Source organism: Lygodium microphyllum, chromosome 17, assembly GCF_053477565.2.
Source record: "Lygodium microphyllum isolate KBCC chromosome 17, Lygodium_microphyllum_v1.1.10, whole genome shotgun sequence".
NCBI lineage: Eukaryota > Viridiplantae > Streptophyta > Polypodiopsida > Schizaeales > Lygodiaceae > Lygodium > Lygodium microphyllum.
This window is the reverse complement of record NC_141151.1, coordinates 13,464,089-13,589,773: the sequence shown is the minus strand read 5'-3', so window position 1 is coordinate 13,589,773 and position 125,685 is coordinate 13,464,089. Positions and strand designations below refer to the sequence as shown.

The 125,685-nt window shown below is 40.2% G+C and overlaps 1 protein-coding gene across 1 annotated transcript; it reads right to left on the bottom strand.

Annotated features, from left to right (window-relative positions):
* Window positions 1-21,615: 21,615 nt before the first annotated feature.
* Window positions 21,616-111,668, bottom strand: LOC148021583 (uncharacterized). Its single transcript, XM_087697004.1, has 7 exons — window positions 111,221-111,668; window positions 68,558-68,622; window positions 68,429-68,477; window positions 42,692-42,778; window positions 22,123-22,230; window positions 21,946-22,031; window positions 21,616-21,868 (listed from the first exon to the last, which is right to left on the bottom strand). The coding sequence occupies exons 1-7, from the start codon at window positions 111,428-111,430 to the stop codon at window positions 21,790-21,792; spliced, it is 684 nt and encodes a 227-aa protein (XP_087553130.1). The 5' UTR covers window positions 111,431-111,668; the 3' UTR covers window positions 21,616-21,789.
* Between the last annotated feature and the right edge of the window lie 14,017 nt (window positions 111,669-125,685).

Genomic DNA, 125,685 nt, shown 5'->3' with positions numbered 1-125,685 from the left:
CCATGTGAAGGTCATAATCGCCACCAATGTGCAAAAGTGCAGACCTATCTAACTAGATGGTCCATCATCAATGTTTGTAGATGTTGAGCTGGCTATCTCGATACTCCTTGAGATGTATCTCTACAACTCCAATTAAGCTTTTCTATACCCAAGGTCTTCATAAAAATGTTAGCTACGTAGTCTTGTGTGCTAACATACAAGCTGATCTCACTTGCAAAATGGTAGTACACCTCGCTATGTTTTGTCTTGGCATAAGATAGTGTTCCTATACTACTCATGGTTGTCACAATGAATGATAACTAGACCAACTTTTTGCACATCCAAATTAGTGGATATTTTTTGCAGGCATACCACCTCACATACTGTCATAATAGCACATCTATACTTACACTTTGTACATGATAAATCGACTAGAAGCTTTTTGTTGCTCCAAGTGATTGTTGCACTATTAAGTGAAAACATGGATCGACTAGTAGATCTATTACATATACTACTAATCTAATTTGTATCTATATATCCAAATACATGTGTATCCTTACTTGCCTCATTACAAAGTTTATAATGCAAAGTTGAGTTGATCTTTGGGTACCGCCAACAAGTGTCATCCTAGCCTTTGGGCTAAACATCTCTTTATAATCTATGCCATATGTTCATAGCATTTAGCAACTAGCCTTGCTTTGTAATGCTAATTGAACCATCTACATTATGGTCAATTTTTTTAGACTCATTTATAGCCAATAGCTTTCTTACCCTTAGGCAATGATACTAAATCCCAAGTTTTGTTAGCCTCTAATGTAGCCATATCCGCATCTGTTGAGTTGCATCGTAATTTACGCAACCAATAGCTTTCTCAAAATATGTTGATTCTATATTCTCAATGACCTTCACCATGTAAGCATAATGGTGAGTTACATAATTCTCAAAACCAAATCTTTTAATAGGATATCTAACATTGTTAGACCTACATATAATTGAATTGCTCAATGGAACCTTTACATTGTCGCGTGCTTTATGTACACCTCGTGTCTTGACAAAAGGAATACCATGCTCATTACTTGAACTCTTTGATCCACTAGAATCTCCATCCTCAACAAATGAATGATTAATAGATGCATTGTTGCCAATTGGTTTTCTTATATTACATATAACACTACTAGATGTACATAAAAATGCGAGTCTACTCCTTAGTCTCCTAAGACCGAGGAGTGAGAAATACTTGCTATCACTAAGAGGTATTTTTGTAGGCCCCAAATATATGTTTGAATAATATTGAGTATGTTGCATTATCTTGCATGCTTTCTAAATTGACATGTTTCACAAACTTTATGCAATTTAGAAACTTCAAATGCAAGAAAACTTGAAAGCAACTCTTTGGACCACATAGATTTTGGTCTTTATACATTTGCATGACCAATGCATTTGTGCTAGATTTCAATATGTGCAGCCATACCTTTACCTTTAGCATGTATAGTAGCATTAATAACATAATTCTAGTATCCAAAGTAAACATATAGTCAACTTTGCTTCCTTTTGCAATTAATTTACACTTATTATTGAAATCCTCCACAAAATAGCCATTTGGATTAAATCTAACCAATGACCCTTTACCATTTGAGCAACAGATACTAAATTCTTTGCAACAATGGCACATGTAATACATCACACAAAATTTTTGTTTAGCTATCATGTTAAAGCAATTGAACTTTTCCAAAGTGTGAAATCAAGTGGCATGAATCATCACTTGTCTCTACATAACTCGGACTATTGAAATTTTGCCTCTCTCCAAACCATTTAGCATGGTTGGTCATATGGTGCAATGCACTAGAGGCCACATACCAAAATCATCGTGTATTCCCTTTCCTATGACCACATTCATCATATGTTGTATTACAAATAAATGCTCATTTTTTTCATAATTCTACCTAAGTTGACGATGACATAATTTTCTTGTTGAAATTTACCACTTTTGATGCCATCTTTCTTGTCATCACATTAAGTTGCAATATGACTTGTTTTTCACAAAATTGCTATTCTGCTATCCACATTACACATTGCATCAATGGTTGGCAATACATCAGTAATGCTTTAGACATTCAATATATGCTCATTTACTAACATCTTTCCTTTGTTCAGAGTACTCAACTCTTGATTGAGTCGAATATTTCTTACAAATGTATTTACAAAAAACTTATTCTTAAAGGTGGTCCACGTTATAAGTGAATTTTGTGCATTTCTATTACCTTAACATACTGACATTAATGGTTGTAGTCTTTTGCAGTTAGGTGCTCACTTAGTGTTTACTCCTTTTCTTTACATGTAACAAAACTCTTATAAGCCTTTTCTAATGAGGAACTTTGCCACATGGGACTTCCATGAAGGGTTATTGTTCTTGTCAACTTCTCAATGATGGGGTTTCCACAGTTCTGAGAGATCATGAACAAATTGAAGTACCAAATAACAAGCAAGTCCTTTGCAAGCTTGTACAAAAAGTGCACAATCATAAACCAGGCAACCTATTTTACTAACTGCTCAATAATACATACAAGTTACAACATATGTGTAAATAAAATTTGTGTTTGCTTCTTGACAAACACATCAAAACTTATAAATTTGAAATCTAAAACTTGTGCATCTAAAAATGACCAAGACTATAAACTATTGTCTACAATGTCGTCGTGAAGCTAAAACGGGGCTCAAAATAGCCTCAAAAGGCCAAAAAAGTAGTGAGAAAGTCCTTATGAAGTCATTTGTAGTATATACATTGTATAGCTTACACATAAAATCTTGTAGCAATTTAAAATTATTGCTCCATGATAGAACTTGCCTAGTGGGAGGACTTGCTTGAATTGATGCAACAAATACACACATAGATGCTCGTGCTATAATTGGCTATGATAATTGACTATGATAATCGGCTTGTGCTATAACTATGCTCGTTCTAAGTAGATCTAACTAACTGAATACAATATATGGCTAGTTAGTGGTGGCCATGTGAAGGTCATGATGATCACCAACATGCTGAGTGTAGATATGTGGACCCATCTAACCAAGTGACCCATAATCAATATCCCCATATATTGAGCTTTCCATCTCAAAAAAGCATACCCTTTGGATTGCACGAGAATAAGCAAGTGTAGGAATATATCAAATTATAATTTGACATGTATCGTGTATATAATAAGGAAAATAGTTTTAAGCTTCCTTAAATGCATATTCTATACAAATTATAAAAAATGTCCATTTGGAGGTATTCTCCAGTTCTTAAAAAAATTGATGTTGAGAAAAATAAGTAGTTTTATGCAAAAGGGATGCAACAATGGTGTTGAAGTTTATGCTCAGAACCATTATTGGAATTTATACCAAGTTTTTTCATACAACTCCAATTCTTTCATAGTAAAACTATTGAGGAATTGATTTACTCTTCTTGAAGATTGGATGAATGAACCAAAGTTGTGGCAATAATATGAGATAGTGGATCCAATGTCGGAGAAAGAAGATATTGTAGCATAAAGTTACTAACGGGTTACTAGAGGCTCTAATATGTGCATTGCTTCCAAACAAGCATATCAACACACTCATGAAACACTCTTAAATGGAACAATTTAAAAAATAATAGGGCATGTTTGCAAATATAACTTCAACTTTGAATATCATGCTTTTGTTATTAGCAAGGCATGTTAGAGAGAAGTTACTTGTAGACTTGCATAAAAAAGAAATGGTGTATTGTTTTATAAAAAACATATTCATAATAAACTTTCATCCCAGTAATCTGTTAGCTTTATTCCATACATAATCATTGCTCTTGGATTGATGAATTAGTGATTGGAAAGCTATAAATAGTATCTACATATTGGATGTCACGTGACAAAATTTTTATCTAGGCACCTTTATATTAAACATCTATATTCAGTCTTATCTCTTTGATCTTTACCAATTAATCACACACAATGTAAGTGCAAATGAGCACGAGTTGCAAGCCACCAATAATGCTCATGTGATCTCTTGCCTAAGCCCTATGTTCGCTACCTTATAAAATCAACTTCATGAAGTCGGGCTTTTGAAATGGTCTAAAATTAGTTAGAGTTTGATACTTAGCATTGAAACAAAACCTTACTAGTTCTAACTACAACTCTAGGATTAAAAATAATTGTTCATGTTAAATCTAGTAAATAAAAATATAATTATGATTATTTAGCTATGTTACTTGCATCTTGATTACATTTTATTAAATAACATAGACTTGCAAAAGATATTTATCCATATTCAAGTAAATATAGCACTTAGGGCTAGCGAAGTCATTAAGCAGATAAATATTTAACTTTTATTAATATATATAAAGAAAAAAACACTAAAAGTTTAATCATAAAAATTAATAACTTAGGTGAAAATTAGTTAAAATAATACATAATAGTTAGAATGGTTTTTAACAAAATATACTAATACAATACTTAAATTACTTAAGAAAACTATGGCAAATGATCATTAAATTTATTGTTGTTAGCTAAAATGCTGATAAAAACTCCTAGTAAAAATTTGAATGCATAGGAAGACAATTAGTTACAAAAATTTAGTTTAACAATTAGTTAGTCAAGTAATGCAATTAAATATTATTGGTGGAATTATCATTTTTAAGACCACATTTTGACAAAGTTATGACAATATTTTTTGGAAGAAAATACTAGCAAAACAATAATAAATTTCTAGAAAAAATTATAACAAAATATAGTAGTAATAAAAAGCTCATATTGAGTTCAAACTTTCTCATTGCTATCAACCAAACATTAGAAAAATCATAGGGGACTTGTAATCAAGAACATGACAAAAGAAATTTTGAGTAAGAAAATTAGAAATGATGCTAAAGGCCACAACACTTCAATTAAATTAGGTGAAACTATAATAAATTAATTAGCAACAAGTGATATAGAAAATACAAGGAGCTACATGAAAAAAATTAGATTAAACAACGATGGTTGAAATAGGGTGTTCCTTAAAAATCCTTGGACTGAGTTATACTTCAAAGACATACATTTTGTATGGTCTTTATGCGATTGGTTCTAGTCAAGCTATTCGCTTGGTCTTATGGTCTAATTTTCCCTTACGCAAAATATTTGTGTAATCACTCAACCACAGAGACTCACCCTCATATTTAGTATTATCTATCTTATTGAGTTTGATTATATACATGGGAAGTCCTTTCCTCATCCCCTTAAGAAATAGTCTTGCCCTAGCTAGTTGGATCCTAGGCTTACTTGGGTTTCCTTGTGATTGAACTATTTCCCCAAAGGGATTTTTGAATGTAACTCAACCTTCCCCATAATGTATGTTTGCCTAATTAGGAACTAGCCATTCAATCCCTAAAATGCAGTCATAAACTCCCAGTGGCGTAACTCTAAAATTTGTTTTGGTTGCTTCCCCTCCCAATTGAAATTTGATTTGAGATGAGAGAGTTTCCTTCCTATATGCTAAATCAACCAAAATTTTCCTAGCAGGTTTTGAACTTATCTTAAATCTTTTTCCACACTTGGGAGAAATAAATGAATGGATAACCCCATAGTCAAGGAGAATTTGAAAGAGAGTGCCTTGGTGGTGTGTAGGAATCATGATAAAAGAGAATTGACATCCACCACCTTGATTATGTGCAACAACATGGATGGAACCTCTCCCCACTTCTTCCTCAATAAAATGATCTGCATCATCATCCACGATAGCATCTATGGCAGCTTCAACTCTGCATCCTATTGCACATCTTGCTCCACACCCTTACCCTTGATTATTGAAGTTTCCTCCTCTTGGAGGGTCACGAGGGGCATTAGTATTAGTGTTCATTCCTTTGTTAGGATACTAAGCTCAAAAAGTGGCCAAGATGATTATAATTGAAGCACCTTGGATAATTTCCATGTTATAATCATGGTTGTTGCTATTATTGTTGTTAGAACTACACTTTTGGGGAGTGCTGGCAAGATTGGTTCAGTCATCCTAGTTCTGATACATTTGCTTATAGTTCACATGACCCTATTAGAAAAGGAAACCTATTATCATTCGGATAAGAGCTACCCACCAGAGTTAACCCTTACTACTTTATGCTAAAGAATGTGTTCATATTTAGAGTTTGGTATGAAGGAGATAGGCATATGCTTTGGACTACAGCTTTGATCTAATCCCAAGTTTGTGTAGCCTCAAGAACTACCTTATTATGGCACTAGTACTTCCACCAAAGGCATGCTTCCCTCGCGAGTCTAAGGGATGTAATCATTGCTTGATTACTTGCACTGCAAAATAGAGAAGTAATTCTCCATTTGTTCAATCTAGGTTTCTACATTGATTCCCATCCTCACTCTTCTTTGTTAAATTCAAGAGGTTTAACCTATTTGAGAAGGAACTTGCTCTCTTACTCTTATATCAGATTAGCAATATGTGGAGGTAGATAGAAGATTAAAAAAACCTATTACTGATGTCATTAATAACATTGTAGTGTTTACTTATTGTACTCAATCATCTAGGTAGCTTCACTAGATTATGACATTTTTGACCTTGAGAGGCCTTATTAAACTAATAGAAATTTCCCTTGTCTTAGTAAACCATATATCCATAGCGTTCACATGTTCTTTAGATTCATATTGCTAGGATTTCCCTTATGATTTATTACAAGCGACATGTTTTATTAAGACATAAGTTTTATGACATGGATTTCTCATAGATGAATAAATAATTTCATGTACTCCCTTTTGTGAGGTCTTTATCAAAACAGGAAGGCTATATTTTTATAACCATTTTTGTGCCATAGGCTTTACACAAATTCTATATAAGGAAAACTTGAACATGGCTCATAAGGTTTCATATATGTGCATCCATGATATAGGAGAGGTATAGGATATATACATAGTATCGGCCATAGAACTTGCGCACGCGGATAGTAAAGCAAGCAAGAGGCTCACCCATGGTGTCAAGTGCCAAGTACTCACTAGGCAAGGTAGGGAGATATTCAATCTCACTGTTACAAGTACGAGACTAGCTAGCTATGGCTACACTATCTAGGTGCATCTATACACCCCTATTATTTAAAGATACATTTTATAACTTCAATATAGCCAAGTTTGTATAACACCATACTTTTGTAATCACTAATCTTTTGTATGAAATAATGTTTCATGCAAGATAAATTTTCGTATGAAATACTATTTCTTATAAAAATATATTTTGTGCAAAAAGATATTTTGTACAAAAGATATACTCACCTATATAAGCTGTAAGACCAATAGATTAGAATTTGTTCATATGAAAGAATTAACGATTAACAACACTTTCCCTTCATAGTAAACAAACAAAATTTTCAATAGAACCAGTACTATGCTTTTACGTAGTAAATATTTTGAAATTTTGAATATTAAAATTATTTGAATATATTAAATATGATTAATTAAAATGATTATTGTATTAATCAAATGAAATAAAATAATAAATAATATAAGTGATGATGTTAGAGATTAGTAACACATTGGGGTCAGTTTGCATACGTTCTATACCAACATGTTTAAGATTAGAAAGGAATATATGTTAGGGACAAACATAGTTAGAAATTAGTAGCACCCTAGTGCTAGTTTGCATACATCCTATACCACTATTTTTGGGATTAGGAGTATATATATATATATATATATATATATATATATATATATATATATATATATATATATATATATATAGAAAACAATAACACATTTGGTGCTAGTTTTCATGCATCCTCCACCAACATGTTTGGGGTTTGGAAAATGAATATGCATAGATAGTAACACCTTCGTATCAAGTTGTATATATCCTTCACCAATGTTTTTAGTATAAGAAAAAGTAAATTTAATGCAAAAAATATCTTAGAAATTAGCACTTACAAAAAAAATATCTTAGATGATTGGGAAGATGTTAGATTGGTGCAATGCAATCACATCTTGCACCATGTTTTCTTGTGATTTGAGTTTGGATTATCATGCAATCACAATTATACAAGTTATGTATGCTCAAAGAAATCTAAGAATTATTTGGTTGGACTTATATAGACATTAAGAAGTCTCACTTCACCTATTGACATATACAATCCCAACTGGTCCCAAAGTTAAACCCACCAAGAAACGATCATATTTGATCAACCTACAATACACCCAAATTTGTTATCATATTTCAATAGTGATGTGTGTGAATACACTTAGGACCATCGTGGCACTTTATTCCCTCTTTAGGAGTTCCTCGCCCTCGGCCTTGTATATTGCCTGTTCACTTTTAGGGTATATCTAGTCTTGTAAAACTTCTCTGTTGATACTTCTAAATACACGTAAGTGGGGCTCTCTCAAGTTTTTTCTTCTCGGTGTGCTTGCTTTTCTATGATCCTAAAATTCAACAATGAGTATCAAAGCAAGCTTTGATCTCTTGGGTAGAGTCTTCAAAACCTCCACTTGATTTTCTCATATTGGGATGAGATTTGAGAGCTTTTACAATTTGACAATTATTAAAGATAGCCTTTAAGAGCTTATTATCATTGGATTTTTGATTTGGGTTCATTTTGGCCTCTGTTTGCAATATTTCTAGAACCATGCAAGCTATTTCATTCTTTTACATATAATTTTTGACATCTATCAATTTTGTAGATAAGAGCCCTGATAGTTTCCTTTATACTATGTGACATATCATGGGTTGCAATGTTTTGTGTATATTTCCCCCCATATAAGCAACTTTTGTATCAAGTATAATCAATGGCCATGGCTAGTAATATTGATGTATTCCATATGTTAGTTGTTGAGGACAAGTTGGATAGAATCAACTATCTGTTATGGACATATGATGAACCATGCATTGGTTGAAAAGGGGCTTTGGAACATTGTACATGGAATTAAAAGACGACTTGGTGGTGTTTGAGAGGTTATGAGTGTAACAAAAGCAATAGAAACATGTACTATTGAATGAGGATGCTACATGTTCTAGTTTTGCTTTGGTTAATACCAGAGCACCATCACTACCTACTCTCGGGCCAATTCATTAGATTGGAAGAGATGTAGAGGCTTATGTTTTGATTGCATTGTTAGTTGATCGTACTATGATCCCACGTGTTCACTTATGTAAGACAACTAAGGATACTTGGTATACTCTTGCACATTTATATCAATGAAGAAATGAGGCATGTATTTCTTACCTAGGTCAGCAGTTAGAGAGGGAACATATGGACGGAGGTGACTCCACGTATAGTTTTTTGACAAAGATTAAAGATCGTAAAGAGCAATAAATTATTGTAGATAAGATTTTGCATGTTAGTTCACTCATGTAGATTGTTCTCAATAGTCTCCTTATTCTTTTTAGAGCTTTGCATTTACTCTTCATTTGATGATAAAAGGCAATTTGAATGCTTTTTCATTTGATGAGTTGGTTTCTGTTTTGCTACAAGAAGAAAAATCTAGGCAAAACTAGATATGCTCACAAGATATCTATGACACTTTGTTGCCTCTTTTCAATGGTTTCCATTCACATGTAGTGCCATATGAGGTAGTTTTTAAGATGACATAGGTTTCTCATGATAACACATATCATCCTATTTCTAATGCAGATGTGAATGATGCGCTTCTTGATGAGAGAGTAGAGATTGACTAGTCTATACTTATGCGAAAATGGCTGATGTAAACATTCTTTGAATTAGGAGTTTGATAGTAAGTTGAATGCACAGTTGGCTAAGTCATATGCATTTGGGATTTGGGCTTTGTTAGTGCCTCTTATGCACCATATGGTTATGCATTAGCTATTTCTACTTTCTTTGATGAGGATGAGCTTGTGCCTTTTAAAGAGAGACACAATTTAGAAAATTAGATGGTTGATATGCAATTCAAGTATGATGATATTGTTGAAAATTATACTTGGTTCTTATATGATTTGCCACATGGCAAGAAGGCCATTGGTACCAAGTGGATTTGCAAGTTAAAGCACAATTCAGATGGTAGTGTTGATTGCTACAAAGCTAGAGATATAGCAAAGGGTTATGCTCAACAAAGGGGCATTGATTTTGATGAGACGTTTGCTTCCACTTATCATATGACAACTATTTGTAGCATTTGTGCATTACTAGTTATAATGGTTGGACTATACATCAATTGGATATTAAAATTTTATGTCTAAATGTTGATTTACATGAGGAAATATACATTTTTCAATCTCATGGTTTTGTAAAAGGGAAAGAAAATAAAGTGTGTAGATTGAAAAAGGCTTTGTATGGTTTAAAGTAAGTACCTTAGGCTTGTATAAGAAGATACATGCATACTTGATTGGATGTGGGTTTTAAAAAGAATTCTCCAATTGAAAGGACCTTATATGTTTGATATGAGGGTGATGTGACTCTAATCATTGTGGTTTATGTTGATGACATGGTGCTCACTAGTCCTAGTGAGACATATTGCTTATTTTAAGGATAAGTTGAATTCAACTTTTTAGATGTCAAATTTGGGCCTATTGCATAATTATCTGGGCATTCAATTCGAGCAATATGACAAAGGTATCACTTTGTGTCAAACAAAGTATGGTAAAACCTTATTGTAGAGATTTAGGCTTAAGGATTGTAAGCTAGAATCTAGTGTTTCATGCATGTACTAAGCACATTGTGGTGTATTATTGTTATGCCAGGGCAACACTCCTTGTGGGAGAGATTAGCTTGGTCTATGTGCCAACACAAGACACCCTTGCAAATCTTTACACAAAGGTTTTCCCTTGTGAGAAGTTTGAAGCTTTTCACAAAGCTTTGGGATTCCCTTTGTGGATTGATCTAGTCCACCATGCATGGCATTTTCCTATACATGAGTGCTCACTCTTCTTTATTGCATTACTTTGAGGGGGATTTTTAATTATATTTCAATAGTTATGTCTGTGAACATACTTAGGACCGCAAAGGCACTTTTTTCCTCTTTAGGAGGTTTTTTCCCATGGCCTTGTATATATGCCTATTCTCTTTTAGGGTATACTTAGTCTTGTAATTCTTCTCTGTTAATACTTTTCAATACACATTGTGTTGTGCTCTCTCAAGCTTCTTCTTTTCCAAGCTGTGTACTTGCTTTCTTACAACCCTAAATCCAAAAATCTTGTTCGAGAAGAGATGGATAAGATTCTCAAGCTAGGATGCATTTGGAACTTTGGGTATTAGTGATTGAATATCACCCAATGTAGTGGTACTTAAACTAGAAGGAAAAATTCAAGTGTGTGTAAACTATGATAAAGTGAATGCAACCACTAAGAGATATCATTATCCACTATCCTATACGGAGCACATATGCAAGGGTGCGCCATGTATGAAAGTTTATAGTTTCCTCAATAGACTCTTGGGCGACAACCAAACCAAGTGCAAGTCCATTTGGATGACAACCCTTCACCACCGAGTGGGGAGTGTTCACATACATTGTCATGACCTTTAGCTTGACTAATGCACCAACCACTTTTCAAAATTTTCTTGCACTACTTTTAAGGATATGTTGCAAAAATGGATTGAAGTGTTTATGGATGATCTTTCTATCAATTCCAATTGGGATGAACACCTAGAAAATTTGAGGCTAGTCTTAGAACAATGTAAGTAGTATAAGTCTCTCTCTGAATTTTCAAAAGTGCTAGTTTTGGCATGGACCCATCTTGGGCCAAGTCATCCAAGAATGAAATCATTGTAGATATCACAAAGATTCGTGTCATCATAGACCTACTAAAGTCTACATTATTTAAGCATGCAATTAGCTTTATAATGCACTATAATGAATGTCAAGCACACAACAAAATGGTAAAAAATGGGGTGCCGACTTCATGAAACTAATTATCCCTATAACACAATACTCATATGTTTAATATATTTCTTTTTGCAACTTACTACATGTGACGAATTGGGAAGAAGCTAGAGCCATTCATAAGAATGATCTATGAACCATGGCTACATTCTTGTGGGAGTAAGTCATCTCTAGGTTTGGCTACCCCATCAAAATTTTCAGTGTGACCAAGGAACCTACTTCATTAATGAAATCATGGATCATGTACTCTCAGCGTTCATGGTCTTCCTGGTTATTCATATGAAATCAACCCCATACTCCCCATATGCAAAGGGCCAAGCAAAATCCACTAATAAAGCCTTAATAAATGTATTGACTAAAATGATTTTTGCCTCTCATGAGAAAAGTTGACGGTAACACTTTTGGCTTACAAAATAGCATATAAAACAACTATGGGCCAAATTCCTTTTAGACTAACCTACAGAATTGATCCTATCATGCTAGTAGAGTTCCCAATCCTTAGCCTATACATAGCTGTGCAAGAATGATGGGAAGGCAACAAGTATTGGATTCATTGCTTGATAGAGATAGAATGACCAATTGAAACCCACCTCCTAGCTACCCATGTGCCGATTGCTAAAAAGGTCTGGGTTGATAAACATATGTAAACAAAGGATGTTCAATAAAGGAGACTTAATTCTCCTATACTTGCTTAAGGGCCATAAGCAGAAAATGAAGTTTAGAGGCCTAGAATCCTACCGTGTTCTTATGATTGATAGAATTAGAAACATAGAACTCTAGACATTGGAAAGGGTAGGAATCAGATACTTCAATGCTAATAGAGTAAAGATACTAGTCTCCAAGATCTCATCTACAGAGTGCATGTAAATAAACCATACATCCTTGTTAGATCCATCACCACATTAGAGAGAAATTGATATGGCAAGAATGACCAACAAATTGAACTCATTTGACAAGCTCATCCAAGTCATGGACCTTAGATTAGTTGCTCAAACCTTTATGTTAGGCTCGTAATGGGAAATAATCTTGACTTTGATGATGAAACTATCATCCCTTTACCATACCTTCACATTAGATTAACTACAATGAGGGAAGTCAAAGTTGTCACTCTCTAGATGAAGACATTAGATTAACTATAATGAAGGAAGTCAAAGTTGTCACTCTCTAGATGAAGATGTAGACTTCAATAGCTTACCATATGATGGCAAAATCTACTCCTAATAGGAAAATGCAAGGTCATGTCACGATGAAAACAAAAAACATTCCCTTGCTCTTCTATGTTCTCCCCCAAAATGAGAGGGATAGGGAGAGAGATCCTTTTAGGCCTTCCATTTAAGTATGAAGTTCAATACAATGTCGACTAGATCAAGAAATGCATATGTTTAACAAATTCTAGGGCTAAAGTGATCACTGGTTTTAGCTTAGAGGAATTTATTGAAGAGAACTCGAGAAGAATCAATAAGTTGATTTGAAGATTTGTGGACTAGTAAAGGGGATGATGCCTTACTACAAAAATTGTTGAATGCATAAGCAAAAACTTGGTAACCAATTAGCTAGACCAAGTCCACTTCACAAACTAAGGAAATTAGCAAGTATCAGTGGCAACCCAAGATAGAACCTAAGCAATCCAAGGCTAATGTAATTATATGCAAAAAATAGCTTTGGTGGGACAAGAACTAGAGATAATCACAAGCTTCCATGAGATGGGTGACTAAAACTTTGCTTGTGGCACAAGGATACTACGAAGGCAATTGATGACTTTGGGTTCCCAAACATGCCAATGCTACTTGGAAAGTCTTAAGGCTAATGCTGACTTTGTTAATCAAGAACAAAAATACATAGGGGAAGCCAAGACCACACATCCTAGACCCATGCGAGCTTCTAAAAAGTCTCAACCTATAAGCCCTATTATGACTCATAAGTGAAAGGATCCTAATTCCAACATTGGTCCCTGGTCACCACCACTGCTAAGGATTGCACAAGTCCCATACCTAGCAATGCTATTCTTCCTTATAGAGATGAGACACACACTATGGCGACAATGAGTCCTAACTTGGTAGGTGTGGACATTAAAGAAAATCCTACTACAACCATGGACCTAAAAGCCCATCAACCACAAGAGAAGGAAACAACAACACCTCATGAACAATTAGGAAATCTTAAGGATAAGAGCCACCATTAACCTCCAATGAGCCTAAAATTAGAACAGTTCACTAGTTTATCTATCAAATGGTGATATTATTGGCCATGCAAATGAGTCTTCCCACTACAAACTGCTTCATCTAGATTGGGATGACATTCAAAACCCCTTAGTCAAGTCTATAAAATGACAAATGTGTTCCTAGCAAATAATTAAATGCTTGAGGTCATGTCCAAAGAAAGACACCACATGGGAAGAACATGAACACATCTTTTGCAAAAGCTCATTGATATAGAATGAGGTCTTAAAGACTTAATGGGGAAAGATGCAAAAGCATTGTGGTTCATTTCTCATTGGATGCTAGCCACTAAAATTCAAGACGAATCGAGATAACGGAGCTTAGACAAAAAAGTGATTCGCAAATCCATTTCTTGAGAAAGTGATATACACATAGGGTCAAGGTTGCATATGCTAGTAGTTGTTTTTGGTAAAAAACCAAACAATTTCATGCCATAAAGATGCTCCAATACGATCCCCTCCCATTGTGACATGATATCTCTTTGATTAATTACTTTCTCAAGAAACTTGAGTTATGTACCAAAGCTTGACCATAATCTCCTCTTGGATATCATTATTCTTGAAGATGAGCTACATATCACTAGTTGGTTTGAAGGATCTCATTGCTTAGTGAAATTTTAAAACCTCTACATGCAGGACATTTGACCTAGATCCCCTAACAAAATTGCGATATAAACCTCAATTCTGTGACCGATGGCTTCTCGAGATTGAACTCCTAAAATCTTATATATAAATCAATTTAATAATCTTAATGTACATAATGATAATTTTCTTGTTTCAAATATTATGCACACAGATAGGCTAACATGAACCTCCTCATCTTGCAAAAGTAGGAAGCTTTGCAACTCTTTTTTTGTCGAGGGAAGGAACACAACTCATCGGTATTCATAAGGGTAAAAGTAAGTAAAGGTAAATGAAAATGTTTACAACATATAATGATCACTCACTTGAAAAATTATCATTCTCATATAAATTTTTTTGTGTATGTGTAGATAGTAAGACAAGGGCTCTCTCATCAAAGACACTAAGAACCAATATAAAATTATCTTCAGAATGGAGTAGCAAATACAATTTAGCATCCAAAATCAAATTTGGAGCATTGGAGATATGAAATGTTGCCTACTAATTAATCTAGAAAAATTAATAATGAGCCATGGCAAAAAGATTAGTGGGGCAATGTGGGCTTGTAGATTATGCAAAAAGTAATGTATGGACCTATTCAAATGATGTGTGAAATACAAAATATTCCAATTAGAATCCAAATCTATCTTAGTTGGGTCCATGGTGAGTAATCATGTCAAGATCAAGAGAAAACTATCTCAAGCTATTGGTGGAACAAGTCTCATTGATTAAAATTGTATGGGAGAAAGTTTGTGGGTCATAGTCCAAGTGTTCCACACCATGTTCACCTACATCATGTCCAATGCACAAGAGTCAATAAGATCCCCAAGGGAACAATGGAAGATATCGTGACATGTGGAATAACAAGACAAAACTTAAATGACAATTATGAGAGCTCAAAGCCTATTGCATAAGAAACCAAGGGAATAACTCACAATCACATAAGCAAAAGGCAATGTAAAAGTACATGGTAGTCCTTAACCAAAGTCACTAGCACATTTATAGGTGCACGCGATGCCACCACCCTTGCTCCTAGGATTTGATATTCACTAGAATACCTAAGACGACTAGGAAGAGGTTCACTCTCAAAGAATGTAGATCCTAAGGAAAGTGAAGAAGGGGAATATGGTAGTAGAAGACAAGAAAAGAGGTTAGGGGAAGACGAGACTAATTCCTCTTTAGAAGAAATAGATGTGGAGGAAGGGTAGGAAGAAAATGATACCCAAGGGCTTTAACAAATGAAGAAAAAGCTGCAATTGGCGCATCAATTAAGAAGTCCAAAAATAAAATATGACGAATGGAAGCTACTCGCATGAAGGAATAAGAGAATATTATTGCCACCATTTGCCTCTATTATTAAGAAGACATGCGCAGGAGGGATGAGACCATAGATAAGCTCAAGAAAGGGCAAGGAAAGATGATTGAGGAATCTACTCACACTATTACCTCTCACACGGGGACATTAGACAATGACCCATCGAGTTAGCCTAACTCATGGGAATGGATATGTAGGGTGACTCATGTAGTAGGGACCCTATCGACACTCGAAAAATTGTGCGAACTCAAAAAAGGACAAGGCACAAGTAGTCAATGAAAGGCAAGAGCTATAGCTCAAATTGGATGAGGTGAAAGATGCCTACTACAAGAATTCTTGCAAGAAGATGCCTAAAATAATCAAGACCTCTAGACGCAGTTGGAAAGTAAAGGCAAGGAGCTTGAAGACATGAAGTCCCAAATACAAAACATGGAGGCAATTAGGAAGTAGAACAAAGAAGCTAGAGTGTAGATGGCACATTTCAAGGTCCAAGTAGAGCAAGAGAAAGCGAAAATGGCTACTCTAACAAGAGAGCTCAATGAAACTAATCAAGCTAAGGTATAACTAAAGGTACCCTTCAAGGAATTGCAAACTACTATAGAAAGGAGCATGACAAGGTGCAAGAGGAAGGAGCTCATACACCATATGTAGAGATGCATGAGAGCATGGTCGCAAACCTAGCCAATTCCCTATATCCTAATAGCCAATTCAAAAAACAAGTAGATGTGTGTAAACATGTAATCTCCCTTCAATAAGAAATGTATAAAAAAGCCATCGTGACCACCTCAATGACTAGGGCAAGAAAACTGGGGGAGTTGAGGACTCAACCCGGTCTTGCCAGTGTGGCCTTAGAAAAGTTGGATTTTGGCACAAAGTTGAAGACAATGTCTTATGATCTTATATAGGAAAGGTTACTAGATTACCTTTGCCCTATGGGCTACAATGACTTAGACTTGAGAGAGGTAGGACTTTGCTCACCCACACCCTCAAAACTCAATGATACTGTGAACAATTGTTGAATTACAAGAGGTTATGGAGCCCATGACATATGTGAAGCCATTAGATTTCAACATACCCATAAAGGGTATTGAAGGAGGACAACAAGGCTCACAACAAGCAATGGAAGTGGCCGCTAAGACCCAAGAGAGTTGTGACAAGATGATTAAAGTTTTACAAGCTCAAGCAAACAAGGTGACTAATCTTCCATTAGAATTTCCAAATCTAGAAGATCAAAGGGAGAATCTAGAAGAAATGTTATGGCCTTACCAAGAGAAGTAGAGGCCAGAGATCACAATAACATTTGAATTAACACCTATAAAGAACCAAGGTTTAGAAAGGCCTTGCCCTTGAATACAATACATTCATCGATAAGGAAAAATGAGAGCGTCTTTTCTTTGATTACCTCTTTTCATGAAACTTGCATGCCCATGAATAAAGCAACAAAAATGGTGATACATTATTTTTGAGGAAAATGAGCACATTTGATTTGCCTTCTTTTACTCACCTCCTAATGAATGGGTTTATGTGCTTCATTATCCCTCCCCTAGGAGACAGTAGAGACTAAAATGCCTAGCTTCATGCAAGGTATATTTTTTCAAACATCCCTAATGTGCAAGTTGTAGTACCTAAAAGTATCTACTTGTTGTAGCCCTCAAGTAGTGCACATTGATTATAGCTACAACCCAAGACCCATCAAAATTTGTGGCACACATACGTTCACTTTTTTCCATTGTAACAATATTTCCTACAAGTAAGAACACCATTTTTTCTATTGTTGTGGCCATCATTGACCAACATAATCATCCAAGATGAGAACCACTCCAACAACACCCTACACCACATCACTTCCATGGAAATTGTAATACCACTTGATGATAGATTAGACAGATCCATCTACAATAGGTTAGACAAGGTTATATTTACCTAAGATGTATGTATCTATTATTCAAAAGAACTAGTCAAAATATTTAAAAGTTTATAAGGTGTCCAACTTTTGGTAGAAAACCTAATTTAAACCTTAATTTATAAAAATAAAAAAATGCATGGAAGAGCTCATTCTTGTGTGTGCCAATTTGTGAGATCTAGCATTCTTTACTCCTTGCCTCCATAGAGAGAGAGAGAGAGAGAGAGAGAGAGAGAGAGAGAGAGAGAGAGAGAGAGAGAGAGAGAGAGAGAGAGAGAGAGAGAGAGAGAGAGAGAGAGAGAGAGAGAGAGAGAGAGAGAGAGTGTGTGTGTGTGTGGGTGGGTGTGTATCCTCTGCTTGATTTTCTTTGATTGGGATGATATTTGGTGAGTACTTGTGGTTGGCAAACACTCCTAAGATATCCCATAAAGCTGTCATCAAAATTTTAATTTGAGTTCACTTTAACTTTCATTTGCACTATTGTACATACCATTTCATTCTTTTTTGTGGGATTTTTTACATTGATTGCTTCTTAGGTAAGAGTCCTTACAATCTACTTTGTGTTGTGCTACATCGTAGAGGTTGCTTGTGTATATTTTCCTCTATACTAGCAACTATTCCATCAAGTACATTCAATGGGCACAATTGGCAACAATGATGTATTTTGTACATTAAACAATTAGTTGGATGGAACGAACTACTCATTTGGGCTTACATGATGTGTTATATATTAATTGCAAAAGAGCTATGGAACATAAAACATGGAATTGAAGTATGTGTTAAGCAAGCTTTGGAGGTGGCATGATCATTAGAAACATGTGTTGCCAAGAATATTGTAGATTTCTAGTTCTACTCCAATTTCAATACTACAATAGTAGCACCACCTACTCCTAAGAAAATTTGTTAAAATGATTGAGATGTAAAGACTCATGGCTTCATTGCATATGGATGAACGTGACAATGGATAGTTTTTTGAAAATATCAAATATCTTAAGGAGCAGTTGGTTGTTGCATATGAGATTTTACCAAACTCAACTCACTTTGTGCTTGAATGGCAATTTGAATTCTATCATTTCATGAATTGCTTTTTGTTTCACTACAAGAATGATATTGAGAAAAGAGATCTATAATGCATGTTATAGATCAAGCTTTTGTGGCTAGTTGAAAATATGCAAAATTTGCTCAATCAAAGATGATTGATAAGAATAAGAAGAAAAATGTTATATTTAACAAGGTATCATTTACAACATGAATATGTTTTCAAATATACAATCATTTTGTCATATTTCTCAAAATTTAATGAGGCTTCCAATACAAAAAAGAGATCCAATTTATTGCTCTAAAAACTTCGCAACAATGAATCTTTGAAGGAGCTCATTGTAGTGATAGGTTATTAAAGCTTCTCTCCCAATCATTATTTATCCATAAACAATTAAGTGTTCATATCCCTATTATTTGAGGATCTTCTAATACATATTTGAATATGTTCTTTGCCACTTTGAGAATGATGTGTAATCCTCTAAACATTGAATCATTCATTGAAAGCACCCATCTCTTTACTTAAAGTTAGGAAACCATGCCTCCTTTACCTTCTTCCATCCTTTAAAACCTAAGGCACATGAAGTGTTTGTTATCAAATGTATGTAACTACTTCCACACTTTATCATCCTAGAACTTATATAAGCCTTATACATAATAAGGTCAACCTCGTGTATTTTCTAGTGAATCTTCCAAAGCCCATCCCAACGGTTCATCTAGTATCAAAACTAGTACTTTACATTCAATGACATTGTCTTTGATTTACGATTCTTCTTAAAAGTGGTTATAGAAATTAAATTGGAATGAACTATGATAATTTAAACACTGTATTTTATTCTAAACTTCATAAAACCTCAAAGCTCCTCAACAATTTGGAACTCCAATGCCTAAATAGTTTGATTATCATATGCCTCAAAATTATTAATAGAATCAAAAGTTTAGGCATTGATGGTTTTTACAACTTGTGAATCCTATCAAACTCAATTAACTCTCCTCTCTTTTGTGTATGCAATAGAATGAAATGAGTTGATCAAATCCACATTAGTTCTCTTCTAAAATTTTTGGCGTGGTTAATTTTAACATGCTGCAAATAGCAGAAGACTCACATACACACAAAAGCAAGTTTGGAGTTTGGAAGCATGGAGGCTAAATGTGAAATACTTTTCGAGGAAGGCGACTCAAAAGAAGGAAGGATGGGTAGGTTATCAAGGAGGCAAAGTTATCATAGAGGAGGTTAGAAAGCCCAAGTACCAAGTTGCTTTTGGGTCATTGTATATGTAGTAAGTTTGATAATTTTAGTGGCTAACTTTTGTTTTGTGCTAATGGCATCTTATTTCTTTGTTCCAATGGCATCTCAAAGTAAATTGTAACTAAAAACTAGGATGTATGTCTTTATCATATATACCCCTTTGGCTGGGGCCTAAGGTATTGCATGCCTTTCCTTAAAATATTGGAAGTGAATGCCATTTTAGAGCTCCAATATGGAATGAAAATATAAGGATAAATGAGGCATTTTATGAGAGGGCATAGAATGTTGGGGGTGGTCATTTGGCATAATTTGAGAGCAAAGTCAAGAGAGACATCAAATAGAAGGTTAAAGAGTCCCCATATTAAGCATGTCGATTTCTTGTAGTGAACAACAAAGAAAACTACCTGACTTGTTCAATGTAGCCATGCTCATCAAGGAAAAGCAAAGCTTAGATTAATACGATTGGTCAAGGGGGACCCAAAACCTTGAACTACAAACTCAACAACTTGCATCTTGGTGACCAACAAAGTGGAGCCATAATAGCTTACATCTTACAAGGTGCAATCATTACTAGCTGTGAGAAAGGAACTCATGACCTTGGGTTTCACATTAATTCACTACCATTTGGACTAGGGAATCTTGGGTGTGTACCACAACCTATGTTGACATACTCCCTTGCAACTTTGCTAATGATGGTTTTGAGAAGCTCCAAAATGTCAAAGTTTATGTCAACCAATCAAGCATAATCAAAATCAAAATTGTGATGATTCTTCTTTCTATTTAAAGAAGGTTTGTTAGAACTATACCTCTTGCATCTTGGACTATAGTGGACTTCTTCAATCGTGGTTTCTAATGGATAAAAGCCGTCTATTGATTCTTGCATCAATACAAGCAAAGCAACAACGATGTAAAAGTGTATTTGCATTTGAGGACCAATCACAATCAATAGCAATCATCTTATCTTGCTTAAGTCCTTCACAAAAAGAGAAATGTTTAGGTTATGATGGAGAGGGTAATGTAGTGTCAATATTGTGTACCAATTGGATGTGTCAAGCCGGACACATCTACACACAAGGGCCCATGGTATGCTCATTAAGCATTCATTGCCCAAAAAAAATTCTACTTATTGCAAATAGATAAAAACTAGGGCACAAATTTTTTTGGCTTTGGGATTTTCAAGGGTACAAAGAATGAAGTGGAAAAAAATACAAGGATAAGAAATATGTATGAATAGCATTTTCCCCCAAGGGCAAAGAGAAAAGTTGGACTCTTAACACAAAGAATCGAGATTCTAACTAATGGAGAGAAGTCATTTAGTATTCTAAAGCAAGTTGAGTTGTTGCACATATACACAAGCTAGACCAGATGTCTCCATTTGTTCTAGCGTTGACCTTATATGAATACAAATAATATTTACATATTTATAAAGTTTTTATTGCAAACAAACAAAGAGCGATTACCCATAGATATGTAAAAGGAGAGTGCACATAAACCATGAAATGACATTGCCGTTATGGGCAAAGCAACGTGAGAATTTGAGACCGAATGCATTAAGGTTAGTGAAGCATGAGTGTGAAGGAATGAGAGAAGCTTTATTTATCTATACAAATGTTAACATGCCGTGCCGACTTGAAAAGCCAAAAGCCGTGGCTCGATTCAGTACGGACTCGGCTGCAGTAACAGAGCTAAACGAAGCTTATACCTTTCGATCCTTTGCTTCTGCTCTTCCCTCAACCTGGATAAGCCCACAATAAATTATGAGCAAAGGATGGTGCAGTGCAGACGCCTCCAAATTCGTCTTCCCCTACCTACCTCTTGCGAACGCTTTTGAAATGCCGGACATGAGCCTCCAGCAGCTCCTCATCACTCCAGGTTTCAACATGGCCTCTTGACGAATCCTGCAAATTGTCCAGTCATACGAGAGCGATCTGTCAGTGCTGACCAGGACGGGAGTGCCTCTTCACTCTGGAATAACAGGACAAGGCAAACCTCAAGTGCTTCATCTTCGTTGCCGTCTCGCGGTCTGCGCTCATCGCACTCTACCTTCGCCCGGGGCAACGGCTTTGGCAAAAGCTTTGCGAAGTTTTGCAACCCTGGCTACATAAGTTCACGCATGACACACAAAAACATCAATCGCTTAGAGCATAGCATCCATCACCTTTACCTTCACCTTCACCTTGCAGTTAGTTCGTTATTGGGAGAATTGAGCATGGGACAACACAGTAGTAGTACAACGCTACTGTGAACAAAAGCACCAAAGTAGAAGCTTACAAAATACATTGATGATGTAAAAACTCCACATCCCTTACAATCGTACCGTCTTTCACATATACTCTTCCATCTTGCTTACAATATACATTGATAATACTCCCACCATATAAAAATTCCACATCCCTCACATTTCATATCTTCTTCCTCTTCCTCATCTTCGACCACTCTGAACATGTATCTGTTCAGCAAACCCGAATGCTTCACCATGAGCATACATCTAGCATCCTAGAACGTGAACAACTTTCACTTCAAGCAAGCATGGCGTCCCAAAAAGCTGATAAGCTATACAGCCAGCCCCTGCTAAATCATCAACATGCCGTTAACGAGAATAAGCACAACTATGAAAGCTCTAATATCCTTCAGAAAGCACAAGGGCTCCGAGCCTTCTAGTCACACGATGGGCGAATTTCCCAACATGGAATGAGTTGTCCAACATAGTCGCCAAAAAGACGGGAACAAAAGAGTGTTTCGGAGTTGTGAAGACAGGGTTTTGCCCAAGGCCAAAACAACAAAACGTGAAAACATAATTTATGTTGGTTCCTAAACACTTCAATTCCTCAACAATATAATGGGGAAATAGGGCAATATCATTTGTAAAGCTGACTAAATTCCTAAATAATATAAATTATATATGTAATGTTATAAGAGATTTGACAAGCCCAAACTACCAAAGATTGTAGCACCATAATACATGAGTTCCAAGAACTTTCAACATCTGTACTCATGTCTGGGATTTCAAAAGCATTTGAGGCTTGAGTCAAGTGAAACCAGCCTTTCTCCTCTTTAACAGTAATTACAAGTAATTAATTCACATAAAATGAAATACACACTTCACCACCTTAATATTAGACAATGGTCACCCTTGGGTATTTTTAAAGCTTTTATTGCAAATGGATGGAATACAATTGAGATTGCTTAATCCCCTTCGCTAATTTGAGTGCCTCTTGTTGTCAATTTTGACAGGCAAGTCTTCAAACCAATTTGCCCTTTCATTTAATTAGGAAATTGAGCTTCATTCTATTCCTTGCGAGACAAATTTAGCCTCAAATTGACATTGGCTGACTGGCCTCTTGAATTTCCTTGAAATTCTTTAATTTTAGTTGCCAAAATTCAAGTCCTAGGCCATCAATTCTGAGCATGCATCTGAAGGTGGTTGTTAAATCGTAATTAGAATTCATAACAAAGATTTTCTAATGTCTATACCTCTGATGACTCAAACTGCTGGAAGATGTAGAGGGGAGTTAAGAAATGGCTATAGGATGAGAGAATATCAAAAAGAGAAACTTTAGACTTCCATTGCAAAAAAATGGAAGAAATCAAAACTGGCATCAACTAATTAATTAATAACAATTCTCTACTATCACCATTGACGCTTATAAATAATTAAATGTTCTAGGTCAAATTTTGATACCGTTGTCACCTAGTACCTATTAGGTATAATTTATATAACTTTTGCCTTTAGCACCAATTGATATCTCAAGGTTTTGGATCCCACATTGTGATATAATTTATTACAACTTTTGCCTTTGGCACCAACTACATCTTGAGGTCTGGGTCCCACACACTAAAATAATTGACGTGCACCTCACATGTGAAAGTGATATACCATTGTGTCTGCCGAAATTTGAGGCTTACATAACAACGCATTAGCCACCGCATTCTTTTTCCCATCTATATGTACGATTTGAAATTTAAAAATAGATAAGAAATTGATCCATCTCATGCGCTTCTCAAAAAACTCAGTTTGATTCAAGAAATAGCATAATGTCGGATGGCTTGTCCGCATTGTGAAATCAACCTCTAAAAGACAGTGTTTCCATGTCGAAAGTGCATGAATGACAACAAGGAAATCGTTCTCATAAACGTACAAATATATTTTTGCACCATAGAGAACACGACTTTCATATGCCAAAACTCGATTATCTTGCATTAAAACAGCCCCTAAACAGCCCCTATGCTATTCTCACATGCATCACAATCAACAACAAATGACTTCCTTAGATTTAGTAACACAAGCATAGAATCTGAAGTCATATTTTCCTTTAACTTCTCAAATGTTGAATTTTGCACTACTCTTCACTTAAAAGACACACCCTTCTTTGAACGCATGTAACGGGGCTGCAATTTCAACAAAATTGTGTGCATACTTCCAGTCATAAGAGCACAAACCCAAAAAGTTATGAATCTCATGTACATTCCTCAAAGCTGACCATGAATGTATTGCCTTGACCTTTCCAATGTCCATACGAATACCATTAGTTGACACACTGTGCCCCAAAAAGTGAATCTCATGCATGAAAAATTCACTCTTTTTATTTAGTAGACAATCATGTCATCAAAGAAGGTATCCATAAATCCCCTATGTGGCTTGAAGGTACGATCCATCATCTAATTAAGAGTGGCAAGAGCATTCGTAAGTCCAAAGGCATAACAAGAAACTCTTGCAACCCAAAAGATGTTCTAAAAGATGCCTTAGGCACATCCTCTCGTCTAATGTGAAACTAATAATATCCACTTTTTAAATCTATATGGCTAAATGTGGCTACTCCTAGAAATCTATCTATAACATCATTGATCCGAGGGATTAGGAACCAATTCTTTATCATGATTTTATTCAAAGCATGATAATCAATCCACATACGCCATGAACCATCCTTTTCTTGAACCAAAAGCACTAGAGAATAAAGAGAGGTGAACTAAGTTGAATAAGTCCTTTTTCCAAGAGCTCATTCACATGACTCATTATCTCCTCTTGATCGGTTGTACTTACCATGTTGGGTAGCTTATCAAGTGGGCTACTTTCAGGGATAAGATACATGCCATGATCTTGTGGCCTTTCAAGTGGTAGCAATCAACATACATTTTCAGAAATATAATGTGACCCTTCTCTAACTTTGAGATGTCTCCAACATTTTCATTATGAATATTTTCCTTAGTTAAGACTAACTACGTTGAAAGGTGATTTTTCATTACTTTGGAAATAACAACAACCAATACAACCAAGATAGATTCTCCTTTCAACTTTACATTCAAAGTATGGGTCTTACTCTTATGCGGAATAGTGATTACTTTAGGATGTGAATCAATCATTACACGCATACGATGGCACTAAGGCATACCAAGCAAGACATTATAACCTCCAAGCAGAGCAATAAAGAACTCTTTGCTATCCACATATCCATAGATGTGAAAACGAAGCTTTCCAATGAGCGTTGTCACAAGCTCTACATGGCTCTTCCATGCCATGCCAACATCTCCGATGGGTCCCATCTCATTCTCTCTTATGCCTAGACGGGTTGTCTTGTTTGTAGAAATAAAATTGGCTCATGCTCCATTGTCAAAGAAAATCAAAGCATACCGATCTTTGATTTCTTTCCATGCTCTACATAACTCAATAGTACCATCATTACGTTGCTCACTACCAAAATGTGACATCAATTCAACTAGTGATGCTTTGGGCTTCTTACCGTTAAGATCTCCCTGATTTTTTGTACTTCTCGCTTGCTACCTATTCAGACACTTAGCCGTGTGACCCTTATATTCACAGGTAAAGCATTCATTCGCAACCCTTAATTCCCTACATTGTGCAACTGATTTCCAACCCTTTTCTTGCTATTTTGACCTCTTTTCAGACTTATCTTCAATTCTGTCCCTTTTCTCAATCTTCAATCTTTTCTTATTTAGCTTCTCCCCACTTTGTTGGAAGCCCAAATCTTTTCCATGCAACAATGCATCAGGTGTAGTAGTCTTCTCTATAAGATGATATATACTAGATACGCTTGATTTAATGTAAAAATTTACTATTTCCCTTGGCAACTCACATATATGCTTTACCACTTGCTCATGAAGAGAAACTGGACGATAAAAAGTTATCGACAACAAGGCATCTCGAAACTTCTTATTATATTGTTCAAAGTTCTTGCATTGTATTGCATCAAGCTTGTTTTAAGCTATCATAATGTCCACCTTAAATGTACTGGTCAACCAATTCGATGCAAACATTTGTTTGAATTGTACCCATATTAGCAGTGCTCTACCTTGCGTTAAGAGCATGGACCACCATTGCAATGCACTCCCCTTCAAGAAAGTTGTTGCCTTCCAAATTTTAGAGGATTTGGTGAAGCTTTTCCCCCAAATAGATTGTCTTAAACTCTTGAATAAAGTCAAAGCTTTCAACCTATCTTGAGCACCACTAAAGGACTCAAACTTGACCCTTTTGGCTTCAAGTTGCCATACACTGGCTATTGCAAAGAGGGTGTATTTGTTGTATTTGCATCATGATCAACACCAAAAGAAGCATTTACATGTCCAACACTCATTCCTTCAACCCTATAATCACCTTTGGGTGCAAGTATATTACCAAATATGCCATTTTGTATCCTAGGCATCATGCCAATGCTGTCACACATAGATTTATGCTATAAGGAGTTGTGCTATACATTCCCGTATGTGGTCCTTGACCCATCATAGTATGGAAAATAGTGTCACCAGCACAGTATCCTGGCTGCTCCCATCATTGCATGCATGTCCGATTGTCCAAAACCCATTGGATTGGCATTACCAAGACGACCTTGCATTTGAGTATCCAATTCCACTAGTAACCTTTGCTTTTGCTCATCCCCAACCTTGGGTGCATCTTTAGGCTGCTGCAATGGCTGTTCTTAGGAAGCTTCTTGCTACTCAAAGCCCTTTGAAGATGACATCTTTTCTTGCCCTTGCCGACCTTTTCAAGAGAATTCAAAAATTTCTCAAATTGTGGATCTTTGGCCAATCAAACAAAGGTATCAGTTATCATATTCCTCATCTCCTTGCTAGTCATTAGCATCTTGTGGCCTTGAAGGACCCACTTCTTCGTCAACAACCACATTGTCTCCTTGCTGTCCACAATGTAAGCCTATTTAAAGATTAGGCATTGCCTTTCTCCCTTCATTATGTGCATTTTTAGAATGAGATGTATCATCACTATTGAATCCCATCTCATTGTAAGATGACATACTTGTGAGTGCTCAACTGAACACAATTTCAGCATTAGAGTAAAACTTCTAACCTTCAATTGGGTGCCTCAGGTCCACAAAGTCAAAGGATTTGATGGTATTCCCACAATAGAACCATGAAACTAGGATTCCTTCTCTAATAGGGTAGTATTAAGATAATTCAACACTAATTATAGCAAATATAAAATTCAAGTAAACTGAAAATGCAAATGTTATCACTTAATCTTGGATATTGGATGGATAGCTTGTTGGCCCCAAAAATGGCGCCCCTTGCGGTATTTCTTTAACTTGTATTGCAAAAGTGATGGAGTACAACTGAGATTTGTCAACCTCCTCCACTAATCCAAACGCCTCCTGCTATTATAAATGACCAGCAAGCCTTCAAATCAATTTTCCCCTTGCTTCGCCACGAGATCGACCTTTGCCTATGCTCCTTGGGAAATAAATTAGCCACAAATTCAACGTCAACTGGTTGACCTCTTGAATCCTCATGAAATACATTGATTTCAACTTTGAAAATTCAAGTTTGAAGCCTTTAAGTTTGGACACACTTTCTAAGGTGGCTATGCCCAACCCTAATTTCCGTTGTAAATTAGGGTTTAATTTAGAGATTCACAAAAACTTCCACCTCCAATGGCTAGATTGCAATAAAACTTGGAGCTAAGCAAGGAAATGGCTCGAGAAAGAGATAGAATGCTCACCAGGGTTGGTGGAATTGAGTTGTTAACTTGGTTTTTGAACGCCAAATGGATTCATCAATAGCAAAGGTAGTAGCAAAGGTTACAGTCTTTAGAAAATAGTAAGTTAGCTGCAATCATCAGCTTCCCCTAGTCAAAAGTATGTAACTCTCTTCACCAAAATGGTATCCAATGGTTGACAAATGGCCCCAAAAGCAAGTAACAATATCCCAACCTCTCTTTCCAAGAGCTCCAAAATGAAAAAACGAGATTTCCTTCTATGACTCTGGCAACATTTGCAATTCTCAGTTAAATCAACTTAATACTACCCTCTCTGAGGAGAAAGGCTAGTTTCATCAAGACTCCTAAGTGCATGGTAAATTGAAAGCCAACTTGAACAAGCAAGCTATGAACAAAGAACATTGAACAATCATGTCCATAATGTATACAATAGAGAAGCCAATCGAGTTGCTATAGATGCAAAGCTACTAGGTGAGCGTGGTACAAAGGTAAAAGCAATTGCATATCCACCTTGAGCTTCTCTCACTCTAGATAATAAGCTACAAGAGCATGCACGAATCTTAAGCACAATATAGAATTCGCAAAAGTTAACCTTCATTGTTCATGTTACACAAGTAACTAAATTGTGATGAATTTATCTTATAAAAGAGATGAGCGATACATAATTTATAAGATCAACTTACATATCCCAAGAGAAGTGGATGCTTCTATCCAATGCCTTTCAAATATTATCCATACACACACATGAGGCCTAAAGTGCTACTCTCCATATCAATGATCTATGGAAGCTCATTGCGAGGGGCATTCTTTTGAGCAAGAAGCCATGGAAGAAACTACTACTACAAAGAATAGAGACCATTGTTCTTGCTTATGAAGAACCATAGCAGCCTAGCACAAATTAGATATTTCAAGACATTCAAGCTACAAGGCTTGCAAATAGTTTTAAGGTCAAATTCATTGTGTCCAATGTACGGACATGGAGATTAATTTTCACAAGATTTTACCAGATTGACCCAGCCACTATTGACTAAATAGAGGCAGCCACTTCTCTTCAACCAACTATTGAAGACAAAGAGAGGCCATACCATAGAAGAGAGGATCATTTTATCTTGGGGAGTGTACTCTTCACAGATAGCTTCTATAGCAAGGGAGTGGTTATCTTTCTTGAGTTGTCACGTCATATGTAGAGATGGAGACTTTGAGGCACTAAGGGAGAGGTAGAGCCATGATGGAGAGCATCATGGACATGGTCCCTCCTCCCCCCCACCAAAAAAAAGGAGTAACATAGAGACTTTGAAAACATGGATTGGGCTCTCACCAATGGGGAGATTCTTCTTAGAATGATGGCAATCAATAGAGAGGTGCATTTACTTTCTTCGCAAGAGAATCTCATTCCATCGAAGTTCACAAGATATTCTTGACAAAGGGTTAAGAGTTATGGCTCATTGCAATAAGACTCGATACTTGAATCTAGAATTCCAAACCCTTAGACTTGCATGATGGATGGACAAAGACATTGGGCATACAAGAGGAGGCCACTATGGGGACTTCAATTGGACCATAGGTAGTGGGCATGGAGAGATCGATTTCTAGCTGCTTGAGAATACGACCTTCTTTGGGTATACCACTAGGCTAGGGAAGAGAATACAAATGACCATGATCAGACTAGAGTCAATAGTAGCTCAGCATTTGGCTAGGGTATATCACTCTCTTGCCTCGTAAACTTCTGAAGGAGATTGGAGGAAAAATTTAGACCAACAAAGAATTCACTCTTTCTTTGTTTGCTAGCACACAAGAGTTTAGCAATTAGCACATTGCTTGGCTATAATAGAGACCTTGTGCCTTGCACAAGATGTAGGGAGCATGAGGAGATGGAGAAGCAATACATGTGGGATTGCCCAAGGGCACAAGAGGTCTAGAGAAGAACCCTTAGGATGGCACTATTAACACAATGATTGTTACTTGAGGGATGATTGCTTGGGTCATAGATAAAGATCTAACTTGTTAAAATGAAGATGCATAAGGGTGTCGTGCCTATCTTGCTTTGGGGTAGCTTGTGAGCATGATTATCATGCTAGATTTCTATTAGGCTATCTCGACTAAGGGGCATTGTCACCTAGAAGCTCATAACTAGCATTATTGCTTGGTGCAATGGCAGCAAGCTTTAGTGTGGCTATTGATTATTTGGCATATCTACCATAGAGACTCTCTCCAAGATCTAGACAAAGATATGGGGGGGAATGGTATAAAATTGTTAAGTATAAAATTGAAAACAACAAATCTAAACTTGATTTAATCAAAAGGATAAGTGTTTACTTGCTTTTGACTACCCATGGTCATCATGGCCTTCATCATGCGCAAGTTAGTGCGGCAATAGACTAGCTGCTCTAATTGCTGTGTGCTAAGCCAATTGCAAATCTTCGTGTGAATGAGAGAATAGGTACTCCAATTTCTCTCACATGCACCCAAAGAGAAATCCTGAGCAAGGACTCTCATGGCCAAGGGCTGAAGAATTTGTAGTGTATATCCAAAATTCTGCCACCAAAAGAGAGGCTTCACAAGTGACTCTCTTCTCCAATGAGTGAGAGAAGCAAAAGCCACATACTCTCTCTGATCTACATAGCATCCAAGCTCCTCTAGAATTGTGTTGTGGTCATCCACGAGGACCATACAATTGAGATATGCAAGCTGGTCAAAACACAGCTCTCTATCATTAATGACTGTTGGAGACTTGTAGACCGGATGTTAGTGCTGCAAATCCAACCCTTTGCAATTACTCATATGTAATACCCTGCAAAAGGGAGTCACGGCAATCATGCTCCCACGAACTCTCTACCAAAACTACTCATCCAGGCACAAGCGATGCATGGATTTTGCCTCTTCTATCTCATGCTAATCCCACTCATTCCATGAGTTGAAGAAGGCTTCTTCAACTCAAGCGTGCTATGCTCGCCATACATCGCAAGCACCTTCACCTTCACCATGAAGAAGGTGACAATAGATGTAGCCTTATACACCACCCTGTTCACCCATTCGAGCTTCTCGATGTCCTCCATGAGTAAGCTCAAACAATAACTTGCACACGAAGTCCACACTATCGAAGGAAACTCTGCCTCAAGCAAACATCCCATGTGCCGACAATTGGATGCATTGTTGTAACAACTTGTACCAGATTTGACGGACCCACCTACAACCATATCATACATGCCACAAATTCAAATTTATGATAAGGAAAGCTTTAGAGGAGGGGGAAACATGAAATCAAAAGTTATAATAGTGAAAGCAAAAACTTTGAAATTTAAAAAGACTGTGTTTACCTCAATGCTAGCTTGCTGAATGTGGCAGTAGATGAATGTGCCGGTCATTTTGGTTCTCCTCTTGCTAGTGTCTACATAACCTACAAAAAATATGTGTCGAGTAGACATGAAATGAGTATATTGATGATGCCATGTTATCTATGGTTTCTCCATCCATCGGTGAGAATGAAGCAACCGTATTTTGTCCATGCGGCCCGAATAGAATCAAGGGCTTTATCAATCCTCTCCTTCTCTTCATCAATCTTCTTTGTCCTCATATCATTGTATGTAACACCGCTACATCCTTCACATAGGCCCACATTGGCAATGGTTCGCACCATCTTTCTCTATTGCTCATGCTTTAGGACATCAAATAGAAGATTGCACTCGATTACCGTGCATGCAATCTCAAATGTCCACTTGTTGTTGCAATCGATCTAAGCATATAACCAAGAGCTTGAGAGAGAGACGATTGCCTCTCCGATGCTCAGTGTATTTCGGTAGCGCCAAAACGGATTGGCCGTTTCGGACTGAGACAGAAACGAGAGACCGCCATTTCGCGATCCTGCGGCCCATTTCGAAGTGGTTATCCAGCGCCAGATCACGATTCGACTTGTTCTCCTTCCCAACTCATGTGCGCCGCACACTCGAGCAGCTCTCTTCTCCTCCTCCTCTGACCTACAGCTCCGGTCTTCTCTTTCTCTTCTTCTTCTTGCTCTTCCTCTTCCTCTAAGCTCTTCTTCTTCACCTTCTCCTTCTTTTTCTCCTTCTTCTTAAATCCATTACCTAGGTCCTAACTCCTAAAGACTAATCATATCATGGCGTTGAACCCATATTGGAGGCATGTCACTCCAATTAAGGGATACGAGGACTCTGGCGGATCAAAGAAGTGGCGGTGCAACTATTGTGGATTGGAGAAATCGGGGAGTATAATGTGTGTGAAAGACCACTTGGCATGCATTTCCAACAAAGACATTGGGCCTTGCACAAATGTGCCGGCAAAAGTAATAGTAAGTCTCCATCTTTAGCGCCGAAAGCATATGGGTATTGAGCTAGAAGAGGATGAATCAACACCACATCCGGCTAATCAAGTACAAGTGGGACAAAGAGAGGCTAGTAGGCCTAGTGGCGCTAGCGAAATTGGAGGTGCCAGTGGCCCATAAAAAAGAAGTGAATCCATATCCATATCGGATCCAAGTGCAAAAAGAACCCCGTTGCCATCTTCTAGTGGTGGTAGGTAAAAGGGCTCCTTGCATGGTGCAAGTGTCCATGCAGGACTTCAGAGGCAAGCAATTGTGAAGGCAATTAGGGGACTCACACGCTTATTTATTCGGTATGCTATCCTTTTCAATGTGGTGATTACACATCAATGGAATAAGACAATCAGGGCAGTAAGCCACATAGGGTGTGAGTAGGAAGACCCATCTGTAGATGCATTACACACATGAGAGCTAGGAAAGGAGAGAGCATCCATAGAGGCTCAATTGGAGCCCTTGAAGGAGACATGGGTGAAATATGGATGCACAATATTATGCGATAGATGGTCAAATATGCATTGAAGGAATGTTTACAATGTTTTGGTGTCTTCATGTAAAGGCACCATGTTCATTAAGGCCATCGATGCCTCTGTCTCAGGTCTTATCATCACAAGAGCTTTCATTTGGGAGCACATGCAACAAGTCATCATGGACATAGGAGTCCAAAGTGTGATGAAGGTGGTGACAGATAATGAAAGCAATTGTGTATCTATGTGATGTATGCTATGGGACGTATGCTTGAGAAGGAGTTTCCTAGCATAGTATTGACTCCATGTGTATCCCATTGCCTTGATTTGCTTATTGAAGATGTTGGGCAAATATCTTGGGTGGATAATATTTTCCAAACGGCAACAAGCATGGTAAGATTTGTAAAGAAGAGGCCATCCCTCACAAGCATATTTGGAGCCAATAGCATACTTGAGCTATTGAAGCCCTCCACCACTAGATTTTCTTATATGTTTATTGTATTGGAGAAGTTGATACAGGTTTGTCCAAATTTGATACAGACAATTGCATGCCAGGAATGGCTCACATGGAGTGAGAGAGTCCAAAGGCTCTTGCTTTTAGGCGCAATATTTTAAATGAGAGTTGGTTGGTTTAGACACAGACATTGGTGAAAAGTCTCACTCTTATTTACACTGTATTGCGCATCACTAATATGGAGGGGAGTGCTTTGGGGCTTCCATATGAGTATATGGATAAAATTGGTGAGGCCTTCCTTCGCAATAGCTTTTTGCCCCAAGACAAGTAAGTTTTTGTTTAACTTTTATACATATAATTATTTGGTATTAACGACTCCTTGATGATTTATCATTATTCTAACCTCTAAGTTTTTAACTTATTTTATCTATAGGGTTGATGAGATTCGTGGAATGTGAAATGCACGATGGGATTGGTTCCATAAACCAATCCATGCTGTTGCACATATCTTGCATCCCCTTTGGCGTAGCGAGGAGCAGTACACTAGCAAGGAGCAGTACACTAGCGAGGAGTTGGAGGAGGGCTTCATGGAATACATGAGGCACCTTACAAGGGATGATATAGATATGATAAGAAGAGTAGAGGATGGTTTGCTGGCATTCCACAATCATTCTTTTCATTTTGACCAACCCACAACTAGGCTTCAAGAGACATAGCTTCAGTCTATCTCTTGGTGGGAGAAATACGACAATTGTGCTCCTACTTTGGTATGTGACTAGTGACTTTTATACTTTGAATCTTGATTATCTAATGCATTATGCAACCTAGGTAACAAGTTCTGTAATCTATTACCCAATCAAATGTTGATTTTGCGGCATGAATATTAGTAATTGCCAATTACTTAACCTCAATCTCTTAAATTTAAATAGAAATACATTGCTATTCGAGTCCTCTCACAAGATTGTAGTCCAAGGCCTGCTAAGAGGAACTGGAGCACATGGACCCTCTTTCATACCAAAAAGAGAAACAAGCTCACAACTGCCCAACTAGAGCGTTTAGTATTTTGCCATTGCAATCTCTAGCTTCTTAAGAGGACCGCTCTGTCCCTTGAGTCTTCATAGGTAAATTGGTAACGATTCGTATTATGTATAATTAACTTTTTAACCTTAGGTCCTTGACACTTTACATTGCTAATTTGCTTAGAAATTGGATTGTAAATTGTGATATGTATGAATATTGAACATATTGAATATCCTCTCATATGATATATCTTTGTCTCGTTCACTTTTATAGGTTAATATTGACAAGGTTGATATAGAGAAGGTGCGTGACAATCCGCAGATACCACAGGAGGAGTGGGATATCTACTCCATACTCTATGAGAAGCTATTAGCACCGGTGCATGAGACTTGTGTATAGAGGAGGATTAGAGTGAGGGCCACACGTGGTTGTGTATCACAGGCAGAGTCAAAGCCAGAGTCTGAGGATGAGCTGAGACTGCTTCATCAACTTCTCGATCAAGGTCCTCAGAGTTGGACGAGGAGATGGTACACAGATTCTCAGAGTCAAAATGAGTCATGAGCCATAACTCATGATATACACGAGTCAATTTAGCAGTGCAGAGTCCAAACTAGAGTTGCCAGTTGTTCATTGATATTGATACTTATAACCTTAGACTTTGGAGTTTTGACAGATTATTCACATGACATAGTTACTATCATTGTATCTTGATCCCACTATCTTGATTCTAGTTGCATTGTTCTTAATGTGAGTCTTCACTGCTCTTTAGATCATAGATTATTCATGAGTCATAAATTCTAATTCATTTTGTTGTTCTTAAGTTTTGAAAATTGAGTCTTAATTGAGTTAAGCTGTCTTAAGTTTCAACTATTGAGTCCTCAATCTTGATTTCTTAATCTTCACTCGTGAGTCGTGACTCGTGAAATGTGTAATGAATCATGATTTCAATCATATGACATAAAGACTTAAAGTTTTGTATGAAATTTGGATATATGTTGTTGTAGGCACTGATATATTTATATATCTGCATATTACTGTATTTTTTTAGTATACAATCCGAAATGTCGTTTCCCGTTTCCAAAATTTAGCCGAAACTCCGATTTTTTCTGTTTCCGTTTCCCCCGTTTCCGAAACTCCCCCGTACTATGCCGATGCTACATGAGCCTCAAATCTTTGCCTTTTGCTAATGCTAAAGCCGGAAGCAAATGTGGGGTCAGCACCACCAATGGTGGAGGCCTCACCTACATCAGTTGAAGATATACCTACATTTGAGGCTTCCTCAAAAGTAGATATAGGAGTGGGTGTCATCGCCGATGCGCCACTTCCTCCTCTAATGGATCTCCCTCTCATCTTGGCGAGAATCTCCTCTGCTATAAGTTGAGGGATCACCTTGCATGCGGCACCCCCTCCTCCCCCTGGTCTCGAAAAGATGTTGAAGAAGACGGGTCACACCATGTGTGTAGCGCTTCCTACAATACTTGTATGTTCAATGGTGGGAGTTGGGTTTCTTTGTGTCATTTTTTACATGGATGGCATGTAAGTTGAAGGCCTCATGTTTCTTGTGTGTCATGATGCCAAGGTGTCGAGGTGAGGCCTAATGGAGAGAAGAGAGTCGAGACTTGTCATTATGATTACGATGATACTTGAAGAGCAAGGGGATGGGAAGAAGAGGGGAGAGTGAGAGCTTTAGAGGCTTGAAGACCCAAGAGGTATGGGGTGGCGAGATGATGCTTTAAGAGGGAGCTAATGGGGGAAAGAGGAGAGGAAAAGAAAAGATGATGCTTGAAGAGGGAGGGAATGGGAGGTTGATGCTTAGATACAAGAAGAATGGGGATGAGCCTTGAGCAAAGAGTGGGACTTAAGAGAATGTGCAAATGAGCCCTAAGTCCAACACCCGTTCCTTTTTTGCCAAACACTATTCCACGCCCCCGCGAAAATGCGCCAAAATTGTTTTGTATAACCCGTTTTCGTCCATCGAATGGGCGGAAAAAATGCACCTAAAATCATGTACAAATTCGTACGACTGCGTACAGTACGAACCTATCCCTATGTTGTATGAAAGCAACTATGTCTCTATTTGCCTTGCATAGTGTGTTTACTGCATTGAGCATTTTATTTATTCATTCATCAATCATTTATCTTTTGTATCCATTGTCTCCGAGTTAACCTAACCCTACTAAGTATTTTTATCAATCTGTGATCCAATATTACTTTACATAGTATCAAATGTAGGTACTCTTTGAAGAAACCCAAGCCCTTGATCAAGAAAGCTCATCATCATAAACAAGAACTATCATGGGAAAGATGACTTGGAACACTTCCACACAACTGCAATCTCCAAAGCATCCTATGCTGAGAGTGGACTTCACAGCTTGCCCCGCAACATTTCAACACAAAAGGAGAGACATCTACCTATCATGAAGTCTACAAACCCTATGAGATTTCACGGGCCAAGGTTGACTTGATCCTTTTCAATAGTTACTAATTTGAGTTGAACCACTCAAAATAGCTTGCTTCAAGCTTAAGGCAAGCTCCTCTCTCTGTCTAAATAAGCAATCCATGGATAGCTTGAGATATACAACTCTCTTGGAAGAGATACCGCTCTACAGGTGCACGTGAAGCTAGAGAGAACTCTCTTAGTTTCCGCCCCCGCCCCCCCCCCCTTTTCCCATGTGCATGGGATCTATACCGAAAATCGACCAAGCTTCTCTCCTCTTCTCCACACATATGTGAGAGCTTTGTCGAGCTTCTCCCCTCTTCCTCACACGTGCACAAAAATCCATCAAGCTTCTCTCCTCTTCTCCACACATACACAAAAGCTCTATTGAAATTCATCAAGCTTTTCATCTCTTCTCCTCCATCATGTGGAAACTCTGTCAAAATCCACCAAGCTTTTTCTTTCTTCTCTAAAACCATGTAGAAACTTTGCTGAAATCTACCTAGATGTTTTTCTCTTCCACAATTGTGTGGAAACTCTATCAAATCTACTCTATGGTAGGCCCCTAAGAAGCATTGTAAAGGAAAGGAGATTGTTAGAGAGAATACTTTCCAAGAACTTAAGAAAATGGCATGGAAAACATAGACCATATCCTACCGAGTTCCGATGAGTTTTTTATTTTATATTTCATATATTTTTATTTCGATTAAAAGTGTTGCTTTGGTTGAGTTTGGCTATCAATTGAAATTGATTGTATTCCTGGTATGACTGCTTTATGATTTTGCTTGTGAATCAATAAAAAGTATTAAAAGGATAGTGGTTGTTAGATCTACAAGATCAACAAAAAGAGAATATGTGGCGTTGGATCCGCAAGACCAACAAAGCCATCGGTAGTTGGACTAGCCCCAAAGTCTTAGGGAAGTTGGGATGCTTGCGGGGATCATAATAAAGAAATTGAACCTTGATTAAGGGAAACTACTTTTCTTATTGATTACTTATATTTTGTGTCTAAATTACGTGTAATGAACCTTGCATAATGGGATTATAAAACGAAGCTGCTTTATATGTTTTCACAATGTGATAGCATGCTTTGCTAATTAGATAACTAAAACAAATCCATCATGGAAAGTGAGAGGCCACAATCCTGACGACTAGAGTCTATATTTGGGTGAATCCGATCAATCAGATAACTTTCCTAAACATTAGATAGAGTTGTTAAAATGTGACCCCCGAATTCTGTAAGATAGTCGGCAAATGGTAGTCAAAGTTGAGATTTTACCTTATGGGTAGGGGAATCAAGTTAAACTCTTCCCTGCTTTCACTCTCTTTGAACCAAGTGCCATGTTATAGCCAACTCTCACCTTTGATTGGTTACAAAGTGACCCTCCTTAGATGGACACTAGATTGCCATTTAGGATATCTTTATAGTTTAGGAACCCTCATGTCAATCCTTGGAGTTGAGGCCTTGATGTTCCGTTGCAAGGTAGCTTGGAGACTACCTATCCAATTAAGTCTCTCCATCCAAATTGGGTTCTGACAATGTTGCTCGTGGAGAGGTTGTCCAAGCAACTACTAAATGTTGCCTCCTCTAGTCTAGCTAGAGGCAAGTATGTCACATTGTACTACCATAAGAGCCATTGGCTATTACACAACTCTACCCTTAAGATCTTTACATTCTTTCCTCCATTTATAACATTCATTCATTCACTTCAAAGTTACCTTTCTTATCTGTTCGTGTTTATGTTTACATTTTGCATTTTGTGTTTTGCATTAGTTAGTGTCTCGTGTCCTCTCTAATTGGTTCGGTCATCATCTTACCCTAGGCTAGTTTCTAAGGCATCCAAGGCCATCCTTAGGAACCTTAGCCTAGTTTCCTTTAGGCTTAGCTGCACTTTTTCAAGCCGTCCACTGCACATTAACTTCTTTCATTTACTTCCACTGCATCTAACACTCATTTAGTTCTCTTTTTCATTTAAGGCAACATCCAAAGCATTTTCAATATGAAACATTTGGTATGTAGATTCATTTCTTAATTCTTTCATGTCGGGTGTTGTATTCTAATTAGGACTAACACTGTAGGTATTTTACCGATCCTACTTGGGCTAAAGGTTTGGTTTTCGGTTTCTACCTTGGTAAGTATTGCCTCCATCAGCATCAAGACAGAGATAGTACCTTCTCTGTCAAGATCAAGCATCCGTTTACCTCACCTTGGCATCCATCTTTATTTCCTCTTCAATTGAGGTGTTTTTATCATGTAACCATAATTTACTTTTTATGACAAGTGGATTGCTACTTTGGTGGTTGTGCCTTCGTACACTTGGCTGGCATCACAACCATCTTGCAAGGTCAAGTTTCAAGCATATCTACGACACTTGGTCAGCATTGTAGCCATCTCCCACGATGGGGTATGGGCAGATCTCGATTGCCTTGTGGTTGACTCTTCCCCCACTCTTCCTGTTGAGGAGCGTCATATCTTCTTTATCCATTAGATCCATTTACATAGTGGATTGTTATTCTGGCGCTTCTCGACTAGCATGGAGCACTCGTTCAAGGTTGAGATTTAGGCTTGTCTACACCACTTGGTCAACATAGGATCCCTCTCTCAAGATTGAGTACGTGCATATTCCATATACCAATTGATTCTCCTTTAGCCATTCTAGCTAAGAGGTACCAAGTCTATCTTTATCATCATCTTCATCCTTCATCATGGGTATTGCAACTACACAAAGACCAACATCGGATTCCTTTTCCTCCTTTGGCATCAACATCCATGGTTAGGAGGAGGTTCCTATCCTTTCTTGGTATCCTACAATTTTTGACATTTGTATTCCACATTGGCCTCGCTTCCTTGCTGTACCCAGCCTTTGCTTTGTATGATCATCATCATCTTTGTAAAAGGGTACTTAGGCAAGCGAACAAGTTTCTCCATGGGGAACATTGTCCAAGTGGCACCTATTGCATGCGTATCCTCATCATGTAGCATTACTCCTATGTATCTCATTGTTCAAAGCACCCTTGAGCAGATCCTAAGTTGTTTTCACTTGTGTTTCTTTTACCACCTTACCACCACACATCCATATTTCTTCACCACTTTTTCCTTCATCGCTAACACTCATGGGTGATCAAGATAGCTTGTCTATTTTGTGATGTGATTGGATATAACCATCCCTTTCCATTCTCCCCCCTACAGCACAATACTTGATAGGTCACAAACCATATCTCCCAATAAAAAAGAAAAAAAGGTTCAAAATGGTTCCATCCGCCTTTGCACGTCATGATAGGCAACTGAAGGGCACCCTTTGTCTTATGTCATGGCCTCTCTAGGGTGACCCTTTAGGCTCCCAATGTAAGATAACCATCGTCTCTGTAGTCTTGGTAGCCCACTAGGCAGCCCACATGCACCCTTTGTTCGATGCCCTAACAGCTTTGGGATGGGACGCATCATGGTGATTATGGGTTGGAGTTGCACTTGCAGCCCCCTTTCTAATCTCAATTTTGAGCCTAAGAGGGGTGTTGAGCTCTAAAATGCATTATAAATTGATTAGCTCTTTAAAACAACCCCAAAACATGTAAATTACCCAAAGTTTTATTAAACAATGCGCAATCCTAGAGAGTGGCTATGTCCCATAAGCGAAACCCTAACTTGGAAGGATCCACTCATCTATAAATAGACAAGCTCCCCACCACTCAACCCATCCCTTATCTTGCAAGTTTGAGCCATCAACTCTCCCTCTAATAATGGCTATCTAGCTCATCAGGACTACTGCCACATCATCACCAAACCCTTGCCCCCTATCAACTGCCGCCACCCTACTATCAAGAGTCTCTTTCTGAGCATCATATAGCTTGTGTTTACTACAATGTAGGCTCAGTCTGCATCAGATCTTCCTCCTAAAGTTGTTGCCTAGCCTCCCACTGCTGTTAGTGATCAACTGCCATCACCTCTAGACAGTTACATTGTTGTGTTTACTGATTCCAGCCCCAAAGACTTCTATGTTTTAGTTTCCAGCCTACTGCCCTTCCACTTTCTACATCATCTCAACTCCGACTAGTTGTTATAGTACTTGGCATCCATCTCCAGTGGACATCACACTCTGATTACTATCTCAGCCTGATCCCACAAGAACCATCAACTATTGGACACTTCTCCCTCATATGGTTGCTCTTTGTTCGTTACTTTTTTGTGCTATGTGCATGAACCACCGCCCCTAAGTCCTTATCATTTGTTTCTTTCTAGAGGACTTCGGGTCCTAATACCCACATTCCAAGCTCCTGGTGACACATCCTTAACATTGATGCCCATTTCTTGACATCTTCCTCTTCTTTGGTGACTCATTTGGTCTATCCATGGTAGCTGGTTCTTGAGAAGGTGCACTAGCATCCAAGGGAAGATCACTTGGTGGCTAACTTTGTTCAAATGGAATTGTTGGCCGTATCAAGGCTGCTCCCTTGGGATGGGAAACATGAAGACTGGCCCAGATTTAATCGGATGGCACTTCTGGGCTTGACTTCTATTGTAGATCCCACTCTAGTGAGCTGTAGTGAACAACCAGGAGGCTTTTTCAGATTCCTTGTAGCTATCATAACTTACAAGGCCAATTTGAGATGGTGTTGCAACCCAAGCAGCCCTTTCCCACTCTTGATTTTGATCATTGTTGGCAAGATTGGGATCTTGCAGGTAGACTCAATCTCGAACCTCGGTTAATCAAGTATATCATCTTATGATTAAAGATCATTGGCGGCTGGTCACTAAAGCCAATTCTATTTGGGCCTTGTGCAAATCTAAGGCTTGGTGGAAAATGAACATGGTGGAAGGATGGCTAAACAAGACTTCATTTAAATGCAAGGTGTTGCTTTGGAGAGTTTTGATTGGTGGCCATCCTCTTCTCTCGGCCCTTTAAAAGCGCCGAATTTCCAATGGCTTTTTTTTTCTCTCTTTTTTGCACTACCAGTATGCAATTGCCTCATCACAATTTTATCTCCTGCCCTTTAGCCAAGAAAATCTAGACTCTCATATCAAATATTTGGAGAGCTGCAGTTGGGGCCCATCATTGCATTCTCAGACTGGCTCTTTGCTAAGGCAAAATATCCAACTCCGGCACAGCCACAAATGAAGAATTTGCTTCACTTTTTGAGATTTTGGGGATCTTGGCATAATTAGGTCACCCAAAATGTATTTGTTTTTTACTCCACCACTACTGTCCAGGGATTTATTGCTAGGCTCAAGGGTCTTCTACATTGGCAGTTAGATCTCATCCAGCAAGCTGATCTTCTCTCTAGGGAGGATTTGGTTCCTTGGCATATGGCAATTTCTTATGCTTACTTGCCATGACTTTTGTAATCCTGTGTTTTGACGTCATATAATATAATTACTCATTCCAGAAGAAAAAGGTGCCTTTATCCCTATTTTATTTTCTAAAATTGTAGCTCAATCCAAGCCTTTTTTGATTTGTCACAGAAATATAATTTTCCAAATGGCTTGCCATATTCTGATTATATGATCAGTTCTATGATTCTGGTTCTTTTTTTCATGGCAGAAAAAGGACAATTACTGCAGCACGTATCAACAGCAAGAAAAAGTGTCAGGAGTTAATGTGAAACTTCTACAAAGCTCTGCTGCTCAGTATCCTAGGCTAGTGATTTTGTGATAGAAACCATGCAACATCACAATTACTAGTGTTTCAATGTATGAACCATGTGGCACAGAAAATTTACTCAAATCTAGTATGATCAACTAATGAATTACCATTTTAAACATGCATGTCAATCATAATAAGATAGTACATTTATCTGAGCATTACATTTCAAGACTCATGCATGCTCTAGAACATCTCTCTCTTTTTCTGTCAATCAATATTTTGAAGAAAGCACCAGTTTTTACAACCTGATTTTTCCTTGGTACATCATTCCTCAACCATCGACGACACAAGGAATACAGAGATGTGGAGTTCAAATCAGCCCCAACTTTTACCTGACAGAAAAATAAATTCCGATATCAAAATTAGAAGCTAGCTACAGCCTGCACAATTCATCGGCACAGAAGGCTTAAACAATAGGTTAGATACAGCAATACTAGAAATGAAATGATCAATCCTGAATATGTAGGCCCCTCACAAACAGATTGCATTAGAGTCAAACTGGAAAGGGGAACTATAAACAAGTATTAGCACTTTCCAAATAGAGTAATATGTATTTGGGGGCTTGTCCAAAAAGCTATAAAATGTTCAACGAGGACTTGAGTTTAAATATTTTTTCTCCTTAAGAGGTTTGTAGAAGACATTTCAAACAGCAGTATTCAGATATGATGTGCTCCATAACAAGAGAAGTTTAGAAGCAAAGTTTGACAAGGACAAAAATCTTGTGATTGGACACTAGTCCCACACACATTGTGGGTGAATTACATACACATCACTACACTTGCATGCAAGCACATCGCTTCAATTCACCATCATCACATGCGCACATATGTGGATCATGTGTGTGTTAGTCGAAGTCTCTACCGCCTCACTTTTTATTCACCGCATGACACATGCACTAGGATCACTAGGAGGTTCTAACAACAAAGTGCCAGATTTCTTTTGTAGTGCCATCCACTCTTTACAATATTCTTCCTTTGGCTAGCCAAGCATCTGCCATCAATATTTTTTTTTAAAAAGCCGTGCTACATTTAACCTAGTTCTATAGGCTAATGAAAATATTTGTACCTACAAAATAGCATTTTAGAATTAACCTAAAGCAGGAAAATACTACGTGTACACGTGTTCTTTTCAAAAAGAAGAAAGATCGATCCCTCATGCTCTACATTGAATGCAAAGGACTAAGTAAAAATCAAGAACAGGTATACTATACCTAGGATAGATGAACTACTAGACTGACTAAACAGAGCACAGGTCTTTTCAAAGATAGATTAGTGATCCGAATATTTTCAAATCCGAATCAAGGTACATGATATCCCAAAGACCACATTTAGCACTAAATACAGTCATTATAAATTCTTGGTCATGCCATTTGGATTGACTAATACCCAAGCAACATTCAACCGGCTGATGCCAGACATATTCCATCCATACTTAGATGATTTTGTGCTGATATTCTTTGAAGATCTATTCGTATACACATGACGGAAACTCATGCATCATACAACTCAAGTTGTTCCTTAGAATGGCCAGCTCTAAGGCTTGAGTCATTAGAAATGAATTTCAAATAACCAGCAGTGCACAGAATGTAAAGTAAATTGCACACATGCATACCAATGTAGACTTGATGATGACTCCATGGGCATTGTGTTTTTTGTCATGCTCCTAGTCAGCTTTCTTACTTTGTCACAAGTTCAGTATAGCCCATGCCTCAAAAACACACCATCTTAGCTCAATGTGCAAACAAATAGCACACATGCCATTAGTTCTTCAGCTACTAGTAAGTTGTAGCATGACACACATTGCATCATTTCACTAACATGTTACCTCAATGTGCTCCACACAAAATATAGGTGAGTCATCACTATGGTTTTCACATGGAAACCCCTTCAAAAGACACATCATAGTGCATGACACTTCATACATAGTACCATAGTTGTTTCCTGACTCATATGAAAAAAAATTAAGACATCTGAAAACCTTTGAAAAACTGATGTCTGAGATCAGAATTTCAGTTTTTTTGGGGGCCTAAAATATTTGGTGAAATTTTTAGAAAAATGATGATTTATGGTTGCTTTTCTCCGTTTTTTGGTCCATAAGTGCATGCAGCCAGAAAATGCTTCCACTGAGTGAAAATGACTTATTTCAGCCTGTATGGAGTCCACAAACAGTGGGAAACATAGCTGCCTGCCTGGAAAGACTGCTTCCTCAACAAGAGTGCAGTGTATTCAGCCTGCATTGTCACTGTTCACAGCTAAAAGCTGAAGTCTAATCTCTCTTTTTTTGCATAATGGATGTTATATTTATAAAGTACTAAACAACAAAAGAGTTACAAAAATCATGTTACAAAAGTCATGGCAAAGATGCAGAGGAATTTGCCATATGCCAGGGAAGTAAGTCCCCCCGAGGGAATAAGTCAGAGTGCCGAATGAGATCTATCTGCCAATGCAATAGGCCTTTAAGCCTCGCATTATGTCCCTGAACATTAGAGGCTGAATCAAAAAGAAAAGCATTCCGAATGGTCCAATTGTGCCAGCAGCCCCAGTATCTAAGAAAGTGAAACAAGATCTTCATATGCGACTGTGCCGGTGTGGGGTATTTGGGCCGTACAAAAACCCAATCAAAAGGGCTTAGCGAGAAACCAACCACCGCTCGCCAAACCGCTGACAAGAGTGACCAGATTTTCTTAGCGAGAGGGCAAGAAATAAATCAATGACGGGCCGATTCCACACTGGTGGTGCAAAAGAAACAATTGCCGTTGGAGATTCGATGCTTGGAAAGGGCTGAAGCAAGAGGAAGACCACCAATCATCACCCTCCAAAGAAAGACCTTGCATTTGAAAGGTGTCTTGTTCAACCAACCCTCCATCACAGTTTCCTTCCACCATGACTGAGATTTACACAATCCCCATACAGTATTAGCTTTAGTAGCCAGCCATTGATGATCTTTGATCAGAAGATGATACACCTAGTTAGCTGAGGCCTTTTCCAAATTCAACCAACCTGCAAGGTCCCAGTCCTGCCAGGGACGATCCAAAGCAAGGGCAAGAAAGGGTTGTCTGCTCTGGAGCACCAACAAAAGCTGTTCCCATAAATCACGGTATCCACGAGGGATCCTGAAAAGCCTCTTGGCTGTAGAAAACCATGTCAACACATTGCTACTGGCAAGGGTGGCATCTACAACTGAAGTCAAGCCCAAATATGCCATGCGGTTAAATTTTGGTCTGAGCTCATGTTTGCCTTCCCAAGAAAGTAATCACGAGGCTGCCAACAATTCCAGTCGAAAAGAGTTAGTATCTAAGCGGTCCTCCGCTGGATGCCATTGAGCCTTCTGGAGAACTAATTTCCAGGAGCATACCAAATGAGCAAGCAGGGATGAAGAAGGACTAGAAAATCGAGATTCTGCATTAAGAACATGCCACTAGGAGCTCCGAATGTGGGTATTACCATGCAGAAGCCCGTGATCCTCAAGAAAATAACGGGCTATAAAGACCCACAGGTGATGATCCAAGCACATGGCACGAAAAAGAGACCATTCAATGTAGTAGTAGTCCAAGGCAGCAATGGCAAGAAATATGTGAGCATTGGCAACATAATTGTCTGAGCCACTTTGAGGCGAACATGGAAGGGCCAAGCCTACGACTTCCAATACAAAAACTTAGCTGCCAGTTTCTGTGAAATCCACTCTAGTAGTTGCTTTGGCCGAACATCAACACCCAAAGGGTACCCAAGTTGCCTGACAATGGAACCACGGGGAACAACCATTCCCTGCCAATCCAATGACTGTAAATCTGACTCCGTGCAACTGAGAATGGCTGATTTCAAAGCATTGATATGAAGACCACAAGCATGACCAAAGAGAGTCCAAACATCTAATGCTTTGCAAAGATTATCCTTGTCCGCACGCAAAATGATAAAGCTGTCATCAGCCAAGGATTGACTAATGAAGTGCTGTCCAAAAGGAAGAGACAATCCAACCAACTGAGTAGAAGCTGCCATATGAGATAACATCGAAAGAACAGGATGAGTTGCAAGGGTAAAGAAGAGAGGGCTCAAAGGGCAACCCTGTCTCACAGAGCGTGCAAGGACAAATGGCTCGGTAACACCACCATTTAGCATAACTCGTAAAAAAGCCGCAGCACTAATGGTGTAGATCAAACGGGACATAAGTTTTGCAATGAAAGACCAATCTAAATAATCAAAAGCCTTTTCTAGGTCCAATTGAATTAATACTAACTCCTAATTAGAGTGCCTTGCATAGTCAATAGCCATTTGCACATTTAAGATATTATGCAGAATGTTTCGGCCCTTAATGAAACCATATTGAAGAGGATGCACAATGGCAGGAAGATGCTTATGGAGCCGATTCGCCATCACTTTGGAAAAGATTTTATACATCGAACCCATCAAAGAAATTGGCCGCCAATGTTTCAACATTGACGGAAGGAACTTTTGGAAGCAGTTTGATAAGACCTTTCCATGAGGAAGGTATGAACCCCGTTTCCCAAACCTACTGAAACGTAGCCATCAACGGTTTCACCAGTTGGGAAGTAAAAACCTCAAAGAATTCATTGGTGAGGCCATCCCAACCAGGACTTTTATCCTTGGGCAAGTGTAACAAAACATCCATAACCTCCGCCTCACAAATATTTGTCTCCAAAGTAGTTTGCATGTCATGTGGAACCTGATTGCGGACCAAATCATAGAAAACTGAGCGTGCATGAGTAACTTGGTCAGAAGGTGAAGGAGCATAACCAAGAAGGACTGAAACTCTTTAATAAGATCAGCCAAACGCATAGCCAGTGGCAGCAGAAATACATCGGATCCCATACTGCCGAACAACCCGCTGCACATTAGAGAGCAATCGTTCAAAAGAAGCATTGCCCTCAGAGGAGAAGTCCAATAAAAATCTATCAATCAATTGCTGCATATAGCTCCGAAAGATTGAATGCTTCAAATAAGACAAGTTAAAACGCAAAGGAAGTTTATCCAAAAATTGCTTAAAAGGTGCAATGGGTCGTGCAAGCATCTCAAGCTGTAGAGGAAAATGGTCTGACAAGGCATATTGTTGCAACACTTTCATTTCCAGCATCTCAGGAAGAAAATCATCATCCTGCATGATGTACATACGGTCCAACCGCGACCATGTAGTTGTATACTGCACAGAATGGAAAGTAAACCCTGTAGAAGAAGGGTATAGCCATGACCAGAGATCTTGCTTAAGTAAGGCAAGAGCAAACGTATTCCACACACGGCTTTCCGGAGCGTCCATCATCGAATGCTCTGATGTGGACTGTGAAGAATCAACACACATATTAAAATCCCCCATCAAAAAACCCCATCTGCCAAGTGACAAGGAGGTCTGCAAAGTATTCCAAAGATCCCGGTGAGATAAAGGGTCATTTGGAGCATAGAGGCCAAGTAACCATAAGATCTCTCATTCAAATAAAACTTCAATCACCACAAAACAACCATGTACATCATTTTTAATAAGAACAGGTTGATATTTCTCATGTACAATCATAAGTACACCAGAATAATGCATGGCATGTGTCCCTGCATAAAACAAGCGAAACCCATGGCAATCCACAACTTTTCCTGCTTCACCATGACTCTTGTGCTCAACAGCACACAAAACATCCCACTGATTCTCATGCAATACAGTCCACATGGCATGTTGCTTATTGCGAGAACAAATGCCTTCATGTGTATTCAAAAAAAAGAAAATCAGGAACGAGGCAAAGCTTGCCTCGATTTAACCTTTTCTGCTAGAATATCAAGGACTCCCTCATCCAAAAAATCAGCTAACACGGCAAAAGAGTTCTGACGGCCAGATTTAGCGGTAGACGGTATATCCACTATCTTGGGAATGGAATGGGGATAACGACGATCCCATGGGATAATCACGTTACCTCTAGCATCAAAAGCCAACTTAGCAGGTGGACTCTTTGGACCGTCCTTATATACTTTCCTGGTAGGCTGATTACGAGGAGCAAAAGAAACCATAGCATGAGCAGTGTGCTCTAAAGACAACATTTCTTTCCTGTGCATATAAGTACGCAAGGATTCTTGTGAAGCATTAGACACAATATATGCCATGCCAGCATCAAACCTTTTTACCTTTTTTGGCACATACATAGTCTAATCTCTCTCTCTCTCTCTCTCTCTCTCTCTCTCTCTCTCTCTCTCTCTCTCTCTCTCTCTCTCATACGACATCATGAGACCTGAGGTTCCTCAACCCCTATTATGATCGAAGCCCTTTTTCAGACCATCAGCTTCATACACATAGTACATGGCATGCATCCAAATAGACTGCCTAGAAGAGCCTTCAAGGCCTCTAGGCAGCTAGCTCAAGCAAGTCATGAGACTTCATGGTATGCACAAGTCGAGCAGCGGCTCACAAGATACGAGATTGACATGGACCACCTCCAGCCCTTTCACTATGACCCTAACTCCCCCTTCATACACCTCTCCTACACTAAGAGGAACTTGGTCATGTAGCACTGCCTTTACTAGCTATACATACAACATACATGGATTCGACCCCAGCAGCCCCTTCCCTCAAAGATGTAGTAATATAGGGACAACTTCATGAAGACAACAATGGATGGCTTCATTGAGAGACTTGGATACCTAGATGCATACATGCCACATGAGATGCAAGTAGCCATTGGCCATCTTAAGATATCCTCTCATCAACTTCAGATCGAGACCAAGAGGGCAGCCCACCAAGAGGTGTAGAGAGATGAGCACTACATCTGAAAATGCAAAGCCTATAGTACAATCCCAACTAGATACCTCACTATTTGAAGGAGACACCTCCCTCACACTAGTCATGGAGTCCCCAAACCAATGCCACTTGGGCAAATGCCTAGTCGAGATTTAGAGACTCTGCACATCATTACTACATGCTAGCACTATATAGAGACGAGGGCATCAGTCAACAGCTCACCAATTTCTTCTAGACGGTGACCACATATACGGCACCTACACAGAGAGGGGTGATAGTCCAAAGAGCTAAGGAGATCAAAGCAACATGTTGATTGCACATACCGCGGTACCAAACACAAATGCTACATCCAAAAGAGATAAGGGACATCTGCCAACGTCATGAGTAACACATGACAAAGCTAAGGGCTCACTCCAGATACTACTCTAGTACTATTTCATTAGGGATGTATAACAAACTCTATCCAACCACCACTGATCTTGACTAGATGGAGCTAGATATATAGTTACCACTTAGCCACACATCTAGACATGTGCTATTTCATCCTCCTATTGTATCCCTACATGGGTACAACTTTGAATTGTACATCACTTTAGGTTCTTTTCATAGTATATCACTGATCATCTTTCAACAAGTTACACTTCATATCTAATAATGATCAACATTGCACTTTGTCGAGCACAACGACCTCAACCACGTGGCCGACGACTGAGGAGCCCATACTATAGTCAAATCAAAGCCATCATTACAAGACACAAGAGACACACCCCTTGATACGTTAGCAAGGCAACACTAGATCAAATCATGGTTGGGATCATGTGTTGATCTTGAAATTTAGAGAGTAGATACTATAACCAGAAACTTTATACATTCCATTTTTTAGACAGAGATCTTCAAATGTTAGCGTTATAATAGGATACATTTTTCTTTCATTCTTTCACTTTTGTCATGAGATGACATTGGATAGAGATGTACTTTGGTTTTGTCTCATAGGCTACATTGGCCTTTTGTAGATGTTAATCTCTCTCTCTCTCTCTCTCTCTCTCTCTCTCTCTCTCTCTCTCTCTCTCTCTCTCATAGGTAGTTGTATTAATTACAAAAAAAATACAAGTTTATATGATGGAAAAATGCAAGATGACTCTAGGCCATCGTGCATAAACTCAACTCTCTTTTACAAAGCAACATATAAAAGGGCACCTATGAGTACAAAATCAAAGCAAGTGCAATGAAGAAACCGCCTAACGCCAAGGTATCAAATCCTTTGCAAACAAAGTATTAGCATGCTAAATAAGATTAAGCTGCCACTCAAGAAGCCCTTTAATCTTGGCCACATAATTTTGTATGCTCGGCAACATAAAGGAATGTATTGCGTGTGACCAAAACATAGCAACTAAGAAACATGTTTCTTTCAGTTTGAAACTTACGAAACATTTCTTAAAGAAATGTTTCTGAGAGTAAAAAACATCTTCTTTTTTTTAGTTGAAACCCAAAACATTTGTGTTTTTTACAAAAGCACTTGGACAATGTTAAATATGATGATGACGATGTGTAATGATTTGTGAGGGCTCAAGATTTTAAATGAGACTGATTTTTTTTGTGATTTTGTTTAGTTATTGGACTTTGTCAATCTAGTATCGATTCTTGTCTTGAGAGTTGATTATTATACAACTTCACTCTCATTTATGAGTTATCTATGATATACTATGATTCATTCTCGATTTTGATATTTTTTCACTTTGTTTTGAAATGAGAATCATGATGTTGCAACTTTACTCAATCCATATTATAGATAGGCTATTTAAATGTTTATTTTAATTTTCTTTGTATGATATATATGAATCATAATGTTTGAGTTCTAAACCATAGTATAGCTTATCCAAAGACTAACTTTGACATAAGTGACAAGTCCATAATGGATCGTGGATATGTAATGTATTATTCTCAAATGACTCTATTATCACTCAAGCTCAATTGGCCATTCTTTATTTAAGAGAGAATTTCATAGATGTTTAGAACCTCTTTCCTTAGTCAACTATTAAAAATCCCTATATAAAAAAACATGTGCTTATTATTTCACCCCCTCTTGAAAGAAACTTATGAAACACATTTCTAACGTTTCGTTTCTAAATGTTTCTGACGTTTCTAGCTGCTATGGACCGGAATATGCCAGCAGTCTCAAAATCTTAGAAAGTGAAATAGAATCTTCATGTGAGATTGCAAAGGACCATGATGCTTAGGCTTACCCCTAGTCCACGTCCGACGGACGAGCCAACTCGTCCGATCCGTCCTATCCAATAGGACACGTCCGATCACATCCGATGGAAACTGTCTAACTGTTTCAAGTGCCTGTTTGTGACTATTTGGGGTCACTTTTGGGGTAAATTGTAGGTATTGTTTAGACTTCCTCTCCACAATGCACTTGTACATACCCCAAATCTCTCTCTCTCTCTCTCTCTCTCTCTCTCTCTCTCTCTCTCTCTCTCTCTCTCTCTCTCTCTCTCTCTCTCTCTCTTGCCCTCCCTTCTAGCAATATACTCTCTCCCTTTCTTTCCCTCTCTAATTTCAAATTCAAATTTCAAGCTCAACTTTCAAGCTCTCTATTCTCAAACTCTCTCTCCTCAAGCTCTCTAACTCTACTCCCTCGAGCTTTCCTTCGCCATATCTCCAATCTACCTCCACTTTCAAACTCTCCATCGACCATTCTCTCTATCCTCAAGCTCTTAATATGTAAACTTCTAGTATAAAGTCTCTAAATGTTTAAAGTGTATTACTTTGAGTCCCAACATTCTATTAAGGTATTAAATTTATATATACAATTTTTTTCATCAGATGTAGCATTGGACGTAGTTCCTTGATCCACCGATTAGTATCGTACCAGTATCGGACGGTACTAATCGGACGCCATTAGACGTAACAACCCTAGGCTTACCAAAGACCCAATCAAAAGGGCACATCCCAATGCCCACCACAACATGCCAAATGTCAAAAAGGAGAAGTCAAATTCTCTGAGCAAAAGAACAAGAGATTAATTAATGACAAGAAGACTCCATAGCAGTAGTACAAAAGAAGTAGTCGCTATTGGAAATACCTCAACAGCAAAGGGCCGAAGCAAGGGGAAGACCATCCACCCACATTCACCAAATGAACACCTTGCATTTGAACAGTGTCTTGTGATGCCATCCTTCCATCATTGTAAGCTTCCACCAAAATTTGGATTTGTGTTGTCCCCAAAGTACATTAGCTTTAATGGTCAACCACGAATGATCTTTGATCATGAGGTGATAAATCTCGTTAGCTGAAGAAGGTTGGAGATCCAAGCAGCTTGCAAGATTCAAATCCTGCCACGGGCAGGGAGTGTAGGACAGGAAAAGGTTCGCAATCATGTAACAATCCAGAGACCTTGCCCCAAAGGGCATGGCATCCACGAGGGATCCAAAAAACCCGCCGAATTGTGCGAAAAGATATGAGTGCGCATTGGGGTAGGAGAGTGGCATTAGCCACTAAGACCAATCCAAGGCAAGCCATGCGATTAAACTTAGGTCGATCCTCTACTTTGTCATCCTCCTGTGAGAGTAGACAAAAAACTGCAAGAATTTCCATTTGAAAAGGATTGACATCCAAACTATCCTTGGTCAGGTGCCATTGTGCCTTGGAAAGCACTAGTTTCCATGAACATACCAAGTGAGAGAGGAGTACTGAAGCTGATATAGAAAACTCAACGTCCGTATTAAGGACATGCCATCAAGAACCGTGAATCTTCATATTACCATGCCAAAGTTCGCGATCTTCAAGAAAATAATGGGCATTAACTATCCAGCGCTATTGACGAGCACACATTGACGGCAAAAGTCACCAACAAAGGGCTATCATATGAGCATTGAGTATGCACATCCAAAACCACCCTACCCCCATGGATGTCATCGTACAAACATGATTCCAAGATATCCATGATACACCACCATGCATTGAGTCTTTCTTCCAAAGCATAAAGTGGATATGCCATGTGATATCCCTAACAGCCAAATTATTCCAAGGCAAAAATGGTATAAAGTAAGTAAGTATGGAACCATAATGGTTTGTGCCACTTTAAGGCGTACATGAAAGGGCCAAGCTTGCGATTTCCAATAAACAAATTTGGCTTCTAGTCTGTGTGAGATCCATTTGAGCAAGTGTTTAGGTTCCACATCAACACCCAAGGAATAACCAAGATGCCTCACAATATTTCCCCGCGAAACAATCACCCTGCCATCCCAAAATTTGATGAACTTGAACCTGTGGACGCATTAAGGGATGATTTGGCAACATTAATACGAAGACCTGATGCATGTCTAAAACGATCCATCCAAAGCTTTCTGAAGATTAGTGGCATCTGCTTTGAGAACCATAAAAGTATTATCTGCTAGTGCCCAACCTATAAAATGTTGACCTAAAGGAAGAGATAAACCAGCCAATTGATCCATATCAACAAGATGTGAGAGCATAGAGATAATGGGATGCATAGCAAGCACAAAAAGAAGTGGACTCAATGGGCAGCCCTGACGAACCTAGCATGCAAGAGAGAAAGGCTCAATGACGCCAGCATTCATAACACGGGATGTAGCCCCACACTGATGATATAGATCAAACTAGCCATGCAAGGCCCAAAACCCATAGCTCACATAAGATCCACAAGGAAAGACCACTCTAGAAAATCAAATGCCTTTTCCAAGTCCACCAAGACCGCCTCTTGCTATGTATGTTACGCATATCAAAACAAATAACTGCTCATGAAGGTGATTTGCCAATACCTTTGCAAAGATCTTCTACATAGTGCTCATAAGGGATATCAGTCTCCAATGCTCTAGTTTCGAAGGGAAGGGAACTTTAGGAATCGACTTAATGACCCCTTCCTTCCAAGATGAAGGCATGTCACTTGAATCCCAAACCTATTGACACATTGCCATGAGCGGTTTGACCAAAAGAGATGCATGACTTCAAAAAATTCATTGGTTGTACCATCCTAGCTAGGGCTTTGATCACGGGACAACTGCAATAGGGCATCCATAACTTCATTCTCACGAATATTAACATCCAAAGAAGCTTGCATATCATGTGGAACCTGATCTTTGACCAAGACACAAAAGACTGCACGGGCACGACTCTCTCTCTCTCTCTCTCTCTCTCTCTCTCTCTCTCTCTCTCTCTTTTTCATAATCAAGTGGCTACACTAGTGATAAGCCATAACCCACTCACCCGGGTTCAATGCTGACTTTGTAACACTTATACTAAATGACTATACGAGATGTAAGAGTTGAATTGAAGACCTTCTAGTCACCACCCTATTCAACTTAACCAATTGAGTGAGCTACACCCATTTGGTCAAAAACACCTTTCTCTCTCTCTCTCTCTCTCAAGCTTGGCACAAGCAACCTAGGGCAACACGACCTAGTTGCAGATGAGACTACGACACTGATGCTCTGAGATCTGAGATTGCAGGTGCGATAGTGATGCTCTGCAGATGCGATGCTGTCCTGACGTGACATTGAATACTCTTGAGACTACGACAGTCATGCTCTAAGACTGCGACAGTGATACTGCAGAACTGTGATTTCAGTCATGACTGTAATGAGGCTGTGACAGTGATGCTCTAACTTACAGGCTGTGACAGTAATGCTCTGATGCTCTGCGACACACTGTGCGTCCAGTGACTGACAGGACAGGATATGCTTTGACAGAAAATCTGTGCTTACAGTGACTAAAATTACAGTTTGTGTTGCAAACACATTGACATTTTATGCCACATTGACCATTTATGCTACAGTCACATTTTATGTTACAGACACGTTGACATTTTATGCTACAATGTCAGTTTAGGGGAGATTGACAGTTTTATGCTACAATCACATTTTATGGTGCAATCACATTGACAGTTTATGATACACTGATAATTTATGCTATAGTGACAGTTTATGTCACTGCTTTACTGCTCTAGTCAGACTGTAAAGAATTGATGCTACAGTGTATGCTATAATCATGATGGAAGAAACTGACAATGAAGGAATCACAAAACCAACCATGGAAACAATGTTTCATACACCGCCAAAGATCCCAAGATACAAAACCTATGGGCGTAAAACCCGAGATTGGAATGTCTCTCTAGGGTCAAGTAGATATGGGAAGACATCCTACAAAATCAATAAAACACTATATGAGAAGATGTTGACCATGCTCCGTGTTGAAATGCATATCATGAGGAAGGAAATGGAAAGTGATATACAAAGGCAGATTCGAGCTGAAATGATGGAGGAACTAAAAAAAGAGATGAACAAACACTGGATGCACACATTGCAGAGAAAGTCTCAATGAACTCTAGCCTAAAAGAAGAACTAGAGGAATGCCAAAAAAAAAAATGGATGCGCAAAAGAAACCACAAACCACACCGGAGCTACAAAAAGAAATTTTTAAAAAAGGATATGCACACCTATGCAAGTGCGGTGGAAGGCACCCGAAAGAAAATGGAGAATGTTGAGAATGTTGCCAAAGAAAGTGTAGAATGGATAGATGCAGCAAAAAAGAACAAAGGAATGCATGGCAACAAAGTGGAAGTTATGAATACCACCTTGGAAGAAGAGGCAAAAAGATGGGCACGTGCACTCCACGTAAGGGTGGTCGGAGTAGATGAGAAAAGCTTCCCAATTGAAGATACTACAACTCTTGCCACCAAAATTGGGGCTACAGATGTACCCATCATTGGTGCCTGGCAAGTCAAGAAAGACAACACAAAAACAAAGGTCCTCATCCTAAAGTTTGGAGACTTGGAAAAGAAGAGAACCTTCCTCTCTAAGAGGATCACTCTCAAAAGAGCATAGATCTACCTGGATAAAGACCTTACCCCAGCCCACATAGCCCACAAGAGGGAAAACATGCCACATGTTCTTGAGGCACCAAAAGCAGATAAATAGGTCGTCTACAGAGATGGAGGAGTTAGCATCAGAGAGAACAGGACAGCATGACGATGGCAGCCTATGAGATCCTGAAGTTCACACTATGAAATTGCAATGGCTCCCTCAAGACAATGCATGTTATTTTGAGGATAATTACAAAGGGATAGACATTGCTATGCATACTGAGACACACCAATGTAAAGATAGCCATCTACCTAATGTATATGGATATAGATGGGAAATTACATATTGCTCTCAACCTAGGAGGCCTAGAGGGACAAGGGGATCATGAGTTGTGGCTATTCTATTTAGAGAAGAACTTCCAGATACAGTCCAAGTGAAACATAGAGATGCAGAGGCAAGATACATGTAGATCAGGCTACGTATAAATAGAACTCGAGACATATATATTGCCATATGTTAATTTCCCCCAACATTACTCTAAGTTTGACCCTAAAGAGGCATCCCCGTATACACCACAATATGAGGACATAATGAGATTTATGAGCATTGGCGTTGTTTTACTTTCCTTGCACTAGCAATGAGATGCTCAGAGATATTGCATTAGATGAAGTGGGATTAGTCAGATCAGCCCAAGATAGAGAGAGAATAGAATATGGAACACACCTACTAGCATTGGGAAGTGCATATGGTTTAGCCATCCTTAATGGGCTGGCACATTGGCCAGGATCTAATGGTTTCACATGCTTGAATAACAAGAAAGGGCTAAGCACGTTGCACAGTGGACCACCTGCTTCATTGTAAGGACTTGGTGGCAAGACAACTAGCTCACATGTTTAACAAAGCCATGTGCAAAGGCTTTTGAAAGAGTTAGAGCACAAGTACTATTCACTCCATTTGGGTGTAGTAAGGGTGCCCCCTTTCTCTGACACTATTTGGCTTATACATTGATGAGATTATTGATTGTATCTCCAAGGGAGGAGATAGAGGGGCTCCACTAGCTAGCACCTAGATAACTCTCCTACTATATGTTGACTCTCCACACAGACTACAAAGACATTCGGATGCATTACACTCTTATGCACTTGACAATAAGCTGGATAGTGGATGTCGTGCATACATAAAATTTTGATGCTTTGCTTAGCATTTGATTAGCTTTAATTAAATGTATAAATGTGAAGTGCAAGTGATGTGCAAGGTTATGTAAGTTAGTTATTACATTGACAAGCCAAGGACCCTAAGAAGTCAATGGGTGCCAAAGGTAAAAGCTATAACAAGTTATACTTGACAAGTACAAGGCAGTATACCTCATGACAGATTTTGGCCTAGTTTACTTTATAAGCTATTAATGTCATTTTTGATATAAGAAACTAGGCATTATTTAATTAAGTAATGCCAATTCAAGGGCTAATAAATACTCTAATATATGCTTGGGTGACTAATTGGCCTAGTCAATTTAATTGTTCATTGGTCTTTTTTTTTGCAAAAACTAAATTTTAAACAAATTGATTAATATTCTAAAAATTAATTTAACAAGGTTGGAAATGACTAGAAAATGGATAAGAAAGGCTACCGCTTGGCAAAACTTCCTAATCAAAGTTTAAGAAGGCTGAATTAGGACTTAAGAAAAGGAGGAAATGATCAATCTCATTTTTGAAATTGAGAGCTGTTGGGGGGAGGTGTTGAACTGCTATTGCCTGTTTTTGGGGTTGTTTCCTAGCCATTGGAGTCCATTTTGCTCAAGATGACTTAATCTTGGAAAGTTAACAATTGTTGCTAATGCACTTTTCCTTAAAGATTACAAAGTCCAATGCTCTTATTACTACTGGTGAATCCATTTGGAGCTTGGAAATAGGGACATCAAGCTCAATTTCACTAATTTCTCACAACAAATCTCTAAATTTTCTCTCTTCACATTTCCCTCTGTTCTCTCAACCATTTCACAACTAGCCTCAAAAGATCTCAGCCAAATTCAATCCTAGGAGGATGTAACTAAAGAAATTCTGCTGTAAATCCTAATTTTAAAATAGAAATTAGGTTCTGACAACCACCTCAAAAAGTGTGCTCAGATTTAGGGGACTAGGACTGGGAATTTAGCAATTGAAATTTGGAATTTCAAAGTCTTCCAAGAGGCCAACCAAGCAACATCGAATTTGGGCAATTTGGGCCTGAATTTGTCATCAAAGGAGCAAGGTGAAGGCCGATCCCCTATTAAATCCAAGGAGCAAATCAAATTGAAGGCTTGCTGGTCATTTATGACAAGAAGTAGCATTTGGATTAGTGGAGGAGATTGAAGGAATTTCAATGTACTCCAACAATTGCAATATAAGCTAAGTCAAGGAGATTGAAAGAAATTTCAGCGTACTCCAACAATTGCAATGTAAGCTAAAGAACTACCACAAGAGGCGCCAAATTTGGGGCCAACAAGGTATCCAATGTCCAAGAATTAATCCATAACGTTTTAATTTCAGTTTATGTAAGTTTAGTACTTGCTGTAATTAGTTTTTGATCAAGTTATTACCACCCTTTCCCTTGAGGAAGGTTGGTTTTATTGGGCTTTCAATGAACCTTGGTAAAAACAAGGTTATGGTGTTTAATACTACACCAGGTCAAGAGATCAGCACCTAAGTTCACATATGGGCAACAGGAGTTGGAGTATGTGGATTCTTATACATACGTAGGAGTCTTATTTATGTGTCCTGCTTTCTTTATATGAGAGACAACAAACACTAGACTAACACAAGGATACACAACACTAGGTGGTTTGGAGAGGATGCACTCACAAGTACACTTCCAAGAACCCCACACTAAGCTGTGGCCCTTTTTTGATACACTGGTCACATCCACATTACTCTATGGAGTGGAGTATAAGTATGAGGGCCCAATCTTGATCACCGCAATCAATTAGGTTGCACTTATGATAGATGGAGGTTGATGAAGAGATGCCTTGTATCCATGATCTTCAAGATGATCAGATGTAAGACCTCGATCTCACATGAGATCATCAAAGTTGAGTTAGCAACCACATCGATTGTAGATTGTAGTAGAGGCCCTCAACCAATCAATCACATATATACACAGCTTATGGGATCTACCAAAACATAAATATGCATGACTAGCTCTTGAGTCCTCCCGACAACTTGCCAGAGAGGGTGACACTTCATGTTGGGATGCACAAATATCAACCTAGTTTGAGCTGCATGGCTTTAGCATGAATAGACTAGGCTCTTCCAATACTCCTCCATGCGCCATCTCTTACTTTGAGTCACTCGAGGATTGGCAATGTCATTTCAAGATGGATCTCACCCAATTGGACACCAAGAGGACATGGTTGGCACCAGTGCAAGAATTGGGAATGAAAATGGGTTTCTACAAAGAGCATCTTCCCCATACTACAGATGATGGATTTATTGCGCACTCCAGATACATGGAAATCTACCTTTCACATGGGATTAGATGTGCTATTGTCCAATTGCACACCTCTCCATATCAGTTAGAGATTGAGATTGGTAGATGTAGATCCACACCACCAAAGAAGCGCATATGCCAAATATGCCAACTAGAGGCACAGACAAAAAGAGCACTACATTTATCATTGCCCAAAATACTATGAGATTCAAGGCTGTTTCAATTGTCTCTTTAGAGATTGGTTTGAACCAGTATCTAAAGTCATCGATTTTACTAATCGACAATGCCTTGGCCTCTTCCTCCTTGAGATACAACAGCTTTGTGATGCACTCCTCAGAAGTACAGCAGCTCCACAACATCGAGGCCCTATCCAGCAGCAGCTTATAGATTTCTTTGCAAGGGAAACTCCAAAGGTCTCAATGCAATCACAATCATAATCCACCCAAGGGAAGACCATAGAGGGCACCTTTGCACCACCACAATCTATACTACACAAGGGATATTGATTGATGGAGCCATCCAGCTTGGCCGATCCAAATGTCTTAGACCCTCACATAGACCTTGGCAGCACCTCCATAGACGGATATAAGAGATTATTGCTCTCTATGCCCCCATGAGATTATATCACATGGCTCTCTTTATCGGCTAGATTTCTCTTTTTTACTTATAGCTTTTAGCATTCTTCTATTGTTCATTTACATTTACATTTACTGTTCTTTCCAAACAGTTGTATCATCATACACTTGATTGTAACTCATGGTCTTATATGTCATTTTGGTCTCTTGTAAATGTTACTATATCATTTCATTTCATCTTGTCACAACTCTATAGAAACAGAATTTGTATCCTTTTTCATTAATTTATCTATATAATGATTTATTAAATTTATTTCCTTTGCACTAATTAGATATAAAGAAAAGTACATTGGAGCTGGCCACTAATGAGTGGTCACAGGTTATGGTGGACCCACACGGTGGGTTAGAGAAAAGATAGTTCACACTTCCACCTATATGACCCGATTGGGCGCCTGTGACTAGAACTCACGCATATCAGGGTTAGACTCGCACACAGAAAGGATTGATGCCTTGAAGTGTGGGCTAGATCCACCAGAACAGACAGTTACAATCAACAAGATGGCATGATCATGAAATGCTTGTATAATGTGCATGTGTGGGCTGAAAGCTTGAAATGCACATTTCTTTGCATAGGAAAGTCACATGAAGATTCGGATACCATTTTTGCGATGTACATGAAAAAAGCTTCCATATGATACCCATATTGGGGGGGTCCCTAAATTCTAGGAGATCCCTAAATTTTAGGAGGTCCCTAAATTTTAGGAGCCTCGAATTAGCCTAAAAATGCTAGTCCTAAAAAATAGGGATGTCATTCTAAAAATAGTAAGTTCTGTACTCTGACTGTGCTTACTAAATTTGGTTGTTTCTATTCTTGACAGTATTCAACCCAAAAAGGAAGGCCATAAAGAAGAGACAAGTGTCAAGACACTTGTCACACAAGTTTCCAAGTGTCCCACCACTTGTCACATCTCATGACATGTGGCTGGATACTTGTCTTGTGCTACTCCACTTTCCCCTTTTGTACTAGCTCTCCCCTCTCCTATAAATAAGAGCTCTTTTTTCTTCATTGAGCATCATTTTTCTTTGCTGTAAACTCATGTACAGCACCCACAGATAGCCAGAAACTGGCCCCATCCATCCCCATCATCATCCCCCACTTCTCCATTATCAAATTCCTCCATATTCCCTCTTCTATCACTGCTGTTTTACAAGACAGCAAGCCTGTAAATTCATTACAGCACCTCCTTCTTGAGCTCTTTCTTCCATTTTAGCTACAAGAAGCAAGCTCTATCCATGTATTGCTGATCAACGATGGAGAAAGGCTGAATTCCCCTTTTTCTTCTCTCATACTGTAAAGAAATCAGTTCTTATCATTGCATAATAGATAATGCATGTGTGTTTGTACATCTTTGCATGATCTTGTGAGAGTGAGAATTACTTCTTCTCACTCTCAGGTTGATTGTAATTGAGCTCTTCCCTAAGGGACTTGGGTTGAGCAGAAATACATTCCTTCGGGGGGGGTTGCCCATCTTCAACCCTCAATCTTGTCTCCATTACTTTTACATTTTCATGGCTGTAATTTTGTGAGTAATTTTCATTTTCAGCTTTGAGTGTTCATTCTCTTTTATATTAAATCTCGAAAACAAGCAAATATCATAATTGTTAAGCATACTACGTTGTTCGGGGCGTTTACAGTGGTATCAGAGCTTTGGCTCGGTCCTCACCCCCAACACTGGTAGTGCTTACAACTATAAGTTTGTTTGTTTTCAGCCCTTGCACTGAGTGCGTGAGCATATTTTTTTTTCTTTAGTCTCAATGGATCAATCGAGTGCTATCCTTCAAGCCATTCAAAGTCTTAGAGAGGAGAATCAGCAAATTCGTGAGCAACTTCTCAAACTAGAAAAAGTTGAGAATCCCAAAGAATTCAAGGAAAGAAGCCCATCTACTTCAAGGAGACAAAGCCATACCAATGAAAGGAGCCGATCAAGAAGTCCAACTACTTCTAAGAGGCAGTCCCATTCTACTTCAAGACAAAGAAAGAGATCGCGTCGAAGCTCATCCTCTTCTTCAAAGTCATCTGGCGCCTATTCTGATGGATCCTCTTCTAGTAATGAAGAGTCACACCCTTCTCGTGGAAGACCTCATCATCGTCAAAGGCGTCGACATTCTTCACCCTCGTCTCCATCTTCATCCCCATCAAGCACTTCATCATCTTCAACCTCAATATCCGAGCATGGACGAAGGCATAAGAAGAAGAAGAAGACTAAGTCACTATCTCAACTTGAAAAGAAGATCAAGTTCAGTATGTATGATGGTTCCCGAAATCCTAATCTTCTTCTGAAGTTTATTCGTCAATTTCAAATTTTGTATAGTCGTGACAAGTATAAAGAAAAAGAAAAGATTAAGTTTGCAGCTTTACATTTAACCGACTTAGCCCATACTTGGTGGACGGGGTTGGAATATGATCATGCTGCCCCAAAATCATGGCGGTCCTTTGTTCGCCTGATACAAAGCCAATTTCTTCCTATTCATTTCAAAAGAGATGTAAAAATGGAATGGGATCGGCTTTGGCAAAGGAAAAATGAGTCACTTGGTGACTATACCAAGAGATTTTGGGAGCTACTTTTGAAGGTCCAACATTTCAAGAAGATCAGCAGTTCGGAAAAGCTTAGGAAGTTTCAAGGAGGTTTGCATTTTAAACTTCGTACTGCTCTTAATCATTATCATTGTTCTAGTCTCAGGGAACTCATTGACCATGCTGAGACATGGGAAATGGAGCACAATGGCAACAAATCATTCCAAAAGAATGATAAGAAGAGAGTAGCTGATGATGAGGAGTATTCAGCCCCAAATGAAGGACAAAAACAGTGGCAAAAGCAGCCATCAAATCAAAAGAAGATGAAGCCCTATGCACCTCCTAATGCTCCTCAATTTCACTCCAATCTATACCCACAAGCAAAGCAATTTTCCGAAGAAGAAAAGCAACGCTTCATGAAAGAAGGGAAGTGCTTTAAATGTGGACAAACAGGCCACATAGAGAAGCAATGTCCAAACAAGGGACAAAGCAAGGTTTCTGACAACAAGCCTAAGTCGCCAGTGAAAATCAATGCTATCAGTGATGTAGTTGCAAACACAACTCACACTCCAGAGACGTGCAAATTATTAAAAGCTTGGGGACAGTTGCAAGGTAAGCAAGCACTATTCTTGATAGATCTTGGGGCGAATGAAAATATTATTTCCTTGCAATTAGCTAAAGAGCTTGGATTAAAGAATGAAGAGATGGACACTCCGGTAGAAGTTCGCCAAGCTTTAAATGTTGATGAAGGTGACACAATGAAGACTGTGATACCCTACATTGGCAAGCTCAAGTTTCAAATTCAAGGCTACAGTGACGAAGATACCTTCTGTATCGGAGACCTTGATGGTTGCAATGTGATTCTTGGCATGCCCTGGAATCATAGAATAGATTCAACCATCTTCTCTCAGAAAAAGAAGGTAGAACTCACCAACAAAGACAAGAAGTACGAGATCCAAGCTGGAGTTTCTGGAGACACCATACCTATGGTAAGCCATATGCAAGTCTCTAGAGCAATTAAGGATTGTGTTCAATGTTGTCTGCTTTATGTCACTGATGTAAAAGATAATATGAATGCTGAAAACCAAGAGCAACTTCAGCTCTTGGAAAAGTATAAAGATTGTTTTTTGGAAGATCTTCCTTATCAGCTTCCCCCAGAAAGGCCAGAAGACCATCATATTGATATTATTCCGGGTAGTTCTCCTAATATAGCGCCATACCGTGTGAGCCGTCCTCAACAAGAAGAAATCAGAAAGCAAGTCGAAGACCTACTCAACCGTGGGCTAATTAGGCCAAGTAGCTCACCATTTTGTTCACCGGTTCTTCTCGTTCAAAAGAAAGATGGCACATTCAGGATGTGCATTGATTATCGAGCCCTCAACAAAATCACTGTGAAGAATCGGTTTCCTATTCCCAGAATTGACGACATTTTGGATCGTCTAGGAGGCTCAAAGGTTTTCAGCCGCATTGATCTAAAGAGTGGTTATCATCAAATTAGGGTAATACCACAAGATGTGCACAAAACTGCTTTCCGCACTTCATACGGTCTTTATGAATTCTTGGTGGTTCCTTTCGGATTAACCAATGCACCAGCCACCTTTAATCGAATGATGGAGCGCATCTTTAGAGAGCATCGACAATATGTCGGTACTTTCTTTGATGATATTCTTGTCTTTAGCAAGAATGAAGAGGATCATCATCAACACTTGGAAATTGTTCTACAATTACTACAACAAAATCAACTCTTGGTAAATGGTAAAAAGAGTGAATTTTTCATGCATAAAATAAATTACCTTGGGCATGTCATCTCTTTTAAAGGAATTCAGATGGATCCTGAAAAGATCAGGATAATCCAAGAATGGCCTCATCTTCGTGATGTACATGAGGTGCGATCGTTTCTTGGCTTATGTTCTTATTACCGCCGCTTCATCAAGCATTTTGCACATATGGCTTCTCCACTTCATGACCTTACAAAGAAGAAGATCTCTTTCCAATGGAAGGAAAAAGAGAAGGCAGCCTTCACAAGGCTGAAAACAGCTCTTACTTCTGGACCTGTTCTTATCATTCCAGATCTGGTAAAACCATTTGTGGTGAAAGCAGATGCTTGCGGTGATTGTATTGGTGCAGTGCTAAATCAAGAAGGCCATGCCATAGCCTTTGAAAGCCGCCGTCTAAATGATGTGGAGAAAAGGTATGACATTTATGAAAAGGAGCTCTTAGCAGTGGTTCATGCTTTAAAGATATGGAAACATTATCTTTTAGACAATGAATTCCTTATTAAAACCGATCATCAAAGCTTGAAGTATTTCAAGACTCAAAAGCATTTGCAGGAGAAACATGCAAGATGGAAAAATTTCTTGTCTATGTTTTATTTTCAAATTATGTACACTCCAGGGAAACAAAATGTAGTTGCTGATGCACTTTCTAGAGTGCCTCGCATTGCAACTATTACAGTGGCTCATCATGAAGATTTTCAAACGATGAAGAATACTTATGATGAAGATACTGATTTTGCAGCAATTTGGTCAAATTTACAGCAAGGAGGTTCTCATCCAGATTATTCCATCAAAGATGGTTACCTTCTCATGAACAATCGCCTTTGTGTCACTCTTCCTGTTCGACAAAAGGTGCTTAAAGAAAGTCATGAACCCCCTTATGCAGGGCATAGAGGGAGGGCAGCCACTCTAAGTGCAATTGAGCGCTACTTTTATTAGCCAACATTACGAAAAGATACACATAACTTCATTGAGGCTTGTCAGGTATGCCAAAAATCCAAATATGATAGGCAGAAGATTCCAGGATTGTTGCAACCTCTTCCAGTGCCCAAAGATCTATGGGAATCTATCACAATGGATTTCATCTCAGGTATTCCAAGAACACCTCAAGGTCATGATATGATTTGGGTCATAATTGATAGATTCAGCAAACAATCACATTTTATTCCATGTCATAAAACATTGAAATCCGCACAAGCTGCAAGACTTTTTATTCAACATATCTTCAGATTACATGGTATGCCTTCTGAGATCATTTCAGATAGAGACTCCAAATTCACAAGTAACTTTTGGCGTGCTTTATTTGAGAATTTGGGAACCACTTTAAAGTTCTCCTCAGCTTTTCATCCTCAAACTGACGGCCAAACAAAGGTGATGAATCTCACTCTTTTGGATATGTTGAAAGCTTATGTTAGTGAACATAAGTCACAATGGGAGAAATATCTTCCATTATTGGAGTTTGCTTACAACAATACAGTGCACTCATCCACAGGGAAAGCTCCAAATGAAATAGTACAGGGTAAAGTGATTCCTCCTCCAATTATTCGCACTAAAGATAAGATTTTTGATGCTGATGAGTTTGCTTCAGATTTAAAAACAACAGTGGATCAAGTTCGAGCCACTATCAAAGTTGGGCAAGAGCGACAAAAGAAGCAAGCAGATAAACGAAGAAGACCTTTGGCTTTTGAAAAAGGTCAATATGTCTTGCTAAAGTTTGATAAAAGCAGGCTCAAACAAGGTTCTGGTCAAAATTCATCTTTTCCAAAGCTCTCCAGTAGATACTTTGGACCCTTCAAAGTGATTGAGAAAATAAATGAAGTTTCTTATCGACTTGAGCTTCCTACTCATTGGAAAATACACAATGCTTTTCATGTAAGTTTGCTAAAACCTTACATAGGACCAGAACCAAAGGAACCCATTACTGAAGATCCCCCAGAAGTTGAAGAAACAGAGCAACTCTTGGAACCTGAAAAGATTTTGTTTCTTAAGGATCGAACCACGAGAAGTGGCCTTGTGACACGAAAATTCTTGCTAAAATTCAAGAATCTACCCACCATAGATGCACAGTGGATAGATGAAAAATTCATGAAGGATTACCCAAATATTCTACAACAATATCAAGAAGATTTTCAGCTGAGGACAGCTGAATAAAAGCCAGAGGGCTGTCACAACTCTATGGAAACAGAATTTGTATCCTTTTTCATTAATTTATCTATATAATGATTTATTAAATTTATTTCCTTTGCACTAATTAGATATAAAGAAAAGTGCATTGGAGCTGGCCACTAATGAGTGGTCACAGGTTATGGTGGACCCACACGGTGGGTTAGAGAAAAGATAGTTCACACTTCCACCTATATGACCCGATTGGGCGCCTGTGACTAGAACTCACGCATATCAGGGTTAGACTCGCACACAGAAAGGATTGATGCCTTGAAGTGTGGGCTAGATCCACCAGAACAGACAGTTACAATCAACAAGATGGCATGATCATGAAATGCTTGTATAATGTGCATGTGTGGGCTGAAAGCTTGAAATGCACATTTCTTTGCATAGGAAAGTCACATGAAGATTCGGATACCATTTTTGCGATGTACATGAAAAAAGCTTCCATATGATACCCATATTGGGGGAGTCCCTAAATTCTAGGAGATCCCTAAATTTTAGGAGCCTCGAATTAGCCTAAAAATGCTAGTCCTAAAAAATAGGGATGTCATTCTAAAAATAGTAAGTTCTGTACTCTGACTGTGCTTACTAAATTTGGTTGTTTCTATTCTTGACAGTATTCAACCCAAAAAGGAAGGCCATAAAGAAGAGACAAGTGTCAAGACACTTGTCACACAAGTTTCCAAGTGTCCCACCACTTGTCACATCTCATGACATGTGGCTGGACACTTGTCTTGTGCTACTCCACTTTCCCCTTTTGTACTAGCTCTCCCCTCTCCTATAAATAAGAGCTTGTTTTTCTTCATTGAGCATCATTTTTCTTTGCTGTAAACTCATGTACAGCACCCACAGATAGCCAAAAACCGGCCGCATCCATCCCCATCATCATCCCCCACTTCTCCATTATCAAATTCCTCCATATTCCCTCTTCTATCACTGCTGTTTTACAAGACAGCAAGCCTGTAAATTCATTACAGCACCTCCTTCTTGAGCTCTTTCTTCCATTTTAGCTACAAGAAGCAAGCTCTATCCATGTACTGCTGATCAACAATGGAGAAAGGCTGAATTCCCCTTTTTCTTCTCTCATACTGTAAAGAAATCAGTTCTTATCATTGCATAATAGATAATGCATGTGTGTTTGTACATCTTTGCATGATCTTGTGAGAGTGAGAATTACTTCTTCTCACTCTCAGGTTGATTGTAACTGAGCTCTTCCCTAAGGGACTTGGGTTGAGCAGAAATGCATTCCTTCGGGAGGCGTTGCCCATCTTCAACCCTCAATCTTGTCTCCATTACTTTTACATTTTCATGGCTGTAATTTTGTGAGTAATTTTCATTTTCAGCTTTAAGTGTTCATTCTCTTTTATATTAAATCTCGAAAACAAGCAAATATCATAATTGTTAAGCATACTACGTTGTTCGGGGCGTTTACACATCTGTCTTTTTTTTCATAATGAGTGATTATATTATATCAAATGATTAAAAGAGTCACCTCTCTTTTTTTTTCGTAATACCTCTCTCTCTCTCTCTTCTTTTTTTTCGTAATACCTCTCTCTCTCTCTCTCTCTCTCTCTCTCTCTCTCTCTCTCATACACATACTCACTGATAGACTATATCCTTAATAACTTTTCTACTGGTCAAAACTGGTTTGTCACATCTAACTGCATGCAATACCAATGCTACAGTCTTAGCATTAAACAGAACATTTGGTACTTGATATAGCATGGACCCAGGCAACCCTTTAGTTCTTCCTAGACCATGTTGTCTATCATTAGTCATTGCTTTCCAATAAGAATTGCAGTAATACCATGTCAGAAAACTGGAACCTCAAGGATTACGTGGACTGTAACCCAGTGGAGAAACAAAAACTTACTTTTCGGTCATTGATGTTGACAGTATTGACATTTTCTGAAGTCTTGTCCCTGTAGAACCATCGAGTGCTAGTAAAACCTTTCAAAGCATACAGTGCCCAAAGCACAAGAAGTAAGGCACACCACTGTACCTATGAACGGCATCTATAGAATTACTTCGTCCTGTGGCTGCTGGCAGCCTCACTTGAGTAAAGTCCTGCGACAAAGCCAGTTATTTCTTACTATAGAGATCAAAGAGTTGGTAATTCCTGTTCAGTATTTGCACACATCTCTAATAACAGCCACAGAATTTCTAAGCTGGATGGCAAAGACCGGACGGAGAAGGTCTTTGTTGCACACTACAAGCGCTCAATAACAACACGCAAGCTAAACACCTACAGACAATCCTACTTGAATACATTCTTACTTTAAAAGCATACCACTCACAATGCATGTATCAACTCCTCACACTGTGGTTGGCACACAACTGACCAAGAGAAGATAACCTCCAATGAGCAAGTACTGTTGATCAGCACAAGGGGCAAGGATCCTTCTAATAGGGACAAATGAACAGGTTAGGACTCTCTATACGGGTACAAGAGCCAAGGTCATAATCATTTATACTGACATCTCAAAGAAATACCGTTAGCTCAGCAGCACACTCAACCTGCCATTTTGCATTCACCAAGCAATCCACTGACAGTTTGCACATTTGAATCTCAAATCAAAATCGTCCTTTGCAAGTGTACATTTTATTTGAAAGCCAACATATTGAATTAAACAAATGAAACTTAGCTCTTTGAGGAAAAACAGTGCTTTCCAATTAAGAGATTTAGAGCCTCCATCTATGCTATTGAATTGGTCTCTGCACATAGAAAGATGCATCAACAATTCATGTGAGAGACTTAACTCCTTATCAAGATCATGTTCCTTTAAGCACGTAAGATGATGTAGAGCCACAATGAGATGCAGACATAGGCCAAATAAGCATTATATAAGGAATATACAGAGGAATGGATGTCAAGATACCCTCCTGGCCATAGGGTCAGTATGTGGCTCATCCCAAGCATGTCAGGACTCAGGTCAGGTCAAGCCCTAGTAACAAGGTATGGTCATCCTACCCCTCAAGAGTCCATATGCACGAACACTGTGTCGGACTGGCCCTAAATGAGAAATGTGACCTCAACATCTTCAACAAGAGGCCATGGTGCCAACTCCCCACAAATCTGAAATGGGATTGGCTGTTGTCAGGATGAGGACGGCCAGGTACCGGGACGTTTGAACATTCTCAAACATAGCCAAAAGTGATGCCTTTGCCACAATTTTCCTCAGTCTATTGTCCAACCCCTGTTCTGGCCCATTTCATGTCAAACACAGCTCATTTTCGCCTGCAGCGAGCTTGTTTCCGCCTCACAAAGCCCCATTCACACAAGCTTGAACTTCATACAACCAATTTTCTGTCTTCCATTTTCAGCTCATCTCAGCCATTTCATCTCCACTGCAATACAGTATGCTTAAAACTGCTTCACAAAGAAAGTTACTTCTTTTAAAACTATGTCATTCCACCCCCCAGCCTCCTTCCCCGGTTTTGGCTGTCCCTCATTTGCATGCCCCCCTCCCCCCCAAAAAAAACCCCAAGGGGGGTCCCATATTTGTATGGGTCAAGCTCTTGTTGCAAGGATTAATATCCCATACCAACAACCAACACTAAATTGGTTCTGTGGTAGCATTGTGCTAGCGATTTACATCAGATAGGGCTTCTTCTTCTTCTTCTTCTTTCCGTAATGAGTAGTTATATTATATCAAGTCACACAATGAGTACAAAAGTCAAACGGTGAAAGAGAGACAAAATCAAGGCAATGAAACAAAAGAGATTGTTGTATGCCAAGGAAGTAAATCCTCCCTAGGGAGAAGATCAGCATGTCGGATATAATCTAACTACCAGTACAAAAGACCCTTGCTTTTGGCAATGTCCCTAGATGCCCACAACAAAATTGAAGATGAAGGCATTCCGTGTGACCCATTTATAGGTGCCGTCTGCCAATGATTGGGCAATGAAATGTTGTCCAAAAGGAAGGGACAAACCAAACAATTGCCTCCTCCTCCTCCTCCTCCTCCTCCTCCTCCTCCTCTCTCTCTCTCTCTCTCTCTCTCTCTCTCTCTCTCTCTCTCTCTCAATGAGTACCTATATTATATCATATGAAAAAGTACAAAAGTCTAAGCAGGGTCACTAAAGTCGAGATATCAACATGCTAAATAAGGTCAAGCTACCACTGAGGAAGTCCCTTACGCTTCGGGACATGGAGTTGAATGCCTGAGGCAGCATAAAAAATGAATGCATTGCGAGTGACCCAAATATGCCAACAACACCAAAATCTAAGAAAGTGAAACACAATCATCATATTAGGTTGCACCAAACCATGATATTTAGCTTTGCCAAAGACCCAATCAAAAGGATGCGGCCTAGTCCCTGCCACAACCTTCCAAATGTAAAAAGGAGGACCAAAATCTTCTAAGCAAAAGGACATGACAATGGTACGGAAGAAACAAGTCCCATTGGAAATACCCCTATAGTGAAGAGCGGATGCAAGGGGAAGACCACCCACCAACATCCTCCAGATGAATACCTTACATTTGAAAAGCATCTTGTTGATCCATCCCTCCATCACTATCAATTTTCACCAAAATTTAGTTTTGTGCAATCCCCAAAGCGCATTGGCCTTGGTGGTCAACCATGAGCGATCTCTGAACATGAGATGATAAATCTGATTAACCGAAGAATACTCAAAACTCAAACAGCCTGCAAGGTCCCAATCTTGCCAAGGACACTCTGAATCTAGGATAAGAAAGGCTTGGCAATTTTGCAAATGACGGGAGACATTGCCCCAAAGATCATGATAGCAACGAGGGATATGAAAGACCCACTTGATGGTACAAAAAGACATCAATGTGCCTCACAATAAGATAGTGGCATCAACCACCGAGACCAACCCAAGGTGAGCCATGTGATTAAACTAAGGTATTTCCTCCACCTTGTCCTCCCAAGAAAGCAAGCACCATTTTCCACGAGCACACCAAATGATTGAGGAGAACTTAAGTAGACATAGAAAATTGCACATGTCACCAGAACCTTGAATCTTCATATTACCATACCAAATGCCCCAGTCCTCAAGACAAAAAAACGTGCAATAGCAATCTAGGGTTATTCACCCGTAAACATTGCCTAAAAAAGAGACCCAACAAAGGGCTGCCATATGGGTCTAAACATCCAAAACAGCCCCACCTCCGTGGATTTTGAGGTACAAACATGGCTCCAAAATATTTAAGTTATACACGCATGCAAAAATCTTTCTTGGAGACCTGATGCATGCCTAAAAAATTCCCAATCGTCTAAAGGTTTGCAAAGGTTAGAAGTGTCTGCTTTCAAAACCATGAATGTATCATCACCCAACGCTTGGCCCACAAAACAATGGTGGGAAGGGAGAGAAAAACCAGCAAGCTCTCAAGTATCAACAAGATGCAATAACATAGAAAGAATGGGGTGAGTAGCAAACGAAAAATGGAATGGACTCAAAGGGCAGCCCTGTCATACTGAGCATGCAAGGGAAAAGGACTCAATGACTACACCATTTAGCATAACACAAGAAGTAGCACTCATACTGATAGTATAGATCAATTGAGACATAGAAGGCCCAAAACCCGTGGCTTGCATGAAATATGCAAGAAAATATCATTCCAAGAAATCAAAGGCCTTTTTCCAAATCCAACTGCACTAGAACAACCTCATGATATGTGTGCCGCGCATAATCTATGGCCATCTGCACATTCGATGTATCGTGTAAAATGTTTTTGCCCTTAATAAAAACCTATTGATGAGAATGCACCAAGCCAAGTAGGTATTTATGAAGACAATTTGACAACACCTTCACAAGTTTCAAGAAATGACTAAGCAATCAAAGAGATGGTAGGGTTTGTAGGGGGAAACACTAAGTATGTATGGCAAACACTGAGAAGAGAAGAGAAACTTGGATGAACAAGAAGATGAAGGAATGAAATAATGAAATGGATATAATACAAGGGTGTCATAGCATGAAAGATGCCCTCGACCAGGGAGACAACCAAAGAAGCCTCTAAGTCTACAAATGTAGGGATGATAAGGTGTCGCCTAGAGCAAGGAGACTATGATCAAAGAGGAGCTTTTGTGTCTGCAGTGCAAGGATGATGACTAGTGATGCCTGAAAAAGGGAGACTGTCGTTGAAGGGTGAGGAGCCTCTCAGTCTATAAACGCAAGCCTAAAGATCGACGCCAATCGTCTGATAGGGAGTCACATCAGTGGTGAAGGAGTTAGACTGAAAATGCAAATGTAGGCAGCCTCTAATGTTGATGCATGGGGAAGAAGAAGGTCACCAACAGTAATGGAGATCCCAGATGCCGCAAATGCAAATGCGTAGAGCCTTTTGACTGCAAAACACAAGGTGCAAGGGCTGCAAATCTAACGCAAAGATGATGGAGGAAGTCGCCAAGAGATGAAGCCACCCAAACAACCAAATGTAAGCTAGCAAAGTTGCTTGGAGGAGAAGAAGCTTACGCCAGCTATCAAAAGCCAATGCTGGGAGAAGTGCTATCGCTACCAGTAGATGAGAAGGCTAAGAAAGAGGGAGACTACCACTAAAACACAACCCTGATGATGGAGGCTAGCACCAAGCAATAGGAGATGATGGTGGTGGAAGGAGAGGAGAGAAAGAGAGATGATAGGTGACTAACAGAATGAATCGGTGGAGCGAGTAAGTGAAGAATAAATGCGTGGTGCCGAATATACACATGCGAACAATCAACAATCTCGCTCAATGAAGTCTCTCGAGTGACGCTCCGACTCTCTCAGAAGGCCCTAGAAATCCTTTTTGAAGTTAGAAACAAAAACCATAAATGGGAATGAAGGAAGGAAACTGTACGAAATGATGTGGTTTCTCAACACCCCCTCTTAGGCCCAAAAAAGAGAATAAAAGAGAAGTGAGGTGAAGAGAAGAAGATCCACCCTATAATCTGAGAATGCCACCTGAAAGGGGACCTGTGAAGATAGTCAAGAGACCGAATGAATAGTAGAACCTGAAACACAACCTCAAGAGAGAAGCCACTAGCTCTATTACACAATGCCAAAAGGAATACGAAGACCTAGTCATAAAGTCGATGATGAATATCCAAGGGCCCTGATCAAAGATAGATCCACTAGATGTTGGGTTTCAATGGAGGTAAAACTGCTCGAAAGAGAGCCAAACCTCGAAAGTAAAAGATGGTGTGGAAAGAACTTCGAGCATATTAGGGTCCCCCATCTGAAACTCGAGGAGTAGAAGCCCCCTCTAAAGCTGAAGAAAAAGGAGATGCCCCCTCTGAGGGCAAAGGAAGATGATCCCCCTCTATATCCCCCTCTGAGAGAGATAGGGACTCCAACTCATGGATCAAAAACCCCAAGGTGTCTGCTAACAAAGAAAGTACTGCCGATCATGCCCAACAAGGTATCTAGGGCTCAAAAGTGGAAGCTAAAGAACGCCTAGAGATGTCTTCTTGAACTTGAGTAGAAGAGGGTGGAATAGAAGGAGGCTCAAGGTGAGCCGAGGGTGAGCAATGGTCCCAAGCTCTCAAGCAATGGGCTATGGAGGAGATGGGGGCTCTCGTAGCCACTGGACCCGAAAGAAGGTGGGTGAAACTGACGCGTAGTATGGCGGTCTCCAAGAGGACTAATCACCTTGTGAGGTAGAGCCTCCGTCTACTCATGAGGACTTATTGCCTGTCGAATGCATCTTATGGCCTTAAGCATAGTAAATTGAGCCGAGACAGAACGATCTTTATGGCCCACAAAGGAGAGGTAGCACAAGGAGTGCCTAGTGGAAGACATATATACTTTGATGAGGTGGAGAGTGAAGGTTGAAGTTAACAATCTTTAGGGTTGTAATCGTTCTTGCCGCAATAGAAGTACCCAAGAGATAGACAATCTATCGATGGTATTGGTGGAGATGGCAACAAGCAGCTCAGCTCAGCTTGAGAGTATGCAGACAATAGAGAGGGAGTGTGATCACTGCTCGACACTTGATTAATTAAAAAGTCTGTGACTCAAAGTACAAAGGACAACCCTTAGACTTTAGGGTTGTGTAAGTGGCTTAAGGTGCGTTCACACATGAAAGTGCGTAATGTGCAATAAGTGACCAAATTGTGTAACATAAATACACAAATAAAGAATAATGTGACTGAGGGAAAAAACCTCTCTTATTATGAAGAGTAAAAAGTGCCCCAATGTCTTACATACGGATCACTGACACTCCTATGTGAGATAGACATGAGTAAAACCCAACGAACCCCCTTGGTATAAAAAGTGATCAACATACAAGGATCATCCAACAAAGGTGATCAAATTTAAAGCATTACAAAATGCTTCAAATTTGTTGCGAGGAAGAGCTTTGGTAAATATGTCAGCCACACTATTGTTGGTAAGGCAGTAGACAAGGTTGATATCCCCTGCATGTAGCCTCTCTAACAAAGTGATAATGTATCTTGATGTGTTTCGTGTGTGCATGAAACGTTTGATTCCGTGCCACTGAAATGGCACTTTGATTGTCAGTAATAAACAAAGAAGTAGGCTCCATAACAAATACATCAAGATCAGCCTCCAACAAATGTCTCGGCCATACATATTCAACTGTAGTAGTGAAAGATACCTTGTATTCAACTTCACAAGACAATGTGGCAACAGTGGATTGTTTCTTGCTAAGCCAAGAAATGCAAGAAGATCTAAGAAAGAAATAATTTCCACTTGTAGAGTGATGAGAATCAAAATCTCCAGCCCAATCGAAATCACTATAAGCATATAACTGCAGCGGCCCCCTTGGCATAAAGCAATCCAAGTGTCCTAATGCCCTGTAAGTAATGGAAAACACGCTTCACAGCTTGCCAATGCAACATGCATGGGCTATGCATATATTTGCTCAGGGTTGAAACTGTAAACTAAATATCTAGCCTTGTGTTGCATAAATAAATGAGACATCCAACTCCTAGAGCATATGTATGAATGTCAAACATATCACTGTCATCATGCAAAGATAGCTTAAGTCTAGTCCCCATCAGGGTACTTACTAGCTTGCAATCTTGAAAGCCAATTCTTTCAAGGATTTTACCAATATATTTGGATTGTGACAATCCAATGCCTCTAGTATCATGAATAAACTAAATGCCCAAATAGTAATTCAAAGGCCCCAAATTTGACATTTCAAAAGTTTGTTGCAAATAATAATAATAATAATAATAATAATAAAATTAATGCTGAAATTTGACCAACATGTATCCCAGTGAGCAGAAAATCATCCACATAAAGACAAATGACTAGCAAGGATCGCCCCTCTTTGCATATGTAAAGAGTAGACTATGATGGGCTGTTAATGAACCCTTGGCTGAGTAAGCAGGCATGACATACCAAGCTCGCGGAGCTTGCTTCAAATCATACAAAGTCTTTTTCAGCTTGCATACCAAGTGTTCAAATCCTTCAATTGCAAAACCCACGATTTGCTAAACATATACTTCTTCATGAAGTTCCCCATGTAAAAATACAACTTTAATATCAAGCTAGTACACAAACCAACATAATGGGCAGCCGATGCAACCATACACCTGATAGTGGTCATACGAGAGGTAGGAGCAAATGTCTCCTCATAATCAATGCCTTTCTTTTGCACATAGCCTTTTGCCACAAGCCTGGCCTTGTACTTATCAATGGAACCATCCACTTTTCATTTCAGCTTATAGACCCATTTAGTATCAATGGCTTTCTTTCCCACATGCAATGCAACTAAATCCCATGTTTGATTCTTCATGATAGAATCATATTCAACTTGCATTGCTACCATCCAATACACACTCTATTGTGCATCCTCAAAAGAATCAGGCTTATCATCATTAAGCGTGTTTACTGCCATAACAAGCTCCATAGCATTAGCATGATCATACAAACATGTTTGTCTTCAAGTACGACCAGCAAGAGAAGCATCCAAATGACTGTCTTGTAGAGTCTCTAAGTACCATCTAGGTATTTGTCTAGCCTCCTGATTATGTGCATGCTCTTGATGAACCTCAAGTTCAACATCCTGCTGAATATTCAAATTAGCCATAGGATGGATTTCTGTATTATTTAATGGAGCAACAAGCTAAACATTTTGTTTATTTGATGAAGCTTCAGTTGTATCACTAAAAGAAATAGGCAGCAGCCCTTCAAGCACATCATTTACAGCCTAATGTGTGTCATAACCAGCAAGAGATAATTCTGATTTTTCATCAAAAATCACAATTCTACTAACAAAGACTTTCTTGGAAACATGATCCTACAATCTATATCACTTGCTTTCACTATTGTGCCCCACAAATATGCACTTGACAGCCTTATTATCCAACATTTTTCTCAATACTTTGGGAATATGGGCATATGCAAGACAACCAAAAGTACAAAAGTGACCAACTTAAGGTTTATAGCTGTTCCAAGCCTCAAAAGGCATTATATTTTTCAGTGCCTTAATAGGTCACCAATTCAAAACGTGACAAGCACATATAACTGCTTCCATCCAAAATCCATGTGGTAACTTTTTAGCTTTCAACATACATCTAGCCATCTCTATGATTGACCAATTATTCCTTTCTGCAAATCCATTCTGCTATGGAGTATGTGTGAAGGAAACTGCTAGGGTTTGCATTGAAAACACACAGTGTACAACTACGACAAAAACACAAAGAGACAGACACAAACACAGAGGGCAAAACTCAAACCCTACACAAAACTTAAAAAACTCAAACCCTAAATGCAAAACTCAAAACTCAAACACAAACAGAAGAAGGGAGAGAGAGAACACAACTCCGAAGTGAATGAATGCTATAAATGAATGTAAGAGTGTACAGTGTGCTTAAGGGCAGAGCAATGTCGGAGTGTGACGTCCACCGAAGACAGATCCCAAGTCTATGACCCCCGGTCGCAGTGTAGGAGTGCTAAATAGTGAATGGCAGTAGGCTGGTCACCAAAATGCAGCAGTTTGGAGGCTGGAAACTAGTAAACGCAGCAGTATACCAAAGATCGGAAGCTGGAAACTGTGCACAGTCTGCTCTAAACAGCAGGCTGAAACAGTATCTGAGAGTGTCAGGGCCTGCAATGCTGAAAATGCAGGCTAGCTGACCCTAGAGATGATGGACAGCAGGCTGAACAACAGTCTGGGCCAGTCTGGAGCAGTCGGCAGCTGAGAGCTGTCGCCTATAGCATTGGACAAGCTAAAGATAATGTGGCTGCAGTCGATGATGGCTGGACAGCAGACGCAGGCGGGCTGCAGGCTGGAAATTGGGCGCCAACAATAGCAAAGGGTGTGTGGGCTGGTGTAACTTGCAACCAAGGATAATGGCTGAATGGGGGCAGCCTGTCTATTTATAGATATGGAAGGCCGCCCCAAAAATTAGGGTTTCCACTAAACTCTCTCGAACTGCTCCCCATTTTAGGGTTTCCACTGAACGCTCTCGAACCGCTCTCCGTTTTAGGCTTTTACTCTAAAATAGCATTTTTAATGTGTTTTGGGGCTGTTTAAGAGGCTAATCAACAAGTAATGCATATTTTAGCTCGACACCCCCTCTCAAGCCCAAAACTGAGCTAAAAGGTTAGGCCAACCATTGTGATGTTTATGTAACCCAAGGCGTCCCATCCAAAAGCAGCCAAGGCATCGGACAAAGGGTGCATGTCTGCTGCCCAGTGGCCTACCAAGACTACAGAGGTGATGGTTATCTTACCAAGGGAATCCAAGTAGTTATCCCAGAGCGGACAGGGCATTGGATAAAGGATGCACGTCGGCTGCCTAGTGGCCTATCAAGCCCTACAAAGGTGGATGGAACTACATGGATTTTTTCTCTTTTTTTTTTAGTAAGTGAAGTAAATTTGATAGGATGCGGCCGATTGAGTAAAAGTGACCCAGAAGACGGGAGTAGGGAGGGTACACCCAACACATCACAAAACAGTACAAGCTAACTCATCCACTCAGGGTGTCGATGACGAGAAAAAATAGGTGATAAGGTATCCATGTGATGAAGAATGATGGTGGTGTGGTAACAACAACCGCCGATGGAAACAGCTTAGGATCCGCGCAAGTAGTGCTCTGCACAATTAGATGCAAAGTATGATACATGCTGAAGAATGCTCATGCAGCAGGTGCAACTTGGACAGTGTCCCTCATGGGAAAATTATTCACTTGCCGAAGTGCCCTAGTACAAGGATGATGTAATCATACAATGCAAAGGGTAAGGTACAACAGGGGAAAGAAGCCGATGTCGAAGACAAAGTGTGGAAGCCTGTAGAATACCAAGAAGGGTAGGAACCCCCTCTCAACCTAGATATAGATGCCGAAGAAGGAAAAGGAGCCTCATGTCGATCTTCATATGGTACCGAGAACCTAAGGAATAAAAGAAAAGAAAGTGGATAAAGTAGATGAAGCACCCCACTAGAAGAGCAAGGTAGAAGTCACCGCCATGATAGCATCAAGAGAGATGCTGCACGATCCGCCTCGGGAGGGGAAATCGCCATGCTAGAAGAAGAGCAAGCACTCCTAGGATGATGAAACCATGAAAGGAACGGTGCGCATCCCCACATCTCTAGCCCAAGTAGGACCAAAGCAATCTGCAAGTTAGCTCTACACTTAAAGACAAAACCCTGCAAAAGAGATGAGAATCTACAAATACAAAGATTAGTGGTGAGATGCTCCAAAGCAAATCCAAACAGAAAGAAAATCTAGCTCAAAATAAATGCAATGAATGTATATGTGTGTGAGTAAATGCAGCGGAAGACAAAAAAATGAAAAAACTAAGGATAATGAATCCTGTGGGCTTGACTCTAAGAGTACGAAAAATGAATGCTAGACTAACCTAGGATATCCGAAAGGACCTAGAGACATGCAAGTCGAAGAAGGTGGCTACCATCGCATATGTCCAGTAGCAGGGGCTCTGCCAAGGGAACACTTCACGAGGTGAAGAGGAAGGTGAGATGGATGCATAAAGTGCAACGGGATCGGAACCTGCAAACCAATGAACCAATCCATCAAGGGTAGTGAAAGAGACGGGCCGCTGAGTCTGTACTCGAGCCACATATCCAACAACAACAACAATGGGTGCTGAAGGAGCAGATGAAGCAGGAGTGTAGGGCGTAGCCCCACTAGACTGAGCAGTCGCAGCAGTCTACTGAGGCTTTTTAGTGAAAGACCTTGGGCCTTGGAGCGACGCTCCTCGTCCACATAGCCTACTCTCTGGCAATGTGTGCAAAACCGGTTTTTATTAGGGAGTTGCTGCTAGATAGGTCTAGATTCTTTGGTCCCATCTGAGGAAGAGGAGTCACACTTTGATTGGCTTGCCTTCGCATCTAGCGAGTTCTTGCCACTAGTGGTTGTCCCTCCCGAAGAAGAAGCAACCAACCCCCTCTCCTTTGAATAAGATTGTGATGAGGATTTTTTATGGACTTGAGCATGCAGCCTCACGTAACGCAAGAACTGGCACTCAAATTCATAGAAGGTTGGCAATCTAGGTTGGGAGACGATGTGTTGAATGAAATTGAAGTACTTGTTGGGCAACTTATTCAAGAAGAATGTAGCATGATCGTCATCTGACTTTGGAGAGCCAGTAGTGGCGAACTCGACAAGTAACCACCTATATTCAGTCAGCTTGACTTTCAGATCATCCCCTTCCTTAATAGAGAACTCTTGAAGCTCAAAGTTGAGCTTGATGTGCCAAGTACGATCACGAGCCGTATAGCGGTCGAGAAGGTAACTCCAACGCTTTGACGCGAGCGGGAAGTGTTGCAACTGAGAGTGAAACTCAAGAAGCAATTCCTACATCAGCTCAACATTGGCTGTAGCATTGCGGGCTTTCCATTGACGGATGTAATCAGGGTGAGCTAATCGAGGATTCGACATAGGCTCTAGACCAATGACGAGGTCCCAATGACCCTGAGACTCAAGCACTTGTTGCATGAAATTAGACCAAGTGGTGAAATTTGGCCCATTAAAACGTGTCTTATCCATGAAGGCATTCTTGGCCGTTGCAACAGAAGTGGTAGTGCTCAGAGATAGATAGTGTGTAAAAATATAGTATGGGTAGGATGGGGGAGTGGAGTACACTTGGAAATGGGCCCCAGAGTGCCCACCAGGCATGCGTGTACTGTGTAAGGTGGATTTATAAGTAGGGATGGGTTGACTAGGCATGGGCGTGGTAGCCACATGAGAAACCCAAGGAGGTGGGACGGGAACACGATGAGTAGAAGATGGGAATCCCTGCATAGGTGTAACCCAAGGAGAGTGTGAAGACGCACCATAAGCTGAGGATGAAAACCCCTACATATGAGTGGTCATGGGAGATGGGAAGCTGGGGATAGTGAGGGGGATGCCCATCACAATCGTCCCAAGAGTTATGGGTGTGCTCATGTGCTGAAAGGTGAGAGGCACTGTGATAAAGGGTAGCATTCCCCCTAACGAAGTACCATGGTGCAAAGAGGTAGAGAATGGGGTGAAGAAGGAAAAGGTGCTAGGAGCGGAGATGGAAGATCTAACCCCTAGGGTGTGTGATGCAAATGTGGAGTGTAATCCAAGGTTTTGGAAAGATGATGAGAGGTGTGATATAGAAGAGGGTGGAATGGGAGGAAAGTGAAAAGTGTGTATGATATGCTCAAATGAAATAGAAGCTGTAGATGTACCTGAATTTCGTCTACTTCGTGAGTCCCCCTCAATTGAAGCTCACATACGCAAAGCCATCCAGATCCTGTATCTCAAAAGAAGAAACGGACGAGGGTTTTGATTCATACACCACAAAAGAATTGTACAAATCTGATATTCGACCTAGCTGAGATGATGAAGATGGATCATCAGATGTTCCGAATGCCGTATGTCCTCCATGATCGGAGAGGTGGCCAACCTCACCAACCGGTTTGGATGTGGTAGCAAAACTGGTAGCAGAGGTGCAAACATCACCATACTTATTGCGATACTACTCCTCAAAGTCCTTCTTTGTCATGTTAGTGAAATCTGGTGAAGGTGGAATGTTGTCCTCCTCACTAAGTCCATAACGTCATCTCAAGGCCTCCAATGATGGAGAAGCCTGATAAGACATCATAGGAACTGGAGAGGAAGGTGTCGGGGACATTGTGATTCGGTTACGAGTCGTATTGTGTGTCTCGCACAAAGACTAGCTCTCCACAATATCCGCAGGATACTCTTTGCAAGAGCATCGGCTCTGATACCATGTGAAGGAAACTGCTAGGGTTTGCACTGAGGACACACAGAGTGTACGACCACGACAAAAACACAAAGAGACAAACACAGACACAGAGGAAAAAACTCAAACCCTAAACGCAAAACTCAAAACTCAAACACAAACACAAGAAGGGAGAGAGAAAACACAACTCTGAAGTGAATGAATGCTGTAAATGAATGTAAGAGTGTACAGTGTGCTCAAGGGAAGAGCAATGTCAGAGTGTGACGTCCAGCGCAGACGAATCCCAAGTCTGTGACCACCAGTCGGAGTGTAGGAGTGCTGAATAGTGAATGGCAGCAGGCTGGTCACCAAAACGCAACAGTCTAGAGGCTCGAAACTGGTAAACGCAACAATGTACCACCGATCGAAGGCTGGAAACTGTGCACAATCTGCTGTAAACAGCAAGCTGAAACAGTGTCTGAGAGTGTCAAGGCCTGCAATGCTGAAAATCCAAGCTGGCTGACCCTGGAGATGATGGATAGCAAACTAAACAGCAGTCTGGGACAGTCTAGAGAAATCGCCAACAGCTGAGAGCTCTCACGGACAGGCTGAAGATAATGTGGCTGTAGTCGATGATGGTTGGACAGCAGATGGAGGCGGGCTGCAGGTTGGAAACTGGGCGCCAACAACACCAGAGGGTGTGTGGGCTGGTGTAACCTGCAACCAAGGATAATGGCTGAATGGGGGCAGCCTGTCTATTTGTAGATGTGGAAAGCGTACCAAAAATTAGGGTTTCCACTAAACTCTCTCGAACCGCTCCCCGTTTTAGGGTTTTCACTGAACTCTCTCGAACCGCTCCCCGTTTTAGGGTTTTCACTGAACGCTCTCGAACCGCTCCCCATTTTAGGATTTTACTCTAAAAGAGCATTTTTAGTGTGTTTTGGGATGTTTAAGAGGCTAATCAGCAAGTAATGCATATTTTAGCTCAACAATATGTGCAACAGTATATTAATATGGAATGCCTTTTTGCTTCAAAAATTTATTCAACAAGAAAGACATATATTCCCCCCCTTGGTCCGAACGGAGAGTCTCAATCTAACAACCAGATTGATTTTCCACCAGTGCAGTAAAAGCCAAAAATGCATCATGCACTTTTGACTTTTTCACCAATGAATAAACCCAACAAAAACAAGTAGAGACATCAATGAATGTGACGAAGTAATAACATCTACCCAATGACTTTATCTGCATGGGTCCACACACATCTAAATGCAGTGATGTTCCTAAACTTCCAAAACTCTGCGGAGCATCCCTAGACTGATTACCCTTGCCCTTCTGTCTTGCCATAAAAGTCTCTTCAAAGTTACAACTTCCACCCCACTATTCCTCCTTGTTTGCTCTTCTTCCAGCAAATAGCTAACCAACTGAAGAACAGTAAGTGGCTGCGTAGAAATTCGCATTGTAAGATTCAACACCATATGAAAGGTCAAATAAGAAGGTAACAAAGAATTGAAAGTCGTAGGGATCATCTGAGCTTCAGTGTAATACTGATCTACATTCATCAACTGCTCACACAAATCCTGAATTTTATTAAGGTGATCTTGTATAGCATCATCTTCTTCCATTTCACATTTTCAAGCTCCTTCAAAAAAGAAATGTGAGTCTCATTTTTTCCAACAAACATATGCTTAAGTGTAAGCCATGCTACTCGTGAAGTAGCAACAGACCGGATATGCGGGATTATAGACCGCTAAACTGCAAATGTAATGAGTGGCAATGCTTGGGCATCCCTAGTGTCCTAAGCCTTCAGTGCAGTTGTTCTTTGGGGTGGTGGCTGAACGGGAGCTTGCCTTTGACCACGACCTCCTTGTGGAGGAGTTGCAAGAGCCATATTACTAGGATGCGAACTTCTTTCCCATTGAGATAATCCCAAAGATATTTTGCAACAAGCACATTCTTCATCATGAAGAACCACAAAGAATAGTTGTTGCCATCCAATCTATCCTCTTTTGATACATAAGTGAAGACATCACTCTATCCTTGATTTGTCATGATAAATGTCACTCTTTCAAATGCACAAGAGCGATAACAAAAGCTGACCTGACCTAGAAATCTGCAAATTTCCAGAAATTACAGCAAATGCCAAGTTGTAATCAAGTAAATCGTGTCACACTTGACCACTACTCTCTCAATGTGCTGAAATTTTTCAGATTTCAGCAAGCAACATGCTGCCCAATGCAAGAAAAGTGCTCAGCAGCACTAAAAGCACAAAAGCCCCAAAATTTGACCGTCCAATGTGCAACATTTCAGTTTCATCAATTTCAGACTAAGACTTCAGTACATATGTCTACCAAAAATACAAAAGCCCCAAATTTGCTGACCCAAATTCCAACAAATTTCTGCAATTTGTGAACCAAAGCACCTGTTGTAGCAGAAATTGACCTTTCCCTATTGAAAAATCCCTTTGCTTTGGCTCTAACATTCTGAATAAAATAATAAGATATACATGTGGCAATCGAGAACGAGCCAAATAAACACTAACATAGCAGTCAGAGCTGTTGAGATAGCCAGCAGAGCTGTCACAGGACTAGCAAAGCTGCCCACGAGTGGAGAGTGGCTGATGCAAGTGGGTGGAGTTGCTAGGAACTAGAGGCAGACGCGCTATAGTCGGCGCTATAGATGGGACTAGCAGAACTGCCCAGGCTAGCAGGCCGCACAATCTGGCTGCAAGTGAGCTGATTGGACAAGCTGAAAGCAGTGCAGCCTGTTGGATAGGGTGGCGGTGGCTGCAATAGGCAGGTTGGGCCTTGGCTGGGTGGTAGAGCTACAAGGCAACAGGCCTGTAGGGAGGCCGCTGCTGGCTGGGCAGGCATTGAGCTGCCAGTGACAAGAGGTGGCTGCTGCCGCAACTTGCGAGCATGCAAGGTGGCCGAGATAAACCTTTTTGTGATACTACTTGGTGGAGATGGCAGCAAGCAGCTCAACTCAACTTGAGAGTGTGCAAACAATAGAGAGAGAGTGTGTGTGGTCACTCCTTGACACTTGATTAATTGAAAAGTGTATGACTCAAAGTACAAAGTACAACCCTTAGACTTTGGGTTATGTAAGTGGCTTAAGGTGCGTTCACACATGAAAGTGTGTAATGTGTGGTAAGTAACTGAATTGTGTAACATAACTACACAAATAAAGAATCATGTGACTAGTAAAAAAAACCTCTTATGAAGAGTAAAAAGTGCCCCACTGTCCTACATGTGGATCACCAATACTCTTGTGTGAGAGTAGGTGTGAGTAAAACCCAACAAGTGGAGATGCCATCATACCGGAGTGGCAACCTGTAAAAGAGAGGGTGGGCGGGAGAAGAAGGATATCTCCCACTGACACAACAAAAGTAGAGTAATAATCAGATGTTGATACCAAATTTGCAACCTATCTTTGCCTTCTCCAATGCAGAGGATCTTCACGGCTCATTGAGTACCTCTTGCTCTAATACCATGTCAAGAAATGACTTAGCAACCAGAGAGACAGTAGGGTTTGCAAGGGGAAACACAAAGTGTGTACGACAAACACTGCACATGAACAAGATGATGAAGGAATGAAATAATGAAGTGAATCTCATACAAGGATGTCGTAACATGAAAGATACACTAGAGCAAGGAGATTGTCGAAGAAGCCTCTGATTCTGCAAACACATGGATGATAAGGTGTCGCTTGGAGCAAGGAGACTTCCATCAAGGAGGAGCCTCTAAATCTACAACACAAATGATGATTGGTGATGCCTAAAGCAGGGAGACCACCCTCAAAGGGTGAGAAGCCTCCGAGTCTACAAATGCACGCCTAAAGACTAACGCCAATTATTGAGGAGTGACGGTGGTGGTGAAGGAGTCGTCAAAAGATGAAAACACAAATGTAGGCAACCTTTGATGTTGATGCCTAGTGGAGGAGAAGATCACCAGCTATAGTGGAGATCACAAATGCAACAAACGCAAATGGGTGGAGCTCGTGGCTGCCAAAAGCATGGCACAAGGGCTGCAAATATGACACCAAGATGATGGAGGAAGTCGCCACGAAATGGAGCTGTCCAAACAGCCAAACGCAAGCTGGTGATGCCACCTGGAAGAGAAGAAGCTCATGCTAGCTATCAAAAACCAATGCCAAGAGAAGTTTTGTCACCAAGGGTAGACCGTAGAGGAGAAGCGACACTTGAGGAAGAGGGAGGTTGCCACCAAAACACATCCCTAATCATGGAGGCTAGCGCCTGGCAACAGGAGATAATGATGGTGGAAGGAGAGGAGAGAGAGATGATGGGTGACTGACAAAATGAATCAATGGAGCAAGTCGGTGAAGAATGAATGGGTGGTGCCAAATATATAAGCATGAATAGTCTCAAGTCTTGCCCACTGAAGTCTCTCAAGTGGTGCTCCAACTCTCTCACAAAAGGCCTAGAAAGTCTTTTTGGGACTAGAAACGAAAACCAAAAATGGGAATGAAGAAGGGAATTGTACGGAATAATGTGGTTTCTCAATAGCAAGGATCTTATACACAGTGCCCATCAAGGAAATCGATCTCCACTATGCAAGGATGCACCAAACCAAGTAGGTATTTATGAAGATGATTTGGCAACATCTTCGCAAGGATCTTATACATAGTGCCCATCAAGGAAATCACTCTTCATTGTGCAAGTTTTGAAGGGGAGGAAACTTTAGGGATCAACTTAATCACCCCTTCTTTCCATGATAAAGGCCTGCTACCAAAAACCCAAACTTGCTAACACATGGCTACCAATGGTTTTGACAAAAGAGATGGATAGGTTCTAAAGAATTCATTGGTAATACCATCCCATCCAAGACTTTTATCATTAGGTAGATATAGTAAAACTTCCATAAAACCCTCATAGATATTAGCCTCCAAGGTGTTTTGCATGTCCTACAAAACTTAATCTTTGACCAAGGTACAAAAGACTGAATGGGCTTGAGCAACCTAAGGAGAGCATGCCTACTACGAATCCAAAAGATTCGCAAAGTAGTCCTGACACATACATGCATGTAAAGCTCGAAAATATTTATGGAACGAGAGAAAGCATCCGTGAACATCATTCTTAATAAGCACTCGCTGAAATTTCTCATGCACCGCCGTAAGTACACTCGAGTAGTGCATTGCCTTGCTACCAACATAAAAGAGACGAAAACCATGGCAATAAAATACAACCAGCGTCTCATGACTTTTGTGCTCAACAATACACAACACATCCCAACTGTTTTCAGGCAAAATATGCCATACGTCACATTGCTTACTACAAGAACAAATCCCATGAACATTCCAAGTGGCAATCAGCATATCTAAAACCGAAAAAATCAAAGACGAGACTGCTCACGCCTCGCTTGAACATTCTCTATCAATTTCTCAAGAATTCCATCATCCAAGAAGTCTACCAAAACTGCAAACGCATTCTGCCCTAGACGAGCAGACTTCGAAGAGGAAGGATGGTATCTACAATCCCACAAGGTGATCACCTTGTCTTTATGATCAAAATCAAGGTGTGTGGACAAGTCCGCTCTACGCAGAGCAAGAGGAGGAACATCCGAAGGAAAACCATCAAGAAGAGATACACCCTTCCTTTGCAAGACGAGAATGCGCAGGAGCAAGAACCTCCAAGCAACCCGGAGCATCTTCCAAAGCGTGCTTGGGACATTTGCTAGCTGGCTGACCATCTCTTCTCTGCAGGGAACTATTTCCTCTTCTTCATCAGCCTCGGAAGGGCTGCCACCATTTGGTCAATGAGCATAGTATCAAGTCCAGCCAATTTCACAGACGATATCTTGTTGGAAGCTAGTGCACAGACACTGTATTTCTGTGCAGGCACCCTCTATTTGTCTCTTGTACACTCTCTCTCTCCTTCTGTTGTGTGCAGAGGGCCCACAGGATGAACACAGGTGTCACACAAAATGTGGTGCAGCAGCAGCTGAGTGGGACAGAGGAAGGCACCCCATAGACTGCACACAGCAGAGCAAAATCTGATAGCCTTGCCCCTGCGCACACAAGGCACAGTGGCAGCAAGCATGCAGAGCAGAATCAGTCACCCTCTCTCAATCGAACTGTCTGGCTCTCTGTCTGAGGCTGCACACAGGGTAAGGGAATCATGTCACGAGCAGCAAGGGTGCACACGCGGTGCACAGGACAGAGGTCACAAACAACTGCACTGGCTATGGCAGGATGCCCCACAAGACACACACAAGGTAGCAGATTGACCACTTTCGATCCATCTCAGGTGTGCTCTCTCTCTCTCTCTCTCTCTCTCTCTCTCTCTCTCTCTCTCTCTCTCTCTCTCTCTCTCTGTGTGTGTGTGTGTGATGTAGCCATGCTATAGATTTGTTGGACATATCCACTATAGAGACTCTCAAGGATTTGGATAGAGATTATCCATACCCTTTGTGGGAGATGGAAGAGGATATTGGAAGCTTAGGAGACTATGAGGAGGAGAGATGCTTTTCTCAGGTCTTGGATTTGTATACTTTTATTGCTCACCATACATGGTTTTTGGCACTTAGACCTTTTGATTAGTTATTCACTCAAGCATTGTAATAGACTCTAGGCATTGTTACATATTGTTGACCTTAAAGATAAGCTGATATTCTAGTGGCAAAAATTTAAGTCTGAAAATCTTACCATTTTTTGAAGGAAAATTTTGTGTCTTTGTTTTTGTCTTTTCTTCTCCATCGAACTCATTTTTTATTCCTTTGACAATTGTGGGCAAATCTATGGCCCTTTTCTTTGGGTAGTAGATATGATTCAACTGTGAGATATTAATGAAATTCAAATATACCAAGCAATAATGCTAGCTACGAGCTTCTATCTCTGACAATGCCCCTAGTCCACACTACCTACAAAAATCTTGTATACCAATCCTACACAAGAGCTGCCTTGAGACAAGATATGCATGAATCCCATGTATATCCTCATGTCCATCATTTGGACCTCTACCCATGACCCCCACAACTATCCCCCATATCACAATCATTAACTCTATTATGCCATGAAACACCACCCCAAGGGCTCTCCTTCGTACCTCTTGAGCCCTAGGGCAATCCCAAATACCATGCCTTTGTGTCTCCTTTGGCTTCCCACATCTAAAACATGTGATAAGGTGTTTGGCCTAACCAAGCCAACTAACAACTGCTAGACTTGTTGTGTTTGCTTAATAATTGCAAAAGAGCAAAATCTTTTCAAGTCTCCAATCTCCCCCCAAAGTCAATGAGGAAAGGCAATGATATATCTTGTACATTCCAATGTTGAGTTGTGGATGGTATCACTCTAATCATGATCATTGGATCCTCCTTCCCAATTCAATGATGTATCCAAGACAAGGGGACACCCCTAAGTAGCTATAAAAATAGATCTCTCCGAACCCACTTCTCAAGATCCCACCATAGTCCCCAAAGAGGCCTCCTACGTATGCCCAATATCTCTAGCTGTCCATTATGCATGTCTGGAGGTTGGGTTCTAAATACCAAAGTCATCTCACAACAAGCCACAACCCTAATTGTCAACAAAGAGCATCCTTTTTCACATTTAACTTCTAATTAAGTATACTTCAATTTTGGGAGATCCATCCCAAATTTTGATGAGCACCTTAATGTAGAGTTTGCAAATGACGACAAACTATTAGATGAGGATGGGGATTGTTCAGCCACTAATGTTAGGATTTGCACTTAATCTTAATTTATTGCTTGATTTAGTCTCCTTAAAACAATGAAAGCGATTAATACTATTTTATGAAAAATAAATGGCTTATTTTTGGTTGTAGGACAAATGCACCCCCAATCATCTATAGATATGACAGTATGTTGAGTGCATTCTCAATCCATTATTCCAAACCAGTCAATCCTCAACAGTCTCACCTTTCACTACTATCCACACCCCTTCCCTTAGGGCATCTTAGTTCGTAGAGTTTTCTTGAGTACTGCCAATATTGTCCACAAGGTCTACACAACCAAAAGACCTAATTCAAAGAGCTTCTACACCATCGCCTTCATCAGCCAACACACCTCACCCAGCTGCCCACGATGTTTCTCCATCGTGGCAATTTTTGATAACTACATTTTCACACCAATATTGCTGCCCGGCTGTTTGAGTTCACTAAGCCAACTACCTACTCCAAAAAACCCTGTATTTTTGCTGATTACATAGTGCCTAGCATCCATCAAGACTCCCACGGCAGTTACTCACATCAACACCTTGCTAATCATTTGTCCCTACAACACTCTCAAATAGTTGCCATGTCTTCTCAAATTATTGGTCATCTCTTCTTCACTTCTTCACAATCAAGTCTTCAAGAGCTCTGGGAGAGCGAGATGTACTGAAGGAAGAGCCAATGCAGCAACATGATGTTTCAAATGTCAATAATGAGCAAAAGCAAATAATGCCGATGGGGAAATCAACGCAAATGCAAGGCCAACTTGGTAGTGCCAATCCAATGGTCTGTGGATAGCAAGGCATGCATGCTAATGTGGGTCACTCAAGATACTTCGGTGGCGGTTCGGTCTTCCAAGCAATGGTTGATAATGCTTCAGCCATTGGAATGCAAGGATTAAATGTATTTGGTATGCAGCCACCTATGCATGGTATACAAGGCCCAATGTATCCAAGTATGGCAAGTGGAATGAAAAACCCAATGTATTGCACTATGATGCAGGGGCACAAATTGGCAAGTTTGGCAATGCATATATACTGCCCAGTATGTTTGGGACTCATGGTATTAATGCTAGTCAATAATGCTCTATATAGTGCTAGTCAATGCAGTCAATGTACCCTATTTGGCGGCAACGTGAAAGTTCCAAGGATCTATATGCTCCAAGGAGATGAAGGCTTAGAACCTAGTGGAGGTTTCAAGGCAAGTGAAATCAAAGGTAAAGTTTCCATGTGCTTCTCGGTGAAGTTTCAGTACTATTTTACCTATGGAAGGATGCGAATGGATAGAGGAGGACATCATCAATGATGCACTTTACCTTGGATTGGGCTCTTTCAAGCTCAAGAAAGTATAGAGTCCAAAGTTTTGCCTAATGCTCTAGGGGGAGGTTGCACCTCACCTCCCCTAGTGATGGACTCCTCTTTTATGTAATGGATCTCGGATGTATTTGGTTTGTATCGAGGGTACTGCCTGCTGACAATATTTCTACCATTGGGATCACTATTCAATGTACTAGTTACCATAAGTTAGTAAGCAAATGTGAATGGTTTGCACCTAGGCTTTGAAACTATAAATTTACAAGATCATTGACATGTATGGAATGTACATTTGGATCTTATGTATATTTGCAAGGCATGCATGTGATAGATGGACAGTATGCAATGTACATTTGAATAAGTCACATGCGGTTTGCAACTGATGTATGTTATACATGGCTATCATGTGGTAAATCATTGCTGAGGCATTGGTTACACTTAGTTTATGCAATGTTTTGCTTTGCTAGTCAAATAGTGTTGGAATTTGATATATAGATGCACTCCTTATGGTTCTGACAGTGATTATGATTCATGTATGTCAATCATAACTAGTTTAAGTTCCTGGAATTTTACTATTTAGACATGCAAAGAGCATAAGTATGGTTAAGCAATAGATGCACATGTTTGACTATGATGCCAACATATATTCCTAGTAGTGGCAACAAATGCTTTTGACAAATTGCAAGGCAACCAAGGGCAACTAAAAGGATTTCAAGGGAACGTCTATCACGAGGATGTGAAGTTTTGATGCTTTGCTTAGCATTTGATTTAAGTGTTGATCAAATGTGCAAATGTGAGATGCACATGTGATATACAAGTTAGTTATTTCATAATAATGGGCCAACGACCTTGAGAAGTTAGTGGATGTCAAAGGCAAAAGTTGTACTGAGTTATGTTAAGTCAAGTAGGTGATATTTGGTGTTAGATTTTAGCCTGGACGATTTTATTAGCCATTAATGTCAATGGTAACATTCAGAACTAGACATTAATTAATTAATTAATCAATGGCTAATAAATGCTCAAGAATACTTGGGTAACAAATTAGCCTTGTCTATTTAATTGTTGGTTGTTTAGTTAATTTTCTGAGCAAAAATTGATCATTAAATTAACTTTCAAAATTTAATTCTAAAAATTAATTTAATTGGGACTGAAATTTGCTAAAAAATGAAATTAGTAGGCTACCACTTGGCAAAACTTGCCCGTGCAAGGGAAAGGCTATTAGAGGCTAGTGGAGCCTCATTCCAGCATGGTGGAGGTTAGCAAAGGAAGAGAGAGCTAGTGCTGCAATTTGCCAGCCACTAGTGATCAACCTAGCCATTGGAGGTTGTCAAAAAGCTTCCCCCAACTGATCGGAAGGCCATTGGAGGCAAGTGACAACCCTTATAAGCTGTCTATAGGAGGCAGATAATAGCAAGTTGATGGTAGGTTACAATCAATCAGCCATTCATAGCATGCAACATTAAATTTCAACCAATTCTGAAATTAACTTTGAAATCTCTCACTCTCCAACTTCCTCTCTATTCTCTCAACCAATTCAGCTTCCCTCAAGAGATCTCCACCAAATTCAATACCAAGAGGGTGCAATTTATAGTAGAAATTAGAGTTTACCATATACCTTGGGAAGAGTGCTCAACTGTCACTTGCCCATCTAGAGTCTATTGCTGTTGCCTTGTGCACCCGACTGCCTAGCAATTGCATCTACACTATTCTTTCACCATCTAGCAACTACATTTTGCTGATTCTGGCCTCAGTCAGCTTGCTGGTTACTATTTACATCCTGTTCGTCAGTCACCTTGCTTGATGCAGCACCTAACAGCCTATTCCCAGCTGCTGCCCTGCTTTCCAGCCACGGGGACAGCTATATTTGTAAGAAGTGTGTGGAGCAATGAAAGCAAATAGATAGTGCTGATAGGTCCCCTGTAAACACAAAGAACACAAAAGGACAATAAGAACACAATGAACTCGAAGAGAACAGGCTCAAAAATGGAATCCATACCTAAGGTGCAAGAGCCTGCACAATGGCACAGGCCATGGGCAACCAGCAAAGTGCAGCAATCTCTCACCCTCCGACAGAAGCAATGTGCCAAGTATAATAAAGGTGGGGAGGAGGGACTGCCTATAGAGGTAAAAGTAAATTGAACAAGAATGACCAGACAGCTAGCAATAAATGTGGCCCAAAATACCAGTTGGCCAGCAATTAATGTGCATTACACGAAGGTGAAATGGAGTCTAATTGTAGGTCCTATCTCCTCGGATATGTACTTTGCTTATACCCTCTCTTAAATCATGTGTGATCAAAAGAATAAAAAATACAATAATTAAGGACTTGTCATGTATATATAACAATGACAATCAAATAGGACCACAAATACCCAAGCTATAGGTGATCAAGCCACCACTCTACAGAGGGATGAGGCTTGAAAGCCTCACCACTACCACCACCCTCTCACACTCTCTCTAACACGAGAGGGTCAAGAGATAACACCACCAATAGAATTGCAAAGGCTTAAGCGGCCTTCATGGCTTGGCCAAAGTCAGCCAAAGGAAAACTCTAAATCAAACGATAAGGCTTGTCATAGAAGTCCTTTCAAAGATACCGCTTCTGGTCTCACAAACTTTTCTTCTTCTACTACTTGTAACCCCTCTCTAGAACAACAAGAACATCCAATTTGCTACCCAACCAAGATGGTAACATGCCCTATAAATATAAAGTATCTCATGCTAAAGTAGCATTCAAGATCAGATGATCAAAGCTAACAAGCTGCTCTATGGCTGAACTTATAAGGTGTTGGCCAAACCTAACTCTACAAGGAGCTTGTAGAGAACAATCCCCATAAGATGGGCTTCAAGAAGGGGGGACCACATCTAGCAAAGCCAATCATGAATCTATGTTGCCCTAAAAAGACATGATTGAATCATATCATTCTCCTCAAAACAAATGGTTTTCAGCTATCTATTGAGACACCAAAGTCGTTAAATGCATTGTATTCTATGCTTTCCATTTACAGACCCACTGAGAGAGTCAAGGTGCCACCCAGGACAATTCAACAACTCATGTGCCTATAAATAGTGTAAATTCTCTCATTCATTTACAACAATGATTTGTTCACATTCTCTTTCTTCTTTGCTTGTGTTTGTGTTTATGCATGTTACGTTTTGCGTTTTGAGTTTTGCATTTAGGGCTTGCATTCATTGCCTTATTTTCCAAGTTATTGTGTTCTAGCCGTGTTCATACATTCTGTGTTTTCTCTATGTAAATCCTAGCATATCTTCACATGGTATTAGAGTTGGTGCTCTTTTAAAGAGTATCCAATGGTTGTCGTGGAGAGCTTGGTTTTATGTGAGATACACACACGACACATAACCATTTCACAATGTCTCAAACTCCTTCTTGGGATCCCATAGTGTCTTTTCAAGCTTCTCCATCACTAGAGGCCTTGAACAAGCATTATGGACTTGACAAGAAAGACATCGCTTCACCTTCACCTTCACTTTCTTCTCCTTTTCTTGACTTCATAACAAATGAGAAGTTTGAATAATTCATATGCAACGAGTATGATCCAACTTACCTCCCCTTTGTCAAAGTGCAGCGATGCGGAAGCGTAGGACAAAGACTAAGAGAGAGTGAACATAGATAGAGAGAGAGAGAGAGAGAGAGAGAAGGAGAATGTAAACGCAGAAAATCTGCAGTGTAGTATATTGTATAAGAGTGCAGAAATATACACAGGGGCAAAGGAAATATCTACGTGTGTCTCCAACTTGATGACCTCGATCTCCGTCAGCCTGAGCACAGTCTGTCTCAACCAACAGATCTCAAGATCAGAACCTGCATTAATATAAGAGTGTGCCACAACCTGACTATAAATAGTCAGGAAATAAAGAATGCCCAGCACCATGTCCACTGCATTAAATGCAGCCGACTACAGCAAAAACAATAAAAAACTGTCCGACTGCAGCCTGCTGACATCCGTACTGCGCTGATGTGGCATCCTGCTCTGTCCGTACGCTGCTGGCGTGTCTTCTGCGCTGTACTGTGCTGACATGGCACTGTCGTACTCTGCTGACGTGTCTGACTGCATGTCCAGGGAATGACTCTACCTCTAACACCCCCTCTCAAATCCTGGACAAGGCATCAGACTAAGGTATCTGGAATGCTAACGAAGTAAAGCTTGGGAAAGCGCATTTGTGAACAAATCTACAAGATTATCCTCCGTCTTGCAATACTCCACATCAATGGTCCCATCCAGAAGCTTCTCCCGAATGAAGTAATACTGGATCTCAATGTGCTTTGTCCGGGCATGGAACCCCCTCAAATACTGAAGAATCCGCAAGGTAGCCTGCCAATGCACCTATTTGGGTTAACTCATGAACCCCACCAAAAGACCCACAGCAAAACAAAGATCAACACGAGTATTAAGAAGCCAAATCAAGGACCCAATCAACTGACAATAGCGGGAAGTATCCGTCACGGGAGAATCTGAGAGTGAAGTGGCCTTCTAGTTCGGATCCATAGGAGTAGAAAGGGTCCGACAAGCCTCCATCTCAAAAGTCACCAAGAGCTCCTGAATGTATCTCTGCTGAGAGATGAAAATCCCCCTCTAAGACTAATAAATCTCATGACCCAAGAAGAAATGAAGAAGCCCCAAATCCGTCATCTCGAACGTCTAATGTAAAGTTGTCTTGGTCTCTCGGACCTTCTGTGCATGATCCCCTATCAGAATCAAATCATCAACATACAACACAAACAAGACACGACCAACCTTGAAAGTGTGCACATAAAGTTGCAGATCGGCCTTGGAGTGCCCATATCCCAACTTCGACTGAAGAAACGAGTTAATCTTCTCGTCCCATGCACGCGGAGCTTGCTTGAGGCCATACAAGGCCTTCTTCAACCTGTAGACTTTCCCATCCGAGGACCCAAAGCCAGGAGGCTGCTCAACATAGATCTCCTCCTGCAAATCACCATTGAGAAAGGCCGACTTCACATCCAACTAATAGACATGCCATCTCCTATGGCCAACCAAGGCAAGAACAACTCGAATAGTCACCATATGAGCAGTGGGGGCAAAAGTATCATGGAAGTCAATGACTAGGCGTTGAGCAAAACCTTTAGCAACAAGGTGAGCCTTGTGCTTGTCCAAAGAACCATTGCTAAGGTACTTGGTCTTAAAGACCCACTTGACACCAATTACCTTCATGAGAGGGACGAGCCACAAGAGACCAAGTGCCATTCCTCGCAATAGCCTCCAACTTGGCTTCCATAGCCTTCCGCCAATGGTCAGACTACAAAGCCTTCTTCACTGAAGTGGGCTCACAATCCTACATAACGCGGGTCATCAAACAGTAGTTAGAGCAAACAAGCTCCATAGAATGTGCCTGATTCCTCCGTGACCTCCGTGGTCCATCCAGCAGTTCCCACTCCTCAAGGACCCCCTCGATCCCTGAATCTCGAAGTGTGTCACGGGCCCAACGAGAAGGAGGCCGGACCTCTCCCGAATCGCTCTCCGTCTGCTGAAGTCTCGAATACATCCAGTGGGAGAAGCTCCACCTGGATGGCCAGTGGAAGAGAAGACTATAAATCAGAAGAAGAATCTCCATCAAAGGAGTCAGGCTCCAAGGGAATTGCCTCGGGAGTCTAGCTCTCCCTTGGATCGCCAAGAACGGGGTGCTCCTCATCCCCCTCTGTGACCAAAACTTCCACAAACCGTATATCTCGGCTCGTGTAGACATCCCGCTTGACGGGATCAAACAGACGATAACCTTGAAACTAGGAGTTGTAGCCAACAAAAACCTATCGTCGGGAAGCCGCCTCGAACTTATCACGCTGCATCTTTGGGATGTGCACATAGGCGTCATACCCAAAGATCTTGAAATAAGAGACATCACACTAAGTCCCAAAGTAAGCCTCAAAAGGGGTCATCCTGTCAACGGCCGAAGTGGGAGATTGATTGAGGATGTGAACTGTGTTAGCCACTACCTCGGCCCACAGAAATGGAGGTGTCTATCGATGCTCCATTATGGTGCGTGCCATCTCGATCACACTTCGGTTCTTCCATTCCAAAATGCCATTCTCTTGTCGTCTGACCGCAAGGAATTCAGTCGCTGGCCAAATCGGTTCTCCTCAAAAAGAAGCCAATCCTTGAAGTAAGAGAAAGCCTACGACTTCAAAGTCAAGAAATAGGCCCATATCATCCTGCTATAGTCATCTACGATCAACATGAAGTACAAGCTCCCCTTCAAGGACTCGGTCCTTATCGGGCCACAAAGATCCGTAGATACAAGCTCCATAGGTGAAGTAGACCTCCTCGAAGCTTTGTTGGGAATTGCATCCCGATGCAGTTTCCACGAATACAAGAGACACATGGCTGATGGCTCACCACTATGTCCGGAAAACCTCAGACAAACGATCCTCGCAACACCTTCCGAAGGTACCCATAGTTCAAGTGGCCAAACCGAGCATGCCATAGCTCGGACTGTGTCTGAGAGAAAAGAAAAAGAGAGGTAAGAGCTGTAGAATACATCAATTTGTAGATGCCATCCTCCTCATACCTTGCAGAGAGAACCTTCCTTGATCCACGATCAAGGACTCGAACAATATCACTATCAAACTCCACCAAGAGGCCAAGAGCATAAATCTTATGGACCGAAAGTAAATGATACCCCAAGCCTAACACATGCAACACCTCGGAAGTGTGGGTACCACCACATCCATCTGGAATAAGCTGCATCTCACAAACATAGAAGAGCTGTCTCCAATGAGAATCTGCCCATGCAAAGGTCGCAAATGGGCAACACCGAGCGAAGGAGTCATGTACCGAGAGGGACCACTATCCATGATCCACTCACGAGCTTGGAGAGCTGCCATCGCAACATTAGAAGTCTTCGGTGGAGTCCTCAATGACTGCTAAGTGTAGAAAAGCAACTAATGAGGGTACAACCACCGCTCCAACATCCTTTGAGTCCTTCTTCTTTGTGTCCTTCTTGTCTTTGTCGAGGCAACCCTTCTTCCAAGGACCGATCTTACCACAAATATGGCAAGCCCAAACCTTCTTCACCCACCGGAGGCGATGAAAAGGTAAAATCTGCAATGGAAGGCCTAAAACGCAACCTTCCTTCCCTTTGAACAACAATAACCTGCAGCAAATTCACCAGTTAGACTCCTTTCCCACACGCCTACTCTCGCTTCAGCCTTGATCCGATGCGTAGCCCTCACACTAGCCCTCGAATCCTAGAAACGCAGCCTTGTGTCAGGCTAAAATCTCCTCTTCAAATAGGTTCAACGCTCAGTCAGTCTATCTTCACCGCTCTGATACCATGTCAAAGTGCAGCGATGCAGAAGCGTAGGACAAAGACTGAGAGAGTGAACACAAAGAGAGAGAGAGAGAGAGAGAAGGAGACAATGAAACACAGAAAATCTGCAATGTAGTATACTATATAAGAGTGCAGAAATATACACGGGGGCGGAGGAAATATCTGCGTGTGTCTCTAACTTGATGACCTCGATCTCCGTCAGCCCGAGCACAATCTGTCTCAGACAATAGATCTCAAGATCAGAACCTGAATGAATATAAGAGTGTGCCACAACCTGACTATGAATAGCCAAGAAATAGAGACTGCCCAGCACCAGGTCCACTGCATTAAATGCAGCCGACTGCAGCAAAAACAATAAAAAATTGTCCGATTGCAGCCTGCACTATCCAACTGCAGCCTACTGACATCCATACTGTGCTGACATGGCATCCTGCCATGTCCGTACACTACTGACGTACTGTGCTGACATGGCACTGCCGTACTCTGCTGATGTGTCTAATTGCTTGTCCAGGGGATGACTCTACCTCTAGCACCCTCCTACCAGCTTTTCCTCTACATTCGAACCAATTGGTGAGGCTAGCCACCTCTCCAATCAAGGAGAACATATGGCATTTGGGATGACTCATGAACCATCTTCTTCATCTCAACTACACCAAGTATCACGTTTGTATAACTCCTTTGAGTCATATGAATCATAGCCCTACCTTGTTTCACCTTTTGATGTACATGATCAAGATAATTTTCAATATGTCAATTTTAATAGAGGAGGCTCTAGGCCGAGTATTACGTTTGTATAACCCCTTTGAGTCATATGAATCAAAACCCTCCCTTGTTTTACCTTTTGATGCATAGGATCCGGATAATTTTCAATATGTCAATTTTAATCGAGAAGGCCCTATACGCAAACATACATCTAGACATGTATTTGAAACTATATCTTTTGTTTCTTCTAAGCATGGAGTTGGCATTTCTCTTTCACACTTCTTTCTTATCCCATCCACATCTCCCAAATCTCTTTCTTTGCATTTAGTAATCTAGGATTACACTCCACTTCTACATCCAACACACTGAAGTTGGGTCTTCCATCTTTGCTCCTAGTTCCTTCTCTTTCTCTACAACCCATGTTACCTATCCTTCACTTTGCACCCTAGTACATCATTAGGGGGAATGCCACACTTTAACATTGTGCCTTACCCACACCCGCAAGTGAGTACATCTATTTAGCTTGGGACAACGGTGATGGGTATTCCTCACTTCCCTTGAACACTCACCTCCTCATCTATCGACCTCTTAGATGTAAGGAATTTCATCCTTTACTTACGATACGCCATCACACACTCCATGGGTCACTCCCACACAAGGATTTCCATCCTCTGCCCCACATGTCCCTATCTCTTCTCCATGGACTACTCATGCGGTCACCAAGCCCATGCCTAGTCAATCCATTTCCACTTTTGAATCCACTATGCTCACTTCACGCCATGGTGGACACCCTGAGATTCATTCCCAAGTGTACTCCACTCCCCCACCCTACATACCTTTCTCATCTTAGAGCACTACCACTCTCATTGCTATGGCCAAGAATGCTTACATGGATAAGACTTGTTTTAATGGATAGAATTTCACCACTTGGTTGCACTTTATGCAACAAGTGCTTGAATCTCAAGATCTTTGGCACCTAGTCATTGGTTTAGAGCCTATTCCGAACCCTTGAGTGGCTCATCTTGATCACATCCATCAATGGAGAGCCCGCAATGCCACCGCCAATGTTAAGTTAATGCAAGGGTTACTTCCTAAGTTCCACTCACAATTACAACACTTTTCCCTCACATTTAAACGTTGGAGTCATCTCATTGACCACTATGTAGCGCAATATTACACTCAACGTATCAATCTTGACTTTGAGCGTCAAGAATTTTCCATTAAGAAAGGGTATGATCTAAAAGTCAAGTTGGATGTATATCAACAATTACTCAATGAGTTTGCCACTACTAGCTCAACAAAGTTAAATAAAGATCAAGTTACATTCTTTTTTAACAAGCTTCCAAAAAAATACTTCCACTTCATCCAACATATCATCTCAATGCCCCAAGTGCCAACCTTCTATGAGTTTGAATGTCAATTCTTGCATTATGTGAGGTTGCATGATTAAGTCCACAAGTCGTCCTCCCCACATTCTTATTCGGAGAGGGGTCTAGTTGCCTCTTCTTCACAAGGAAAAACCTGAGGTGGCAAAAACTCTCAAGATGCAAAGACAACTCAAAACAAGGGTGGTACCCCTTCCACATATTAGTATTGATCAATTATAGGCAATGCCCAATACTTTGGTGTGGTATGGATACAACTAAATTAATAAGTTGTGTCAATACTTTTAGAGTTAGTTTAACTCTAGTTGAGTTAGAAATAGGTCTAACTTACTTAAGACCTATTGTACTTTCATTCTATCACTCAAATACTTGCATCTTTTGAGTGTGGGATTGTTGCCCACTCTCTCTCTCTCTCTCTCTCTCTCTCTCTCTCTCTCTCTCATGTACTAACTCATCGTCCCATTTTATCCCTATATGAGCACTATTTTATTTTATACATTATCTTAGCTTCTTTTCACAATATATCACCGACCATCTTTTAGCATGTCACACTTTGATGTCCAATGACAACCAATATTGTACATATTTTTGTCTCATAGGACAATCTTGGCATCAGCAGACATTAATCTCTCTTTTCTTTTCGTGAAGATAATAGAATTAAGTGGTAAATATTTACATCAGACCATCAGGTCATCAGAGAAACTCTCTCTCTCTTTATATTTTGTTACAACAGACCACCAAGTCCTCAAAGAAAGTGACGAAAGACTATCAGGACTTTATCACAAAGAGAAAATCACACTGCTGGTGTAGAGCGAACAATAGCCAGCCAAGGGGCAACAATGTCAGGAAGAACCAAATCATATCATAGAAGAAATCTGCCATAGCACCAAATCTCGAATACAAGCCACATGACCATGGATGCGGGAGACCGTATCAAAAATAAAGGCATTCCGAGTACACCAAATATGCCACAAGGCAGTCCATCTAAGTAATTGGACCATGCAAGAATAATCCGAATGTAAAGAAGGCACGAAGGGCAGCTTTTCCATATTGCATGACCGGGCTGTTATCCGGAGCTAAGTCGCCGACAACCACATGCGAGAAATAAAACCCCAGATCTGTCGCGCAACTAGACAAGAGGCAAAAAGATAAAGCAATGTTTCATCACATGTAGTGCAGAATAAACAACGAGCAGCAGAGATCTTTCGAGCACACAGCACCTCTCTAGTTGAAAGACCACCAATCAACAGTCTCCACAAGAAGACTTTTCCTTGATAGGGAACCTTAGACTTCCAAAGCTGAAGGAATCTTTTCTGCCACTTCTTTTTGCCATTCCTAATATGCCATAATTTATTCACCTTTGTAGTGACCCATCTCTTGGCCTCCACCATCTGATGGTATATCTGGTTAGCAAACCTCTTCTTGAAATCATCCGAAATCACAAACTTCCAGACACGCCATGGATACAATGGTTGTAGCACTGGTCAAGGAGAGAACCTTTGAAGTTTGACATGTATGGATAACCAAATGTGACAATATCCACAGGGAACCTGAAAGTATTGACGAATACGCCGAAAAGAGTAAAGACGAGACTGCCCAGATATAACACCATCAAAAACTATCTACAACCCCAAATGAGCCATCCGATTGAACTTGAGTCTATGCAAATCTTTGTCCGGCCAATCCAACAACCTGGAGGAGGCCAAGACCTCTCCTTGCATTGAATTCACATCCTTGCAAATCTCAAGAGGGCACCAAACTGAAAAACGTAAGATCTCCTGCCAGGAAGCAATCAAATGAGAAAGGAGAAAAGACTAGGTAGTCTTAATTGGCATCGAGGAGTTGAGCACATGCCACCAGGAGGCACGAATGACCATACTACCATGAAAGATGCCAATCTTTTCAATGAAAAATTTTGCAATGTTTGACCAAGGATACTCTGTACACATAATGCCTGCAAAAGGGTCCACCTCAAGGCTTGCATATGCAAATTAACATCCAAAGCTCTCCCCATTCGTTTAGGCATAGTCACATGTTGCCACGAAATCCAAACCTGACCCAACCGGTTCCCCTTCTTTTTCCACAACATACACCTGATAGGCTAAACTAGTTCCAAAAGGGACTTCTTAGTCCAAGGAAGCAGTGGCAAAAAGAATGATATCATACTAATCATAATACTTTGAGCAACTTTGAGTTTGACATGTAAAGGCCAACCTTTTGATTTCCAATACATGAATCTATCATGAATCCGAGAGGCCATCCAATCCAGTAAGGCCTGGGGTGCTACCTCCACAGCAATAGGATATCCCAAGTGTCTAGTTATGTTTCCCTTTGGGATCACAATTCCATGCCAACCCAAGGCCTGCAAATCAATCTCCGTACAGGAGAGGAGTAGATTTCTACATATTAATATGAATTCTAGATGCCAAAGCAAAAAGATTCCACGTCACCATTGCCCGATTAACATTAGTGCAATCAACCTTAAGAAACATAAAAGAATCATCTGCCAAAGATTGACCCACAAGTTGAGTACCACTGGGAAGAGTCAAGCCCACTATCTCACCTTGATTGGCCAACTTATCCAGCAATGAGAGCATCATGTGAGTGACCAAAGCAAACAGCAAAGGGCTAAGAGGGCAGCCTTGCCTAAGAGATCGAGATAAGGCAATTTCTTATGTGATACCTCCATTAAGAGCAATACGAGCCACAGCTCCTTGACCAATAGTGTCAATAAGAGAAACCATGCGAGGGCCAAATCCCATTGTAGACAATAATTGCCGCAAAAAAGGCCAACTAACATGATCAAATGCCTTCTCAATATCGAGCTGAAGCATAACTACTTGTCGTCCTAAAGCTTTAGCATAATCAATTCCCAGTTGAACATTCAAAATGTTATGCATGATATTCCGACCTTTAATGAAACCATATTGACGTGGATGAACCAAGTGCGGAAAGACTTTCTGCAATCTGTTGGCAATGATTTTGGAGAAAATTTTATATAAGAAACCCATAACGGAAATAGGTCTCCATTATTTCAAAGAGGTTGGGGAGGGAACCTTGGGCAACAATCGAACGACAACAATAAACTCTTGTTGCTGATTACTATCTACACACATCCGAGGCAACATTAGACCAAATTCTAAGGTTGCAAGTACTAAGTATAAAATTTGTTCTATTTCTCAAAATTTTGTTGAGAAAATTTAGGGATTTTGCTTAGAATACATCTTGAGACAACAAACAAGTATAGCAACAACATTCAATTGCTCTTTAGATTAGATTTTGCAAATAAATTTCTAAAAATATAGTGATTTTCAATATTAAAATACTAAAATTTGTATTTGGCATACATTCCAAGGCAAATGCAATGATATGGTAGTAAATTGCTATATACGGTATTGTGCACTCTTGGCCCACATTTTTAAGGCACTTGACAATTTTGATACTTGCGTTTATATCCCATGTTGGGATCTTGGTACTTGTGAGAATACATTTTGCACTTCAGCTTATAAGTGTTTGGTTACAGTTTATGCATTTATTACAACAATGGCTCAGCAAGGTAACAATGAATAGAGCATCTTGTGTATAAATTGGATTGCACCAACTACTCTATGGAGTTTTATGGTGTGCAATCTGCTTGTTGCAAAGGGTCATTGGGACTGGCAACTCAGCTCGACCAAGAGGGTTTGCACCTCAAGCCCCTCAAAGGGGGACTAGACAACAACAAGCTACCCCTACTGCTATATACTTTTTGGATAACTTCGTTGTAACGAAAGTAAATGTCTCACAGTTTTGGGAAGCAATATGGGATTATATATGAATTATGTAAAGAAGGTTATCAAAGGAAATGCTCTAGAAAATTGGGCTCAAATTCTTACTATCACTTTAGGGTTTGGTGGGTTGAAGTGTTCTTATGGATTTTTTAACACTTTAAAGTTAGTTGGAGAACAATATTGAAGGTGATAGGTCATTGAGCACTTATGGATCAGTTATATCACATATAAAAATGTTAAAATGTAAACATTTGCATCAATTTGGGCATGCAAAGTGAGATCGTAACTCTTTTATCGCAGAAAATGCATGGTAAATTGGGGAAAATGCAAGGCAAGACCTATTTGAATGCATGTGTGAGGATTAAAGCAATCATCCTTTGTTTTTTGGGCATGAGTTGAATGTTAGATTACTGTGATAGTAGCATTTAAAGTTCTTCACCTCAAGGCAAAAGAAGAGATGAAGCTTCAATGCTAATCCATTGCTACTCATAATGTTTGTTTGTGATTTTTTTTTTTTTTTTGGGGGGTGGGGGGGGGGGAGGGGGGGGGGGGCGGGGCAGGGGGTGTTGTCAAGATTGTGGGAGAGAAGGAAGGAGTCTCGCTTGAAGCTTTCTTGCTTGCACAATGGGGGAAGACACACAAGGGTGGAGGCTGAAAACAGTTTTTCTCTTCTTAGTTGTGTAAGCCAAAAGAACTCAAGTACAAAGAAATAAAAGAACCCTATATATGGGTCTCAAACCAAACTCAACTAACTAAGGTGGCATACTAACTGAGCCACGAACTAGAGTAGATAAGGATAGCTATCATGTAGCTATTATTCATGGGCGGTGTACCAACCGCGTCTACAACTGACAAGTCGGTGACATAAATATACAACGGTCACCCTGGCGTATCACGAGTGGAGCTCGATATTTCAACACTCCCCCTCGAGCTCAATCCCAATTCCTGCACACCAAGCAGGTCTCTGAACTTGCGCAGCTTCTCTGCGCCCAATGCCTTCGTGAATATGTCAGCTACCTGATTCTCTGTGCTGACATAAACTAGATCAATAAGACCTAGTAAAACCCTCTCTCGCACATAGTGATAATGCACCTCAATGTGCTTTGTTCTAGCATGATAGACTGGGTTATTTGCCAAGTGTATACTACTCATGTTGTCACAATAAATGACAACTGGCCCATCTGTAGACTGATGCATATCATAAAGTAGCTTATGCAACCAAGCTACCTCACATGCAGCCATTGCTGCACCCCTGTACTCAGCCTCTGTGCTCGACAAGGCAACTGTAGGCTGTTTCTTGCTGCTCCAAGTGACTGCAGCACTCCCAAAAGAGAATACATATCCACTGGTAGATCGTCTATCAGAAATGCTACCAGCCCAATCAGCATCAGTGTATCCATGCAACTGTATCTGAACCCCAGTCTCATAAAATAGTCCATACTGCAATGTGGACTTCACATACCTAAGTATGCGTCTAGCCGCATCCAAATGTGGTTTCCTTGGAGCCTGCATAAACTGACTTACCAATCCAACAGCATAGCTCAAATCTGGCCTGGTAATAGTCATATAAATCAAACTTCCTACTATGCGTCTGTACATAGTAGGGTCTTCTAGAAGCTCACCTGCATCTGTGCTCAGCTTCACATTTTGCTCCAAAGGAACTGAAATAGGCTTACAGCCTGTCATCCCATATTTGGACAGCATGTCCAATCCATACTGCCTCTGCAAGAGCTGTATCCCACTTGGTGATCTAATCACCTCAATGCCCAAGAAATAACGCAGCTCTCCCAAATCCTTCATCTCAAACTTCTGCTTCAATAGCATTTTCACATGAAGGATATCTTCATCACTGTCACCTGTCATAATCAAATCATCAACATAAATGACAAGCAGCATAATACCTTTCTCTGTTTTTCTCACATAAAGTGAGAAATCTGCCTTGGAAATCTGAAAGCCAATAGTGACAAGATACTGTCCTATCTTGTCAGACCATGCTCTAGGTGCTTGCTTCAAGCCATACAAGGCTTTCTTCAACCTGCAAACAAACTCAGGATGAACAGCATGCACATAACCTGGTGGCTGCTCCATATAGACCTCTTCTTGCAAATCACCATGCAAGAAGGCATTCTTTACATCCATCTGATGTAAAGACCATCCCTTTGATGCAGCCATAGCAATGACTGCTCTTACGGTTGCCATCCTTGCAACCGGACTAAATGTTTCTTCATAGTCAATGCCATATGTTTGGGCATACCCCTTGACTACTAATCTTGCCTTGTATCTGTTCACAGAACCATCAGCATTGTGCTTCACCTTATAAACCCACTTACAGCCAATTGCATTCTTACCTTTAGGCAAAGGTACTAACTCCCATGTAGCATTTGCTTCCAAGGCATCCATTTCTTCATCCATGGCTTTCTCCCATTTTTCTTTTCCCATGGCTTGCTCAAAAGATGTGGGTTCTGGTTCCTGTATCACTTTGACCATATATGCATAGTGAATGGCTGTAAATCCATCATATTTCGGCCTATCCACAGGATACCTAGCTCTTGTAGACCTGCGCAAAGTAGGTTCACTCCCAGATGCTCTCAAAACATCCCTGGTCTTCCTTACTCCAGGTGTAACAATAGAAGGAATACCCAACTCATCATCAATGCTCTGTTCTGAGCCACTGGATTCACCATCCACATAAGAGTGACCTGCATTCACATCAAACATGGGCTGATCAACCTTCTCTTTTCCTTTTCGTGATACCTGCATACCACTATCTGCATTGCTTTGAGAAGATTCTCCTGATCTCAATCTGCCTGTCCATGGCGAAGAATGTGAACCACTGCTAGAGAACGCTCCAGGTCCACTAATATTTTGTGACTGCTGCTGTGAATTCTGTGTAGCATTACCATTTTGTGCATCTTCATCATCAATCACATTTACTGGTTTATACCAGCTACTCATCTCATCAAAAACAACATCTCTGCTCACTGTAAACTTACGAGTAGAAGGGTTATAGCATCTATACCCTTTTTGCTGCAGAGAGTAACCAATAAAGATGCACTTCTCAGCTTTTGGATCCAACTTGGATCTCAGCTCATCTGGCACATGTACATAGGCAATGCAACCAAAAATTTTCAAATGAGAAATATCTGGTTTCCTACCAGTATACCTCTCTTCTGGAGTCATTCCATGTATTGCTGCAGTGGGAGTCCTGTTCATTATGTAGACTGCTGTAGCAACTGCTTCAGCCCAATAAAAATCTGGCAAGTCTTTTTCATTGAGCATGGCACGAGATACCTCTCCAATATGCCTATTTTTCCTTTCTGCAATTCCATTTTGTTGTGGGGTATAACTGCATGAATATTGCTGCTTTATGCCATGCTCCTGCAAGAACTTTGCAAACTCATTTGAGAGGTACTCTCCCCCTCCATCTGACCTTAGGCATTTTATCTGCAAGCCTGTTTCTTTTTCAACCATAGCTTTAAGAGTTTTGAAATGCCCAAAAACTTCACTTTTCTTTTTCATAAAATACACCCAAACTTTTCTGCTATAGTCATCAATAAAACTGACAAAATAATGACAGCCTCCAAGAGATGCAGCTTTAGTTGTCCACACATCAGAGTGAATTAATTCCAATGGCTTCTCACTCTCTTGAACATGTCTAGGAAATGGTTTCCTTGCCTGTTTTCCAAACTGACAGGCTTCACATACCTTATGCATTTCTGCAACCTTGAATTTGGGCAATCCTGCAACAATATTTTGGGCCTGCATTGATTTAACTCGCTGTACATTAACATGACCAATGCGTTTATGCCAGATATCAATATCTGCAACTACACCGGTCCCATGTGCAAACATTGCTGCACTCAATTCAGACATGTCTGCATCCAATGTAAACATTCTGCCCTTCTTCTTTCCTTTTGCTATCAAGCGACCTTTATTTTTCATATCCTCAACAAAGCATCCATGAGGATTAAATCTGACCTGCAAGCCCTGTTCAACCATTTGACCAACTGAAACCAGATTCTTGGTGATATTCGGGACATGAAATACATCGGACAGGTATTTCTTTTTCCCACCCTGCATAGACAAGGGAATTTTTCCAATCTGCACAATAGGATGTGCAGTATCATCACCAGTCTCCACAAATCCTGGTTTTTCCATTTTCCTTGCATCCTCCATCCATTCTGCATGACCTGTCATGTGGTTTGATGCACCTGAGTCAACATACCATACATCATTGCTTTCTTCTGCACTTATCATAGAATTGTTCATGTGCTGCACCATGAACAAATGCTCATTTCTGTCATCACCCTGTCTACTAGAAGATGCATAATTCCCTTGTTGCAGTTTTCCATTCATGATGTCATTCTGCTTTTTATAGCAGTCTTTAGCCATATGACCCATTTTACCACAGTAGTAGCATTCAACATTACTGTTTGTATTTTGGCCTCTTTGCCATCCACCACGATCTCTTTGGCTCCCCCTGCCTCTAGAGTTACCACGTCCTCCTCCATAGGACTGGTTTTCTTGAGTTTGCTGCATATTCTGATTTCTGCCACGGCCTCCAAATCGGCCTCCTCTACCTCTGCCTCTACCTCTTCCAGCATTTGAGTAGAAGACAGCTTCTTTTGAAGTTCCTCCTGAAGAAGATGCACCACCATTTCTCTGTTCCTCAGAAATTAGAAGAGCAATCAACTCCTCAAAATCAGGAAATCTTTCACGAACTGAAATGGATGTCCGAAACTGTGCATAATCCTTTCCTAGACCATTCAAGGTCACGGAAACTAAATCATCATCTTCCACTGGCGACCCAATGGAAGCAAGTGCATCTGCAATCTTCTTCACCTTCATGTGGTAGTCGTTGATGCTCATACTTTCTCTTTGCACATTATGCAACTCTTGCTTGAGCTGCATTTTCCTGGCTTGCGTATTTGTGCTATACATTTTTGACAAAGTATCCCATGCCTCCTTTGGCGTACTTGCATCCTGAATATGCACAATCATAGAGTCTGAAATACTGATAGACAGCCAATACATAACTTTCCTGGCTCTCTCATGCCATGTTTTAAATGCCTGCATTTGTTGTTGATTGGGAACATCAGGAAGAACTGGTTCTTCTTCATTTCCTGCAACAAATTCCCAATATCCTTTTCCCATAAGGAAATTCGTCATTCTAAACTTCCATGCCTGGAAGTTGTTCTTGTCAAGCTTTTCAGTGACAATCTGTGAAAGAGAATCAAACGCCATTACAGAATACTGCAAGAAATTCTGTCACTGCAAAAAACACAGCTTCACCCTCACAAGGGCAAATCTGCAAAACTGGCGAAAGTGGTATTTGACCACACAGTCACTTCCTAGTGACGATTTTGCATAAACAGGAACCAAGGATGATTCTGAAACTCCCAATGTCTCTGCGCACAAGCATACGATGCAATTTCTACAGTAACTTTTCACCGACCTGTAGAACAGTGGTCGCACAGCATAAAACTGAGCCTTTTCTTGAGTGCGTGCAGAAAACTTCCGTCTGCAAAACAGGCCCCGAAATGGCCTCAAATAAAAAAAACAAGGTCGCCAAGGGCTAAAGCCCTCTCCCGCAGCATATACTGCCCTCTTGCTTCACCGCGAAGGGCGTCTCAACCTAAGACAATGCACTCCTGCAATTTCCAGCTGTGCTACCTGCAGAGATCTGCTCCCAAAACAGGAAATGAAAGCAACACTGCTCCTCTTACCAGACCACCGCGAGCTTGGCTTGCTTTCTTGAGCTCCTTACCACGAACAAGGCTCTGATACCATGTCAAGATTGTGGGAGAGAAGGAAGGAGTCTCGCTTGAAGCTTTCTTGCTTGCACAATGGGGGAAGACACACAAGGGTGGAGGCTGAAAACAGTTTTTCTCTTCTTAGTTGTGTAAGCCAAAAGAACTCAAGTACAAAGAAATAGAAGAACCCTATATATGGGTCTCAAACCAAACTCAACTAACTAAGGTGGCATACTAACTGAGCCACGAACTAGAGTAGATAAGGATAGCTATCATGTAGCTATTATTCATGGGCGGTGTACCAACCGCGTCTGCAACTGACAAGTCGGTGACATAAATATACAACGGTCACCCTGGCGTATCACGAGTGGAGCTCGATATTTCAACAGGTGTTTCTATATGAGATATGGTCATCATCATCATTAGGTAGTGTTCATACATTTTCCTGTAAGATAGGCATTCGAGAGCAGCTTGTCAGAGGTTGATACTTACATAGGCCTCTTCACCAAAGGGGACATCTTAGTGGAGGTGATTGAGATTGATAGAGAGAGGGCTTTCACTTTTACTTTGGAGGATGACAATCGCTTTAATGGAGAGAATTTGATTAGACAAAGTTCCCAAGCTGCTCCTAATAAAGGATTATCGTAGTGGCATGCCGCGCACTACAACAAGGTTTATGAGATGATACATTGACCCGGACCTACTTACTTGCATGATCAAGGGTTTAATACATTAGTGTCCCTATCACAAACCTTGTGAGTGTCATGCTGACCAACTACTAGATCCTCTTGACAATGTTTTCATTGCCATCCCGAGTAAGCCATTGAAGTCATACTCACCGGCTTTATATCTGTAACTCTGTAGTCTTGGCCATCAGTTAAGATATGATATCACCTTTCAGAAGGCAACCTTGCCCTTGAACTACTTTCAAGAACAGGAGAGGGGAGGGGGTTGGAAATTGAGAACGCGCCATAAGCTCAACAGATGATACACCCACACTCAAAACACAACCACTAGGACACTTTGACCAGAAAACATGCAGTCCATGCAGACTATAAACACCTTGGGACGGCAGCAATCAGACGTTAGACAGCAATGTGCAGCCAGAAAACTTGTTTGAGCAGTTGCCAGCTATCACAGCAGATCTGAGAGCAGAAAATGCAACTTGTCTTATTGAGAGTGTTACAGTCCTTGTTTATCTTTGGGGAAAAAAATGAACGTAAGTTAAGCTATAGTGTCGCACAGGACACTTACACTAAGAGCTTTGCTGGCTTAATTTTTACTGAATCCCTTTATTTCTTGGATTTCTCTTCAAAAGTGAAGTTTACAAGCTATGGACGATGTGTTGGGATGCAATCATTGAAACACAGTGAAAACTAACTAAACAGATAGAAGGGCACTGGCACTGTTAACTAAACAGATACAAGGGCTGAGAAAGTAAGCAAAGCTGATATTATGAGCCCTGACCTATTCAACAGTAGCCCTACTCTAGAGTAACACACATGATAATAACCGAACACAGGCTCGCGCGCTCTCTCTCTCTCTCTCTCTCTCTCTCTCTCTCTCTCTCTCTGTTCGTTCTAAATACTGCTTTTCTGCAGTTTTTTCAACATGAAGCAAAGGAGAAGTCGCAGCATGTGAAAGTGAAACTGACCTGTAACGCACAAGACGGCTTTCCTTTTGCAAGATTGCCGTCAGCACCAGAATGTTCGGCGGGGATGGCTGGGGTACGGCCATAAGCCTCTGCGGGAACCTGTTCGGATCCAGACGAAGGCATGGTGGCCTGCTGATCCGAATTAGACCGTGACTTCTGCCTTGTTTGATGAGGCTGTGGGCTCTGACTAGAATTGGGTCTCTCTGTCATTTGCTGTACGACGAATGATAAGTCGTTTGATTTTGAATCGGCCGGATCTTTTTTTCAAATTTCGAAGCCAATCGAGCCTACTTAGTACTCTACTTCTCTACTATCTAGTATCGCGTAATGGAAGGATCTCCCAAAGCTAGAACCGGCGCTAGCGGCTACATGTCATCCATATTATAACCCTGAGCCTCATAAACTCCCAAATAGAATGGTAAAAGCCACCGCATGCTTAAGTAAACACATGTGCGTGTGCTACCCTTGCAATAATTAGTTGTAGATGCGAGTAGTTTAAGTCTTGGGGTGGAGGCCAAGGTCGAGGAGGAGAGAGAAGCCACTCTTTGCAATGGAAAAGGAGAGGGAAGCCATACTTGCATGGTGCATCGAATCAACAATGGCCACGTTCCATCAACCCTAATTAGTCAATGGAGGTACTCTGTCACTTAAATTTAGTACCATAGATAGCACAAGGAGTGGGCCTTCGATGTCACATAAGTCCATAGCATCACAGACATACACAATGAACTAAGGACTTAGCAAACTTGCCTACGTCAATAAAGTTGGGCATGTCCTAGCTCTAAATGAAAAATAAAATAAAAAAGGCCTAATGCACTAAGGGTCACAACTGGGTCATGCCTTCAAAACTCTGAATGTGTGTGTGTGTGTGTGTGTGTGTGTGTGTGTGTGGTCTCTCTCTATGTCTATCTTTATCTTGATTTGCTAATACTTGATAATTCTTTTAAAAAAACAAAAGATGATTAGTAGATCGTGGCTTCAAGGCTCTCTCTCTCTCTCTCTCTCTCTCTCTCTCTCTCTCTCTCTCTCTCTCTCTCTCTCTCTCTCTCTCTCTCTCTCTCTCTCTCTCTCTCTCTCTCTCTCTCTCTCACACATATTACACGAGGATGGCACATTTTTTAAACTATTTTGTTTGGCCTTTTTGAGGATGGTTTCATCACCCTACTGAGCTATATGGATACTCAACTGCCACACGTGTTACATACCGCTAATGGGCAAATCTACATCTCAATGCATCACTTAAGGATTGAGATACGCAAATGGGAGGGTATGGAGATTGAGGACATGTGCCAACTTTGTGATAGAGAACTAGAGATTGAGGAGCATTAAATCTATCAATGTACAATATGTTATGATTTAGGGATGATACCATTGTTTGTTTCAATAGGATTTTGGCTCTCTATGATATGCACTTTGAGGATCAAAGATGTTTGGGATTTTTTCATTTAGAGCTTCAAAGGTGCAAAGGTAATATTCTACGAAATAGTAGGTCCCCCATAGCCAAGCACGATTAGATAGAGGGATGTCACTAACTTTTTCACTACCACACAATTGAGCACAACATTAGCCACCATCACTAATAGATAGCCAACAAGGCCGCATCGTAGAGGAGCTTCACATTCAAGAGGTATTTTCTTTGATAGATCACTAGCATCAAACACACCATTTAGTGAATATTGAACCTCAAACTCTCATATCTCTAGGATCAAGACTAAGATTATGAGCTAGAGAGTATCAGTTAAGCAAGGTACCCACATCCACCTAAAAGGAGCCCTACACACCCTTATCATAGATACATAAGAGCTAACATTGACTGCCATAAAAGACAAATGTTGAGATACGTCAACTATAGAGAACCACATTTCCACTTAAGGGATGAACTTCATTGAGGAAAAGAACATTTCTATCTTTTTTTTTCAATCGTTCTTAATAGGAACGCTTATATATGCACCATAGATATGCATCTAGCCTCATAGGCATATCTTTTAAGATGAGAGATAAAATTCTTTTATATGTTTTGGTATAGTCTCATAGGTCACATTGGCCTTTTAAAGATGCTAATACTCTCGATGATGATGATGATGATGATGATGTCTCATTGCATATTCCATATCAAGCCTCGACCCCATCAATGATAGTCTTCAAAGTTGATAGCATCCCTTACTACTAGGCTATGTTACTATTGAAGTCAAAGCATTGGCCAAGGGTTTCCAATATGAAATCCACATCTCCCTCTGTCTCTTACACATTTGAATGTCTAGCTCCATTATGGAGATGCACTACTTGAAGGCTCCAAATTTGGCTCCTATGCCTCCAATATATGCTTACAAAGTGCCTTCTCTCACCAAGATGCCATGACATGCATCATCAAAGCACTAGGAGAGGTGATGTGGACTCTATGTCAACCATATCCAAAGTAAAATCGAACTAAGCCAAAGGATGTCACAGCCCACATTTAAAAAGTGGCAATCTAAACACATGCAACACTATCTCAATGTAAAAAGACATCATTGAGCGACACAATATCGAATGTAACTTAATCAAAGAGAGACGTCGGGGTGCTTATAATCTAGATATATAAGGAAGACCACCTCGAAATAGCTACCCTAAACACCACTAACAACAAGTGCTATGTGGCCCTTGAGCCTCTCTCTCTCTCTCTCTCTCTCTCTCTCTCTCTCTCTCTCTCTCTCTCTCTCTCTCTCTCTCTCTCTCTCTCTCTCTCTCTCTCTCTCTCTCTCTCTCTCTCTCTCTCTCTCTCTCTCTCTCTCTCTCGCACACACACACACACACACAATAATTGAGGCCATGCTTGTCATAAACATAATATTGATGCATAGGCTATAGGTGGTAATAACTAAGAACCCAATGATATATTATAGCTCATGGTAAAAGAGGGGAGATTCCACGAGGCAATAGTGATTGCGATGATGAGGGTAGGGGGTTGATGACCTCACGCATAGCCTCATGGAATGACAAGCATCTAAGGGTTGGAGTCATATTGACATGTGTATTGATGTTGCAGGCTATGTTGAGCAGCCGTAATAATATATTAGGCCCTTAGGTCTCTTCTTCTACATGATTTGGATCAATATTTCATGTGCTCTTTTGAAATATCCACATCTTCATATGGTTCCCTCTCTCTATTTATGTGATTTTGCATCATGTATTAGTCTAAGCATGTCCTATATAGAAGCTATAGATGCATGATAACATGGAAGGGGTCCCTAAAGTTGCATGCATGGCCCTAGCCCTTCATCTCCTCTAAGCTTGCCATCAACATAAGCGCCAATAACCTCTACAAGACCTTGGTCCCCACCCCAATCCTCTACATGACCTTTATTCCCTTTCCTCATTTGTCATCTTCCATGCCCTTAACATTACCAACACGTCGTACACTGACATCCAAGTTTAAGTTATCATAATCTTAGATATGCTTCTAATGGTACATGCATTTATTTGTAATCTAAGATATGTCTCCATACATATATCTATATATTTACATATACACATGTGTGTGTGTGTGTGCGTGCGTGCGTACGTGCATGTGTGTGTGTGTAGAGTTTTGAATCCATAATTTATTATATTCATATATAATTCAAAATAATATAAATTTACTCATTTATAATAGATAGTATTATTGATTGTATACCTTCAAAAAGGATGACCTCATTGTGTGCATGACCATTTAAGTATCCTAGCTCAAGTTCAAGACATGATTGTTAAAGCTTGACGATCTTACACTACTCAAGCTAACAAAAAAAAAAAAAGAATTTATAGGAAAATGATAAATAATGCTTTCAAAATTGACTACTATTTAGAAGTAGATTTTATTGGTTTCATGACTCCTTAGATTCAATTTCATTTGATATTCTTTACTTTGAAATATCTGCCACCCCATGCCTTGTTATAGTGCTAGAACCTTTATTTATTCTAGGTGAGGTTTATGAAATTTTTGAAAAAAGGGGACTTAAATTTTGAAAAGCATCCAAAGATTACTTTATCTTCCAAATTTACATTCATATTAGGCATTACTTTCTCATTGGAAAATTCATATCCCTTCCATATTAGTTTGATGGAACCTTTCAAATAAAACCAACCAATAACTCCAATCACTGATAATCCCCCATTATTAGAAGAAGACATTAAAGATTAGTACCTGAAGCTATCCTTGATCATGTCCAAACCACTACTAGAACTGGTAGTTAATACTAGAGGTATCTAGTACAAAAACCAGTCTATTGATGAATCCAATTTTTTCAAAAATAATCACTATAAGGGATAAGGGGAATACCAACAATATTTAAGGTGAAAAACAAATACATATTTATTTCTGTTAGATATGATCAATGCCCCACCCTCATAAGGTGCCACCAATGATCCATGGTGCTCAAAATTGTAAGGCCCCCATTATGAGAAGAAGCCAAATGTGAGCCCGGACATTGGTTGAGTCCTGACTTGTATATCAGATGAGGTCTATGTGATCGGATGGCAAAAAGGTGACCGTTGTGGGTCTAAACTTTGGGTTAGATGGAGTGGTTAAGCTGGTAGCAACTTGAGGCACATTGTATTGAGTTGAGGGGTAAGGGAATTAAAAGGGGCCCCTATTTTGGGGTCCGGGGGCCACGGAAGTAGCCCCTGGCTGGGGGGTCCCAGAGGGGCCAGTGGCCCCCTTGGCGGGGGTCCGAGGGCAGCGCCCCTGGCTCGATGGTAAAGGGAATATTCCCTAGCTGACTAGTAGAGGCTCATATGGTAGGTCGGTCAGGCCGACCTAACAGCCTTCGCGGGCTATAAAAGCTAAACCCCTTCACAGCCATCGATCACTCATCTTTCACCCAGTCAGAGTTGTTGTTCCAGCTAGCCTTAAGCTCTTCACCTATCTTCTGTCTAGATCGCCATCTAAGCTTCACACGGTGGAAGCGCATGAGTGGACAGAGCCATCTTTGTATCAGTTATTTGGAGCTAAAGAATTTACTGATTCTCCTCTTATATGTTGTGTACTCTCTATCTCTTTCTTAGATTCTATTCGTTGCGCCGTGTAATATTTTTACATGGTATCAGAGCCTAGGGGGCTCTAGAGATCGGAGAGTGTGCAAGAGGCAAAGGCTTCAACAGCAAGGAGAAACTATGTCGACTTCCGGAAGCGGTTCGGGCGCATCAGGAAGCGGTACAGGAGGTGGTGCTGCTGTATCGGCTATTCAAACACTGAGGATTCGTCCACTAACCTTCAACGAATACAAGTTAGATGGTACAAACTACACCTTGTGGAAGTTCAAAATTACAACTATCCTTGATTCTTATGAGCTTCTGGAGACTGTGCTGGGGACTGACGTAGAACCACAACCTACCCCCGACCCATCAAATCCTAGTGCGATGATTCCTCCGAATGCAAATCTTCTACGAGCTTGGAAACGAAGGAATGCAGATGCAGTGTGTGCCTTAGTTACAAGGTGTTCTGACTTTGATTCAGCATAAAACCAAAGCGTCAGAGGCTTGGAATGTACTAAGGAGTCAGTATGAAACACGAAACCAGAAACTTGGAGAATCAACTAGCAGCAGAGAAGTTTGGCTGAAGGAGAGACGATTGAAGCATTCATCACTCGGATTAAGGATCTGCGCGACCAGCTGGCTGGCGCTGGGATACAAAAGACTAGCGAAGAGCTAGCTCGGAGGTGTCTTCGGATTTGTCCACAAAAGTTTAATGGACTAGTAATTGCCCTTAATACTCAGGTGAGACCTCAAGCTTTGACTTTTGAGGAGTTTTGTGCATTATTGATGGAGGAGGAGTTGAGGCTGAAAGCCCGAGAAGGAAGCAACAATGGAGATGTTGCATTCTTTGCCAATACAAAAGGCAAAGGTGGTCCCTCCACCAAAAATGATGGTGACAAAAAGAAGAAGGGCGGCAAGAAGAAGTTTCAAGGAAAGTGCTTCTATTGCAAGAAGAAAGGACATGCAATTGCGGATTGCCGTGTCAAGAAGGCAGATGAAAAGAATGGTACCCTTAAAAGTAAAGGGAAAGAGACAGCCAATACAACTAAAGCAGAGTTGGAATTATTCATAGCAACCATTGAGGAAGTGTGCTCCTCGGCGCAAGAAGAATCTACCACTGACTTATGGGTGTTGGATAGTGGGGCCTCCCGTCACATGACCAACAAGAAAGGTCTGTACAGTTCTATGCAGCCTCTACAAGAATCCATCACTATGACAGTTGGAAATGATGCTAAATGCCCTGTTGCAGGCACAGATACTATTTCTTTTGTTGCTGCAAATGGTGAAGTCAAAAAGGTTTCAAATGTGTTGTATGTTCCCGAAATCAGGAGAAATCTGTTATCAGTCTGCCATAACTGATCTTGGTCATGAAGTGAGGTTCAAGAAGACAGGTGCATAAATTCTTGATAGTGCTGGCACAATTGTTGGAAAAGGAGAAAGAAGGAACAACTTGTATGATCTAAGTGCTCTTACAGCCACCGCTGGAGTGGGCACAAGTAAGCTTTGGCATGAAAGGTTTGGACACATCGGATTTGCAGTGTTGAAGGAGATGCAAAAGCAAGGTATGGTTGCTCACCTACCTACAATAACTGAATTGAAGGAACCATGTGAAGCTTGTATGATGGGCAAGCAACAAAGAAAGGCATTTCCACAAGAAAGCAAGAATAGAGCACAGGCTCCTCTAGAGTTGGTGCATGCTGACTTGTGTGGTAAGATGCCTACACAGGCCTTGGGGGGATCTTCTTATTTTATGTTGATTGTCGACGACTATAGTAGGAAGATGTGGGTGCACTTCCTTTGTGATAAGGCTCAAGCTTTTGGTAAGTTTAAAGAATGGCTAAAACTTGTTGAGAATGAAACAGGGAAAAGTGTGAAGAAATTTAGAACAGATGGTGGTGTGAGTTCAACTCAAAGGAGTTTGAAGGCTTTTGCAAGAGCAAAGGGATCAAGCGTCAATTGACGACGCCTCACACACCTCAGCAGAACGGTGTTGTGGAACACAGGAATCACACCATTGTGGATATGGCAAGATGCATGCTAAAGGGCAAGGGATTGCCTAACCATTTTTGGGTTGAAGCTGTTAATATTGCAGTCTACATTCTAAATCGGAGCTACACAAAGGCTCTCAAGGGAAAAACACCTCATGAGGCTTACATTGGTAAGAAACCATCTGTCTCACATTTCAGAATTTTTGGATGTGAATGTTATGCACATGTTCCAGATGAGAAGAGAAACAAGTTAAAACCAAAAAGCAGAAAATGTATCTTCTTGGATTATAGTGATGAGCAGAAGGCTTATAAATTATATGACCAAGAGGCAAAGAAGATCATCGCGAGCCGTGATATGGTGTTCAAGGAGGAGGCGCATATAGTGGAGGAGGAGAAGGCAAGTTCTTCCACTTTATCATCAAGCGAAGAAGTAGTCCACTATGAACCTGTCCCGAGAGCTGTCCCTATCCTTAAGGAGGAGGAAGCATCATCTTCAAATGATGACGAAAAAGTTCATCAACCTGACATCACTCCATCGGAAAAGCCATTGCCACGCTGGGTGAAGCAGCTCTATGACCACAATAATCCTATGCCTGCATCTGTTGAGGAGAAGGCAGACGGACCAAGGAGGTCTCAGAGAATAGAGGAGCAAAGGAGGGCTTCTGCTCACATAGTCAATAGGCCTTGATGGTTGAGATTATGAGAGAAGTAAAGGAGCCAACTGACTTAGAAGAAGCACTTGCAGATCCATCATGGAAGGCTACTATGCAAGCAGAGTATGACAGCATAATGAAGAATGACACTTGGGAGCTAGTGGATCGACCAGCAAAGCGGAAGGTTATTGGCACCAAGTGGATCTGGAAGGTAAAGTACAAGGTTGATGGTACCTTAGAAAAGTACAAAGCTAGACTGGTTGCCCAAGGATTTTCACAAGTTGAAGGGTTTGATTTTCAAGAGTCATTTGCCCCAATTGTTAGAATAACCACTATTCGCACGGTACTTGCAGTGGCTGCCCACAAGAAGTGGCCAGTGTACCAAATGGATGTTAAGTTAGCGTTCTTAAATGGTCACCTCAAGGAGGAGGTGTACGTGGCTCAGCCACCAAGGTTTGAGGCCCCCCATTCAGAGAACAAAGTGTGTAAGCTGAAGAAGGCATTGTATGGGTTGAAACAAGCCCCTAGAGCATGGTACCAACGGATAGATAAGTTCTTTTTAAACCTAAACTTCAAAAGGTGTGCCTCAAATGCTAACTTGTATGTTTACAGGGATGGTAAAAAGTCTGTAGTGATTGTCCTATATGTGGACGACCTTCTTATTACAGGTGACTATGAAGATATGATCAACCAAACTCGAAAGGCTTTGAGTTCTGAGTTTGAAATGACAGACTTGGGCTTGCTGCACTATTGTTTGGGGATTGAAGTCTGGCAAGAGCCAGGAAAGATCTTCATCTCTCAAAAGAAGTATGCATGGGAGATCTTGAAGGCATTTGGCATGACCGAGTGCAAGGAGATAGCTACACCTATGGAGGTGAATGCAAAGTTATCCGTCGAGGATACATCAGCACTAGCAGACATTGGGAGGTATAGGAGGTTGGCTGATCTACTTGTGTAACACCAGACCAGATATCAGTTTTGCTGTTGGTGTTTTGAGCAGGTTCTCAAACAAACCTCATGAGAGTCATTGGAAGGCCGGGATGCGGGTGCTCAGATACTCGAAAGAAACTCTTGACTATGGTGTCACATACAGTTTCGAAACTTCTCTTGTGCGGAACTGTGACTCAAATTGGGCAGGAGACATTGATTCCAGGAAGTCAGTTTCTGGTTATTGTTTCTCTTTGGGTTCAGGAAATTTCTCTTGGATTAGTAAGAAGCAACCAACAGTGGCATTGTCTTCTACCGAAGTAGAGTACAAGGCAGCTTGTTTTGCTGCATGTGAAGCTGTATGGTTGACAAGGATTCTATGGCATATGGGAGTGCAGGATGAAGAACCAACTGTGCTGAGATGTGACAATCAGAGTTGCATCGCCATTGCCAAAAATCCAGTGTTTCATGCACGCACCAAACAAATAGAGATCCAGTATCACTATGTGCGTGATTTGATAGAGGATGGGATAGTGGAATTGGTCTACTGTCCAACAGAAGGAGAATGGAGCAGATATCTTCACCAAAGCACTAATGAAGGATCTGCTTCAAGTTCATCTTCAGAGACTCGGCATTGGGCCGAGGAGATAGTTCACCTATGGGTGGACATTGAGGGGGGGTGTTAGATATGATCAATGACCCACCCTCATTAGGTGCCACCAATGATCCATGGTGCTCAAAGTTGTAAGGCCCCCATTATGAGGAGAAGCCAAATGTGAGCCCGGACATTGGTTGAGTCCTGACTTGTATATCAGATGAGGTCTATGTGACCGGATGGCTGCCCTCGGCCCAATGGTAAAGGGAATATTCCCTAGCCGACTAGTGGAGGCTCATATGGTAGGTCGGTCAGGCCGACCTAACAGCCTTCGCGGGCTATAAAAGCTAAACCCCTTCACAGCTATTGATCACTCATCTTTCACCCAGTCAGAGTTGTTGTTCCAGCTAGCCTTAAGCTCTTCACCTATCTTCTGTCTAGATTGCCATCTAAGCTTCACACGATGGAAGCGCACGGGTGGACAGAGCCATCTTTGTATCAGTTGTTTGGAGCTAAAGAATTTACTGATTCTCCTCTTATCTGTTGTGTACTCTCTATCTCTTTCTCAGATTCTGTTCGCTGTGGCGTGTAATATTTTTACAATTTCTAATGTCAAGCCGTGCCATCCAAATAATCATCGCTAGGCTACTCAAGCTTGTTGTGCAAGTGTACAGACATAGCATAGTGGAGAAATGGAAAGATCGTGTCCTCAAGCAAATGGATTATATGGTAAGCACTCTCCATGACGACTTTCCATAGTTCTATGCCATAAATAGATTTTTTGATGATACATGTAAATGCATATTGTGAGACACCTCTACCACTTTCATTTAGAAGCATGTGATGCCTAAATAATGGGCTATGAGAGCCTAGTTGGCTTGATCAAGGGCAATGGGAGAAGAGAAGCAAGGAAATAAAGGAAAATCTCAACAAGTGGAGGTAGTAGAAGGAGGCGGCGCGTGTGCAAATTGCAACTAGCTCATCATTGCATTTTAAGAGTGGTGGTTGGGTCTCTTTCAATATAGACTTTGTATATTTATTTCTTCAACTTGTTTTTGTTCTAGATTTAGATTTTAAAGTTTGTTTCAATAATCTATTCATTTTCTCTAATATTTATTGTGTATCTACAGATTTTCTAGTATGGGGGAAACTAGTTGTACAATGACCAAACTAGAGAAAGAGTATACAATGTATCATGGGATTGCTGCACTCCTAGAGAGGCTACATGCATGTGGAGGAGAGGTAATTGATTTTTATATACTTTTATGATTCCTTCTAGATTACCTATAGTTTATGTCTCTTTCTTGTTGTAGCATTGGGTAGAAGAGGAATTACATGAGGACACAATCTTTGATTAGAGATCTCATCACATTTTACTTATGTAGATATACATTCAATTACACTAGCAATTAGAATTGGTAGCTTCAATTCCTAAATAGATTTAATTATATCACTTGTATTCCTATCATTAGAATTCAGATATATTCATTTGCTATTGTCGCATCACTACTATTTTCATAATGCTTTCATTTGAGGCCTAGTAAGTACTATGTTCATTGTTTTATTACAAAGCATAAGTACTTTATTTGATTTTTTTAATGATAAGTATTACATTGATTTGCATACCTCGATGGGTTTTATAGATGGTTATATAGTACTTGTATCTAGTAGGATAGCAAATATGGATAGTAGGCATCTAACCCTTGTAGGACCAATTTCCTACTAACTTGGTTTTGTTATAAACATCGGTATAAACCCTTATATCTATCAGGATATGCTTCATGAATATTACGTGTGCACCAAAATCAACATCAATAACCTAGATTCCAACGTGCACATCTCAATGCTTATACTGATGGATATACCAATGTCTTAAGCTTTCGGGGTGTAAAAGATAGGGAGGGGTAATCACTAGCAACAAGTTTGGCATGATGAGGGATGGGTCAATAGGCACAAGGCTCTACATGGAGGTGGGGGGGTAAGAGCTTGATCTAGGGTAGTAGATGCCAAACCTTGGAGGCAAGTTCGATGTCACTTCCCCTAGTGCAAGAGTGGTTGAAGGAGGCCTTGATAGCCCAATGGACAACAAGGCCAAATATCACACTTTAGCCTATAATGATGAGGAGAGGAGGCTTCAATGAGATAAGGGTTGTTGTTGCAATGGCAAGATAACATCATTGCCTCCACAAAGGGTTACAACCATTGAAGCCGTGATAAGCTAAGGGGCAATGAGGATGAGTGCATCGATTGTGTATGCTAGGAGAGTACTAGAATTACTTTGCATAGGATGCTAATTGAGATAACAATTACCACACTATTTCAAGGATTCACAGTGTGGTCTCAGGGTCCATACTAGCCACAAAACAATGTATCTCCTCATTTTTCATATGAGAGCCCATGTTATTGAGTATAACACAAATTATTAATACAAATTAATATATTTATTTTTTATCCTCTATGCCTCTTTACTTTTCTTATACTCCCTCTCTCACTCTTCTAATCTCCTTTGTTAGTATCTTGTCTATCTCTTTCTTAGCGTAGCCTTCTATCTTTCCCATGCTTAAGTGTGGTATTTCCATTTGTCAAGGACTATAGCCTAAGATAGTATTTAGATTAGCCACAACTAGACTTTTCCATACGAGCTTACCCATGTAACAACCAATCCAAGTCTAAGTAATTGCCTTCTTGAAAATAATTAAAAACTTGGCTCTAATACCTAAGCCATTAGGGGAAAATGAACTTAAAAAGAGCCTTGTAGAGATTTTAATTAGAGCTTGAGGGAGATTCCTTTTCTTGAGAGAAATGGTAGTTTTCCTTTCAAGAAAGAGTGGTTTTGATTATGTGAAGAATAAAGCCATGGTTTGAGATGGCTTACAACAATTGACAATTACGCTAGTGATAACCCAATAAACATGAGACCTAGGTTCAATGCTCATTTGTGTTGTTGTTGGTCCCTTTTGTTATGGCTAAAGAAAGCTCCAAGTTGCCATCATGAGGTGAGGGCCATGTGGCCCTATGGAGCAGCAATAATTGGAGTTGATTCCTTCTAAAACCTATTGTCACTAAGAAAGTTACTAACAACTCTTAAGTTAAATGGTTATTTTAAGTCCATATAGTCCATATTTCTCCTACATTGTTGGACTTGAATGTAATTGGTCCATATTTTAAGTCAAGACTTAAAGAAACTTTAAGGTATATGCTTAAGACTCCTAAAACAGAAACCATAATCTCTAATTATAAAGAAGTACTTCATATTAAATCATAATCAATACAACATGAATATAAATTACATTTAACTTGTCATGTTCTTTATAGCAAACTAACAAGTGCACAAAAAAATATTTTTGTAATTAACAACATTAACTATCACACTCATCAATGGAGACTCAACAACGACATCAATGTCGAATGCCTTTTGCTTCGACTACCTCTATGCATATGAAGCTTGCCTCAAATCCTATGTGCCCTATGAGAGTTTATACTTAGGTTTAAAACACCTCACACTTCTCTATCTCTATAGTCCCTCTCTTGATTTCTTCTCCCTCTAATCATTTTTTCTAACACACACACACACACGCGCGCGCGCGCGCGCACACACACACACACACACACACACACACACACACACACACACACACACACACACACACACACACACACACACACACACACACACACACACACACACACACACACACACACACACACACACACACACACACACACACACACACACACACACACACACACACACACACACACACACACACACACACACACACACACACACACACACACACACACACAAAGAAAACAAATAAGGCAAACAAAGCAACCAAACTATAATCTTTAATTTATTTCTCTCTTTTCCTAAAGCAACCAAGTCATAAATCTCATCTCTTTCTCTTTCTTTGTCTCACTTGCATATAAATTTCACGATTAAGCAACTAAAAATGGACAACAATAAACTACATTGTTGTTTTCTCTATTTCTCTAAAGCTTGCACACATACACACCTATTTTTCTCACTCAAATCTGTCAGAAGAAAGCTTAAAATCTAGTCCACTCGCGTATATATGCAAAAACAATAAACCCTAGCTTGAAGTTATAGCCATGCACAATGACAATGTGGAGGAAAGAGAGCATTCAAAAGAAAACCAAGCAAAGAAACCAAAAAACGTGAAACATATGGAGGGAATTAGCTCTTAACGTAGCACTTTTTTCTGCCTTTGTTCTCACTCACTCTTGATATGCATGTTCTTGTAAAATTTAGAGAGAAAATAAAATTTTCGCTTGTAAGGTAAATTTAGACAATGCTAATAATCTTTAAGAATATGCACAATGAAACCTATTAATATATGCGTTAAAAAAAGCACCAAAAAATGTGTTTGAATATTCATTTGTGTATTACACACGCATACATCAACAATTATTTCGGTGACATTGCAAATAAAATATTGAGGATTATACCAAAAGTACTTCTTTTTGCATTTTGATCGCAAACTCCCATCTGGCAATTTATTATAACACATCAATAATTTGACTTTGGATCATCCAATAACTACATACCATTCATAATCACATTAATGTCCAATATGCATAGATTCCCCCCATTGACACAACGTTTCATGGAAATCCATAATTGCTTTATTTCTATAAGGATATATACATATTTGTCACATTGAGAAATACATAAATATCTTAATATAATGCAAATTCATTGCACGAGCAGCATTAGCATGTGGTTGGCCACCCATGTAGTTTTGTTTGTTTTATTAATTGAGGATTGATGCTTTTTAACCCTTGTGAGTTGTTATGATAATTGATATGGAACTAGGATGATTTTTTTTTTTTGGTGGATTTTCGTTTGTCTATTTATTGCATAATGGTGACTTTTTACACACGATATGTAGCTTTAGTTGCATTATGACTAATAGATAGATAGTAGGTTATGACAAATGCTATGAAAATAAGAAGATTTTTATTGATTTGTTTTTGTTTATTTTCATTTGGCTATTTACTATGTGATTGTGCCTTGTTATGCGAAGCATTGTGTGTAAAGCTAATTGCATTATGCATAGTAGATAGATTTTTTTTTGGGGGGGGGGGGGGGGGGGGAACTAATTTGTTTCATATTGTAGTAAGCAAATTATTAGATGAAGTTATGACAAAAAACTATTTTGTGTGAGGAGGTTTTAATGTCTAAATATTATTTATTATTAGATGTTGCATAACACAAAATTATTGTATTTTTTGGTGCTATCTAGCATGGAGATATTTTATGCACACATGCAATTTATCTATTTGCTTGTA

Excerpts from the sequence above, each read along its gene's own strand:
- LOC148021583 (XM_087697004.1), bottom strand. The coding sequence starts at position 111,430 with ATGACAGAGAGACCCAATTCTAGTCAGAGCCCACAGCCTCATCAAACA. Across the intron at positions 68,623-111,220 it reads AGCCGTCTTGTGCGTTACAG|GACTTTACTCAAGTGAGGCT; the intron begins GTCAGTTTCACT and ends GCTTTGTCGCAG. Across the intron at positions 42,779-68,428 it reads TCAACATCAATGACCGAAAA|GTAAAAGTTGGGGCTGATTT; the intron begins GTAAGTTTTTGT and ends TTTTTCTGTCAG.